Here is a 108,299-nt window from a genome sequence, read left to right on the forward strand (position 1 = left end):
TGTGCAGTCACTTCCTATCTCATGTATTAACGGGGTGCTATCCTGATCATTCTCTGCCATTGAACACTGACATTTGTTTCATTAGTTTTAGCCTATTCTTCCTACTGTGGGGTGTTAACCCAAAGGTAAGAGCTTTTAAAGTTTACATCTCCTTGTTAGGTTCATTCACAACCCAGACTGAACAGTCAGGTAAGGTAGAGGAGTCCCCGTCCCTAGATTACAGGGATCAATGTGGTTATTTCCTAATTAAAACAGTCATCTTTTTGGAATCAAAATAGTTCCTTAGCTCCACCCTTTACCGATGGGAGCAGCAGGATTCTACATCTTTACTCAAATCTATACTAGGAAAACCTGGTACCCCGGGCTTTCAGTCCAACCAACGTAAGCAACAGCTCTCCCTCCTTTCAGGCCTCCTGCAGAAAACACAAATCCATATAGAATCTCCGTATTGCGTGTCATTGGAGACTGCAAGCACAGGCCCAGTGACAGTTTCTGCTCCATGTGTATCATATTTGTCTCAGAGGCTTCCTAAGTGCAGATGGGAAATGCTAGCAGAACTCCTGTGGGTGCAGACTGTAGGGGAGCATGGCGTGACCAATCCCAAATCAGAAAGCCACAGCACATTCAACCCCTAACAAGCACTGTTAGATGTGTTCTACTTTCAAATTGGCCTCTTCATATGCACTTATAAAGGAAGTCTGTTCTACTCAGGCATACTGTTAGGGTTTTCCTCCATTCGTATAACCGAAGCTATTCAGGAAACTGACATCTGAGGATCATAGTTCAAAGCCAGTCTGGGAAGGCAAGTCCATGAGACGCCTATCTCTAATTAACCATTAGAAAATCGGAAGTGGAGCTGTGGCTCAAAATGGCAGAGCACAAGAGCTGAGAAACAGCTCCCAAATCCTAAATTCAAGCCCCACAACTGTCAAAAAAAAATTCCTATATTCTTACACATTTTTAATATTCATGGGCCACTTTTCAGATAAAGAACTTCGTCACAAAACTACTGACAAATGTAACTCCTTTCTCCCTACTCATTTTCAGAAAAGAACACCTCATTTTTTAAGGCCAGGCTTAAGTTTCAAATTCATTTAACTTTTGAGGCAGACAATCCATGAAGCAAGCACTCCTTAGCATCCTCTAGGCCAACTGTGAAAACTGCTAGGCCCCCTTCTACCTTTTGGCAACATTTCTTCCAGTTGCCAGGCTTCATGCTCCATTTTAATCAGGAAGGAAGGAGTGCATACTGACTGCACACACTTACCCTGCCCCTCCCCCCCCCCCAGTGCCAACTTCCACTCTCAGCAGACTCCTAATGGCACATCTAGAGGCAGTTAGGGCCCAATGGGAACAGAACATGGGAAGCAAAGGAGGCTGGGGAGCAAAATTCCTCCTCCTACAAAACTGTGCTGGTCCAATGCTCATCACTGGTAACCTGCAAAATGGGCTCTTACCCTGAGGGGCAAAGCAAGGCCCTAGGCTGGGAAAAGCACGGTAGGAAAAGCTTCTGAGCCTGCTTCCAGTCCTGGCTTGGCTCTGCACTCACTGTGCAAGCGCAGGCCAAGCCACCAACCCACTGTCTTAGCTGTCCACACTTAGCCACTTCCACTCAGTTCCCATGTACTTTGCCCAATTCAAGTTCCAGTCAAGCTCCTGGTTCCCAGCTCCCAGCTGCACTGGTGGTTAACTGCTGTGACCACGCCGGGCTGAAGGGACGCAGGACACTGACTCGCCTCAGGTAAGAGGGTGTTTTGGAAGTGGGGCAAGAGAAAGAAATAAAAGCATTGGGAGACAAGAGGCCCGTGATCACTGATTTTTCCTGGGCCCCAGGGCGCTGCCCAGGCCCCGCAGACCCGGCCAGCACGCAGCCTTCACCCCGCAGACACAGGCACCAGCGAGCCCCTCCAGCGCCATGACCAAGGCTGGGTGGTGGCGGCCTCCCCCAGCCGCGGCTCCACGTGGAGGAGCCCAGGACCGCGGCCTCCTTGGGTGGGGAGCAGGGAGGGCCGAGGCCTTCACAGTCTGGAGCCTGTGCAGCCCGGACCTGGGGTGACCTCCCTACCCCACAGAGGGGGGGCCTCCCCCCCAACCCCGCGACCAGAACCGACAAAGGTCCTAACGGCCCTGGAAGGTGAGCGGAGCAACGGTCGGCAACGGCCGGTGGCCCGGGCGCTTGGGCCAGTGTCCCCGGAGAAACCTTGAGGTGTGCCCGCAGGAAGCCCGCAGGGCTGGCGGCCTGTGTGTACAACACGGGGACGGGGGTGCGGGTCGTGGGGCCTGAATCAGAGCCTGCTGGTCCGAGCCCTCTTGCTCAAGGCTGACGCTCCACTACTTTGACCCACAGTGCTCACACCTGTAATCCTAGAGCTCCTCAGGAGGTGGAGATCTGAGGATCATGGTTCAAAACCAGCCCGGGCAGAAAAGTCCCCACCAGACTCTGATCTCCATTAACTACTCAAAAACCGGACGCGGAGCTGTGGCCTTGTGCAAAAGAACTCAGGGACAGCACCCAAACCCTGAGTTCAAGCCCCATAACCCACAACAACTACTGAAGGTATGTTAAATGTAAAGGTAAAATCAGATACCTTTTTGCTAACATTCATATGAAACTTGAGGAATGGAATGGAGAAACCACCTGTAAGCAGAATGGCAGGTACTGCCTGTACTCATTCAGTGGTTTAGAGGTGTGAGTGCATTTGCAAAAGGTAATAAACAGCCAGGGGCCCGTGGCTGTAATCCTAGCTCCTCAGAAGGCTGAGATCTGAGGGTTGAGATTCAAAGCCTTATCTCCAATTAACCGCCAGAAAACTAGAAGTGGCACTGTGGCTCAAAATGGTAGAGTGCAAGCCTTGAGCTGAAGAGCTCAGGAACAGCGCCCCGGCCCAGAGTTCAAGCCCCATAACCAACCCAAAAAGGTAATATGCTAGTGTATTCCTATCTGGACATCCTCAGATGCCATTTTTCTGTACTGTTCATCTTGGTTTGCTGTGTCTATAGCGCATATAGAACAGACAAGGTCCAAATTTTGCGATATCTAGTCTAGATGTAAGAGGTTGCCAGTGTGTGATAAAGTAGTAAAATTAGCACATTCTGTGTACTTAGTGTTGAAATGCTATAGGAAGCTTTCCTCTGTAAATACCATTTAGATATGAATTTCCTCAACTATCTCTAAGCATTACATATCTCTGGATTTGTCCGCTGGTTTAAAGGCAGAAAAAAAAAAAAAAGGAAGTGAGGGCATCACCCAGGGCCAAAAAGGCCGTATGTAGAAGCAATCCTTTGACCATAACCACTGCTGCACAGTGCAATTTTATTGAGCAGTGCTGGTAGCACAGCAGGCAAGTTCAGGTATTGTTATACTAAGAAGTAGAAGGAGTGTTCTGTAAAAGTTGAGGAACACTGTATTCAGAAATGGAATTGTTAAGCCACCTCTGTGTGGGCAGTGTATTTTTTGTCCCTGTCCATTGGATTGAGGAAGGTGGCAGAAAAGAAACGGCTGCAAAAGGTATTTCATTAACGTGTGAGAAAACTTCAGCTTATCCTATACTTCCCTTTGTACATTTAATTTTGCCATACTGTATACAGGGTATAGACAAATGAGTCCTAATTTTATAATATCTAGTCTCTAGGTATCAAATAGGTTGCCAGGGACATAAGCAGAGTCAGTAAACTAATACATGTTGTATGCATTGTGTTGAAATTCATCGAAAAGCTGTCTTCTGAAAATGACCTTAGAAGCAAAGTATGTAACATCTGTGACTATTTACCTGTATCATTGTGATAATGGAAAGGAGGTGGAAGAAATGAAAGTCTTTGAGCTAAAATGCTCAACTCCCAGAACCAGTTACATGTGTGTAGTTTTATCCAATACCACTATGTTGATAGTGGACAATTAAGTCCTTATTTGAAGCATCTGTTCTCTCTAGCTGTTTAGAAGTACACAAAGGCTGGCCAGGTGGCTCACACCTATAATCCTTGCTACTCTAGAGGCTGAGATCTGAGGATCATGGGTAAAGCCAATACCCACACTAACACTGAAGTCTGTAAGATTCTTATCTCCAATTAACCACTAGAAAATTGGAAGTGGCATTGTGGCTCAAGGGTAAGGATGGTGGCCTTGAGCTGAAAAGGTCAGGGATACCACCCAGGTGGAGTTCAAGCCCCACAATCAACCAAAAATAGGGGAGAAAAAAAGTACACAAAGTATGTTAAAAAGAGGTGGTGAATGGATACAGAAAATGTTATATATATATATATATATGTGCACATACACACACACACACACACACACACACACACACACAGTGGAATTCTACATAGCCAACAGACAATATAATGGCATTCTCAGGGAAGTGGATGAATCTAGAGCGAATCATGTTGAGTGAGACAAGTCAAGACCAAAGGAACAAAAGGTGCATGGTATCCTTAATATGTGCTATTAGATCCACACAGTACAAGAGGAAGGACTCAATATTTGCATACCCAATGCTATGGATATGGTAGTGGAAATATAAACACAACTACATAGATACAAAACCCTATGACACTATAGACATAATGCTTTATTACATAAATTAATATGTATCTATGATATACAAACCCTTAGCCTAATTTTGATTATGTTCTAGAAACTAAGTGCCATGATTGTATATAGAGATTCCCTTCTTGAATACTCACTTGTTAAACATGTCATTTGAAATATGATGTAAAAATCAATGTTAATAAATTCTTTAATGAAAAAGAAGTAGTAATTCATTTTGTAGATATTAAAATTCATAATGAAATGATCTCTTTTGGAAGTAGAAGGATGAAACCACTTCTGAGCAGTACACAGGGTGTTTATTCTGGCTCAGGGAGAAAGCCAAGTGAAGTGCTGAGGACTTCTACCAATGGCTTTACAGTGAAGCTAGATTGACCAGTTTCTGGTGTCTATGAATTTTAATTTTGTTCTGTGTATAGTGTATATAAAGGACATGAGTCCTAATTTACAATATTTAGGCATGCTAGACGCTAAAAAAAGTTGCCAGTGACAAAAGTAGAGTTCATAAACTAATACAGTAAGTATACTTTGTGTTAAAATTTATAGGAAAGACTTCAAACACTGGAGTGCAATTATTAAAAATCCCCTTGAGGGATGTGAAACAACCCTGACCAACTTGGTTGAGATGGTGATGGGAATGATTCTAGGCCAGAATTAGAGCTTCTGTTAAGTGTGTGTGATTCACCTGGCGCTACTTACATCTGGTGGGAAGCATAAAACCTTATTAGAAGCATCTAGTCTTTCTAGATGTCGATGTGTGCATACTCTTGTAAAAGGAGGGGGCTAATATGAAATCTTTTTTGAATGAGTTAATGTTTTGGAGGCTGTGCTATTTACTGGCTGGCAGGAGGTGGGGGTTGGGGAGGAAGTGTACAATGAGCAGGCTATGTCTGTTCTGTTTGTTATCTAGACTTTTCTGAATGTATTTTAACTGCTAACTTAAGAAGTCCTTATCTTGGAATTTGCATCTGGAGTGATAGAGAGGAGGATGAGGAAGGGCTCTTTGCTAGTATCTCCCATGTAGGAGGCACTTTCAGTTAGAATCCTAAGTATCTCTGTGCATTTTTGGTAAAATAATTGTATTCATACACCAAGTTCATTAGTTCACCACATCTACTCTTTCTAAATGTTCTGAGATGATGGTTCATGGTAAAAAGAAAAGCTAGTGAATTAGCTAACCTGGTGAGTATCTGTTATAAACAGCAGCAGATGCATCTTGGGACACACAATTGTGCCTCCTCTGGGCAATGGAGTCAGAGGGGAGGAAGAGGAAGTCTGCAGGGAGAGATGTATGCGAGTGTGCTCAGATTCAGTCTCTGATTAACTTCTGATGTGATGGTCTGGTTGTACCACGGGGACACATACATACATTTAGTGGAAACGTACTTCCTTGCTAATATTCTCATAGTATACTATAAACCTACTAATGAGCTTAAAAACTGCTTAGCACATCTTGCTTTATATCTCACTTTAAATTGGGCATAAAGGAAATGTCTAGAAGCCTGTTGCTGTTTTTGTCTTCAGTGAAATTTTTGTTCCCAAGGAAGGAGAAAAGGCAATGTTTTTCCCCAGACAGATAGAGATGGATGGTGTAGATTTGTGTGGCTTAGGGATTTTCAACTGGTGAATTCATAACATTTGGGTGTAGATTTGTGTGGCTTAGGGATTTTCACCTGGTGAATTCATAACATTTGGAAAAGCATGACACGTCATAGGACCTGTTACCTAAAAAGGATTGGTGTGTGAACATGAAGGAACTGGCCAGCCATGTCCAACTGCATGGCTTGTGGCAGTTAAAACTTTGTTCTTGTTTATGTAAAGTTTCCTGTAACACACATGTTAAATAAAGGTTATTTTTTTAAGCCTGGGGGGAAAAAAAGCCAGGAGCTGTTGTTGACTCTGCCTATAATCCTAGCTACTCAGAAGACTGAGATCTGAAGCACATGATTCAAACACATTTCCGGGGCCCCAGATTATAGCCTAGTGGTGGAGTGCTTGCCTACCATGCATGAAGCTCTGGGTTCGATTCCTTGGTACCCCATACACAGAAAAATGCCTCAGGACTGGCCAGAACAAACAAAAACAAAGCCATTTCTGGACTGGAAATCTGTAGACACAGTTATTTCCAAGTAACTACCAATAAAAACCAGAAGCAGAGCTAATGGGCTCGAGTGGTAGCCTTGAGCAGAAACTATGTTCAGGTATAGCCCCTAGAGTTCTGAGTTCAAGCCTCAGAACTAGCACCAAAAAAAAAAAAATACTGTGTGGAAAATGAACTATGAAACTTGTGGGCAGGGATGGATAGGAGGGGAAAACTGGGGGAAAGTAAAAGAAGGGATGGCATTGAACAAAAACCAAATGTACCCTTAGATAGGTGCTGGTAACTCATGCCTGTAATACTAGCATTCATAAGGTTGAGGATCGAAGCTGAAAGCCAGCCCAGGCAGGGAAGTCTGTGAGTCTCATCTCCAATTAGCCACCAAAAAGCCAGAAGTGGAACTGTGGCTCAAATGGCAGAGCACTATTCTTGAGCAAAAGAGCTTAGGGATAAATGCCCAGGACCAGAAAAATACTCATTACCTGATTTATGAAATGGTAACTCCTCTGCTTAACATCTTTTTTTTTTTTTTTTTTTTTTTTTTTTGCCAGTCCTGGGCTTGAGCTCAGGGCCTGAGCACTGTCCTTGGACTTTCTCAAGGCTAGAGCTCTACCACTTGAGCCTCAGCACCACTTCCGGCTTTTTTTTATGTATGTGGTACCGAGGAATCGAACCCGGGTCTTCATGCATGCTAGGCAAGCACTTTAACCACTAGGCCAAACTCCCGGCCTGGGTTGGGGTTTTAGATATTTTTAGTGCCCATCCTGGGTTGGACTCAGGGCCTGGGAGCTAGCTACCCCTGAGGGGTTTTTTGATCAAGGCTAGCTCTACCACTTGAGTCACAGCTCCACTTCTGACCTGCTGGTGGTTCATTGAAGATGAGTCTCATGGACTTTTCTGCCTCAGCTGGCATGTGAGTAGCTAGGATTACAGAGGTGAGCCGGCGGCACCTGGCTCCAGTTTTTATAAATACTATTGTGTGGCAGATGTTTTCTCAGTGACTCAGTGTTTGAGTGATATGGACCACTGGTGCCTGAAGCATCCCCAGCTAGGGGACAGGAGCCCAGTGAGGTTCTGCGTCCTGAGAACATTAAACATGAATGCCCAGGTGGCCTGTGGATCAGGCCCAAAGCATTCTGCCAACTGCCATTTTTTCCATCCTGGCCCCTCTGCCCAAATCCTGAGACTCTGCCAGAATGTGGTTCTAGCTCCCAGGCACTCACAGAAGAGCAGGTGTGCATGGTGGAACCCGCTTTGCACTTCAGTGCCACCCTGCCCTCTAGACGTGGCATCTTCTGGAGGCGGGGCATCCTGGACCGGAGTCAGGATCCGGACGTGCTGCCGATCATCCTCGGTGTCTGGCACAGTCCCTCATGTCATGTGTGCCTTTTCCCAAATCCATCAGCTTCAGTCCTAAGGCCGTGAGCACAGGATTTTCTGAGGTGGGGAGACCCCACACACACTCGACAGTTTTTGTCACAGGTTGCTATCGCCCTCTCACTGTTCTCCATGTCCAAACTGTGTATATGAAAGGTAACTCTAGATAATACCATAAATTGAGGTAGTACAAATTTGGGGTTCAGAGGAACATGTGCTAGGTCTATACTAAAAAAATGGGGGCTGGGAGTTTGGTCTAGTAGTAGAGTGCCTGCCTAGCATGCACGAGGTCCTCAGTACCACATAAACAGAAAAAGCCAGAAGTGGTGCTGTGGCTCAAGTGGCAGAGTGCTAGCCTTAAGCAAAGTGCCCAGGACTGACAAATAAATGGAAGTAACAGTGGCTCCTATAACACAAGGTTTTCCCTAGGTGGGGGTCTTGTTTGATTGGCACACCCCACATCTTCTGTTGGCTTTGCATTTTCTTCTGTAAGCTTGCCAGCTTCACTTACCACTGCCAAGTGTCATGTGAGCAACAGCCCCTGCTCCAGTAGTGAGGGGACCAAATGACCATGGCTTAACTCCATCTGCATCTCGTGTAGGAGCTGGCCTCATCTGAGCGTGCCCGCTGACATGCCGAGCAGGAGCGAGATGAGCTGGCAGACGAGATCGCCAACAGCGCTTCTGGCAAGTGAGTATCGTGCAGCAGACACAGGGGCCATGCTCATCTCATCCTCCCGGGAGCCCTCGGGCCTGTGTGGTCTACAGATGGCATCTCCCTGTCTTATTCATTCCTTCACGCATTCACTAGCAAGCAGCTTTCTTAGCCAGGACCTTTCTGTGAAGCCATTTTTCATGTCTTTGTTCCTGCTTGGCTTCATCATGGTATTATGCGTGCATCACACGCACATCCTAAGCATGCCATGATGGAGCTGGGGTCTCACTGGCTTAACTAAGGGAATGTGAAGATCTTGGTCACATTGTGAAAGTGAACTCACAGCAGTGAGCAGGGAGAACGAGGCAAAGGAGGCAGTCTCTGACTGGAAGACCCAAGGCGGGGAGGGGCAGGGGAATCAATGGGACTTGTACACAGATTTGGGGCAGGGGGCAGGGAAAGAGCCATCGGGAGTGATGTTCAGGTGAGCAGCAAGATGATAGAGGGGTCACACACACACACACACACACACACACACACTTCCCCCCCTCGCCCACCAGGTCCGCACTGCTGGATGAGAAGCGGCGTCTGGAGGCTCGGATCGCACAGCTGGAGGAGGAGCTGGAGGAGGAGCAGAGCAACATGGAGCTGCTCAATGACCGCTTCCGCAAGACCACGCTGCAGGTAGCCACGTGGTGGCCTCTCCCCCGGAAGGGCCCCCACCACCTTGTGCCTCACACAAGTGACAGAGCCCTCTCCCCCTCCCAGGTGGACACACTGAACACAGAGTTGGCAGCCGAGCGTAGCGCGGCCCAGAAGAGTGACAACGCACGCCAGCAACTCGAGCGGCAGAACAAGGAGCTGAAGGCCAAACTGCAGGAGCTGGAGGGGGCTGTCAAGTCCAAGTTCAAGGCCACCATCTCAGCCCTGGAAGCCAAGATTGGGCAGCTGGAGGAGCAGCTGGAGCAGGAAGCCAAGTAAGAGGTCCCAGCAGCTCACAGCTGGACAAAATGTTTAGGGCCTATGTGACGGGAGCACAGATGTGTGGCCGCCGTGGGCAGTGAGAGGTGCCGTGACTCTCAAAGGAATTGCTCAGCGGTGCCAAGGGCTCGGAAAGTGGCTCTCAGGTTGGGCAGCCCCTTAGCTTCCCCTAGACAGACTGGGGTGCCGGTACCTAGGCCCCACCATTACCTGGACCCCGAGAGTCCATTTCCCTCGTGCTGCCTGCCCATTGCTCTTAAGACTCCCAGCTGAAATCATGCTATGAAGGATTTCGATTTAATTGCTGTTAACACAGCTGTGGAGTCCTCCTGTAAGTTTCCTCCAGTGAGACACCACCTACGTTTGACTTCTAGGCAAAGGTGAGATGGAAGCGCAATGGGTTTTTTTGTTTTGTTTTGTTTTCATTGTTAGCCACAACAGGTCCTAGCATCATAGAAGATGGTAAGTTCTAATAAGTTGAGATAATAAACTGAGAGGGTTAGGTGATTAGACTAAGGTTTTTGTTTTCAAAGTCTTGCTAGGTGTGATACATATCTATAATCTCAGCATTGAGCCAGGAGAGCTGGAAGTATAAGGGCTAGATATCAAGACCCTGTCTTATAAACAAATGAACAAATAAAGTCTGTGTTCATTGTAACTGACAGGTAGCTTCATTGTTGCTCAGTTCATTAAGTGCCAGTGGCTTGCACTGTAATCCCAGCTAGTCAGGAGGCTGCAATCTGAGGATCACAGTGTAAAGCCAGCTGGGATAGGCAAACCCAGAGACTCTTGGCTCCAACTAACCACTCAGCCGGAAGTGGAGGGAAAGTACAAGGCCCTGCACTCGAGCCTGCATGTAGGCACGCAGAAGGAGAGAAAAAGCTCATGGAAAGTAGTGATTCATCCTGCATGCAGGGATTAATTGTGCTTTCTCTCCCAGTCAGCACTGAGGGATGTATTACAGCCATGTTTATCATACCAGTCTAACAACATGGGTCAAAAGGGATCACATTCCAAAGCAAAGGGACTTCAGGAGGTGCTTCTCTCCCATCTTTTTTTTTTTTTTTTTTTTTTTTTTTTGCCAGTCCTGGTGCCTGAACTTAGGGCCTGAGCACTGTCCTTGGCTTTCTCAAGGCTAGAGCTCTACCACTTGAGCCTCAGCACCACTTCTGCTTTTTCTGTGTATATGGTACTGAGGAATCAAACCCAGGGCTTCATGCGTGCTAGGCAAGCACACTACCACTAGGCCACACTCCCAGCTATTTGTCCCTTTCAAAACATAATTTTGGGCATGAGAATGTGCACTCTGAAGATCCTAGGTAAGAGGATGGCAATACAAGTCCCGCTGAGATTTTCTCAAAGTCTACATCTCTCCCAGAGTTCTACAGTGATCTGCTTACTCACTTCCACAGGGAACGAGCAGCGGCGAACAAGCTGGTCCGTCGTACAGAGAAGAAGCTGAAGGAGATCTTCATGCAGGTGGAAGATGAGCGGAGACATGCAGATCAGTACAAGGAGCAGGTGAGGGGCGGGGCTGGGAGCCTGGCAGGGCTCCTGTGTCTCCCTCAGCTGTGCCTTAGGCCTTGGCACACCGTGCACACTGGCAACGGATAATTATGTGTTCCTGCCAGGCATTCCTGGAGGATAAAATGAGCACTGGAAGCTGATGAGGGAGGCTTTGTGGCTTGATACCTATCCTGATAGTTTCCTCGCTGGTATTTAAAATAGTTGCAGGCATAGTAAGTGGTCAGCACAGTAGCTCACTAGCTACTCAGGAGGCTGAGTTCGAAACCAGCCTGGTCGGGAAAGCCTGTGAGATTCATCTCCAATTAACTACCCAAAAGCCATAAATAGAGCTGTGGTTCAAGGGATAGAGTGCCAGCTTTGAGCAGAAATGCTCAGGGACAGCATCTAGGTGAGTAAAATCTGAGTACTGGCACCAAAAAAGAAAAGCCTCTGAGCAGCCCCAGTGCATATGTGGGTGATACCCATGATGTGACATGCGCTCACAAGGTGCGGGACAGAGGGGCCAGCAGTGCACTCACCGCTTGCTCTGCTCATTTCCAATCCCCCAAGATGGAGAAGGCCAATGCCAGGATGAAGCAGCTCAAACGCCAACTAGAAGAAGCTGAAGAGGAGGCAACACGTGCCAATGCATCTCGGCGTAAACTCCAGCGGGAACTGGATGATGCCACCGAGGCCAACGAGGGCCTGAGTCGTGAAGTCAGCACACTGAAGAACCGGCTGAGGTGAGTGTGGGGGGGTGGGACAGCAGGTCCAATACACTCCCCACATACCCAGAATGCAGTGCGGCAGCTATGCTTCCTCAGTATCCCTGCATTCGAGACAGCTGAGCTTTGTAGTGCACGGGAGGAAGATGAGGGCCAGGCCCACTCTTGAGTGGACCAACATACTTCATAAGGCTGGAAAGTCCAGCCCAATGTCCTTCCATGTCCACATAGCCATGTGAGAGGACAGGGCCCATTCAGACACAGGGCCATTGCTCCTTGTCCACCAGCCCTGCCAGGTTGCTTAGCACAGGAGAGCAAAAGCCAAACCCACTCCAGGAAAACAGCTTGGAAGCCAGGGTCAGTTGACACCTGCCTAGTGGCATTTTCTACTCATGTACCGCAAGCTACGAGCATTTTTCTATTCTGAAAGGAAGTAAAATACACGTGACAGAAGCCCTGTGTGACCCACAAGACCTAAGAATTCACCACCTCGCCGTTTTTGAGGGAAAGCTGGGGAGGTGGAGCTGTGCGCCATTGCTCTAACGCCTCGCCAGGCAGTCCCGGGTTGAGTCAGGACTTGCCCCACGTCTCCCATGTTGGGTGGGGAAATGCCGAGGCTGGGGTAGAAGTGGACGGCAGCACCCCGCTGGCCTCCCGCTCCTGCATATCGCCCACACGGCCTGCTTTGTGCTCCTGCAGACGCGGCGGCCCCATTAGCTTTTCTTCAAGTCGTTCTGGCCGGCGCCAGCTGCACATCGAAGGGGCTTCCCTGGAGCTGTCAGATGACGACACGGAAAGTAAGACCAGTGACGTGAATGAGGCACAGCCGCCACAGTCCGAGTAGAACAGAAGAGGCAGCGGTGGTGACACAGTGGGACGCTCAGGCCCTGACCCCGCACCGGCCTGCCTGGGGCTGCCGACGTGCTTAGAAATCGGCAGGCTCCAGTATTCCTCGCAGAGAGATCAACTGTGTCTTAAGGCCTTCAGGCCTGCGCAGACTATATCCGGCTTCCGATTAGGTACAATTGCTCCCCTTTTTATATATATATATCTATATATCTATATAGAGATATAGATATATATACACCTACCCAGCACACCTGTTAAACAGATTGTCTCATCGTTGCATCTATTTTCCATATATCCATCAAGAGACCATTTTCTAATCCATGTTAAGAGAACCCTTTTTAACACAAACTCCAGGCCCTCCGTTGCCAGTCGCTGGGCTGGGGGGGCAGCCCCGTGGTCGTGGCTCCATCGCTCTGCATGCTCTGTCCTCCAGACAGCTAACTTAGTTCTGTGTTCATGTGGCTCTGACTCCTCCACCACAGCCAGTCTCTTAGAACATTGTGGAACCTAACCTGCACTCGTATCTCTCATTTCCTCCAAATAATGATCAATCACTACTTCAGTGAGCAAACTGTGAATGGGGCTTTGGAACGATTGGGAGGGGTGGGCCAGATGAGGGGGAGCAGCATCTCCCCGGGGTGGTGGCGGGGAAAGGGGGCCCTGCCCGTTGAACTGGTGGGTGTCCCGCATCTCATGTGAATGGTTCTTGGCCAGAACCATCCTTCCTAGGGAGGGCAGTGGCCACAAGGCGGCTGGTAACCCTGGGGGCCATCACAGCAGCTTCCTGCGCCCTCCTTGCCTCAGGAGCCAGCAGCCACGGGCCCTGCAGGCTGGCCGGCCGAAGGCTCTCCCTCGCCAACCAGGCCCCCCGTGCTGACCTGGCCAATGCAGCCACTGCTTTTGAGTCCAATGGGAATCTTGATTCTGTGTCCGAGGCTTGCTCCAAGTCCGTGCTGAGGTCCTCCTCAAGAACAGACGCCATCTGCCTGAACGCTGACATGCCAGTGGGTGTGAATCCTTCGTTTTCCTTTGCACAGTATTCCAGTGCACACTTAGCATTCTGGTGTTTTGTTTTTGGGGTTTTTTTTGGTTGATAGTTGAGCAAACTGACATTACAGAAAGTGCCTTAGACACTACAGTACTAAGACAATGTTAAATATGTTATTTGCCTCTAGAACAATTTATTGTATTGTTTTGACTGTGCTTCATAACATGTACCTCTCTAGTCAAAGTAGTATTATAAACATTCAGCAACAATGAATCAGTGTTAATGAAAAATCCTCCATCCTCTGCATTGTGCTTGAAAACACAAAACCTTTGGGGGTTAAGAGCTTTACCATCTGTTAGGAAGAATTGTCACGCAGGTTTGGAATCTTGGATCTCCCCTGGATGAATTGTACTGGCTGTTGACCACCAGACTCCTGACTGCAGATATCTTTTCTTGTATTCCCATATTTCTAGACAATGATTTTTGTAAGACAATAAATTTATTCATTATAGATATTTACGCCTGCTCTGTTTACTTGGAGGAAAAAGCACCCGTGGAGAATAAACAGACCTCAATAAACAAGAATAATCATGTGAACGTGGAGTCTGTTTTTCTCATCTTCTGTTCTTAGTTTCCCTTGTGGGGCCTGAGTAAGGGGGGGTGGTTTTAGCTACACGTAACTCCACACACATTAGCAAGAAACCAGGCCCACCAGGGTCTCCTAGAAACAGGCAAACTGGCATTTAGGGGCTCAGTTCAGTTTCTCACCAATGGCCTCCTGGTAAGTGGAAATTTGGGGGAAGAAACTGGACTCAAGTATTTTCAAGTGATCCAAGAGCATTTCAGGCTGCATTTTCAAACAGGATGCACATGGAAAATTCTTCGGGAGTGAGATTCAGCCGGTTGTCCCTCCCCCCCTCAGGGCAGCGTGTAGTGTGAGCTGGCTGGGGCTGGGGAGAAGCCAGGGGAGCAGAGGTCAGGTAGCAGCACTATCTCCTCCTCCTTCCACATTCTTAGATGTGAGCCTGCACCTGGGAAGAGGTGCAGTAGCACCACATGAACAATGGATAAAAACAGATGGTGGTCTGGTATTTTAGCCACGTTCTCATCCCTGCATCCAGGCTCTCCATCCAGGATTTCATGGATGTAGGACTCAACCCTTTCTGACTGTCTGGCTTCACTGGTGTCCATGTCAATGTCTTAGCCACTCAGCTGGCCAAAAGAAACAACTCGGAAGTGGTGCTGTGGCTCAAATGGTAGAGCGCTAGCCTTGACTTGAAGAGCTGAGTTCAAGCCCCACAACTGACTAAAAAAAAAGAAAAGATCTCTGTGGACTGATTGCCAGTTCCTGATTTCCAGTTCCTTTCTTCACTGAGTTGTCAATTAGCAATAATCATGCCTCAGATAAACCTCATTGGCCATGATACCACCAAAGAAGATGTGAACTCTGCACAATAAAGCCAAGGACACACAAGTCGTTTGGAGGAGGTGATGGCAGACTCTTCAAATGCAATCAGCTTGGTGCCAGTAGCTCACACCCACATAATTCTAGCTACTCCTGAGGCTGAGAGATGAGCCCTGACTTCAAGCCTCAGGAATAGCACAAAGAAGGAAAGAAAAAAAGGCAGAGTCCAAAGGATTATTTCAGAATGCTTTGGTAAAGCTAATACCTATCTCTCCCCAACTAGCCTGTGGATGAACCTCCAAAGCCTTGGTATCATTTCAATGGTTGTAAAGCCCTTCCATTTCTTCCTAATTATGCTGTTCTCTGGTTATGGCTGACCCTCCCCCCAAAGCCAGTGTAGCCAAGGAACAAATAAATCCATGTCAAGACCCTGTCCTATCCTCACCACGAAAGTGAGGCGCGGGGGACGCGCAGGCTTAAGATTATACTCTAGAAAGCAGTGTCATTACTTTAACTGATTTCTTAAGAAATGAAATTGGGCCACATTAGAGAGAAATGTAGAATCTACAGAATTAAACCACTTGAATTCTTCCCATTTCAAAAAGTACCAGTAAGTTTGTTCTGTTTTGTGCAGTCACTTCCTATCTCATGTATTAACGGGGTGCTATCCTGATCATTCTCTGCCATTGAACACTGACATTTGTTTCATTAGTTTTAGCCTATTCTTCCTACTGTGGGGTGTTAACCCAAAGGTAAGAGCTTTTAAAGTTTACATCTCCTTGTTAGGTTCATTCACAACCCAGACTGAACAGTCAGGTAAGGTAGAGGAGTCCCCGTCCCTAGATTACAGGGATCAATGTGGTTATTTCCTAATTAAAACAGTCATCTTTTTGGAATCAAAATAGTTCCTTAGCTCCACCCTTTACCGATGGGAGCAGCAGGATTCTACATCTTTACTCAAATCTATACTAGGAAAACCTGGTACCCCGGGCTTTCAGTCCAACCAACGTAAGCAACAGCTCTCCCTCCTTTCAGGCCTCCTGCAGAAAACACAAATCCATATAGAATCTCCGTATTGCGTGTCATTGGAGACTGCAAGCACAGGCCCAGTGACAGTTTCTGCTCCATGTGTATCATATTTGTCTCAGAGGCTTCCTAAGTGCAGATGGGAAATGCTAGCAGAACTCCTGTGGGTGCAGACTGTAGGGGAGCATGGCGTGACCAATCCCAAATCAGAAAGCCACAGCACATTCAACCCCTAACAAGCACTGTTAGATGTGTTCTACTTTCAAATTGGCCTCTTCATATGCACTTATAAAGGAAGTCTGTTCTACTCAGGCATACTGTTAGGGTTTTCCTCCATTCGTATAACCGAAGCTATTCAGGAAACTGACATCTGAGGATCATAGTTCAAAGCCAGTCTGGGAAGGCAAGTCCATGAGACGCCTATCTCTAATTAACCATTAGAAAATCGGAAGTGGAGCTGTGGCTCAAAATGGCAGAGCACAAGAGCTGAGAAACAGCTCCCAAATCCTAAATTCAAGCCCCACAACTGTCAAAAAAAAATTCCTATATTCTTACACATTTTTAATATTCATGGGCCACTTTTCAGATAAAGAACTTCGTCACAAAACTACTGACAAATGTAACTCCTTTCTCCCTACTCATTTTCAGAAAAGAACACCTCATTTTTTAAGGCCAGGCTTAAGTTTCAAATTCATTTAACTTTTGAGGCAGACAATCCATGAAGCAAGCACTCCTTAGCATCCTCTAGGCCAACTGTGAAAACTGCTAGGCCCCCTTCTACCTTTTGGCAACATTTCTTCCAGTTGCCAGGCTTCATGCTCCATTTTAATCAGGAAGGAAGGAGTGCATACTGACTGCACACACTTACCCTGCCCCTCCCCCCCCCCAGTGCCAACTTCCACTCTCAGCAGACTCCTAATGGCACATCTAGAGGCAGTTAGGGCCCAATGGGAACAGAACATGGGAAGCAAAGGGGGCTGGGGAGCAAAATTCCTCCTCCTACAAAACTGTGCTGGTCCAATGCTCATCACTGGTAACCTGCAAAATGGGCTCTTACCCTGAGGGGCAAAGCAAGGCCCTAGGCTGGGAAAAGCACGGTAGGAAAAGCTTCTGAGCCTGCTTCCAGTCCTGGCTTGGCTCTGCACTCACTGTGCAAGCGCAGGCCAAGCCACCAACCCACTGTCTTAGCTGTCCACACTTAGCCACTTCCACTCAGTTCCCATGTACTTTGCCCAATTCAAGTTCCAGTCAAGCTCCTGGTTCCCAGCTCCCAGCTGCACTGGTGGTTAACTGCTGTGACCACGCAGGGCTGAAGGGACGCAGGACACTGACTCTCCTCAGGTAAGAGGGTGTTTTGGAAGTGGGGCAAGAGAAAGAAATAAAAGCATTGGGAGACAAGAGGCCCGTGATCACTGATTTTTCCTGGGCCCCAGGGCGCTGCCCAGGCCCCGCAGACCCGGCCAGCACGCAGCCTTCACCCCGCAGACACAGGCACCAGCGAGCCCCTCCAGCGCCATGACCAAGGCTGGGTGGCGGCGGCCTCCCCCAGCCGCGGCTCCACGGCTCCACGTGGAGGAGCCCAGGACCGCGGCCTCCTTGGGTGGGGAGCAGGGAGGGCCGAGGCCTTCACAGTCTGGAGCCTGTGCAGCCCGGACCTGGGGTGACCTCCCTACCCCACAGAGGGGGGGCCTCCCCCCCAACCCCGCGACCAGAACCGACAAAGGTCCTAACGGCCCTGGAAGGTGAGCGGAGCAACGGTCGGCAACGGCCGGTGGCCCGGGCGCTTGGGCCAGTGTCCCCGGAGAAACCTTGAGGTGTGCCCGCAGGAAGCCCGCAGGGCTGGCGGCCTGTGTGTACAACACGGGGACGGGGGTGCGGGTCGTGGGGCCTGAATCAGAGCCTGCTGGTCCGAGCCCTCTTGCTCAAGGCTGACGCTCCACTACTTTGACCCACAGTGCTCACACCTGTAATCCTAGAGCTCCTCAGGAGGTGGAGATCTGAGGATCATGGTTCAAAACCAGCCCGGGCAGAAAAGTCCCCACCAGACTCTGATCTCCATTAACTACCCAAAAACCGGACGCGGAGCTGTGGCCTTGTGCAAAAGAACTCAGGGACAGCACCCAAACCCTGAGTTCAAGCCCCATAACCCACAACAACTACTGAAGGTATGTTAAATGTAAAGGTAAAATCAGATACCTTTTTGCTAACATTCATATGAAACTTGAGGAATGGAATGGAGAAACCACCTGTAAGCAGAATGGCAGGTACTGCCTGTACTCATTCAGTGGTTTAGAGGTGTGAGTGCATTTGCAAAAGGTAATAAACAGCCAGGGGCCCGTGGCTGTAATCCTAGCTCCTCAGAAGGCTGAGATCTGAGGGTTGAGATTCAAAGCCTTATCTCCAATTAACCGCCAGAAAACTAGAAGTGGCACTGTAGCTCAAAATGGTAGAGTGCAAGCCTTGAGCTGAAGAGCTCAGGAACAGCGCCCCGGCCCAGAGTTCAAGCCCCATAACCAACCCAAAAAGGTAATATGTTAGTGTATTCCTATCTGGACATCCTCAGATGCCATTTTCTGTACTGTTCATCTTGGTTTGCTGTGTCTATAGCGCATATAGAACAGACAAGGTCCAAATTTTGCGATATCTAGTCTAGATGTAAGAGGTTGCCAGTGTGTGATAAAGTAGTAAAATTAGCACATTCTGTGTACTTAGTGTTGAAATGCTATAGGAAGCTTTCCTCTGTAAATACCATTTAGATATGAATTTCCTCAACTATCTCTAAGCATTACATATCTCTGGATTTGTCCACTGGTTTAAAGGCAGAAAAAAAAAAGGAAGTGAGGGCATCACCCAGGGCCAAAAAGGCCGTATGTAGAAGCAATCCTTTGACCATAACCACTGCTGCACAGTGCAATTTTATTGAGCAGTGCTGGTAGCACAGCAGGCAAGTTCAGGTATTGTTATACTAAGAAGTAGAAGGAGTGTTCTGTAAAAGTTGAGGAACACTGTATTCAGAAATGGAATTGTTAAGCCACCTCTGTGTGGGCAGTGTATTTTTTGTCCCTGTCCATTGGATTGAGGAAGGTGGCAAAAAAGAAACTGCTGCAAAAGGTATTTCATTAACGTGTGAGAAAATTTCAGCTTATCCTATACTTCCCTTTGTACATTTAATTTTGCCATACTGTATACAGGGTATAGACAAATGAGTCCTAATTTTATAATATCTAGTCTCTAGGTATCAAATAGGTTGCCAGGGACATAAGCAGAGTCAATAAACTAATACATGTTGTATGCATTGTGTTGAAATTCATCGAAAAGCTGTCTTCTGAAAATGACCTTAGAAGCAAAGTATGTAACATCTGTGACTATTTACCTGTATCATTGTGATAATGGAAAGGAGGTGGAAGAAATGAAAGTCTTTGAGCTAAAATGCTCAACTCCCAGAACCAGTTACATGTGTGTAGTTTTATCCAATACCACTATGTTGATAGTGGACAATTAAGTCCTTATTTGAAGCATCTGTTCTCTCTAGCTGTTTAGAAGTACACAAAGGCTGGCCAGGTGGCTCACACCTATAATCCTTGCTACTCTAGAGGCTGAGATCTGAGGATCATGGGTAAAGCCAATACCCACACTAACACTGAAGTCTGTAAGATTCTTATCTCCAATTAACCACTAGAAAATTGGAAGTGGCATTGTGGCTCAAGGGTAAGGATGGTGGCCTTGAGCTGAAAAGGTCAGGGATACCACCCAGGTGGAGTTCAAGCCCCACAATCAACCAAAAATAGGGGAGAAAAAAGTACACAAAGTATGTTAAAAAGAGGTGGTGAATGGATACAGAAAATGTTATATATATATATATATATGTGTGTGTGTGCACATACACACACACACAGTGGAATTCTACATAGCCAACAGACAATATAATGGCATTCTCAGGGAAGTGGATGAATCTAGAGCGAATCATGTTGAGTGAGACAAGTCAAGACCAAAGGAACAAAAGGTGCATGGTATCCTTAATATGTGGCTATTAGATCCAAACAGTACAAGAGGAAGGACTCAATATTTGCATACCCAATGCTATGGATATGGTAGTGGAAATATAAACACAACTACATAGATACAAAACCCTATGACACTATAGACATAATGCTTTATTACATAAATTAATATGTATCTATGATATACAAACCCTTAGCCTAATTTTGATTATGTTCTAGAAACTAAGTGCCATGATTGTATATAGAGATTCCCTTCTTGAATACTCACTTGTTAAACATGTCATTTGAAATATGATGTAAAAATCAATGTTAATAAATTCTTTAATGAAAAAGAAGTGGTAATTCATTTTGTAGATATTAAAATTCATAATGAAATGATCTCTTTTGGAAGTAGAAGGATGAAACCACTTCTGAGCAGTACACAGGGTGTTTATTCTGGCTCAGGGAGAAAGCCAAGTGAAGTGCTGAGGACTTCTACCAATGGCTTTACAGTGAAGCTAGATTGACCAGTTTCTGGTGTCTATGAATTTTAATTTTGTTCTGTGTATAGTGTATATAAAGGACATGAGTCCTAATTTACAATATTTAGGCATGCTAGACGCTAAAAAAAGTTGCCAGTGACAAAAGTAGAGTTCATAAACTAATACAGTAAGTATACTTTGTGTTAAAATTTATAGGAAAGACTTCAAACATTGGAGTGCAATTATTAAAAATCCCCTTGAGAGATGTGAAACAACCCTGACCAACTTGGTTGAGATGGTGATGGGAATGATTCTAGGCCAGAATTAGAGCTTCTGTTAAGTGTGTGTGATTCACCTGGCGCTACTTACATCTGGTGGGAAGCATAAAACCTTATTAGAAGCATCTAGTCTTTCTAGATGTCGAAGTGTGCATACTCTTGTAAAAGGAGGGGGCTAATATGAAATCTTTTTTTGAATGAGTTAATGTTTTGGAGGCTGTGCTATTTACTGGCTGGCAGGAGGTCGGGGTTGGGGAGGAAGTGTACAATGAGCAGGCTATGTCTGTTCTGTTATCTAGACTTTTCTGAATGTATTTTAACTGCTAACTTAAGAAGTCCTTATCTTGGAATTTGCATCTGGAGTGATAGAGAGGAGGATGAGGAAGGGCTCTTTGCTAGTATCTCCCATGTAGGAGGCACTTTCAGTTAGAATCCTAAGTATCTCTGTGCATTTTTGGTAAAATAATTGTATTCATACACCAAGTTCATTAGTTCACCACATCTACTCTTTCTAAATGTTCTGAGATGATGGTTCATGGTAAAAAGAAAAGCTAGTGAATTAGCTAACCTGGTGAGTATCTGTTATAAACAGCAGCAGATGCATCTTGGGACACAGAATTGTGCCTCCTCTGGGCAATGGAGTCAGAGGGGAGGAAGAGGAAGTCTGCAGGGAGAGATGTATGCAAGTGTGCTCAGATTCAGTCTCTGATTAACTTCTGATGTGATGGTCTGGTTGTACCACGGGGACACATACATACATTTAGTGGAAACGTACTTCCTTGCTAATATTCTCATAGTATACTATAAACCAACTAATGAGCTTAAAAACTGCTTAGCACATCTTGCTTTATATCTCACTTTAAATTGGGCATAAAGGAAATGTCTAGAAGCCTGTTGCTGTTTTTGTCTTCAGTGAAATTTTTGTTCCCAAGGAAGGAGAAAAGGCAATGTTTTTCCCCAGACAGATAGAGATGGATGGTGTAGATTTGTGTGGCTTAGGGATTTTCAACTGGTGAATTCATAACATTTGGGTGTAGATTTGTGTGGCTTAGGGATTTTCACCTGGTGAATTCATAACATTTGGAAAAGCATGACACGTCATAGGACCTGTTACCTAAAAAGGATTGGTGTGTGAACATGAAGGAACTGGCCAGCCATGTCCAACTGCATGGCTTGTGGCAGTTAATACTTTGTTCTTGCTTATGTAAAGTTTCCTGTAACACACATGTTAAATAAAGGTTATTTTTTTAAGCCTGGGGGGAAAAAAAAGCCAGGAGCTGTTGTTGACTCTGCCTATAATCCTAGCTACTCAGAAGACTGAGATCTGAAGCACATGATTCAAACACATTTCCGGGGCCCCAGATTATAGCCTAGTGGTGGAGTGCTTGCCTACCATGCATGAAGCTCTGGGTTCGATTCCTTGGTACCCCATACACAGAAAAATGCCTCAGGACTGGCCAGAACAAACAAAAACAAAGCCATTTCTGGACTGGAAATCTGTAGACACACTTATTTCCAAGTAACTACCAATAAAAACCAGAAGCAGAGCTAATGGGCTCGAGTGGTAGCCTTGAGCAGAAACTATGTTCAGGTACAGCCCCTAGAGTTCTGAGTTCAAGCCTCAGAACTAGCACCAAAAAAAAAAAATACTGTGTGGAAAATGAACTATGAAACTTGTGGGCAGGGATGGATAGGAGGGGAAAACTGGGGGAAAGTAAAAGAAGGGATGGCATTGAACAAAAACCAAACGTACCCTTAGATAGGTGCTGGTAACTCATGCCTGTAATACTAGCATTCATAAGGTTGAGGATCGAAGCTGAAAGCCAGCCCAGGCAGGGAAGTCTGTGAGTCTCATCTCCAATTAGCCACCAAAAAGCCAGAAGTGGAGCTGTGGCTCAAATGGCAGAGCACTATTCTTGAGCAAAAGAGCTTAGGGATAAATGCCCAGGACCAGAAAAATACTCATTACCTGATTTATGAAATGGTAACTCCTCTGCTTAACATCTTTTTTTTTTTTTTTTGCCAGTCCTGGGCTTGAGCTCAGGGCCTGAGCACTGTCCTTGGACTTTCTCAAGGCTAGAGCTCTACCACTTGAGCCTCAGCACCACTTCCGGCTTTTTTCTATGTATGTGGTACCAAGGAATCGAACCCGGGTCTTCATGCATGCTAGGCAAGCACTTTAACCACTAGGCCAAACTCCCAGCCCTCTGCTTAACATCTTAATGGCAATAAAATTATGTGCTTAAAAAGTTGAAAGTTGGAGGCCGGGAGTTTGGCCTAGTGGTTAAAGTGCTTGCCTAGCATGCATGAAGACCTGGGTTCAATTCCTTGGTACCACATATAGAAAAAAGCCGGAAGTGGTGCTGAGGCTCAAGTGGTAGAGCTCTAACCTTGAGAAAGTCCAAGGACAGTGCTCAGGCCCTGAGCTCAAGCCCAAGACTGGCAAAAAAAAAAAAAAAAAAAGTTGAAAGTTGGGCTGAGTTTGGCCTAGTGGGTAGAGTCCTTGCCTAGCATGCACAAAGACCTCGGTACCACATACATAGAAGCCAGAAGTGGTGCTGTAGCTAAAGTGGTAGAGCTCTAGCCTTGAGAAAGCCCAAGGACAGTGCTCAGGCCCTGAGTTTAAGGCCCATGACTGGCAAAAAAAAAAAAAAGTTATTTGCAAGGAAATGGATGGGCTAAGAAAAAATCATATTGAGGTAAGTCAAGCTCAGAGAGACAAACAAGCAAAAAGCTCAATCTAAAATACAACTGGATATGGTAAATTATACAGGACTCAGACTTTCACACAGAGGACAAAGAATACTTTCAGGAATGGGAACACAAAGTCACAATGCCTATGGGCAACTGATCACATAAGACAGTATTTACTGAAATGAACTCCAGGAACTAGAAACAAGGATTTTTCACCCCCTTTTTGTCCTGTTTGTGTTTTGGTGGGGGTGTGGGGATACAGGTAAGGAGAGGAAAAGAAATGGAGGGAGAAAAGGTGAACAAACGCAACAGTAGTATTCACACTCTATGCTGAAAATGAACCATGCAACTTGTGGGTGGAGCTGAGGGGAAAACTGGGAGACAGTAAGGGGTGATATTGCCCAAAAAGAAATGTACTCACAGCCAGGTGTGGTGGCTCACACCTGTAAATCCTACTCAGGAGGCTGAGATCTGAAGATCGTGGTTCAAAGGCAGCCTGGGCACTAAAGAACTTGAGACTCTTACCTCCAATGAACCACTAGAAAATGGGAAGTGGCGCCATGGCTCCAGGAGTAGGGCGGTAGCCTTGAGCTGAAGAGCTCAGGGACAGCACCCAGGTGCAAAGTCCAAGCCCCATAACCCACCAAAAAATAAAAAGTATTCATTACCTGACTTCTCTGTACATACATCACCATTAAAATAAAATACAAAAAAATTCAAAGTTGAAAGTGAAAACCCCTCACGAGGAGACTGGAAGACAACAAACCACTGCCTTCTGGGATCCGATGCTCGAGTGGACACAGAACAGTGAGTGTATCCTGCAAATGACCCATGGCCGCCATAGCCAGGGTCCCCTCCAGCCAGCAACCCATCAAGCCTACCAACTGGCAGAAGTGCTAGCATGCTAAATCCCAGCCCGCTAAAGGCGGCAAGAATCTGAGAAGTCACTGGGAGCCAAGTAGGATGACTCAGGGCTCCCAGTTTCATTCTTGCTTTTACCAGAGGGGCTCTACTGATGTTTTAGACTTGAGTTTACCTCTCATCTAATCCTCCACAGCTGGGCAAGAAGCTGAACGCTGCTGAACATCAAAAGATTTAAAGCAGCTGGCACCGCGCACACTGTGGCAGAAGCCTCCAGGGAAGCTGGCGCAGGACAAAATGGAAGTGGTAACAGCAGACATTCCTGTCCATACACTAGCTGACAGAAGAAACATGAGTGTATCCCAACTTAGTTCTTTATTCAAGAATCCTGGCTCTTACACTTTTTTGTTGGGGGGGAGAGGTCAGTTCTGGGGCTAGCATGCTACCACTCAAGAACAGCTTTTTCTGTGTATACGGTACCAAGGAATCAAACCCAGGGCTTCATGCATGCTAGGCAAGCATTCTACCAATAGGCCATGCTCCCAGCTCCCCCACTTACACTACTGAAAACTATAAAGTCTAATATGGGTTTATGCTGCTGTAGATGCATTCATACCCACCCCACTGGTGTCTTGGCACTTGTCATCTCTCATTTGCAGGAAAGCAACATGAGAGAAGCTCAGCTCTATGTGAACTCAAATCCCACAGCACAGCTAGGGGACCAGCTCCCCATCTGTTAAGTCCCCCTGGCCTGGAAGCTCCCTTCAAGTCCTGGTTCTTTCTCCAGGCTTTTGCATAGGCTTGGGCTAAACAAAGCTATGCTTCATACAACGCTGAAAACACATGTCTCACAGATTGGCACACACACGCCTGCTCAGTGCATAAGCCATCTGCCATGACCACCTGAATCTCGCCCCACTCCTCAGCTGCCATCCTACCACAAGTCGAAGGAGACACTGTGTATGCTCAAGCTCCTTTCAGGATGGCAGAGACCCAATAAAGCAACTTCAATCATTATTTTCTGTGAAATTTATTGTTTACACATTAAAAGATTTTCTTTTGGAGGGGGAAGTATTTTGTTTTTTTAGCCACATGATGATCCTATACAGCTGCCCAAAGTAGGACACCATCATTAGTCATTAACATGCCATATGAGTTCTGAATAAATAAAAGCTACAAAGCCCAAGTTATATACAAATATCTTAGGCAATAATGTTTACAAACCTATGTACAATAAAACAAATGTAAACAGTAAGTGCAGCATGAGAGCAATCAAAGGATGCAAGGGACAACCACTTTTGGTCAGTCTGCCCCCAGAAGCTGGCATGGGCTAGCCCCCAGAAGCTGGCATGGGCTAGCCCCCAAACCAGGACCCTCAACCTTTCCCCGATGCAATGGACAGACCTTCAGAAGAGAAAACAAAAATACTCTGAAGATGTCGTTGAACTGAAGGACCGGAAAGCTGGTGGGCAGGTGGCTGCCACTGCCCCTGTGTCTGAGGCACGCAGAGGAGGAGGTGGCAGCAGGAGGGTTAGCCTGGCGCGCCCAGCCCTGGAGGCTGCTGCCACCTGCAGCCCAAACAGCATCTCGCCGCTTCGGGAGGCAATCCCAGGGAATGGAAACTGCTTACATAAAATGAGAAGGTGCAGACAATGTTCCCGAATTCAGTGACCTTCCTGACTCTTGGCCAGAAACAGGCTCAATTGGCAGGGGTGGAGCTGGGGGACACGTGATTATGAGCACTTGATGCTTGGGTAGGAGCTTAGAAGGGCACCTGTCAACCTGATTGGGGGAGAAGTTCTAGAAGATCTGTAATGTCTTAAACAACTAAATCCTATCAGCACAGCAGAGTAGGGGCTATGAGGCAGATGTGATGAACGGGTACTTCCGCATCCAATGACCAAGTAATACACACATGTATCACCTTGTGACCCACAAAAGTGCAATCATGTGAAACCAACGGCACTACGGCAAGAAGAGAAAATAGCCAGTATTGATATTGCACAGAGTCCTAGGGCTGGGCAGGGCCCAGCAGCCACCACGGCATGCAGCCTGCCCTCTGCCAACTGTGAGGAGGCAGACGGAGGGGCACAGGGCTGGGCCCAGGCACCAAGGACGAGGTGTGGGTGTCCTGGGCTGTTGGAGGAGGGCAGGGGCCCCCACCTGGAGGCTGGGCACTCACACACTGAGAGGCAGCATACCCGGTGCCGATGAGGGGCGCGAAGAGCCCAGACCAGAAGGAGGAGGAGCTGGATCAAAGCCGTTTACTGCCCTGTGGGAGTGACCAGAGCAGAGAGGAAGGGGAAGAAAAAGAGAAACCATCATTTTAGATCACTCTACAAACAACAATCAAATTCATTTGCTTCCTGTAATTTGTCTTTCTGATCCACAGCAGAAACCCAAACACCCAGGAATGAGTAGCTACACAGAAAGCACTGGGAGAGGTTCACAGTCCTGAGGTACCTTGACCAACTAAGCAACGCCATCACACTGGTTACTAGAGCTGCAGCGTTTGCATTTTTCTCCCATAGATCAAGTCTAAATATCTGGCATAGGGACCTAGTTAAATAAATTGTATAGCAAAATGGTAATAAATAACAACCATAAAAAAAAAAATCCCATCCAGGTGCCAGTGGCTTACACCTAGGATGGCAGTTCAAAGCCAACCCACGCAGGAAAGTCCATGAGACTCTTATCTCCGATAAACTACTTTTAAAAAAGAGAGAGAGAGAGCAAGCTGTGGCTCAAAAGGTAGAGCACTGACCTTAAACAAAAGAAGCTCAGGGACAATGCCCAAACCCTGAGTTCAAGCCTCAGGACTGGCACCAAAAAAAAACATTCCACAGAGTTTTTAACAGCATGGGAAAATACTCAGAATGTTCTAAAATGTTACATCAAAAAAGCAGCAGCTACCCAACTGTGTATATCCAAGTGATATGAAGAAAAAAAGTATACAGCACATATCCTGGATTCCATACTAGAGCTCTACATAGATGTCACTGTGCAGCTATATCTACAGTGTTTAGATATATATGCACAAAGATATGCACACATGTATATGAATATAGGATGCAGCTTCTATATGTATACATCTACATACATGTTTAAACACACACATTGTTAATAACGTATGTGTGTGTATCACAGGAGGAAAAACTTAACAGTAGTTACTTTTCTTCCCTCTGGACTGTGGGTAAATTGCTTAATACTTGGTAATTTATTTTTTTCCAAACCTCTTATAATATACATAAATGTCTTAATAAGAGAGAAAAATAACTTTTTAAGAATTGCTTAGGAAGCCAACACAGATGGGTAGGAGTTGTTTTGCGTTTTTTCAGCTCAGCCCCATGCATACCCAGCAAGATGGCAAGCCCCAGCCACTACACCTGGCAGCATAGTTAGAGGAAGCAGGAAGGGAGAGAAGGAAGGAGAGGCTGTGTCAGCCTTCCTGCCTGTAATCTTCCTACAAGAATCTGTTGCATTAGCAGTCTGGGAGACACGGAGAACCTGTCTGTCACTGTCACCCCGCTGGTCATGAAGGGGCCCAAGTAGCTGAGTATTATCTCATGGTAATACTCATGACAGCCTCAAAAAAAAAAAAAAAAAAAAAAACAGAGAGGGAAGCTGAGCAAACCATGGTTCTATAATCATATACAGAAATGAGCATGCAGAGATACTTGGCAAATAATACTTTGAAGAGACAGATTTCACATCCCAAGAAAGTAAGCACAGTCCACATTTCATACATAAAATCAGGGCCAAGAGCATGGAGAAGGAAGCTGTATTATGTCATCTGTCTCTGCTGCAGCTTGTTCAACCTAGATTTCCCCTTTTCCTTTAGGGATTTGAACCCATCATATCTGAAAACTTTTAAATTGTCCTTATTTCTCAGGGCTATATGCCAGGGCCACATCCTACTTGCTGCTGAAGTTATCACCTAATAAGCTCCAAAGCCCTATTTATCCTTCATCAATCTAGCCCCAGAGTCTCTAGTACCTCTTCTAGAAACTTCCAGAACTACACATGCAGCATTAGCCTCAATGGTCCAGCCTCATAGCACTATGGCAGAGGAAGCTGTGCTGCAAAGAACCTCAAATCTCAGCAGAGAAGGAGCACTGTCAGATGCCAAGAATCTGCCACCTAGTCCAACGGGATGTGCAAAAGCAGCTGGCACTGCGTGGCTCCCTTGCAGGTGTAGTATTTTCAAATTAGATACACTTTTAAGGAACATCAAGTTCTCCATTGTTGCAGAGCTTAAAAAAAAAACAAATGAGGGAGGGCCCAGGCAGTAATCCAAGCTCACCCAGTGAGTTGTTGGGTGGGGGAGTCAAGCCCACAGCCTGCCTCCAGATACCCAGGGCAATCAGCAGCCCTCAGCTCCCAGTGCAGATCAGTGATAGAAAGGGACCATAAGCAGCATGGTCAGGAATGCCCAGGAAGCAGGTAAGGTAGGTCTCTGTGTAGATACAGATGCAACCCTGGACTTGGACTATCACCTTCCAGGATCTCACCTAGCACTCTTCTGAATCAAGAAGTGGGACGTTAAAGCCAGAGAGAGAAGAAAGCTGACATACAGGAGGGATTTTCAAGTGGGGAAAGGTCTGTGAGAGAAGAAACACCTCCATATGTACCTAGAACAGTAAAAGAGTCTCATGGACCACTCAGTCTCAGAGGACTGAGTGGAGGCAGGAACAGAGGGATAGCCCTGGACATTAGTTATGCATGCAGAAGTATTCAAACCTGTGCAATTCATCTAGTTAAGGAAAGCAGAGGTTCCAGCTCTTAAGAAATAGGTGCTAAAACCACTATAAATGGCAACCGGAGTAGTGAATGGAGGAAAAGAGCCAATGTGCATTCAGAAATCTGGAAAACTATCACAACAGAGATAGGAAGAAAACTAACTCTACCAAAGAAGGGAGGTCAGCCCACATGAGAGGGCAGTAGGAAACAAAGGCAGCTCACCAACTCAGAAGAGCGGAGGACAGCAGAGCCCAGGAGGATAAATACGAGCTCTGAGCAGGAGCTTGCTAACTGAAAAGCAGTTCTGAATCATAGAACTGATCTTACACATGACCCATCTCCCGTTACAGTTTAATCCTAGTTTAATCTAAGAATACAAGAACAAACACAGAGGTAGGGGAGTCTATTGTCATTAGCACCCGGCTTGCAAAAACAAAAATAATCAGAGAACAGAAGGAGCCCCACTGAAACTGGATCCTCAGGCCTGGCCATCAGCCCATTCTGGACTTAAGAGATCACCCTACCCTACCTGGGAAGTGCAATTAGGGAAACCAGCCAGTGCACTGCTTGATTTGGTTCTGTTGAGGCAGGGTTTCTCCAGGCTCAAAGCTGACCCTGAACTCCTGGGCTCAAACTAATCTGGCCTTACCCAACCTCCCAAGAAGCTATGACATGGGGCAAATGTCATCACCCTAACAATTGATGAAGAGTGGTTTGGGACGGCTGAACTGACAGTCATGGTAGTGAAAGGGGGCAGGATCTCAGAGGCTCACTCATGGTCTGTAAGTCAGTTAAAGCTGAGTCAGCCCAAGCAGTTAGTAAAACCAATTGGTTAATGTGTCTTCCACACCATGATTAAGAAAGAGAGGAAGAAAGCACAGCAAACATTCAGTTACCCATGAACAACGTGGGAAATATGACTTTTTCTTGCCTAATAAAAAAAAGGAAAGAATGTTAAACAGTAATACAAATAATATTTTCACATCATGCCTTAAAATTAGTCCATGCCCACCTCCACACCACCTGAAGGAAATAAGACTAGCTTGCCAAAGTAGAGCAAGTGATACAATAAAAGCTGAAGTTGTGGAGGAAAAAAAAAAAAAGAATGCTAATCTCACAGCAGACTCAAGGGACCATATCACACATGAACTCTACACTTTTAGGGGACATAAACAGCACAGTTGTGAGTGGCAGGAGGAATATGTATAAGTAGAAAAACAGCCTTTGAGGGACTAGCAGTGTGTAAAATCTTAGCTCCAAGAAGCCCTCAAACAACTGGAACTTAATCTTATAAAGCCCCACCTCTGGTTTAGGAGTTTTACATGTAAGGCTTTGCTGAGTGCGAAGGCTATGGGAGATGAAGGTGGAGGGGCATGCTCACTCCACACAAGTAAGCTAGTGATGGAGCTGCCAGCACCTCTTCAGTAGAGAGGGGTGAGGCATGCTGAAATGACCAGCCCACCTTCCACATTCCCACAAAGACTGGCTGCTTTTTTTTTTTTAACCAGACAAATTTAATCATGGATCTAAGGATGGAGCTAGTTGCCCTTTTCTTTTTGAAAAGTGAGCAAAAGAAAGGCCAGAAGTAAAAAGCCAAGCAAACCAGAAGAAAGATGGGAGAAAAGAAAAGCAACAAGGAAGCAGAAGCATCATGAACCCACAACAAAACTTCCTCGGGAATATGGCAGCTAGAAAGATTCCTCCAGCAACAGCAGCAGGTTACTGTTGACAGTGTGCATACAGAATGCACTGTCAGATAATAAGCTAAACACTTGGGGCAAAGGCCACTCAGTATAAGCATATTCCATTCTTGGTAGAAACAATACAACATTCAATTTTTACAAATGAAAACCAATCCCAAATACCTGGTTCTATCAGGATGCATTTTTTTGCAGATCAGTTCAAAAATTCTGGCTGCCCTACCTCTCAGCTACCTGTAGAAGGGCTTCAGGCAGAGAGCCCAAGGCTACTCTGGTTTCAGTCTACCCTGAGTCCTCTCCGCCATCCCCAACAGCAGGTGTGTTTCTGGGCCACACCTGCCCTCTAATGGGAGGCAGATGGGAGACATGCGCAATGAGCCCCAGTGGATAGCACTGGTGATGACCATCGGAAGCACATTCCATGCACAAAGGCTCCTGCTCAAGAAGTCTAGTCCATGCCTTTTCTCATGTCACAATATGCCTGAGTCCTACCAAGAAATGAGATTGTAGAGCTAGACTAACAACTGCTCTACTGAAAGCAAAGACAAGTTTCAGGGAAAAAAATACACAGTTTCCAATGCTCCTGAAGATTTCCCCTAAATTTTCTATGCATCATTTGTGGGATAAGGTTACTCTGATGAAGAAATAATTACCCATTCTATGTGCCACTACTCACTTTCCATGTACAAAAATAGGAACACTGCCAAGTTTGCCTGAAACTCGTAAGCCTACAGAAAATTAATTTTATACTTATCCCACCTGAAGAACCCCAAAGATTAAAATTCTATTTTATACAATGAATGTATAAAATGTGTTTTTAATAGATTATCTTCACTGAAAAGTGTATATTTCAGGATAGAAGTATCTTAAGGTACCAAAATGAACCAGAACTTACCACTATCGGGAGAGATAATAAGACACACTTTGTAAGAGTGAACTGTACAGACATTAGGTCCTTCCAAACCATAATCAGAGAGGACCACAAAAAAAAAAAAACCCATGAGTTTTTTAAGATATTGTGAAATTTTCTGTAATTGTCTGGCATTGTTTATACAGAAAAACAAGAAAGAACTGCCTTTGTGACTCACAAGACAGAGATGGCAAGAGATCCTGGGTGCCTCAGTTGCTAGTCCAGTAATAACAACCTAAAGTAGCACAATCAGCATCCCCAGATCACAAGTCCTAACCACTTCCCTGCAATGAGACAGCGCCAGGCGCTGATGGCTCACACCTGTAATTCTAGCTACTCAGTCATAAGAAGAGTGTGGGTCAAAGTCAGGCAAGGCAGGAAAGTCCATGAAACTCATCTCCAGTTAACCAGCAGAAAGCCCAAAGTAAAGGGTGTTGTTTGAGTGATAGAATACCAGCCTTGAGGGGCCAGGAGTTTGCCCTAGTGGTAGAGTGCTTGCCTAACATTCACGAAGACCTGGGTTCGATTCTTGGTACCACATGCATAGAAAAAAGCTGGAGTGGTGCTGAGGCTCAAGTGGTAGAGCTCTAGCCTTGAGAAAGTCCAAGGACAGTGCTCAGGCCCTGAGCTCAAGCCCAGGACTGGCAAAAAAAAAAAAAAGAATACCAGCCTTGAGAGAAAAAGCTGAGGGACAGCATTCAGACACTGAGTGCACACACACACACACACACACACACACACACACACACACACACACACACAATCATGCCTATAACAAGAGAATAGTTATACACTATTAAAAATAAAAATCAGTGGGGGGGGTGTGGGGGGGGAGGGAAATGGGTACCAAGACATGTGAAAGGGTATCAATGTACGAGAATTAATGCACCTTCTACCTGGCAAATATCATGTAACCCTTTTACTAATTACAGTAAAAAAAGATATTAACCCCCCCCAAAAAAAATAAAAATAAAAATCAGGGGGCCGGGAGTTTGGCCTAGTGGTAGAGTGCTTGCCTAGCATGCACAAAGACCCAGGTTCGATTCCTCGATACCCCACATACATAGCAAAAAGCCGGAAGTGGTGTGGAGGCTCAAGTGGTAGAGTGCTAGCCTTGTGAAAGTCCAAGGACAGTGCTCAAGCCCTGAACCCAAGCCCAGGACTGGCCAAAAAAAATAAATAAATATAAATAAATAAAAATCAGGTAGGATGTTCTAACTTAGAGACTGGGAAAGTAAGTCATGACACTGTGGCAGAGCAATATTTTAAGTATATTGCAAAAAAAAAGTTTACAGTAGTGCATTAAATATGACTTTATATACTTAAGAGTAACTCTTAAGAATGCAAAAAACTGTGAAGGCAGAAGAGCTACTTTCTAGTTCACATACTTCCATACCAAATGAAATAGTCTACATTAAGAACATACCACTGCTCTATCTTAAAACTTTCGTTTTTGTTTTTTTGTTTTGTCAGTCTTGGAGCTTGAACTCATAGCCTGAGCACTGTCCTTGGGCTATTTCAAGGCAAAAGATGTATCACTTGAGCCACAGTACCACTTTGGTTTTTTATGTATATGGTACCAATTTATTGAATCTGGGTCTTTGAGTATGCTTGGCAAGCACTCTACCCCTAGGCCAAACTCAGAGCCCCTATTTTAAAAAAAATTTTATTTCAATCCTCACAAAAAGCTTTCACTTCCTCCATAAGTTTATCCCACTTCTCAACTGTATTTAATCCAGAGTCTAAATACTTCAAGGGCTTTATATTTTTGTAAATTTTTCAGACAAAAAATTTTCTGTAGTTTACATATACTGTACATAATTCCATATAAATAATCTTTAAAAAAAAATCTGCTGGGCTGGGAGTTTGGCCTAGTGGTAGTGTGCTTGCCTAGCATGCATGAAGACCCGGGTTCGATTCCTCGGTACCCCACATACATAGCAAAAAGCTGGAAGTGGTGCTGAGGCTCAAGTTGTAGAGTGCTAGCCTTGAGAAAGTCCAAGGACAGTGCTTAGGCCCTGAGCTCAAGCCCAGGACTGGCAAAAAAAAAAAAAAAATCTGCTGACAAAGTCTCCCAAGAGAACAGTGTCCCTGGAGAAGAGGGCCTCACCAAAGCCCTGAGACTCTCCCAGGCCCAGCACTACTGCCTTTCAAGAGTCTGCTCCCATGATAGAAGCCACAGACTCCAGATGCCCAGGGCAACAGACTCCACAGAGACCCAAGGACAATAGCAGATCTCTGCCTCTTAAGCTTTAAATGCGCCAGGCACATACCTAATGGCTCATACCTAATCCTAGCTACTCAGGAGGCTGAGATGTGAAGATCAAGGTTCAAGGCCAGCCTAGGCAGGAAAGTCCATGAGTCTCTTATCTCCAGTGAACCACCAGAAAACTGGAAATGGCGCTATGGCTCAAAGTGACTCAAAGCCCTCAGGGAAACAGTTCAAGCATCACAACTTACAATAAATAAATGAGACTGAATGAGAACAAGCTTCAGGAAAATTTATCAAACTAGAGTTTACTTTCTTAAGACTTCACTAATCTAGGGGCCAGGAGTTTGGCCTAGTGGTAGAATGCTTGCCTAGCAGCACGAAGACCGGGATTTGATTCCTCGGTACCACATACACAAAGCCAGAAGTGGTGCTGTGGCTCAAGTGGTAGAGCTCTAGCCTTGAGACATCCCAAGGACAGTGTTCAGGCCCTGAGTTCAAGCCCCAGGACTGGCAAAAAAAAAAAAGACTTCAATAATCTAACCTAATAATTGGTAGTGTTACTAGTCCAAAAGTAATCACCCGGAAAGTCCAGTACTTACCCTTTGTCAAAGAAGGACGTGTGTCCTGATCGAGAGAACTTTGTGCCATTGCTAGTCATCACCCCACAGTTAACGTTCCCTGAAATATAGGATTTTCGTGATGCTTGGTCCTTTGCAAAATTCCTGCAAGCTGCTAATTTGGATTCTAAAGCCTATGAAAGGAAAAAGACATGATTTGATTGTCAAAACAGTAGCTACAGGAAAATCTGCATTTCAAACCATTTCTATATCAAGCCTTAACCCTTACCTTCCAGATGGATAACAGCAGATAAGCCATAATGAATCCGCGTTCTAATTACAAGAGGGATGTTTATGCTGACTCCCTTTCTAATGAGCTCAGAGATTTTACCTACTCCTCTCAATTTACCGAATAAGACATTATCCACACCTTACAACTAAGAAAGATGTCACAAGAGTAGATATAAAAAAGATCCCAGATCTATTATTTGTGGAAGTGTGGTTAAGCTGTAGCCTACTAAGATTGGGGGGAAGAAGAGGAGGAGAGAAAGAGGAGAAGGAAGACAGGGAGAGAGATGGGAGGAGAAGGAGACTGTGTGTGTGTGTGTGTGTGTGTGTGTGTGTGTGTGTGTGTGTGTGTGTGTGTGTGTGTGTGTGTGTGTGTGTGTGTGTGTGTGTGTGTGTGTGTGTGTGTGTGTGTGTGTGTGTGTGTGTGTGTGTGTGTGTGTGTGTGTGTGTGTGTGTGTGTGTGTGTGTTTTAGGGATGCAGGGAGAAACCAACCATCCATTACTTATTTTGTAGACCAAAACCTCATTTGAGAATGTTTTTAAATGCAGCCAATTCTTTTTATAGGTTCTTCAGTCTTGTTTTATCCACTGCATCAGACTAGATATACAATCCATCATTTGAAATGAAAAGCCATTTTCTTTTTAAGAGCACACTTCAAAATGCTTACCTGATACTCTATCTAATTAAATATTGACCTGCAAATAGTCCTGGACCTTAGGCACTTACCTGTAAATCAAGTGCTCTTACTTTACACCTGCCGTATCAACTGTCAAGTGCCAAATTCCCCAACAAATAGGCATTTCTCATCTGTTCCCACACAGATACCACCAACTCCCACTTTCCCGTTAATACTTTACCCAATCAAATACAGCAAGGGGGAAGGAGGTGGGTTTCATTATCCACAATATTAGAATTCACTTGGAGAAATCATTTGGACATCCTACCTCCAATATTTCAATTAAACAACAACAACAACACTTAAGAGCTGGTGCTGGTGGCTGCCTATAATCCTAGTTACTCAAAAGGCTGATCTGAAGACAGAGGTTCAAAGCCAGCACAGACAGGAAAGTCTGTGAGACTTAATCACCAAAAGGCCAAAAGTGGAACTGTGGCTCAAGCAGTAGAGTGCTAGCCTCAAGCAAAGGAGCTCAAGAACAGCACCCCGGTCCTGAGTTCGAGTTCTAGGACAGGCACAGTAAAATAAAAATAAAAACGAAAATATTTTTAAATCCCAGCAAATGGAGGTAATGACCTTGCAGGACAAGCTCTGAATGAGCACCATTTAAGGTGCATTACTGCAATAAACAGAGCACCACTAGCTCTTTATTTCCATAAAGAGACTAGGTCTATTCATTCAAATGTTGTGTGAGCTTTTGCCCCAAGACATGCACAAATTTGTAGTTGAGGATTCAGAGACACACAGGTGCCATCACTAGGCCTTTTTTTTCTTCTTTTTTTTCATATACTTTTTATTGTAATTAATAGAAGGGTTACATTATATTCACAAGATAGAAGGTGCATTACTTCACAAACATTGGTACCCTTTCTCATGTCTTGGTCCCCATTTCCCTCCTCCACCCCCCCTCGTCTTGTTTTCCCCCTTCCCTATCCTATTTCAAATAACCAAATAAGCATATATACCAGATAACAAGGTAAAATACTGTAACAATATGAGGTAACCAAGGGACAGCAAAAGAGATGAGAGATAACATAGTACATTAAGGACAACAATCACTCATTATATGGCTTTTGTTTCTATATCCTGGAGGTCCTTTCATTTAGTGTCATACTATATGGCCTTGTGTACCTAGATTTTGCTCTATTGTAAATCTCTGCTAGGAGAACCCAAGGTTTCTACTGATTATGACAAATGAGGGAAACCACTGAGCCTATGTTCCTTTGAGTCTGGCTTACTTCACTAAATATGATTTTTTCTAAGTCTTTCCATTTCCTTACAAATGGAGCGATGTCATTCTGACAGCAGCATAGAATTCCACTGTGTATAAATACCACATCTTGTTAATCCACTCATCAACTGAGGGGCATCAGGGTTGGTTCCACATCTTTGCTATGGTAAATAGTGCTACAATGAACATCGATGTGATAGTGGATTTAGTATGTCCTTGTTTCTGGATGACTGGGTAAATGCCAAGTGATGGGATTGCTGGGTCATAGGGGAGGCTCTATGTTAATGTTTAGTCTTTTGAGGAACTGCAATCCTGCTTTCCAGAATGGTTTGCACTCCCACCAACAATGTAGTAGTGATCTCTTCTGGCCACATCCCCGCCAGCATCTGTTGTTATTAGATTTCTTGATCCTGGCCATTCTAACTGGAGTGAGGTAGAATCTTAGAGTTGTTTTGATTTGCATTTCTTTTATGGCCAGAAATGTCGAGCATTTCTTCAGGTGTCTATGGCCATTCTTTTTTTTTTTTTAAAGTTTATTATACTTTTTTTATTCACAGAGGAAAGCTGTAAATGGTATTTTCTTCTGTTTTTGGCTGTTGGGCTTGGATTCTGGGTTTGGGTGCTGTCCCTTAGCATTTCAGTTTTTTTGTTTTTTCTTTTTTTATATAAATTTTTTTATTGTAATTAGTAAAAGGGTTACATGATATTTGCCAGATAGAAGGTGCATTAATTCACATACATTGATACCCTTTCACATGTCTTGGTACCCGTATCCCTCCCCCCACACACTCCCCACCCGTCTTGGTTTTATGGCCATTCTTATTTCTTCTTCAGAGAAGACTCTCTTTAAATCTTTGGCCCATCTTTTAATGGGATGGTTGTTTCTTTGGAAATTAGTTTTAGAATGATTCCATTTTTTTAGCTGTTGATATATTTTAGATATGAAGCCTTTGTCTGTTGTATGGTTAGTGAAGATCTTCTCCCACTCTGTAGGCTTTCTAGTTAGTTTGCTAGCTATGTCCTTTGCCTCACAGAAGCTCTGCAGTATAATGCAGTCCCACTTATCCAGACTTTCTTTGATTTGTTGCATCACTAGGCCTTTTCAAGGGGAAGGGGACGTCTACAATTTAAGATTTGGAAGCTATCCACACCCAGCGATAGATAAAACCATGGCTGTGAATGAAAGATCAGAAAAAGCAAGGACAAACTCTTGGCAAACCAACAGTGAAAGAATGGGCAGAGAAAAAGATGAAGAGGAATGGGCAGAAAGTGGGATCATCCCTGAAACAGTATCAGGGATGCAGAAGAAAGGAAAACTCAAGAGAAAAAACCGGTTGGTGTTGAATGTTTCAAAAAAAATGAGGACAGCACACACTGGATCTGTCAGCACTGAGATCACCAGTAAGCACTTTTAGTGTTTGCAATAGGGAGTAGAGCTGGGGCTGGAATACCTGAGGTTTACATGTACAGTCAAAATACTAATAATAAACATATGCAGGATTTCAAAAGGCCTGACTGTAAGAGGGTGAGAGAACAATAGTTAAAGAGAAAGGTAGCATAAAACAAAACAATTGTTTTTTTTGTTTTGTACATTTAAAACAAAAAAGCCAGGCATCAATATCTTATACTAGTAATCCTAGCAATTCAGGAGGCTGAGATCTAAGGATCAAGGTTCAAAGCCTGCCTGGCAGACAATGCTAGAGGCTCTTATCTCTAACTGACCAGGAAAAAGCTAGAAGTGTGGCTCAAGTAGTAGAGTCACACCTTAAGTGAGAAAGCCAATTGAAAGAATGAGGCCCCTAAGTTTAAGGCCCAGTAACAGTAAACAACAACAACAAAAAGCAGAGCATAATACCAGAAGATAACAGAGGAAATCAAGTAAATTTAAACCAGATGGACTTGGTTTTGCCCTGGGAAGAGACTTCCAGTTCAAGTCAACAAAGGCACAGAATTAGAAAATAAACTATGCACAGAATATTGAGTGCTGGTGGGTACAGCACATCAAGTCTTGGGGACATCTTAGACAGTGGAATGGACAAACTTTGTGAGAACTCCACTACCTCTGAATAAATTAAAGTACTAAAGCAAAGAAGTTATCTAGAACTGACACCAAGTCAAGAGACAGTGTAGTGAGGAGAAATTCAAGCATAAGAATGTGCAGCCGCCCTAAAGGGATGTCAGGGCATTTGGCAAAGAGCAGGAAGGAAAAGCTGGAAGATAAACAGCGGAAGTGTGTTTCTTCTACCTCAACAAAAGCAGACATTTTAAATGTTAGGAAAACAGGAAGCAGTGTAAGTTAGCTATGACAAAAACATGACTTAAGACTGACAGTTAAAGAATGAGATGTTGAAATACTTGTTAAATGGGATAAATATAGAGCCCAGGCCCTCCTCTCCTGTGATCTTTGTGATAATATTTATATGGACATCATACAGTAAATTCTGTGTGACTAATCTTCAATTTCAGAACCAACTAAATGTCCCTTAAAAGGGGACAATAGGCTGGTGGCTCACATTTGTAATTCTAGTTACTAAGAAGGCTGAAATCTGTGGATTCCAATTCAAAGCCAGCCCTGGCAAGAAAGTCCATGAAACTTTTATTGACAGTTAACCACAAGAAAACCAGAATTGGAGCTGAGGCTCAAAGTGGTAGAGCACTATAGCCTTGAGCAAAAAAGCTAAGGGAAGTACCCAGACCCTGAACTCAAGCCCCACAACCAAAAAAAGAAAAGAAAAAAAAAAAAGGATAGCAGGCTAGACACTCAAGCCTATAAGCCTCATTACTTCAGTGGCTAAGATCTGAGGAACATGGTTCAAAGTCATCCAGGGCAGACAAATCCATGAGTCTCTTATCTTTTGACTAACTAGCAAAAAGCTGGAAGTGGAGGAATGGCTTAACTAGTAGACCAACAGCTATGAGCCCCCCTCCCCCACAAAAAAAGCTAAGCTAGAGCATAACCAAGTTTAAGCTCTGGTACCAGCATGCACACATGCACACATCTAGAGAGGCAGAAAGGTAGGAAGAGAGAAGGAGTTCAGCTAGTTAATAAATTCACAGAAGTTTAAACAAAGTTACTCAAAAGTAGGATGCAGCTCAGTAGGAGAACACAAGCTTAGCATGCATTAGCCCCTGAATTCCATCCTTACTCCCACATAAGACATACATTTGTATAAACATGTATATATGTATATGAACATATGCATGTATACTAAAATTTATAAACCTAAATGTAAAAAACAAAAATAAAATTGAAAGGTTAACTCTCTCAAAATCTTTGTCTTGCTTAAACTTGATTAAATCAAGACACATCATTTTATGTTACAGAAATACACACAACAAATACGACTTTAGAAGTATCTTCAGTGAGGAAAAATTAGCATGCACACTGCATGAATCATTCATGCATATTACTTTTTATAGTAAGTTGAAAGTGAAGATTTGGAGTAATCTCATGGTCAGAAAAAGCAAACATAGACCCAGTGTCTTAGATTTCCAATTCCTCTTCAGATTTCCAATTCTTCTTCAGCTAAAGTATACTTCAACTTGTACATGCTTTAGGAAAAATGTCTCACACAGAAATAAGTAAAGGAGTAATGAATGGTGGAAAATTACAAGAGTTAATCATTAAATAAGCAAAGTCAGTCACTTGAGGGATACACAGAAGGCATGAAGGTAGAAATGCTGACTATACAGTAATGGTAGGAATTTGTATGAGTCTGTTTCCAGTCACTCAGCCTCTCTGGTTGTTTCAGATTATAAATCTTCTTCAATCAACACCAAGATTTAAATGTGATTGGTGGGATTGTGGAGGAGTAGAAAGGAAATGCAAACAAGAGAAAAGTGATAAATGCAGGTTTAGGACTACAATCCCAGTTACTTGGGAAGCAGACACAGGATGACTGAAATTTGACACCAGCTCAAGGAAAAAGTTGTAAGTCTCCATCTCAACAAATAAGACAAGTGGAACAGGATACAACATAATCCCAACTACATGGGAGACATAGGTAGGAGGATCATATGAGCTTGTATTTGAAAAGTAACTAAAGCATAAAAGAGATGGAGATGTGATTCAAATGACAAAGTGCCTGCCTAGTGATGTAAGGTCCGGAGTTGAAACCACAATAGGACACAATAAAATGGCTGATAAAGACAAACAGGGCATGACTCTTGATAAGGTCAAAGAGTAAATAGTAAACAGTAAAAGGCTGAATAGGAAGCTAGATATGTAGACAAGAGAATCACTTGAGACTATAGTTTGGAGACTATAGTCTGGACAAAGAAGATGCTATCACAAATAAGAAAATAGGGGAAGGGCCAGGAGTTTGGCCTAGTGGTTAAAGTGCTTGCCTAGCATGCACAAAGACCCGGGTTCAATTCCTCATGTACCACATACATAGAAAAAAGCCGGAAGTGGTGCTGAGGCTCAAGTGGTAGAGCTCTAGCCTTGAGAAAGTCCAAGGACAGTGCTCAGGCCCTGAGCTCAAGCCCAGGACTGGCAAAAAAAAAAAAAAAAATAGGGGAAAAATAGAGATTCTAATATTTCAAAAGTCAAACTGTTTTAGAATATGAGACTAGAGTCAAGAAGAAGAAGGCACTGGAGATGAGGTAGCCCAAGAGCACTAAGACAGAGAAGCACTAAATGCTAGTGCCCTACAAAATAAATGAGAGAAGGACCAGGAAGAAGGAGACAGGCAAAGACCAGGATTAGAAGAGCTGAAAGTGGGCCGGGAGTTTGGCCTAGTGGCCTGGGTTCGATTCCTCAGTACCACATACACAGAGAAAAGCCGGAAGTGGTGCTGAGGCTCAAGTGGTAGACCTCTAGCCTTGAGAAAGTCCAAGGACATTGCTCAGGCCCTGAGTTCAAGCCCAGGACTGGCAAAAAAAAAAAAAAAGAGCTGAAAGTATCTGAGACATTGTGCTAAAGGAACAATGGAGAAGAGTTAGTGCCACTAGCCTCAGCTTGGCCCTCATCAGAAGCTCCACCAGCCCAGCACTGGGGTGTTTACCCCAACACTAGCCCAGGCAGCTCACACTAGATGCCTGCACTGCACAGCTTCCTGGGAGTTCTTACCACAGAAAAGTATTCTTTTCCCCTTCCCTCATTTCAATGGCACCTCAGCAGTGGAAATACCTAGTAATAAGTAACTGAATGCTTACCCCTACTTTCCGTAAGAGATCCCCCACAATGTTCAGGGCTGATATCCTAGCAGAAGGAGTTAGTGGACTGGTTCCAAAACCATTTGGTATCGCTAAAGAAAAACAAAAGCAAAGTGAATGACATTAGCAGCAAACTATGGGTTTTCTTGGTGATGTTACAAAGCAGGATATACTCGATGCAAAATCAACTTTTACATTATAGATGAAACGTGCAATTATGGATAAAATATACAATAGCTACAAAATAACTTAAGTTTTAACCTGGATGGCTTAAGGCTATCAACTAAACAGGAACACATCTGGACCAGTGCTTCTGAAGGCAAGATTCCTAAAAACAGAACTGCTCTATTAGGCCATTCTTTCTTTCATCTTAGATATTGCCAAAATGCACCATAAAAATTGTGTGCCTTGGGGCCGGGAGTTTGGCCTATTGGTAGAGTGCTTGCCTAGCATGCATGAAGACCCGGGTTTGATTCCTCGGTACCACAGATGTAGCAAAAAGCCAGAAGTGGTGCTGTGGCTCAAGTGGTAGAGCCCTATCCTTGAGAAAATCCAGGGACAGTGCTCAGGCACTGAGCTCATGCCCAGGACTGGCAAAAAAAAAAAAAAAAAAGAAAGAAAAATTGTGTGCCTTGCCAAGTTCAGTAGCTCATGCCTGTAATCCTAGCCAGCTGAGCTCTGAGGATTGCAGTTCAAAGCCAGCCAGGTACTAAAGACCATGAGACTCTTATCTCCAAATAAATACCACAAAACCAGAAGTGGCACTGTGGCTCAAGAGGTAGGGTGGTAGCCTTGAGCTGAAGAGCTCAGGGACAATACCCAGGCCCAGAGTTCAAGTCCAACAACCAAAAAAAAAAAAAAAAGTTGTACCAGTTATCAGCAATCTGCATAGCAATGCTCTGAATAACATTACTTATTAACCTTTTTTAGTCATTGGTAGTTACTCTTAAGTTTTACCTCTTTAATACCTAGTCAATTTCTCCTGGAAATCATCTTTATTCTTTGTACCTTTTCCTACTTGGTTTTCTTACTTTGCAAGGCTCTATATATGATGAATATTCACCCTTTCTCATATATATACTTTCTCTTATGTCAGGATGACATTTATCTCTTCTGTTCTATAGAAGAACTTGTAGCTTCTCCATCTCAGTAATATAAAATATTCCCTAGCTAAATGTATTGGTTCAACTATAACCCCACCTACTTGGGAGTAAGAGATCAAGGATCATGGTTTGAAACCAGCCCAGACCCCAACCAATGGTCTCAATAGTATACACCTATCATCCCACCTCTAGAGGAAGCACAATAGCTGGGCGTGGTGGTGCTCACCATTCATTCCAGCTATACAGGGAAGCATAAACAGCAGGACAGCCCTGTCTCAGTATTATGTGAAACCCTCTCTCAAAAATAATCAATGCAAAAATGACTGGCAGAGTGGCTCATTTGGCAACTACCAGGCCCCAAGTTCAAACCCCAGTACCACCCAAAATAAAATAAGCCCTTAATCATTGTGAGAATGTATTTTATTTCCATAGAATAATTATTCTATTCCACCAGAATTACACAACTTAAGCTCATTTTTAACTGATAGATTAAAAACACAAAACTTGTACATATTAATTGGGTACAATTTAATATATATAAGTATGCTACTTTATTGTAGCACAAAATGCATTTTTGATACTTAATAGACAAAGACCCTTCTTATTATTTCTGATTTTTTACTATTCTCATACATTTACTGTTCCAGAATAGTTTCCATCATCTTCTTGGTTTTTGTTTTTTCACAGTACTGAGGTTTGAACTCTCAAACTTGCTACACAAAGAGCTCTACTACTTCAGCTCTCTCCATAAGTTTGAGTATTGCAATCAGTAGCATTTTCAGAACTAAGCTGTAAAATTGTAAGCAAAAAGGTCAAATGGCTAATTCTCAGATTTCAATAATTTATTTAAACTTATATTCTGAAAGACTGACAACAAGAGCTTTTCATGACTGCTCTACTCTATATATTGCTTACTCTGTATCCACAGTACATATTACTATTAGTTATTAGTACCTTATTATTATACGATACTTTCACATATCTTACCTAATTTCACCACATAACAAGTCTCAAGCTAGCACCTGGAATTCCACTAATAAACTGAGAAATTGAATTCTGTGTTTTATTTCATGTAAGTGACTATAAATTTAAATAGTCACAAGTAGCTACTAGATACTGTACTGAGCGGCATGGATACAGAGAACTTATTGTACTGACTGCCTGGACAGCAAACCTTCCCATACACATCACACTGACTGATAAGGCCTGTATTTTAATACAGAGCAGGGCAGAGGATAGACAGCTTTGGTTTGGGGAGGAAGAAGGCAGGGACAGTGGGAGGAGTTGGGATATCATCTGCAAGCTACAAACATTGAACAAATGGAATTGAGGGTTTGGGGATTACATGCTAAGGTTCTATCTAGTGGCTTCGAACTCATTTTTCTCCTTATATGGATTACATAACGCATGGGTTGGCAGCAAGGGGAACCTTGTCACTGTGGCACCATCCACTTCCCTGATGTAACCTTGGATGTGAGAGCAGCATCTGAAGAAAGGGCACATGGCTCTGAGCCAGCCTTATGTGCCTCGGAAGAATTCTGACATTCTCTGTGCCTTCGTGCATTAATGGCTTCTAGTTTCCCACACTACAGGAAGCGGCAAAAGCAAGAAATAAAAACTATATAATCCCAAAACTGATGCCTGACAAGGAGGTATGCACAAACACACAGGCATTCACAGAAGGAAAAAACTCAAGCTGCAAAAACGTATTACTGACATAACCAAAGCATGCTTTTCTTTTTTTGTTTGCCTCATTTACATACAACTTAAGTTTATTGCTTACAACAATAAAGGAAATAGAAAAATTACACTCTGTCAAATCATCAAAGAGAACACAGGAGTGGTTAACCTCATTTGCCCCACCCCCCCCCATGGAAAATTTGTACTGTTATAAAACATGCTTTTCTTTAAATTTTTCCACTTTTTAAAATTTCAGTGAGGTTCTTCTAGATTAAATGTTAAGCCTCAATTCCATACATATGTAAGAATGATCCAAAAGAACAATTCCTTGTTTCATATAGCACAAAACCAACTTTTTCTTTTTTCTTCTTCTTTTTGCTATATAACCAAGGCTAGTCTTGAACCCACATGTTCCTTCTGCAGTCTACCAGTGCCTAGATTAAATGCAATGACACCAGGCTTAACTCTTTTGTTTTTGGCAGATAGGGATCAAACCCAGAACCTAGCTCATGGTAGGCAAAGGCTTTACCCCTGAAACACATTCTAAACCTAAAACTAACTTTCAAAATGTAATTTTCTCATTAAATTTGAGCAACTTCCACTTTAACAAAAACAAAACAAAACACCCTTTTAAATACATAATCTAACACAGCTTCAGAGAAAAAGTATGACTGGGTGCTGGTGGCTCACGCCTATAATCCTAGCTACTCGGGGGGTTGAGATCTGAGGATCGCAGTTCAAAAGCCAGCCCTAGCAGGAAAGTCCATGAGACTCCTATTTCCACTTAGCCACCAGAAAACCAGAAGTGGCACTGTGGCTCAAAGTGGTAGAATGCTAGCCTTGAGCAAAAAAAGAGCTTAGTGCCCAGACTCTGAGTTCAAGTTCCACAACCAATAAAAAAAAAAAAAAGTGGCCAGGAGTTTGGTCTAGTGTTAAGAGTGCTTGCCTAGCATGCACAAAGACCCAGGTTTGATTCCTCAGTACTGCATACATAGAAAAAGGCTGAAGTGGTGCTGTGGCTCAAGTGGTAGAGCACTAGGCCTTGAGAAAGTCCAAGGACCGTGCTCAGGCCTAAGTACAAGCCCTGGGACTGGCAAAAAAAAAAAAAAAAAAAAAAAGTAATAAAGCAGGACAAACCTTTTGGTGAAGGAAAACTGTTTTCTGTTCCTTTGCCAACAGGAGTAGCTGGCAAGGAGAGTGAAGCCTGGACAGCAGAATCCATCTTTTCACAGTCTAGAGTCGGAGAACTAGGAGCAGACTTTCGAGTCACTTCCTGTTGTCTTTCTCGGACTGCCAGCTCTTGCCTTAAATCTGCAAAGTGTTGCAAGCAAAGGTAAAGATTCTAAATGGAACAATATCAAATCTAAAATGTCCTAGTCATATTCTCCAAATTCTATTTTTATCTTGGGAAGGAAGGAAAAGGGGAATGACAACTCTATACTCCAAATGATAATGGAATTTAAAAATGCTATGACCTCAGAGACAATCATCATGTTCAAATACATAAAAAGAAGAGGGTTGAAGAGAGACCAAAATAGAACTCCCAGGAAATCTATAAACATTCTATACCAACTCAGATGCAGAGGTATAGCTCAAATAGTAGAGCATCAACCTTTAGCTACAAAAACAGGAATTTGGCTTTCCTAGAATACACGAAGACCCAGGCTCAATTCCTCAGTACCACATACACAGAAAAAGCGAGAAACAGTGCTGTTGCTCAAGTGGTAGAGCTCTAGCCTTGAGAAAGCTCAAGGACAGCACTCAGGCCCTGAGTTCAAACCCCAGGACTGGCAAAAATAAATAAATAAATATTCTGTACTGACTCATTTGTTTCACATTTTGAAAGTATGACTTTTGGGGATCACTGTAAAAATCAATGAAGTGCAGTCTTATTTTGGTGGTTATTTGTGATTACCACTATGAAATATTCTCTTTGGACAATAATTATTTCTAACGGTTTACATTTTTTCTTACTCTCAAATATTGAACTTTTAACTCAGAATTACAAATTAAACTACATTATATAACCTATGTTTAAAAGGATAAAAAATTATCCCTCTTTAGAAAAATTAAAAGAAAATTAAAATAAGATCTGTGTTCTAGCACTGCTATCCAGAACAACCAAGAGATGTAGGAGACCTAAATATTCATGTATGAATGAATGAATATAGAATTAGATGCATGGAACACATCAGTCTCTAAAAGCAATCGTGTCACATATTACAATACAGATAAACTTTCAGGATATTGTGCAAAGCGAAACACACTAATCACACAAAAAGACAAACACTGCAAAATTCCACTTAAATGAGGTATCAAAAGTAGTCAAAATTCATAGAAACAAATACAGAACTGTGGTTTCAGAAGATGGGGAGTATGGGAAAAGAACTGCCATCTAATGGTTAATAGTTTCAGTTTTGCAAGATGAACAAGTTCTAGAGATCTATTATTCAACAGTGTGAGCATTTCTACATTTGAAAACAGTTAAGATGACTGTAATGCTAACATAAATAAGATAGAATGTTAATATTTTACATATCCATAAATTAGGAAAGCTCTTCAGAGGAATACATCATCCTCTTAGGAGAAATAAGTAAAGGCATAGGGAGGAAAAAAGGGTCAAAACAGACTGGAAAAAAGCTTCAGGAGTAGTAATCAAAATACACATACAGGGGCCAGGAGTTCAGCCTAGTGGTAGAGTGTTTGCCTAGCATGCACGAAGACCTGGGTTTGATTCCTTGGCACCACATACATAGAAAAAAGTCAGAAATGGTGCTGTGGCTCAAGTGATAAAGCTCTAGCCTTGAGAATGCCCAAGGACAGTGCCTAGGCCCTGAGTTCAAGCCCCAGGACTGGCAAAAAGAAAAAAAATTAAAAACAAAAAAAATATATATATAAAAGAAGTTGGGCCAGGAGTTTGGCCTAGTGGTAGAGTGCTTGCCTAGCATGCATGAAGACCCAGGTTCAATTCCTTCATTCCACATACATAGAAAAAAGCCAGAAATGGTGCTGTGGCTCAAGTGATAAAGCTCTAGCCTTGAGAATGCCCAAGGACAGTGCTTAGGCCCTGAGCTCAAGCCCAGGACTGGCAAAAATTAAAAAAAAAAAAAAAGTATATATATATATATATGTATGTATGTATGTATATATAAAAGAAGTCAGTCCTTGAGCTTTCTGTAGCTTGGTTTCAGCAAGTATTCTCTAAATTATAAATCTTACCTCTTGCTTCATCCTTTAACCTTTGTACAGAGACCAACAAAGATTCCTTTTCATCCAGCTCACTCTCTAAAAATGCATTGCGTTCAATGGCCTGATTTAGCCTTTGTTCAAAGTCTTCCAATGAAACTATTGTTGCTCTATAAAAAAAAAAATTTGAGAGTCCAGGAATTAAATAACATGTGTATACTGCCAATACAAAAATGAAACAGTTTATCTACTATTCCTGACATAGCCATCCTGACCTAGTTCAAAGAGAATGATCTCACCCCATTCAACAATGGAGTGTCCCTCCCACTAGGTGCTATTTGCTACAGAAATAAAATTCCCAACTTCAGATTAGGACTCTTGAATGCCATCTACAATCTTACCAGTTCCTGCCAAAATGTCTCTCAACTTTATTTCCTCTTTTAGCCCCAATTTTCTGCATCAATTCTTCCTTAATGGTCATCATATCCCCCTACTTCCAATCCCTCAGTATTATCTTCTCAAATCAAGATTTGGTATTACTCATTTGGTCAGGGAAAAAAAAAAAAAAAACTCTTAAAGAGCTTCCCAATTGCCTATAATGACTAACACAGCTTATGTTTTTTCACAACTTTACCAGTTTCAATACATTCAGCAATACTAAATCTAGACTTGTCAATCAAAATGAACTATTAATACTTCAAGTACCTTCTTGCCTCTCTACTTTTCACCTATTTCTTAACCTGATCCACCTCTCTTCCTCTTAGGCTCCAACACCTGGAAAGGCTTTCCTGATTTCCACAGGTGCTCTGGCTGCTTCTCCCTCTATGCCCTATCATAGACTGTACATGCTTTTTACTAAAACATTTCTTATGATGTTCTTAATGTCAGCTCCAAGACCAGTGACTAGTATCCTCAACCCCAGCATTATGTCAATCACTTGAGAGTCATGTGGTAAATATATTAAAGAAAGAAATACTGGCCAATAATTATAAAATAATAAGAACAACGTTTGAAAGGATTCAGAACAATTAATTAGTCTTTCTTTAATATATTTACCATGTGACTTTCAAGTGATTGACATAATGCTAGATATTCAGGAATGTAATGAAAGCTGCACTTTGGGAAATTCACTAGTCAGTATTAAAACAGAAGCAAATGAAAAGGAAACAAATGTAAAGACAGATCCACTAGGACATAACTGCAGCATCCAGGTTTAAAACTGAGAAACTACAGAAAGTGAGGCAGTAAGAACACAGGGAAGGTGGAAGGATTCATGAGGCACAAAGGAAAAAAAAAGTGCATAAAAGAAAAGAAAAAAATTCAAAGAAAAACTAATCTGGGAAGATAAGCTTCCATTCCAGAGAGCTGACAGGAAATACCAAAAGGAAATGTTCTGCTACAAAGACGGAAGTTTGAGCCTAATGATAGAAATTTCAATCACCAAGAGCCCACTTGGTTATTCTCACAAAGGCACACCAGCACTGACCTTTTTGCCCGCTCCAGGTCATCATTGGCCTGCTCCAGCTCCCTCACATACTTATGCAACTGCTCCTTAATAGCCCGAGTCTGGCTTAAATCATCTTCTAATACTGAGACCTGCTTGTAGCTCTGTGCATACTGATGTTCTAGTTTTTCCTGAGGACACGAGTACATGAAACAAAGGTTGTGTTGTTAAAATACATCTGTTTTTGCTTTTGTTTTTCCCTAGCTCTGAGGCTTGAACTCAGGGCCTGAGCACTGTCCTTGGGCTTTCTCAAGGCTAGAGCTCTTCCCTGGAGCCACAGCACCACTTCCAGCTTTTTCTATGTATGTGGTACCAAGGAATCAAACACAGGGCTTTGTGCATGATAGGCAAGCACTCTCCCACTAGGCCAAACTCTTAGCCGGGCGTCTGTTCTTAAGCATCACTTAAAAACTTAAAATTTTGGGGCCAGGAGTTTAGCTTACTGGTAAAGTACTTGTTGTATTGAGGAATCAATACAACATACACAGAAAAAGCCAGAAGTGGTGTTGTGGCTCAAGTGGTAGAGCTCTAGTCTCGAGAAAGCCCAAAGCCAGCGCCGGTGGCTCACGCATAATATCCCATCTACTCAGGAGGTTGAGAGCTGAGGATCACTGTTCAAAGTGAGACTTTTATCTACAATAAGCACCAGAAAACCAGAAGTAAGGCCATGGCTCAAGTAGTAGAGCAGTAGCCTTGAGTTGAAGAGCTCAGGGACAGTGCTCCGGCCCAGAGTTCAAGCTTCATGACCAACAAAAACAACTAACTTTAATTCTCATTTTAATAAAACCCAGTACATTACACAAGCCTGTCCCCAGTACAGTAGCTCCTACTGTCCTAATTACCTTTAATGCTTCCACTTCATATTTCAGCCTTTGGTTATCAGCTTGCAGGTCTCTATTTCTTTGTTCAGCCTGAACTAATTGTGCCTCCAACTCTGCTTCTAATTCTCTGCTTCCTTCCTGGAATTCAACTAGCTCATCTCGAGCTTCCTGGAAGCTAATCAGAAACAAAGTAGGAAAGGTGAGTAATATTTGGAACCACAAGATTACTACAAGATCATTACAAAGCAAGTTAGTGGGGTTTGCATATAATCTAACGTGCTCATAAAATATGCTAATCACTAAAGTCAATATTTTTAATTTCCTCTGTATATTCAGGATTCAGTGAGAATTAGTTATAAGCCTCCAAGAGACTCAAACCAGTGGTTATAAAAACGTAAAAAAAAGTTAATCTGGGGCCGGGATTTGGCCTGGTTGTAGAGTGCTTGCCTAGTATATATGAAGACCAGGATTCAATTCCTAGGTACCACATACATAGAAAAAGGCAGAAGTGGTGCTATGGCTCAAGTGGTAGAGATCTAGCCTTGAGAAAACCCAAGGACAGTGCTCAGGCTCTGAGTTCAAGCCCCAGGACTGGCATGTGAGCACGCGCGTGTGCACACCCACAAAGTTAAATCTTCATAGTTCAATAATATTAATGTATTCATCTACAGAACTTAAGCAGGGTGAAATGCATCTTTCATTTCACTACGGTACCTTAAATCAGGCATTACCTTCAATTCTATTCAAGAGAAATCACAGATAGTCTCACTTCACAATAGTTGGTGCACTTTAATGTTCATTTTATTCTCATCGCTAATTCAAAATGAAATGATTACACTCCCTCCATTAGATCATTTTTATCTAATTCACTAATACATTATAACACCATAAACTAGTTTAACATTTAGATAATTGTTTTTAATATATGCAATTGGCTTCAATTACTTAATTCCATGCTTTTAAACACACTCATCAAAGATGTCTATAGAATTCCACAGCCTGTGCAGTTGCAATACAAGAAAAGGCGATTCCCCCAAAGGCACACTATCTACATCCACTCGCACAATGGAATAACTGGGCTTCACTGACAACAATGAAAGAGCAATGAACTTTACATAAGGTCAAGTCTGTTAACCAAACAGGAAAAATGTGTAAGTACTTCAGAAAGATTCCTTAGTTTTTGGTATTTGGGTAGAGGTCTTTATGCTGACCAAGAAAATGCTCTTTTAACCCACACTCATTTCAAAGGATTCTATTTTCCTGCCCACTCTAACCACCTATTTTAGGATTCCCACAATAGCTAGAATAACAAATGCATGCACCTCAATGGTGACATGGGATCTCATGAACTTTTCTACCCAGGCTGGCCTTGAACCACCATCGTCCCATTCTCAGCCTCTCAAGTAGTTGGATTACATTTGTGACCCACCTGTACCCAACAAGAAAGGAATTTAAAACAAGTCTGGGAGGTTTAGTTCAGTGGCAAAGTATTTGCCTAGCAATTACAACATCCTGAGTTCAATCCCCAGTACCAAAAAAAGAAAAGACCCCCCCCAAAAAAAAAGTTTAAAAAAAAAACCCAGTTCTAAAAAAAAAAGGTAAGAAAATAAGTAAATAAATAAAACAAGTTTTAGACTGAAAAGTTATTGCTCATAAGATTCCCTTACTAGGCCGGGAGTTTGGCCTAGTGGTTAAAGTGCTTGCCTAGCATGCATGAAGACCAGGGTTCGATTCCACGATACCACATATAGAAAAAAAGCCGGAAGTGGTGCTGAGGCTCAAGTGGCAGAGCTCTAGCCTTAGGAAAAGTCCAAGGACAGTGCTCAAGCCCTGAGCTCAAGCCCAGGACTGGCAAAAAAAAAAAAAAAAAAAAAAAATTCCCCAACTAAATAATTAAAATGTTATAAAATATTCTATAGGGGGCCAGGAGTTTGGCCTAGTGGTAGAGTGCTTGTGCACGAACAGCCAGGTTCAACTCCTCAGTACCACAGACATAGAAAAAGCTGGAGGTGGTGCTGTGGCTCAAGTGATAGAGTGCTAGCTTTGAGAAAGCCCAAAGACAGTGCTCAGGCCCTGAGTTCAAGCCGCAGGACTGGCAAAAAAATAAAAAATAAAATAATATATATATATATATCTCATAGACATGAATTTCATCCCACTCCCTCAAAATTTGGCTAGCTCTAAACACTAATAATGCATGCCTAAAGAAAACTAAAACCTAATATAACTATCTCCAAATGAGCAACTAATGAGGCAGAACCAGTACACATAAGAGACCAAAGATATGGTGAAAAAACTAAGAGAAGGAAAACTATCAAAAGAAATCATAAATGACACTAAGGTTTCCTCCTATTTTAATAATCTAAACACTGTAAAGATTTATTGCAGTTTTACAAGTTTAATACAAGCAATATTATGGATATTTCTAAAATCACCATCCTAAATCTGAAATTCTAAGCTTAGCTTTATGCTTTTAAAAATACTGCCCAAGACATTATATATTCCAAAAGCCCTCTGTTTTTAGTTTGTTTATATTACCTTTGTTTATACTTCAAGGACAGCTCCTTCCAATAAGCAGTTTCTTCTTTTAAACTTGAAAAATCTGGTATATCTTCACCATCCATGATCAAGAAAGCCTATGAGGTATTTAAAATAAACTATTATAAATAAAATAGAAAACAACTAAATCTAAGATTTGGGACATTAATGAATCTGCAGAATTTTGAAGGAAGTTAAGTGGTTCTCAAAGTGGTTAACATTACCTCATTGCCCACTCAGTGACAACCAATACTATTCATGAGACCATGACAGGAGACAAGCCAGTCTTTACAAAGCCAATGAGGCACTTTCAGTGACAGCCCCAGGTTCTGGGTGACCCAGCTCACAGAAACATCCTGTCCAGAGTTCCAGCAGTTGGTTTAGGGCCAACTGGCCTCCTGAGAATCAGCTGACAGCATGTTAGAAATGCTGCTACCGCACACTCTTCCCTGTTGTATAATTGCTTCAAAACATCTGCTAGGGGATACTTCATGCCAGGGGATGGACAAATTCCCAATAATTTACTTCTATTACATTTCTAAAAGTTATTTTGTAAGCCCAAGCTTCCTATAAAAGTCTGCTCATCTCCAACTGCATTGATCTTTTGTCTAGGTTCTTTTCCACAATCAACATTGCATTTGAACTAGTTAACTAAATTCTGAACTAATGGTAGGCCAGATGAAATACCAAAATTTTTTCTACAACCTTCCCAAAATACAAACCTCGGTTTATCTTCCAGCAAACCTGTTCAAAACTGTCTTAACATACCGGAATTATTGCAGGTGTGGATATTCTCTCTACTTGAATGGCTTTTCATTCATACATTTGCAAAGTTCCTATTTTTCCTTAAAATCCAGCTGTCATCATTTCCAAAAAGCCTTTTTCGACCTTACCCAAACAGCATTAAGCTCTGTTACAGTACACTTAGCTACCTCTATACACCACCATACACATAGGATTTAACAATATCCTTATCACTTAGCAATGCTCCAGGGTGGGAATCTTTTTCTGCCAAGGGCCATTTAGGTATTTGAAAATATCTGTGGGTTAAACAAAACTGTCAATTCGTGCAGATGACCATGGGAAGCATCTGACAATCATTTTGTGTCTGTCAGAAAGCATACATGTCTGTCTCATAATACACTACAATTCTCTGTCCCCTATTAGGCTACGTAGTATTCTGATTTCTGTCCTAGCACAAGTGGGACACACTACATGCTCAGTAATGCTTACTCAAAGCATAATTGATTCAGCCTAAATCCTACAGCGCAGCAAGAACTAAAGACCAGCTTTACATGTAAATTAACAACTCGTCTAACACAGGCCACTCCAGAATTCAATCACAGACAAGAACAAATGGGACTATCAGTGTGAGTCTTGGTTTTTATTTTCTTTTTTGAGAGGTGGGAGGTTGGGATAGTAGAGGCCTTTGAACTTAGGGCACATTGAGCTTTATAAGCAAGCACTATTAGACCACTTGAGTCACAATTCCAGCCTGTGAGTGTGATTCTTATCGGAAAACTAAAAAGTAACTTTATATGCTTAGGTTAAGTCTTTTGAGGCCTTTCTCAATCAACATTCCCCTGATCACACTATTATTACCTTGCCATTTGTTAGTTAATCTTTCAGTTATTTTAAAGCAATCAGCCTGAAAACTTCTTTGAAAGAGACGTATCTTTGACATACCTATATCCTTTCATGGCACTGAGCATAGCACCTTGTTCAAAGAAAGTACCTAAGGTTTGCAAACATTTACTGAATACCTAAATTTACTGAATACCTAACAAGTAGCAGATATTAGTAAGCACTAGACAAATATTTGTTAATCAAATACACTCTCTTGTAACCTGATTACCCCTACACTAGCACACATTTGTATCATTCTAATCTTGGAGATACCACTACAGCACTTTTATTTACGTGTGCATAGGTGCCACCTGCATGCAAGCGGGGTGGGGGAGGGAGAGGGAATGTGCATGCATGCCAGTCCTGGGGCTTGAAGTCAGGGCCTGAGCACTTTCCATGAGCTTTTTTACTTAGGGCTAGCTAGCACTCTACCAGTTGAGCCACAGCTCCACTTCCAAGTTTTTCAGTTATAGTTAAGAGTCTGCTAGACATTGCTGCCTGGGCTGGCTTGGAACTATGATTCTCAGATCACAGCCTCCTAGGACGATAGATATGAACCACTGGTGCCTGGCTCTTTACAGGTGTCCACAAGGCTGGGACACCTGGTAAAACTGGGTTCTAGGAATCCAATTCTACCATTAAATACTTAACCAAATTGCTTAATATCTTAGGGCCTCAGATTTTTCATCTAATGGGTGTTTTGACAACACTAGATGACTTGCTTCTGCAAATATATATACTGAGCAGTAAAAAAAAAAAAACAGGGATTAACGTGGTCCCTTCATCAAAATACCAGATATAGACAAAATCTTATTTGTAAGTAGGCTTGATTTGTAATAAGGTATGAATTAGGATGGGGCTCTTAAGCACAAAAGGTATTTGCATTTCAGAAGATTCAGTGTACGTATTAGCATCATCCCATGGTACCATAACTCCTCCAGAGTTATTACCTAAGTATCCTTGAGGGGAAGGGCACATTTTAACAATCCAGAAGAAGACAAAGTATCAGGCATGTGAGCTCACATCTAGCCATGAGGCAATATACTCCATGTCCTTTAAATGCTCTATGTAAGATCTCGCCCCCAAAATTGAACATTCAAAAAAAAAGAGAGAGAGAAACAGTTGAAGAGATGAAAGATTAAGTCCCACTAGTTAGTCCCTTGAAGGCAGAATCTGTGTTCTATTCATAAAACCCTTTGACCCTCCTCATCACCAAAACTGTGGAATACAATAAAGTTAAATAAATACTATTTAACAGATTTACAGTCTCTTCATTATTCCCTCTTTACTTTCAAAGTACCATTTTACTAACGTTTAAATTCTTCTTCCAGGAATGAAATATTTTATTTATGGATATTTTATGTCTACCTCAAAAGATACCACCATGCATTAAAACAAGATGACACCATGCTACATGCACAGTCACCCATGCAAGTCCTAGATCAATGAACAGAGATCTGATAGAATTCATTGGGGAAATTTTTGGAGAAATCACTGCAGACCACTGACTTCAATCACCATCCAGTGTAAGTGAACAACCAAAACCACCAGGTAGCTGCAAAACCCAATAGCTTGAGCAAAAGAAGATCATAGAACTTAGTAAACTCAGAAGAAAGGAGCTCGGATGGAGGAAATTTTTTTCTTATAAAAGAACTCAGAGGGTTAGTTACTTTTCACACATATGCTGAGATCAGAAAAGAAGAGAGAATAAGCATGATCACAACACAGTGAAAACCCAGAACTGCCATGAATAAGTTCCACGATGAAGCTAGTTCATCAAGGCCAAAGAATAGTTCAGAAAAAATGGCTCCAAGAAAGAAAGAAGGCCGGGAATTTGGCCTAATGGTAGGGTGCTTGCCTAGCATGCACGAAGACCCGGGGGTTTGATTCCTTGGTACCACATACTTAGAAAAAGCCGGAAGTGGTACTCAAGTGGTAGAGCTCTAGCCTTGAGAAAGTCCAAGGACAGTGCTCAGGCCCTGAGCTCAAGCCCAGGACTGGCAAAAGAAAAAAAAAAAAAAAGAAAAAGAAAAAGAAAGGAAATCCCACAGAACAGAGAGTGAGAAGCTGTTTAAACATGAGGCTATAGTGAAGACATATTACCCTCTGTCACATAGAAGAACCTAGAAGAACTGCCAGCTATTCAAGTGGCATGAACAGGAGGATCACAGTTCTGGACCAGACTAAAGCTAGCAATATCCTTTCTCCAGAAAACAAGGCTATGAGCCAGACACAATGGATTATGCCTGTAATTCTAGCTACTCAGGAGGAAGCCATCTGAGAATCATGGGTTGCCCAAGAAAAATATCAGTGAGATCCCCATTTGAAACAATGAGCTGGTGAGTCAAGGCTATCCCTCAACAAAGACACAGATATCTGAAAAAAGCAAAATAAAAAAGGATGCGGTGTGGCCCTGAGTTCAACCCCCAGTATCACCACCACTCTATTTCAAAAGCAAGCTGGAGTTAATGCTCATGTCTATAATCCTAGTTACTCAAGAGGCTGAAATCTGAGGATGAAGGTTCAAAGCAGCCTGAGTAGACAAATCCAAGTTTCTCTTATCTTCAACTATGAACTGGAAGATTAACTGGAGGTACAGCTCAAATGGTTCGGTGCCAAACTTGAGGGAAAAAAATCCTGAATTCAAGCTCCAATACCAGTAACTCCCTTTCCAGTGGTGCACACCTGTATTACCAGCTGTGCAAGAGGCTGTCTGGCTCAAGTGCCTAGAAAACATAAGGCCATGAGCTCAAACCCAGTCTGCCAAGAGATACAATTGGGGGGTGGGGGTGGGGTGAGTAACTGAAAACCTTGGGAACACAGGCTAACAGATGTGACTCAGTAGTAGAGCACTTGTCCCTATATTTTATCCCCAGCAACATTCCCCTCCTCCTCCCCAAAGAAAATATATATATGCTGCAGAAGAAACAACTGATTATTTCAAATCTAAGTTTTTTAGTTCACTGACTTTTATATTTTAAGCAACTGGGTTAAGTTCCATAACTTTGTAGCCATCAACAAACTTTCTAGTTTTGGTCTTGAATTTGTTCTGTTTTAAGGTTCTATGATTTGGTAAATAATGCTTTTTTTTGCTTAAGGCTAGCACTTTACCACTTGAGCCACAGCTCCACTTAATTGGAGTTAGGAGTCTCATGGACTTTTCTGCCTGGACTAGCTTCAAACCATGCTCCTCAGAACAGCTAGGATCACATTCACGAGCCACCAACACCCAATTGTATACTGCTTTTTATGCCATGGTTTTTGTAGATGGATGACACAGCTATCAGTTTTGATCTCAAAAGTGTTTTTGTTTGGGGCTGGGAGTTTGGCCTAGTGGTAGAGTGATTGCCTAGCATCGACCTGGGTTCGATTCCTTGGTACCACATGCATAGAAAAAAGCTGGAAGTGGTGCTGAGGCTCAAGTGGTAGAGCTCTAACCTTGAGAAAGTCCAAGGACAGTGCTCAGTCCCTGAGCTAAGGCCCAGGGCTGGCAAAAAAAAAAAAAAAAGTGTTTTTGTTTTTTGAGATACTGGGAGTGAACTCAGGGTTGTGTTGCTAACTAGTGCTCTACCACTTGAGCCATGCCTCTGACCCTGATTCTGGAGGGTTATTTTGAAGATGGGAGTCTTACAAGACTTTTTTAGCCAGAGGTAGATGTCTTCAAATCACAATCTTCTGGATTGCAGCTGTGTGAGTAGCTAGGATTGTAGGTATAAGCCACTGGTGTCCAGCCAAAGTAATTTATTTCTTATCTTCTCGGCCTCTCATCATTGGGCAGCAATCTTTCTACTCTCACTTCCATGCACTGATACTCTTAAAATTACATGTGTGCTTTCTGGAGCAGGATGAATATCTCTACTTCCATATTGGACATGTGAGTCATTGATACCTGGTCTCTTGAGTGTTCTATACTTCGTTACTAGGCAGCATTTGCTAATATTGTTGACCACATGGTCCATAAGGACAATGTCCTTATTAAGTTCCTAGCAACGGTTAAGATGCCTTCCTCAACATCTAACATTTATTTGAATGCATTGTATTTTGAAAGTGGAGCCAATCCTTCTACAGATAGAGTGAGGATTGTTTTTATCTTTAAATGTTAGTCACATGCTCAGTTTGAAACTTCTCTATGTAAGGATGTTTTGTTGTTTCAGACCCATGGGTACAGAATCAGAGGTGTTATTGCTTTAAAAAGTGCCTAGCTAGGTAGTAGTCCCTGGAGATCAGACTGTTTACACCTCTAGGTGTGCACTGTGGTATTCACTTAAGTCTGCTGTTTGGTTTTTTTAAGAAGGGGCTTTTTATTATGAATATATATGGAGCAGGGAATGTGCCTTAGCTGTAAAGTGCTTGCCTAGCATGTACAAAGCACTGAGTTCGATTCCTCAGCACCCCATAAACAGAAAAGGCCGTGCTAGTCTTAAGTAAAAGCAGCTCAGGAACAATTACCATGCCCTGAGTGCAAGCGCCAACACTGGCAAAAAAAAAAAAAAAAAAAAAAAAAAAAAAAAAAATAAGGTGTATGTATTAATGGGGTCCCATACATACACTATACTTATATACTTATACAATGTATACTATTCAAATCAGTTTAGACTTGTTTTTCTTCTCAAACTTTCAAACTCTTTGTGGGCAGACATTTATCAATTCATTGTGATAAAAACATTCAAAAATACTTCTAGCTTTTAAAAATGTACTGAACATAATTATTATCCCCAGGCAATGTCTTAATACAATGACCAACTTTTCTATCTTTTGCATTAAACTGCCTGAGAATCTAGTTTTAGTTCTTCCATCCTCTTTACCCAACTACTTTGATGCCAAATAATTCTACCAAAACTATTTTAATGTTTTTATTTCACACGCGCTCCTTAGTCTTCTTAAGGAATCATGTGAGCTGAATTTTGGCCACAATTTTCTAATTCACAGTTTATTTTCTCAACTTGCTTCTTAGCCATTCAAGCTGTATTATAACCTATTCCAGAAATTTCTAACTAAAATGTTTTCCAGAGCAAATCAATTAAAAGCATTTACCTAAAAACAAGTGAGGGCCAGCAAGCAACCTGATTATTAAAAGAGGCCACGTAGCCTGGGTTTGAAATCAGGCTCCTTCATACTCAGTAGGTGGGTGGCTTGGGTAAATGAACTATTCAGTCCCAATTTCTCACTATAAAATGAGAATAAGCACTAAAATGAAATTGTCTAATAGACTGAGTTTGTATCTGTAAAGTAGTTGAGCCTGTCAGCCAAATGTTCTACCATTGAGATACATCACCAGTCTTGTACAGTACTTGAAATGAAGCCTGGCACAAAAATAACATAAATGCTCATTACACGATTTAAAAAAAAAAACTGTCAATTCAGCTGGGGGCTGACTTCTGTAATCTTAGCTACTCCAAAAGATCTCTGTTCAAAGACAGCCCAGGCAGAAGCATCTAAAGACCCTTATCTCCAATTAACTGTGGCTCAAGCACTAGCTATGAGCAAAAAGAGGTCAGGGACAGAGCTCAAGCCCTGAGTTCAAGCCCCAGGACCAGCACACATGCTCATACACGCATGTGCACGCACATGCGTACACACGCACACACGCGGGCGCGCGCGCACGCGCACACACACACACACACACACACACACACACACACACACACACACACACACAAAGTTGACAATTCAGTAGTGGACCTCTGCAGTTTGGCCACAAAGTAGACTTCAAATCTGTGTGGGAATGCACATGTACACTGGTCCTGAAGCTTGCACTCAGGGTCTGGGCACTCACAGTCTCTTAGCTTTTCCACTCAAGGCTGACACATTACTACTTAAACCACACCTCCACTTCCAGTTTTTTGCTAGTTAACTAGAGGAGATAAAAGTCTCATGAACTGAGCCGAGAGTTTGGCCTAATGGTAGAGTGCTTGCCTAGCATGCACAAAGACCCGGGTTTGATTCCTTGGTACCACACACATAGAAAAGGCGGAAGTGGTGCTGAGGTTCAAGTGGTAGAGCTCTAGTCTTGAGAAAGTCCAAGGACGGTGCTCAGGCCCTGAGCTCAAGCCCAGGACTGGCAAAAAAAAAAAAAAAAAAAAAAAAAAAGTCTCATGAACTTTCCTGCCTGGGCTGGCTCAGTCACTTGAGTAGCTAGGATTATAGGAATGAGCCACCAGCATCTAGTCAAAAAATTTTAAGACCTGCAAATGACTCTGTAAAATTAATCATTTCAGGAAGATACATTCATATTCCAGGGATATCATCAGTACTAAAAACAGTCTGGGAAGAGCCTTTTTATGAGCCACATTTTTTTAAAAAGTAGGCAAAAATTCTTACTCTGCAGTCACATTTTTTATTTATGCTTCCTCACTGTTATTATCCAGTATTTTTATTCTAATTTTATTCATCAGATTTATAACCCTTTTTTAAAACCAAATTATCTACAAAAACAAAAATATGCTATCACTGCAAATAATCACAAGACCAGTTCAGACAATGAGTTCAGCCAGCCTCAAGTTACATTGGGAGGATATATTCAGTCTGTCATTTGAAACTATGTAACAGGAGATATGGCCATGGAAAGTTAGCCAATAGGAAAAGATACTGCTAAAAGAATGCTTATATGGTAGATCTACAGTCTTCTGAAGGTGGACAGATAATTGAGTACCCATTGCTCTTCCTAATCTTCCCTTACTATTATATCTCTTACCGGTAGACTATGAGTCTTAAAATTATAACTTTTACATCAGACATCATATACTATGTGACCTTCAGATATTTAACAACCAACTATCAACTCAGTTGGTTTAAACCAGCCTGTCCAAAATGCCTTATCTACAAGGAAACAATTCTTGGTAGTGGTGAGAAAATCCATTTTATATGATAGTTGATAGTGTCTTCTTGTTTACAAAGATGGAATAGATTGACTAGGTTTGTAATCCCATGCAGATAATGCATGCTCTTTTTACCAAAATTCTTCAGATAATGTATGCTCTTTTTACCAAAATTCTTCTTTTTCTCCAAAAAGTGATATTTACAGAATTAACTTTCAAAGCCAATCATAAATAAGGTCTCCCTTTTTGTCCTATCAAATCTCTTTTTCTATCTTAGGGAGTTTTTAGAAACTTACATCAAAAGAAATTTTAAGGACTAGGAAGCGTAGTTCAAATGGTAATGCCTGCCTAGCAAATGCAAGGCTGACTTCAAACCTCGCTATTGAAAAATTGTTATTATTATTCAGTAATCAAACTGATCTGAGAATTAGTTTAAACCATTCTGTAGATTTCACAAAAGCAAGATGTGTTTTATTGAAGTGTCTATTCTTTCAAATTCTCCTTAATCAACTTCAATTTATTTAACTAAAAGTCAAAACTGCTAGAGACAGACAGCTTTCACCTGTAATTCTAGCAACGCAGGAAGCTGAGATCTGAGGACAGATGTTTGAAGCCATCCAGGAGAGTAAAGTCTGAGATTCTTCACTAAGCTATCAAAAAAGCTGGAAATGTGCTATGGGGTCAAGTGGTAGAGTGCTAGCCTTGAGCAAAAGAAGTTCAGGGACAGAACCCAGGCCCTGAGCTCAAGCCCCAGGACTGACATAGACAAACAAACACACACACACACACACACACACACACACACACACACACAATTCAAAACTGTGCTATAGTCAGCACACTCCTATAATCTAGCTACTCAGGAAATTGAGATCTTTGGATAGCAGTTCAAGGCTAGTCCAGGCAGGAAAGTTTATGGGACTCAACTACAATTGGCAATCCAAAAGCTAGAAGTGGACTGGTAGCTCAAGTGGTATAGGACACCAGACTCAAGCTTAAAAAGCTAAGAGACAGCACCCATGCCCTGAGTGCAAGCACCAGTGCTAATATACACACGCACACACACACACATGCATATGCACACGCACACACACACACACAGACAAATTGATCTACAGATGTAGCAGTTTCTATCTGGCAGATTCTGGCCAACTTCTATTAAGGACTCCCTATATGTTTGTTTTTGGTTTGTTTACTCCTTGTCAGATTTTTAATAAAAATATTAAAATTATTATTTAATAATAATTCAGTAAAGACTCCTCTTATTCAGTGGCCTTTTGCTTCTTTTCCCTGTGTCTTAATGGTGCATTTCACCCATCAACTTCATGATTTAGCAAAAACATCACTCTCTTAAGTGCACTAAAACCAATGTGTTTCATCGGATAAAATAACCAGTCACCCATGAACAAAGGTCAGAGTAAGATTTTTCTCATAGCTGGATAATTCCTCCATGAGTTTGATAAAAAAAAAAAATACTGAACAAATCATTACTAGCTTCTGGCATAGCTTTTCCAAGTCAAATTTTCTGCCTTACTTTCCAAGCTCAGAAAGGTATCAAAAAAAAAAAACAAAACACAGTAACAACAAAAAAATAACATCGCAAGATTAAAGAAACCCTGAGCCTAGAAATGTAAGAAAGCAGCACCCATCACCATTTGGGCTAAACCCAAGTATAAATCAACTATGCTCTACCTACGGTTCAATCCCCCCATCCCGCAAAAGGCGACTATAGGCTGGGTCACAACTGCAGGTAGTAAATGTTCTGAAATGCGCATGTATGAGCGCCACAGGGATGAAATGGAATGACCATTAATGAAAAAGAGCCCTCACTTTCGTGAACAGAGCTAACAACAACAATAAAAAGAAAGAACAAGAGGACTAGGAGCCCAAGCACCTGGAACCTGGAGGTGACACTCTGCCCGAATTCCGGGGGTGGAGAGGTCGCAGATCGGGGCGGACGTGGACAGCTCCCCCGCCCCACGAAGGGAAAGAGGAGCCGAGAGAGCAAAACCCGGGGGATGGGAGAGGGTGCTGCGGGCGGGCGGGCGGGGCGCGCCGCTGCCACCTCCAGCCGGGTCCCTGGCGACGCCACCCGCGCCCGCACCCACGGCGCCACGTCCCGGCCTCCGTCCCCACGCCGGGCACTTCCTCCGGGGCTGGCCCGCTGCCTGGCAGGCGCTCCCGGTGGGCCGCACCTCGACCCACGGTGGGCCGGGCCGGGCCGGGGATGGGGGGCAGTTGGAGCGGTTGGAACAGTTGCACCCCAAGCCTCTCCGCGTCAGAACCCGGTCTTCTCCGGGACCGGAGGAGCCGCCTCAGACACCGCCCCCGGCCGCGAAGGGCTCCCCGGGCCCAGGGCCTCGGCGCCGCCGCCCCGGGCCTTCGGGGAGCGGCCCCTCACAGCCAGCTCACCTCCAGTGTGTCAAAAGCGCATGTTCGCCACCGCTCGACCCACGTCTCCGCTCCGCTGGCCTGGCCAGGCCCGCCCCGCCGCTCGGCTCTGTTCGAGTCGGCAGCCCCGCCGAGCTCCACCACACGGACCTCCGCGCCCGGCTCCTCCCCGACACGTCAGGGGCTGCCTGGGTGTCCGAGGCCATTCTGTGACGCACGGGGGCGGGGCTCCGAGCATGCGCGGGAGAGCCGGGGGCGGGCCGGGCGGGGTTGCGGGGAAACGTGCGTCACAGGGAGGCGGGCCTCGGGCCGACGCGCTGACGTGAGCCGGCCGGCGTCCTTCTGCGCGGCTGCTTCCGGATCCCGGCCAGGGCGGCGTGGCCAGGCCCTTGGGTTTTCTAGAAACGGAGTCATTGGGAGCGTGGTGCCCTAATGGGGCGGAGGGGCTTCTGACTCAAAAAGAATAGGCAACTAAACTGTCCAAAGAGTGGACCGATTCTGTTGTCTCCTGTAGGACACGGTAGTTGTAAAGTCCGTGCTCCATGCATTGGGGGTGTGGGGTTTACTGGATAAACCACGACGTGTAGGACACACCTCAAGGTGAGCCTAGGAAACCCGCTTTTCTGGAAGGTGGAAACAGAAGCAATGGGAGATGGATTGCCATTGAAGATCAGAGAGGTATTAATGGGGTCTGTAAGAAGAAGAGTACCTGAATTAAATTCCAAAGACGTCTCGATTGAGGGTGGGGGTGGGCAGGACAGTAGTAATTCACCGTTTTTTTTGAGGAGGGGGTGGTTTATGGGCTTGAACTCTGGGCCTGGGCTCTGTTCCTGAGCTCTGCAGCTCAAGACTACCGCCCTACTCGTGAGTCACAGCCTCATTTCCCCTTTTCTAGTGATTAATTGGAGATGAGTCCCACGGACTGGAGCCGGCTGAGAACCTCGATCCTCAGATCTCAGCCTCCTGAGTAGCTAGGATTACAGGCGAGAGCCACTGCACCCGGCTAGTAATTCATTTGTGTTTGTGCGGTTTTCCATACTACAGCAGTGCCAAGTACTTTGTTCTGTATTATTTTATCTTCCCCATGACCCTGCAAGAAAAGGGAATGTGGTTCCCATTTTTGCAAAATGAGGAATCCCCAACAAGAAGCTACCCAAGGTAACTCAACTAAACAAAGGAGGATTTCATGATCCAAACTCACCCATTCTGAGTTGTCTGACTCCAGAAACTACACCAGTGAATTATCCATTACTACACCAACATGCAAAAAGCAGAGTTCTGCTTGGCACTAGAGGATCACACCTATAATCCTTAGCGGTTCCAGAAGCTGTGATCTGAGAATCCTGCTCAAAATCAGCTTGGGCAAACAAGGACATGAGACTATCTCCAATTAACTTGCAAAAAGCCAAAACTGGAATGCCATCCTGAACAAAAAAAAAGTCAAGCAACAGCATGATGACCTGAGTCCAAGCTTCAGTTCTAGCACATGGAAGAGGGCTGGGCCCTGGTGGCTCACACCTGTAATTCTAGCTACTCTAGAAGCTGAGATCTGAGTGTAAAAGCCAACCTGGTCAGGAAAAGTCCATAGACTCTTACCTCCAGTTAACCACAAAATGCCCAAAGTGGAGCCATGGCTCACATGGTAGTGTGTGTTAACCTTGAGAAAAAGAGCTCAAGAACAGTGCCAAAGCTCCAAATTCAAGCTCCAGCACAGTCACAAGAAAGGTGAGGTAGAAGAGAATTAATGGCTATTGGACTAAAGCACTGTGCCACGTGCTTTCTTTACCTATATTATCTCATTCATATATATACTAAAACATGGAAAAACTAAGGTTTAAACCCATTCAGGCCTTTTTCAGTTTTGAATTTGTCCAGCATCTTCAGACATCTTATAAACTCAGGCTGTCTGTTTCCCAGAGGAGCTGCTCTCAGACTGATGAAATCTCAGACAGGGAGATGATTCATAAAGACCTTCCCGAAACCTGGTACCAAGGTGGAATATATACCCACTCCTAGAGGAAACCATAAGTGAAGGCTGTAGCTCTTATCCTGTCTTCTGGTTGAAGTACTAAGAAACACAGGTCATCTAATGGCTAACCAAGCCCCTCTGAAAATGTTGGTGTCATCTTCCAGGGTGATGCCCCTCCTACAGTCAAAGCTGAAGTCAGACAGTTCCATCTTTTTTTTTTTTTTTTTAGGTTTGGACCAGAACTCCAACTTAATACTTGCCACTTTCACTCATTGGCTAACACTACCAACTGAGCTACAACCCTCGCCCCTGTGAATGTTTAGGCTTCGCTATGCAAAGCCCTGGAGATTTCAAAGACCATACACTGATCTTTCCTACATGTTGATTGAGCTTCTTCTCTAGAAATGAGAGCGCTAAAGAGGGCAACAGCAAACTTTACCCCATCACCAGCTCCTTATATGCCAAATCCAGGGAAAACAGTTCAACCAAGATAGGGGGCCAGCTCAAAAGAACACAGAAGCTGGTCTTGGTAGCCAAAATAGCAGTCAATGAGATGAGGAAGCTCATGAGTTCAACATCAGCCTACACTACCCTTGCAGGAGTATGCCTGTAGTAATAGAGCACTTGCCTAGCAAGTTCAAGACCCTGACTACAGGTAACTAACACATACACACACATGAACTACACACACATAAAAGACCTGCAGATAGGGATAAGGGAAACTACAAACACCATCTTAGAAATACTCTTATGAGAAAATAAAGACTTGTCTCTTTTTTGTTTTTCATTCTCTCAGTTGTTTTTTACTCTTTGAACTTAGCTCTAAGTGATGAGAATAAAAACATAAAAAATGAAAAGAGTATGCTCTGGGCACTGGTGGCTCATACCTGTAATCCCAACTACTCAGGAGGCTGAGATCTGAGAAGCTTGTTTCAAAGCCATTCTAAGCAGGAAAGTCCATGAGAGTCTTCTCTCCAATTAGCCACCAAAAAACCAGAAGTGGACCTGTGGTTCAAAGTGGTAGAGTGCTAGCCTTGAGCAGAAAAGCTCAAGGATTTTATTTAGGCCCTGGGATCAAACCTCACAACTGACAGAAAAAAGAAAAGAAAAAAGGATAAGCAATCCAAACTCTCCCAAACTCTGTGATATAGCGCACAGAAACAGAGGTTCCACCACTGGAAACAGTGGAGGGCAATCAGTTTCTTTAGGGGAGGTCTGAGTACAAGTTCAAACTCTAGCTAACTCTTACTAGCTCCATTAGCTGTAATTTGACCATATCACAAACTCACCAATGGTGACACGTGACATTTCTGTGATGTGATACCTGTAACTGAGGTAAGCAAACACTTCAAAACATACACTAGTGGGATGGGGGATACACACCTATAAGCCCAGCACTTGGTAGGGTAAGACCAGAGGCTCTCGAGTCAACATGGGCTACATAGGAAGACCTTGCCTCAAAAGAAAAATTAAACCAAGCACCAGTGGCTTCTACCTATAACCCTAACTACTCAGGAGGCTGAGATCTGAGAATCATAGTTCAAAGCCAGCCCAGGCAGGAAAGTCCATGAAACAGCTCTGATTAACCAGCAAAAGGCTGGAAGTGAAGCTATGGCTCAAGTGGTAGAGCATTAACCTTCAGCACAAAAGCTCAAAGTCAGCTCCCAGGCCCTGAGATTAAACCCTAGGACTGGCACATAAAAAGAAAAAAATCAATGGCTTGTTTTTTTATCAGGGTTATGGGCATAGATGAGCCAACCCCCCCCCCAAAAAAAAAAGGTTATTCAGAGGCTGGCTAGGTGCTAAGGATTATCTGCGATGCCCACCAATGTCATACCAACCCCTTCAGCTCTGCATGCATATATTTGAAACAGTCTCCTGCCTTAAATGAAATCTCCAAAACAATTGGCACATTTCTGCCAATGATATTATCATTCTAGTCACCGAGGCCCAAAGCTGTCATCAAATCTCCCATAATTATCCCCTTACCCAGCTTCCATTTCTCTCATGCAATCATCAAACTTCAATGACTCTCCCTTGATTGTACATTCATTCATTTCCCAGTTCTTTCTTCATGAATCTTTCCCAGTCATCTCTCTCATTTATCTGTCTCTCACTCCTCAAACTTCTCTCTCTCAACTTGGAGTGTGTGTGTACAATACTAAGGCTTCCTTTTTTTTTTTTTTTTGGCCAGTCCTGGGATTTGAACTCAGAGCCTGGGCACTGTCCCTGGGCTTCCTTTGCTCAACCACTTGAGCCACAGCACAACTTCTGGCTCTGTCTGTTTATATGGTATTGAGGAATGGAACCCAAGGTTTCATTCATGCTAAGCAAGAACTCCAGCACTAAGTCACATGCCGGGCCCCCATCCCTCAGGTTTTTTTTGCTCAAGGCTAGCACTCTACCACTTTGAATCACAGCTCTACTTCCAGCTTTTTGGTGGTTAATTGGAGATAAAAATCTCGTGGACTTTCCTGCCAGGCCTGGCTTTGAACTGTCACCCTCAGATCTCAGCTTCCTGAATAGCTAGGATTACAAGCATGCGCCACTGGTGCCTGGCTCCTGAGCCTTTGGCAGTCTCATTCATAAACTATCTCCTCCAGGAAGCTGCCCCTGATACCCCAAGTCCCAAAGTAAACACTTTTTTCTCCAACTCCAAGTAGAGTCATACACAGTTCAGAAACTTAGTAAGCAAATTCTCTGCCACATGCCCATGTATCTGCTGGAGCTTGTCCTGTTTCTTCCCCAGACACTTACCTGACCAGTGGACTTCCTCCCAATCTGGAACTTGTCGATTTCCTGGCTGCAGAATCTCTGGCCTACCAAGTTCCAGGGTTCACTATCAGCCCTGGCTCCTACACCCAACAGAGAAGCAGCCCTCCCTTCAAAGGATGGCTGACAGCTAAGTGCTAATTTGGCTAACACCTGGCAACCCTAAGAGCTGTTGACATCACACCTACCTAAACAATGTGACTGTCCCTGGAGAAAAAAAAAGAATGATACCTGTTCACATACCTTTACACAGACAAGGTGGCACTGATTCTCTACCCACAAACAGGACTAATGAAATGACAGGGTTGAAAAGAAATAGGGTGTTTCTTGACAGCCTGCACAGGTTGTATCAGGAAATTTCAGTCATTCATTAGCCAATGCGTGGAAGTTACCAGGACCAAAGATACCAGGAGCAAAGTTCATGTACACAACTGTTCCACAAACAGTGCCTAGACTTCTTAGCCCCAGGAATTGAACAATTAACAAAAGAAGCCAAATTCCTTCCTCCTTGCAAGTTTTCTAAAAACATGAAGAAATAAGTACAAAGGTGGGGGGGGGGAGGATGAACAAATGCTGATACCAGTGGCTCACTCCAGAAATCCCAGATACTCAGGAAATTGAGACCTGAGGATCACAGTTTAAAACCAAGCCTGGCAGGGAAGTCCATAAGACCCTTATCTCTAAATAACCATGGAAAAACCAGAGGTAGAAAGCTGGGTGCTAAGGACAACAATCACTCATTAGATGGCTTTTGTTTCTATATCCTGGAGGTCCTTTCATTTAGTGTCATACTATATGGCCTTAGGTATCTAGGTTTTGTTCTATTGTAAACCTCTGCTAGGAGAGCCCAAGGTTTCTACTGATTATGACAAATGAGGGAAACCATTGATTATTGTCCTTAATGTACTATGTTATCTCTCATCTCTTTTGCTGTCCCTTGGTTATCTCATATTGTTACAGTATTTCACCTTGTTATCTGATATATTGTATATATGCGTATTTGGTTATTTGAAATAGGATAGGGAAGGGGGAAAAACAAGATGAAGGGGAGGGGGTCGGGGGAGGGAAATGGGGACCAAGACATGAGAAAGGGTATCAATGTTTGTGAAGTAATGCACCTTCTATCTGGTGAATATAATGTAACCCTTCTATTAATCACAATAAAAAATATATGGAAAAAAAAAGAAAGCTGGGTGCTGTGGCTCATGCCTGTAATCCTAGCTATTCAGGAGGCTGAGATCTGAGGATCAAAGCCAGCCCAGGTACAAAAGGTCCTGAGACTCTTATTTCCCAATTAACCTCCAGAAAATGGGAACTGTGGCTTGACTCAAGGGTAAGGCGGTAGCCTTGAACCGAAGAGCTCAGGGATTGCGCCCAGGCCCAGGGGTAGGATGGTAGCCTTGAGCTAAAGAGCTCAGGGACAGCACCCAGGCCAAGTTCAAGCCCCATAACCCACCAAAAAAAGGGGGGGGCGGGTGTTTGGCCGTGTGGCAGAGTGCTTGCCTAGCATGTACGAAGAGCAGGGTTTGATTCCTCAGTACCACATACATAGAAAAAAAGCCAGAAATGAGTTGTAATTCAAGTGGTAGCATTCTAGCCTTGAAAAAGCCAAGGACAGTGCTCAGGCCCTGAGTACAAGCCCCAGGACTGGAAGAAAAAAAAAGGCTGAAGTTGTTTTAGTTGTTTTAAATTTAAAGTGGCATTGAGATAGCCTGACCTTTCTCTCTATTCCCAATATCTGGCATGTAGTAGGCATTTAACATTTATTGAATTAATAAAAATTTTAATGAATATTTTTAAGTTCTGCTACTTGCTTCTGCTGCTTTCTTGTTGTTTTCTCTCTCAGAGCACTTTTTAAATCTAGAACTTCAAAAAATAACATTTCACTTAAAAAGGCAATAAGAAGCAATTATTTGCCCCACCCCAAAAATATACAGGCAGATAACATATGGATGACATTGCATCTCCATCTTAATCAAACACACCCTATTCCATCTGTCTTCAAGTTCACTCAAAGTACAATGAGAAATAAGAGATTTCACCAAGAATCCATCCAACGTATGTGTGTCAGTTTAAAACATACTAGAGCTAGGTGCCAATGGATCATGCCTGTAGTCATAACTACTTAAGAGATCTAAGGATAGGGGGTTGAAGCCATCCTGGGCAGAAAAGTCCATGATACTTTCATCTCCAATTAGCCAGCAAAAAGCCAGAAGTAGAGCTGCAGTCGAATGATAGCCTCACAAGAAAAAGCTAAGGGATAGTGCCCATCCCTGAATTCAAGCTTTAATATCAGTAGCACAAAAATAATTTAAAAAAAGCCAAATAAGAGCATGAAGCCCTGAGTTCAAGTTCCAATACCAATACATACACCCTACAGGGAAGGAGAGAGGGAAGGGAAGGGAAAAGAAAAGGCCTTAGGATATATGAAGTGGCCTCATGTGACAACTTCAAATGAAATAGTATGTGATTAGCAATAAATATGTAATGAGTATTAGCAATGAAAATGTTTCCAATGTGCATTTTAATGAATAAAGTAGTTAACTCAATAAGGATTCTACCTTTGTGAAATAGGACAGACTATGCAATAAAAATAATATGGAAATATAGACACACAAAACTGTTAACAGTGGTCTTCTCTGGGAAATGAGATGGCAAACAAATCTCATCTTTTTCTTTTTCTTTATATCTGGTTGGTAACGGGGCCTGGTTACTCAAGGCCTGGATGCTGTTCCAGAGCTTTTGTGCTCAAGATTTGTGCACTACCACTTTGAGCCACAGTTTACTTCTGGTTTTCTGATGGTTAATTGGAGATAAAAGTTTCACTGCCTGGGCTGTCTTTGAACTGTAATCATCATATCTCAGCCTCCTGAATAGCAGGGATTACAGGCATGAGCCAGTGGCTCCCTGCTTATCTTCTTCTTTGTGTTTTAGTTTCTTTTCTGCACTTGATCAAAAATGTATTAAATGTGTAATTTTGGTAGCTTTTCTTGTTTCTTGACAATACTGTGAATTGCACTCAGTAAATCATGTTTGCTAGGCAGGTGCTTTACCACCTGAGCCATTGTCCAAGGCAGGTGCCAGAGGCTCACTCCTGTAATCCTAGCTACTCAAGAGGCTGAGATCTGAAGGTTGTGGTTCAAAGCCAGCCAGGACAGGAAAGTCCATTTGACCCTTATCTTCAATTAACCATCAGAAAATGAGAACTGAAGGTGTGGCTCAAAGTGGTAGAGCACTAGTCGAGCAAAAGAGCTCAGGAACAGGGCCCAAGCCCTGAGTTCAAGCCCCCACAACCTACCAAAAAAAAAGTACACACAAATTTAAACAAGCTAGATAATCTCTTCAACATTCTTTTCAAAAACTACATTATTTTTTACACCTATGGATTTAAAAACAAAACAAAAAACTTTTGAGCCAAGTGACTATCCAAGAATATATAAAAGTGACCTGGGTACAATGTTGTTCTACCAGAAAGGCTACTAATTCTGGCCAGGTATCTGTGGGTCATGCCTCTTATCCTAGCTACTCAAGAAGCAGAAATATAAGCTTTTTTTCCAGGCAAGCCTGGAAAAAAATGAATGAATAAATAAAAGTCTACAAGATCTCATCTCAACAGAAAACGCTGGGTCATATAGACCTGTCATGCCAAATTATGACAGGAAACATAAACAGGGGATTACAGCCCAGAATTCAAGGAAATTCAATTCGAGGAAAAGTGATATCCCATCTCCAAAATAATCAGAGCAAAAAGAAAAAAGAGTCATAACCAAGCGTAGAGGGCTGGGGACATTACTCACACAGTAGATCCTGCCTAGCTAATGCAAAGCCCTGAGTTTCAACTCCAGTAAAGCAGAAAAAAAAATACTTCTTTCTTTCTGTCTTGACTCCCTAATTATCCCAAACTGGTTAACATATATGCTGACCTAAAAATTCTAGCCTGCAATCTCTTCAACTTCAGGTGTTTTAAACACCTAATGACCAACAACATAATGATATTTCAAACATTAAATGGTAGAATTACCCAGAACATCAACAGTAGCTAAACTGGGATGTAAGAATTTTTTCTCTAGAAGAGACTATAGTCAAATGTTTTAAAGTCTCACAAAGAATCCCAGCTAACCAGGAGGCAGAAATTGGGAAGATCAGGGTTTGAGACCAGTCTAGGCGAGATAAAAGTGAGACCTCATCTCAGTCCGCAAGCCTGATGCTGTGGCACACATCTGTGACTACAGCTACAGGAGAGGCTGTAGGTAAAAGGATCGCGATCTGAGGCTGGCCCATGACAAAAGCACAAGACCCTATCTGAAAAATAACTAGAGCAAATAAGAGCTAGGGATATGACTCAAGAGTACCTGCTTGTGAAGTAACAGCTCTTGAATTCCTTCCTTGATAATGTATAGGAATATGACTATCTTTACATTATAATTGAATAGGCTAAAATGACAGATTCTGAGCTATCAGAGGGAACTCCATGTAACTGTATGATATGACTTGAGTCTTCATGTCCTCTTTGAAAATTACAATGTAAGAGTAGTTTTGTGGCTTGCTTTTTTTTTTTTTTTATCTATGTTTAGCTTTGTGGCTCAAGGCTGGCACCCTTCTACTTGAGCCACAGCTTCCACTTCCAGCTTTTTGGTGAGTAATCGGAGTTAATCTCACAGACTTTCCCACCTGAGCTGGCTTTGAACCATGATCCTCAGATCTCTGCCTCTTGAGTAGCTAGGATTACAGGTATGAGCCACAGATGCCCAACATATGGCCTTTTCATGGAAAACACTTTCTGCTCAAACTTTTTTATTCAAGAGTGTTCTTCTATTACAGAGGCAAATGTTAACTCCTAAATGCTGAACCTGCAAAACTGAAACACACTGGGTTTCATGGTAGTCGCAAGAGAACGCTCTTCTAGAAGAAGACATGACGCGTCCCTCTGCAGGAGAGTTGGCTGGGCAAAGAGAAAACATTTGCAAGATAAAGGCAGATCAGGGAGTCCTTTCCCCAGGATTCTTGCTGTTTCCACAGTTTTCTAAAGATCTGTGTTCACAAGGTGATTATTACAGCCTGATCAAAAGACCTGACAGGAAACCACAAGAGCCAAAGGTGCAGACAGAGAGAGAATGTGATGACAGGGTAGGCAGATCCACCCTCCACCTCCAGCCAAAGGCACAGGCAGGCTCCGCCCCTTCCCAGGGCTCCCCACCCTGGTGTGGGAAGCCAGGCATGCTGGTGCTGGGAGTAGCTCCTCACCATAGCCTGAGGAGCTCAGCTATTTACTCATCCCATCCAAATCCACTCCCATCACTGGTGATTGTGTTCAAGCTCTTTCCCACCTCTGGGTCTCTGTTTCTTCACCTGTGCATTGAACAGGTTGAACCAGATGTCAGTTGCCGACAGTACTCTTGAGAGTCAGAACCCATCCTGTCATCCAGTCCAAGAATCTTCCCAATGATGCTGGGAGCCCTGCCTGCCCCTGGCCAGTGGGCTGAATGTGAAGGGTGATGTCAGGGCAGGCCAGCCCCCTCCTAAGATGCTGGGTTATGTGACCAGTGTGCCCTTCTCTGTCCTGGAATAGTTCTGAACTTGCATTTGCAGACCTTGTGGCTCATTTCTTGTGCCTGCAGACTTGGTAGCTCAACCCAGCCCACTAGCCAGGTTCTGGTGTCTCCCAGCTGTGATCCTAGTTATCCAGAGGATTATGGCTTGAAGCTAGACAAAGCAAAAATGAATAAACAAACAAAAAAAAAACAGCTGCAAGACTCCATCTTCAAAATAACCAGCAAAATAAGCAGGCCTGGAGACTTGGTTCAAATAGTAGAACACTAGCCATGAGCAAGCAAGCCCAACAAGTTTGAAGAGCTAAGTTGAAATAGAAAACCCACACATATTTATTTTTGTAGTTGTGCAAGTCAGGAACCCAAAAAGAGCCTTACTTTTTTCTTTTTTTCTTCCATCAGTCATGGGGCTTTAACTCTGGACCTGGGCGGGGTCCCCGAGCTCTTCAGCTCAAGACTGGTACTCTACCACTTTGAGCCACAGCACCACTTTTGGTTTTCTAATGGTTAATTGGAGGTAAGAGTCTCACAGTTTTTCGTGCCTAAGCTGGCTCTGAACCAAGATCCTCAGATCTCAGCCTCCTGAGTAGCTAGGATTACAGGGGAGAGCCACCAGCAACTGGTTGAGCCTTACTTTTTAAGTGAAGTCAAAGTGGTGTCTCCTACCGTAGGATCCTAAGGAGAATGTTTCCTACCCCACCCAGCTTCTGGAAGCTACTGTTTGGCAGATAGCCATATGAGTCCAATCACTGCTTCTGTCATCACTACCTTCTCTCAGTCTGTCTCCTACTCCCTCCTTCCTACAAAGATGTTTTGATTGTAATAGATTCACCCAGTAATGGAGAATAGTCTCCCCAACTCAAGTCCCTAACTTAACTGCATTTGTAAAGTCCCTTTTGCCATATACAATCACAGGCAGCTTTTAAGGTTAAAGCATGGGCATATTTGGAGGGAACTAGTATTCTGCTTGCCAGCTGGGCTTTGAGTGTGTGTGTGTGTGTGTGTGTGTGTGTGTGTGTGTGTGTGTGTGTTGCTGTTACAGGGCTTCAAGTTTGTTTTGGTTTTGTTTTGCCAGTCGTGGGGCTTGAACTCAGAACCTGAGCTTTCCCAGGCTAGTGTTCTACCACTTGAGTTACAGCACCACTTCTGGCTTTTTCTGTGTATGTGGTACCAAGGAATTGAACCTGGGGTTTTGTGCATGCTAGGCAAGCACTAGGCCACACTTTGGCCCTTCACCTTGTTTTAATTGTGCCAGTCCTGGGTCTTCAACTCGGTGTCTGGGTTCTGTCCTTGAACTTTTGTGCTCAAGTCTAGCACTCTACCACTTGAGCCACAGCTCCACTTCCAGCTTTTGGTGACTAATTGGAGATAAGAGTCTCATGGACTTTCCTACCCAGGTTAGGTTTGAACTGTGATCTTCAGATCTCAGATTCTTGAGTAGCTAGGATTCCAGGTATGAGCCACCAGCACCCAACTTCACTTTCTTTTTATACTGATTATTTCCTAGGAGGGCCTTTGCTTTTTGGCAGGACAGGCCTGGCCTGTGAAACTCCAGCTTGTACTTCCCTGTGTGGCTAGGGATAACAGGAGTATCCCATAGCTGGGAAACCAGGCAAGTACCACAGGACGAGCCATTGAGTGAGATGAAGTCTCATGAACTTTTATGCCTGAACTGGCCTCAAGCCATGCTCTTCCGATCTCTACCTCCCAAATAACTAGCATTATAAGGTGTGAGCCACTGCGTTCAGTTTGGCTCATGGTCTCTAAAAATGAACTTAAATTCCACATTTGCTCACTTAATCCTAAACAGACACATCTGTGAAATCCTAGAATTTTCTATTTTCCTACTAATCCATAAGAGAAATGACTATCAAGGGTAGGTTTTCATTTTGTTTTGTTTTGTTTGCACCACGCAGTCATTTTGTGTGTTCATAGTAGCATGTAGACAGATCATCTTTGGGGAAATAAGAGAGCTGAAGCTAGGTACAGATGGCTCATGTGTGCAATCCTAGCTACTTGGGAAGTTGAGATCTAAGAATCATAGTTTGAAACCAGCCAGGAGAGGAAAGTTTGTGAAACTCTTACATCCTATTAACCAGCAAAAAGCCAAAAATGGAGCTGTGGCTCAAGTGGTACAGCACCAACCTTGAGCACAAAAGCTAAGGGACAGTACCCAGGTCCAAAGTTTAAGTGCCAGTGATGGTACGGAAAAAGGAAACAGGAAGTGAGGAAGGAAGGAAGGGAGGAAAGAAGGAAGAGAGGCAAGGAGGGAGGGAGGATAGGAAAGAGGAAGGGAGGGCGGAAGGAAGGAAGGAAGGAAGGAAGGAAGGAAGGAAGGAAGGAAGGAAGGAAGGAAGGAAGGAAGCAAGCATCTTACACTTAGCATGTTCTGGAGATGATGGTAGTGGTGATTGCAGATGTGCACCACAAGGTACTTTGCCCTACATGATTTTACAGCAACAACAACAAAAAATGTTAGATGAAGCACAGGTTTCCAATCACTCAGGCCTATAATCCTAGCGACTCAGGAATCTGAGATCTGAAGATCACAAGTTGAAGCCAAGGGCAAGAAAGACTGTGTGAGACTCTTATCTCTCATTAGCTAGCAAAAAAAAAAAAAAAAGCCAGAAATGGAGCTGTAGCTCAAGTGGTAGAGCACTAGCCTCCAGTGAAAAAAGAACCCAGGCTCCTGGCTTTATAGAACAAAACTTGTAGCCCTACCCACTTCTTCTGCCTCCGGTCTCTATGCTCCTTAATCATGGCTTGAAATGACATTGCTTTTTGCTTTTTAGCTTAAATGCATCGCAAACATTGATGAGTCACCTATCTTGGTCTGTTACACTCACTGATACCCAGAACCTCTTTTCTCCTTAGAGAGTGACAGCTTTCATTTCTTGCCCTACTAGTATCTTTTCTCTGATCTATGTTCAATGGTAGTCTGTTTAATGGATTCACATCTGGAGAGCAGCCAGGCCCTGACGCAGAACTACAGAGGCTGAAAAGGGAGGTGACTTTGGCCTGTGCTCCCTGGCATTGGTCCAAGAGACAAACTGAATACTGAAACCACTTTTGAGAAGACAGAGTTCTTCCTATACATGCTGTACAATGACATAATTCTCCTTGTGTTACATAACCCTCATCGAGCTATAAAAATAGCTCTCGTTTATTGACCACTTAGTATGGGGTCAAGCCCTGTGATGCATATTGTACAAACATCCATCCGTGAACAGCTCCATGAAGAAGCTGCAGATAGAATATACAGCCTCAGCTCCTGAGTATAGGCTTATAGGCATGAACCACTAGTGCCTGGATCACAGGTTCTAGTTAGAGGATGTCAGAGATACAGAGAACCTGGAAACCATCTAACATAGGAGAAAACAGAGACAACCAGCCACCTCAAGGTGGCTCAAGGTCATTGAGCCAAGGACACAATCCAGGTCATCAACTCACAGGCCAGTCCCTATCTCCATTTTCTCTTTTCAGCTACTAGTTCTCAGGTAAGCTGTGCAGATACCCACTTGTGTTGCTGCTTTTTTCCCCTCACCATTCCTAAAGAGAGTACCACAAGGATTCTTCCATTCTTCCTTCTGACATAGAAATGTCATGGAAAGTTCTAGCAAACATCCATGAGTCTACATCCATTAATTTAGAGTTGGAAGTAATTTAACCAGAAAAGAATTCATGCTAACCTTTATCCTCCCCCTCCCACATTCCCCTCACCAAAAATGGAAGAAAGGAAGGAAGGGAGGGAGGGAGGGAGGGAGGGAGGAAGGAAGGAAGGAAGGAAGGAAGGAAGGAAGGAAGGAAGGAAGGAAGGAAGGAGATGACTAAGCAGATATTTTGTAGAAATATTATTAGGTGAGGTTGTAAACAGAACTTGTTCATGAGAAGTTTAAATGTGCATCGATAGGAAATGGGCTGAACCAACCCTCAAATGCACATATAGTTGCGCAGAGGAAGCCACCCACAGTAGATAAGGCTGGAATGATGCCTGTAATCCCAGCTACTCCACAGGCTAAGGCAGGTGCATCAAAGTCTAGGGGAAACCCCAGGGGGGAAAAAAGACCCTATCTAAAATACAAACTAAAAGCCAAAGGGCTGGGAGCATGGCTCAAGAAATTGAGCAAATCCAAGGCCCTGAGTGCCGAAAATAAGATAATGGGGACGCAAAAAAGAGAGTAAAAGGTGTTTTTTTTTTCAATTGATCAAAACTCAAAACACTTCCCTCCTATGAACTGAAGGGTGTATTTCACCAAATCAAGGAAGGGGAAGCAGGAAGCTGGTATCAATTGATACAGTGTCCAGTGCAAAAGGGGAAAGGGTTCTGGAGATGATTGCAGAGACGACTGCACCCCAATGTGAATGGTACTTTTTGGTACATATATATTTTTTGTGGGTCATGGGTCTTGAACTTGGCCTGGGCACTGTCCCTGGGCTTTTCAGCTCAAGACTACCACCTTACCCTTGAGCCAAGCCCCATTTCCTGTTTTCTAGAGGTTAATTAGAAACAAGAGTCTCTGGTCCCTTTGTGCCCTGGCTGGCTTTGAACCTTGATCCTCAGATCTCAGCCCTCTGAGTAGCTAGGATGACAGGTGTGAGCCACCACACCCCGCTTAGTACATATATTTTGCAACAGTAAGATGGAGTGCAGGGTACTGGTGGCTCATGCCTGTAATCCAAGCTACACAGGGGAACTGAGGATTGCAGTTTGAAGCCAACCTAGGCAGAAACATCTGTGAGACTCTTATTTCCAATTAGCTAGAAAAATGAAGCCAGAAAAAGGATATATGGTTCAAGTGGTGGAGTGTTAGCCTTGAGTGAAAAAGCCAGGCAAGGGCATGAAGCTCTGGATTCAAACCTACTGCTGGCACACACTCATAATGCACACACACACACACACACACACACACAAGATGATAAAAATAAAAATTAAACAGTGGGAGAGGATTCATAGAAAAGAAGGGAAATTCTAAAATGATGTTCAGAGTGTCCCAGGACACCATACCAGCGGGCCTAGATAGCCACCATTCCTGACCAGAGTGATGATATGAGGCTTCAGAAAGGAAGTCTGAAAGGAAGAGGGAGGAGAGAGTGAAGGAGGGAGGGAAAGTAAGAAATGACTAATGTATCTGATCATATTGACAGGAATTTAAGTAGCTCCTTTGAGAAAGAATCAGCAATACATGCATAAAAGTCAAACAAATGGTCGGGAATGTGGCCTAATGGTAGAGTGGTTACCTAGCATGCACAAAGCCCTGAGTTCCAGTCCTCAGTATCACATATACAGAAAAAGCCAGAAGTGGTGCTGTGGCTCAAGTGGTAGAGCGCTAGCCTTGAGAAAGCTCAAGGACAGTTCAAGCCCCAGGACTGGCAAAAAAAAAAAAAAAAAAAAAAGCAAGAAAATGAAAACCAAGGCAACTATCAAATCCAGGAGAAAAATAAATAGACAAAGAGGAAACATCAGCATCTTTATCATGGCCATCACCATCTACCTAGCTCAGATAATAAGTTATAGCCATGACATGTATATATACCATAACCACGCATATTAATTAACTAGACTTGATGGAATAACAGAAGGATGTGGAGCAATAATATGGGCAGGGAAAGAACAAGAAATCAATAGATTTCTAACACAGATAAAGAAGCAACCTTATAGACACTTTGTCTGGAAATAAAATCAACTAAAATAATCCACACTATTTGCCTCCATTTGAAAATGGAGGGGCAGGACAGGTAGTTGCTACTTTTCACTGTAAGTTTTGTATTGCTTTAATAAAATTAAAAGTTAGCTAGGCGCTGGTGGCTCACACCTGTGATCCTAGCTGCTGAGGAGGCTGAGATCTGAGGATCATGGTTCAAAGCCAGCCCTGGGCAGGAAAGCCCATGGGACCCATATTTCCAATTAGGCACTTAAAAAAAAAGTCAAAAAATAGAGCTAATAGCTCAAGTGGAAGAGCACTAGCCTTGAGCACAAAATCTCAGGGACAGCACCCAGACCTTAAGTTCAAGCTCCAGGACCAGCACACACACTGAAAAATTTTTTGTTGTTGTTTAAACATCTAAAAATCATATATCAATGTCCATCTTCATAGACTTGCGTAGAGATTTTTATCTATACCAGATTATTTTAATCTTATCAACTATCATAGTACCTGGGGGGAATATACCTAGTTCCATTCAGAAAATGAAATTAAAATAAGCTCAATGTGACAGGGTACAGAACACCTTCACAATCATTATTCTGCTTCCATACCACAAAAATGAAACCAAAGAGAACTGTTTTGCCATTTGGAGAAGTTAGCAACTGGCCCATAAGCAGTTTAGCAATTTCATCAGGGAGGCAGGCAAGTCTTGGTCACTGGCCCCTCCATCATCTGGATAGAGTTTCAGAGTAGCACCTGGTCTCTATCTCCATCAGCTCCAGATAAACCTGCCTGAACCTCAGAAGCCTCCCCATCCCCAATCCCCCCTCTTTCTCCCACCTCCCACCCCTGTGGAGCCAAGAGCAATGAAACCTGCTCAGCCCAGGAAATAGAAAGCCAGAGCAAGGTGAGGGTCTGGGAGATGAAGCAGACATTGGTGGCTCACACCTGGAATCTTAGTAATCTGAAGACTGCAGTTCAAAGCCAGCCTAGGCAGACACATCAGAGACTCTTATTTCCAATTAACCAGCCAAAGGCCAGAAGTAGAGCTATGGTTCAAGTGATAGCATACCCGCTTCAAGCAAAAAAGCAAAGGGAGAGTGGTAGGCAGAGGTCTTGAGCTCAAGCCCCAGTACTAACACACACACACACACACACACACACACACACACACACACACACACACACGTGCGCACGCATGAATCTGGGACACACAGTGTGTGCCAATCGGGAAACCATTAAAGCAAACACTTAGTGTTACCTGCCCCAGGATACAGTGACTATCATGAACTGAGTTCAGCCTTTGAAAGCCCCCACCTTGTAGCCAGACAGGGTCCTCCGACACCAGGAGCACCGCTGCTCCCTGCCCCAGAGCTTGTCCTGCCAACCCTCCTCTCCCCCCTGGGCCCAGCCCCCGCTCCCACCCTCCCCCACTCTCCCATCCCCAGCTGTCTCAAGTCACCTGATTCAGAATCCTCAGCAGACCTGGTCTGGCACAGTATCCTGGGCCCCCACCAACCCAGTAAGCACAAGTCAACAGGAAGAGTGATCATCAGTGGCTGAGAAAAGAGACACAAGGACCGGAAGTGGCTGGTGCCAGCAAGGCTGAGCTGCTATCTGGAGGTGAGGCAACTTTGCTCATGGAGTTGTGCAAGATGTCAGAGTTTGGGAACAGGAAAAGGAGATGCCAGGTCCAGGTCCCCTGCCAGTCCTTCAGATCTCCTATTGCCTGGTTGGGGATCCCAGGAGCAAACATCTGCCCTCTTCCACTCCTTCACTTCCTGCTTCCGCTCCTGTATTTGGGGGTTAGAGTTAAAGGGCAAAGCTGACAAGTTAATGTAGAAGAGGAAGTGAGGGTCATTGTGGTCAGCTCCATGCAGACCCAAGTCAAAACCACACAAGCTGGTATGTGAGAACAAATCAGGTTGAGCACTTGCCTAGCGTGTGTATGTAAGAGAGAGAGGGGGGGGAGGAATAGAGAAGGAAGAGAAAGAAGAGGGGTAGAAAGAAGAAAGAGAAGAGGAAGAGGAGGAGAGGAGGAGAATGAGACAAAGCCAGATAACTGACCTGCTGTCACTGTTATTTTTTTGGGGGGGGGGATTGGGAAGCAGTCGTGGGACTTGAGCTCGTGGCCCTTGAGCTCCCTATCCCTGGCCTCCTTTGCTCAGGGCCAGCACTCTACCACTTTGAGCCACAGGGTCACTTCTGCTTCTCTGGTGGTTAACTGGAGATCAGAGTCTTGCAGACTTCCCTGCACAAGCTGTCTTTGAACTTCAGTCCTCAGAGATCAGCCTCGTGAGTGGCTAGGATTACAAGCAGTGCTCGATATTATTATTTTTGACCGTACTGGGATATGAATTTAGGGCTACCTAATGACAGTAGTAGTAGGGTATGAATTTAGGGCTACTTCTTAGTCTCCACCTTCTCCCTTCCCACCCTCCCCCACCTCCCACTGACTTAGTTTATCAACAGGATTTTATACTTTTGACCAGGCCCGCTTAAGACCTTGATTGACTACCTTTACCTCCCAAGTAGCTGGAATTATAGGCATGCCCCACCATGCCAGGCTTCAGCTTGCCACTTTTAGTGGTGAGAATTCTAGCAAAACATTCTGCTCCTGAGTTTCATTTTCTCATGTATAAAATGGAGATGCACCCCAGTACCACAAAAAAATAAAGAATAAAATGCAATGAAGATACTACCAGTACTTACCTCATGGTGTTGTTCAGGGCTTACATGGAATAATGTGAGGAATGGACATGACGCAAGTCTCTGCAAGTCCCTTTCACAGGGCCTCTTTCTGCCTTTCCAGAATATGGCCATTCCTTGTATCTTTCTCTGATCAGACAAGCTCTGAAAGCCCAGTGCTGGTATTCTCACAAGTAATCCTAGCTACTCAGGAAGCTAAGACCTGGAAGACTGTGATTCAAAGCCAGCCCAGGCAATAAAGTCCATGAGACTCTATCTTTAATTCACCACCACCACCACTAACAACAACAACAACAAACAAAAGTAAAGGTATAGATCAAGAGGTAGAGCACTAGCCTAGACAATCAAGAATGAGAAGCCTAACCAAGCATCCATCACAACCATAATCCTAGTTACTCTGCAGGCCGAGACCTGAGAATTGCAGTTCAAAGCCATCTCTGACATGAAAGTCCATGGGACTCTTTTCTCCAATAAATTATCAAGTAATCTGGAAGTACAGCTGTGGCTCAAGTGGTAGAGTGCTAGCCTTGAGCAAAAGAAGCACAAGGATAGTGCCTAGACCCTGAGTTTGAGCCCCAGTACCTGCAAGAGAGAGAGAGAGAGAGAGAGAGACAAAGGATTTGAATTTCAAACACAGGCCAAGAAGGAGGAGGAGGAGACAAATATAAAAGTAAGTGGCTCATTGCATCTCCCAGCCAGCAGCGCGCTGGGAGTTAGTCTGTAAGTATTTATGGATGGTAGAGTTACTCTGAAAACACCACCCCATTTAATGCTGTCTTGGAATAACTGGAACCCCAGTGCGACAAGATTAAACAAAGGCAGATAGATTTAGGAGTTTATTGGAGGCCTTACTGATGGAAGTGTGGCCCTGGCGGCAGCAAGACCAGTTAGATCCCCGTAATTTGGGTGAGAAAGAAAAGCATCCTTACAAATTATTACAAGTGACTTCATCAGGCTGGAACGTATCTGGTTTATAGGAAGATAAATCAAAGTGTGAGGTGTAGCCCTGGAGCTAAGGCCCACTTGTAAACCCTCACATGTGACTTCAGTGGTTCTATTTATGGTTTACTGGGGAAGCCATACAGGAAAATTCAGCTCAAGAAGCCAATCCTGGAGCAATGACAACCCAAGATGGCTGCAATGAACATCAAGGCAAACAAATCCTTACAAAACAAAACAAAACCCAGGAGGAAAACACAATGCTGATAGCTCAGGCTTGAAATCCTAGTTACTTAGGGGACTGAGATCTGAGGATCATGGTTCGAAGCCAGCTGGGACAGAACATTCCATGAGACTGTTCTGTCCAATTAACCAGCACAAAGCTGAATGTGAAGGTGTGGCTCAAGTGGTAGAACATCAGCCTTCAGCCTTGAAGGGACAGCACCCAGGCTCTAAGGGCAAGGCTCACGACAACCACACACACACAAAGGCAAAGCAAAACAAAACAGAACCCCACACTGGACTCCTAATCTTGAGAAGTGCACTTCAGGAGGAAGCATGGAGTCAAGAAGTTAGGACAAGGAAGCTTGCCCGGCTTGGCTTAGCCTCTCCTGTTCTGTGTACTGCTGCAAGAGCCTCATTCACAGCCATGGAACGGCTTCCCTGCGCCCCCTGCTGGTCATAGGAGCAGCTTCTGTTCAGGCATCTGCTAGCTCGGATAGCTGCGGTGGATCCCTTTGGCTCTTTTTTTGGGACTGATTTATTTCTGCTCCCTTGAACATTCAGCACTCAGTTTTCCCGTCAGCTACAAGTTCAGATAACTCCCTATTCTCTAAATGAGCATGATGCACCACCGCGTGTTTGCTTCGCCTTTGACTTTCTCCATTCAGGCGCCTTTCTGGGAACATTTCACAAAGACATTTTCCTGTTTCTCTTTACTTAGAACCATCTAAAATCAAAAATTTAGGAAAGCATCCAGGGCCAGGTTTGGTGGCTCATGCCTGTAATCCCAACTACTTATGGCTCAAGGTCAGTCTGAGGAGAGGGAAGCTAGAAGACTGTCTTAACTAAAAAGCTGGGTGCAGTCATACAAGTCTTTGATCCACATGTCTTTATGGGAGGTAGAATTAGATGAATCATAAGCCAGGGCTAGCCAAAAGTGCAAGGACCTATCTGAAGACTACAAAGCTGTGGCATTCACCCACCCAAAAAAGAATCCAAACTGAAAATTAGATAAAAGACATAGGTTATTTTATATTAGGAGAAACACAAATAAAAGCCACTGTGTGGGGGGGGGGTCCTAGGGCTTGAACTGGGCACTGTTTCTGAGCTTTTTTTGCTCAAGGCTAGCACTCTACCACTTGACCCACAGCTCAAACATTTTGGTGGTAATGGGAACTAAGGGTCTTATAGAATTTCCTGCTGGGGAGATTTGCAATAGAGCAAAACCTTGATACAAAAGGCCATATAGTATGACGCTAAATGAAAGGATCTCTAGGATATAGAAACATAAGCCATATAATGAATGATTGTTGTTCTTAAGGTACTATGTTATCTCTCATCTCTTTTGCTGTCCCTTGGTTATCTCATATTGTTACACTATCTCACTTTGTTACCTGATATATCGGATATATTTGTATCTGGTTATTTGAAATAGGATAGGGAAGGGGGGAAAACAAGATGAGGGATGGAGGTGGGAGGAGGGAAATGGGGACCAAGACATGTGAAAGGGTATCAATGTATGGGAATTAATGCACCATCTATCTGGCAAATATCATATAACCCTTCTATTAATTACAATAAAAAATATATGAAAAAAAAAAGAATTTCCTGCTGGGGCTTAACCCAGAGATCCAATCTTACCTCCTGAGTAGCTAGAATTACAGGTATGAGCCACCCGCTCCCAGTTTATAATATTTTTTTTGCCAGTCCTGGGGCTTGAACTCAGGACTTGAGCACTGTCCTTGGATTTTCTCAAGGCCAGAGCTCTATTACCTGAGCCACAACACCACTTCTGGCTTTTTATATGTATGCAGTACCCAGATTCAAACCCAGGTCTTCATGCATGCTAGGCAAGCCTGCTACCCCTAGGCCAAACTCCCAGCCCAGTCTATAATATTCTTTTAATGGTTACTCTAGAGCTATGTTTCCAGGGGGAGGGAAAGGGGAAAACATAAGAAGGGATATCAGTTCACTACTTTACAAATATAACTGTAGCCCCTCTACAATATACCCTGACAATAAAATACAATAAAAAATAAAATAAAATAAACAAACTGTTTTCCCTTAAATCCTTAGTCTACTATAATTAATATTTTTACAATTCCCTAGATAACTAACAAGAACCTTACAATTTAACTCCATTTATTCCCTCTTGTATTTTAACTACAATTGCCAGGTGATTCTTCATATGTAATGTATATATATATATATATATATACATATACTTTTTTTTGCCAGTCCTGGGTCTTGAACTCAGAGCCTAAGTGCTGTCAGTTTTCTCAAGGCCAGAACTCTACCACTTGAGCTACGCACCATTTTGGGCTTTTTCTATGTATGTGGTAGCAAGGAATCAAACCATGCTAGGCAAGCACTCTAATACTAGACCGAACTCCCAGCCTCTGATTCTTCATATATTTTTAAACTCATGATATTCTTCTTCTATACAGGCAATATTCAGATATTATCCCCACGTAGAGTAGACTTGCTTTATCTGGAGATTTTTAGTACAAGCAGTTTGACAAGGCAAGGTCAAAATGACCAAAGAGACAATTACAAGTAATTTCAGGAAGTTTGAAATTCCTGTGTGCACATTACTCAGCTCGGTGGAATTGAGGAAGTTGATACTCCAGTATCTTGTTATCAGCTATGTTTAAGTCATGATCTACTACTATTTCCCTGACCATAATTTTGTGTTGAGGGGGGACTCTTCTTCCTAAAAAGTAAACAGTGCCCCAAAAGCAAGGTAAAAGTGAATGGGCTTAGATGGTTTGTTGACAGGCAGAAGTTAGGTGACAAGATGGAAAAAGGAACCAAGCCCCCTCTTCAGTTGGATCCTTTCTGGCTTTTGTTTTCAGGATCATTCTTCTGCCTGAAGAACTTCCATGACTTCTGTTTTATTTCCTCGCAGTCTAGCCACCTGCAGGGAAAGCAACTCGGACACTGCGCTACATCCCCAGGCATTCTCTATATTATGTATAAACCATTCTGTGATGGTTTGGGAATGGAAGGTGTTCCCCAAAAGACAATGTGTCCAAAGCTTGGTGCTATTGAAAGATGATTCTTTTAGGAGATGGAGCCTAGTGGGAGACTTTGAATAAGTTGTAGGGCTCCTCTCCCTTTCTTTTCTGACAATGATGTGAACAGTTTGGGGTTGCCATGTTCCCATTAACCACTTAAATCATCATACTGGAAGTATATCCACCTTCTTTTTATTTATAAGGTGGTTTAGCTCCAGTTATTTGTTACAGTCCCCGAGAGCTGACAAACTCGTTCTTTATTCCACTTTTATTTTGAGAAGGACTTCACACTTTTACCACAGGCTACCACTTGATCTATGGCTCCAGCTTCCATTCTACCCTTTTGTTATTTGGGGGAGGGGGATATTTCAGTGTTTTTTTTTTCTTTTGTTATTTATACTTATTGATTATGTGGTACTGAGAAATGGAACCCCGGGGCTTCATGCATATTAGGCAAGCATTCTACCATTAGGCCAGATTCCCTGCCCTGTTGTTTTCTGTTTGCTTTGAGATGAAATGTCAGGCTGATCTTGAACTCCTGGGCCCAAGCCACCTTCCTGCCTCAGCCAAATGGCAGGGCTATGGATGCAAGCCACCACACCCAATTACAACTTCATTTTTTCTTTGAATTTTTAGCAGTACTGGGATTTGAAATCAGCCTCTCATACCTGCTAGGCAAGTGCTCTACTACGTCAACCACATTCTCAACCCATTTTACTTTTGTTATTTTTTTTTTCAAAGAGGATCTTTGCATGTATTGCCCTAGCTGCTCTGTACCACAATCCTCTTGTTTATGCTTCCTATGTAGCTTGGGTGACAGGAATGTGCCACCACACCCAGATTATTGTTAGTTAAGATGAGGCCTCAGGAACTTCATACCAGGACTACCTTGAACTGTATCTGTCCTACCTTTGCTTCACATGTAGCTAGGAACAGAGGAGTGACCCACTCTCCCTAGCTTCCAACTTTACTTGGGGTTTGAATTCAGTGACTGGGTGCTACCTCTGAGCTTTTGTGCTTAAGGCTAGCATTCTACCACTTGAGCTTTTTGTTGATTAATTGGAGATAAGAAAGCCTGCCTGGCCTCAGATCTCAACCTCCTGAGTAGCCAGGATTACAAGTGGGCACCACCAGCATATAGCTTTTCAACTTTATTTTTCCAATCCTGGGGTTTGAATTCAGGGCCTGAGCACTGTCCTTGGGCTTTCTTAAGGCTAGAGCTCTACCACTAGAGCCACAGCACCACTTCCAGCTTTTTTCTTTGTATATGGTATCGAGGAAATGAACATGGGTCTTTGTGCATGCCAGGCAAGCGCTCTACCACTAGGCCAAATTCCTGGCCCCTCAACTTTATTTTTAAGTGTTTTTCTCTGAAGAAAATTCCAAATTGACAGGTGTTTCCTTCCCAACCTTTCAAAGACTATACTTTGAGTCCTGGCCTTCTGCTGTCATTGTGTGTGTGTGTGTGTGTGTGTGTGTGTGTGTGTGTGTGTGTGTGTGTGTGTGTGTGTGTGTGTGTGTGTTGGTACTAAGACTTGAATTCAAAACCTGGGCACTGTCCATTAGCTTTTTTACTCAAGGTTGATACTCTACCATTTGAGCCATCCTCCACTTTTGGCTTTTTGATGGTTAACTGGAAATCAGAGTCTCACAGATTTTTCTGCCTAACTGACTTCAAGCAGCAATCCTCGGATCTCAGTCTCCCGAATAGCTAGAATTACACACCTGAACCACCAGTGCCTAGCTCATTGTTATTTGTCTGAAAAGTGACAGATTGGCTATTTCATAGCTCTTCTAAAAGTAGTAGCTTTGTTTGGTCTCCCCTTCCCCCCCCAGGCAATCAATTTTTTTCTCCTTGTTTTTGGTTTCAGAGCTGTTAACAACAATACTTCTGGGAGTGGATTTGCACATTTATTTTGCTTGAGATTCATAATTTGTCTTTCTTTCTGTCTGTCTTTCACCAGTCCTGGGGCTTGAACTCAGTGCCTGGGCACTGTCTCTGAGCTTCTTTTGCTCAAGGCTAGTTCTTTACCACTCGAGCCACAGCAGCACCTCTTTGGGCTTTTTCTGTGTATGTGGTACTGAGGAATGGAACCCAGCGCTTCATGCATCCTAGGCAACCACTCTACCACTAAGCCACCTTCCCCAGCCCTCACAGTTTCTTGAATCTGTGGTTTAATGTTATCTCATTAATTTTGTAGAAGTAACTCAACTATTACTTCCAAGCCAGTTACACTCATGGCATGGGGGTGGGGTGGGGGCGGGGAGAGAATGGGTTCTGGGAAAACACTAGAAAAGACTGCAATGTGAAACGCAGCAAATGTGCACCCAGCAGTGTGGAACCTGGCACTGGTGGGTCACGCCTGTCATCCTAGCTCCTCAGGAGGCTAAGATCTAAGGGTCATAGTTCAGAGCCAGCCCCGGCAGGAAAGTTTGTGTGACTCTTGTCTCCAGTTAATCACCAAAAAAGCTGAAAATGGAGCTGTGGCCCAAGTGGTAGAGCACTAACCACTCCCAGTACCTACTAACACCACACACACACACACACACACACACACACACACACACACACACACGCAGAATAATGGGCGATTGCAAGCGTGGCTTAAAAGGCGCAGTGCTTGCCTATCAAAATGGGAAGTGCTGAGTTCAATACCTAAGACTGAAAAAGCAAAAAGGAGAAATTGAAGTTAAGCTTAGTTGAGGTGCTTGCATGGCTTGTGTGAATCCCTGAGTCAGATCTTCAGCCCTACAAAAATAAATAAATAAAATGTAAGTAAAAGACTAAAGGAATGTTTATTGGAATCACAAGATAACAATTGAGAAAAATCAGATCCTAAAAGAATTTATATAGTATGATTCTGCTTATCTTCAAAATAATTATATACCTTCTATGTAGGTATGAAATATATAATTATTTTTAACACAACTGTATATAATACATGATTATATTTTATTGCATGATTAATATTTATAAACATAGTCTATAGCTTGTGTTTTTATTTGATGCATGTACTATTATGAATTTTCTATATTTGTAGGGATTTTTTTTGCCAGTCCTGGGGGCTTGAACTCGGGGCGTAGGCACTGTCCTTGAGCTTTCTCAAGGCTAGCATTCTGCCACTTGAGCCACACACCACATCTGGCTTTTTCTGTGTATAAGGTATCCAGGAATCAAACCCAGGGCTTTCTGAATGCTAGGCAAGCACTACTACTAAGCCAAACTCCCGGCCCATTTTTTAGGATTTTTAGACAAGTATCTAAATATGCAATTATGGGAGGGGGTTGTTTGTTGTCGTTGAACTCAAGGCCTAGGTGCTGTCTCTAAGCTCTTTTTGCTCAAAGCTAGTACTCTACCACTTTGAGCCACAGACCACTTCTAGTTTTTGAGTAGTTACTTGAAGATAAGAGTCTAATGGGGACTTCTGCCTGGGCTGGCTTTGAACTGTGATCCTCAGATCTCAGCCTCCTGTGTACTAGGATAATAGGCATGAGCCAGTGGAGCCCGAAATTTAAATACGCAATTGTACAGATAGTATTAGAAACAATGGATTCTCCAATGGAGTCTTTCCTTTCTATTCATTCTCCTTCTCTTCTTCTTTTTCCTTCTTCCTTCTTCTTGCCAGTACTGAGACTTGAACTCAGCGCCAGGGCGTTCTCCCCTTAAAGCTGACATGCTGCTTGAGACACGCTTTCACTTCCAGCTTTTTGCCTGGTCTAGCTTCACGCTGTGATCCTAAGATCTTAGCCTCCTGAGTAACTAGGATTACAGACCTGAACCACCAATGCCAGACTAACAGATTTTTTAAAATAACAATAATAACAGAAAAGTAATGTGGGTATCAGTGGCTTACTCCTGTAATCCTAGCTACTTAAGAAGCTGAGATCTGAGGAATGGGACTCGAAGCCAGCTCAGGGAAAAAAGTCCATGAGACTCTTATCTCTAATAAACTACTCAGAAAAAAAGCCAAGAGTGGTGCTCTGGCTCAAGTGGTGGAATGCTAGCCTTGAGGACAAAGAAACCCAAGGACAGAGCCCTGGCCCTGAGTTGAAGCCAAGACCAAAAAAAGGAGGAGGAGGAGGAGAAGGGGGGAGGGGGAGGGAGGGAGGGAAAGAGAGAGGAAGGGAAAGGGAGAGGAAGGAAGACAAGACCCTATCTCAACTTATAAAAGCCAGGCAGACATGGTAGCATGTATCTGTCATCCATGCTCTGCAGGACGTGCTGCATTTTAGGCTGGCACAGGTAGAGAGCAAGAGCCTATTTGAAAAATAAGGAAAGCAAAAAGTGTTGGGGGTCATGGCTCAAGATAGAGCACCTGCTTAGCAACTGCCAAGTTTTGAGTTCAGGCCCTCAATACTGCCAAATCAGAAAGCCAAGAGATGTAGCCTGGAGTCAATGGCTCATGCCTATGATACTAGCTGTTAAGAGGGTTGAGATCTGAGGATCGCAGTTTGAAGCCAGCTGGGGCAGGAAAGTCCATGGGACTCATCTCCAATTTAACCACCAAAGAGCCAGAAGGGGAGCAGTGGCTAGCGTGTAGAGCATCAGAACTTTTTGCTGGTTAATAGAGATTAGAGTCTTGCAGACTTTTTGCCTAGGCTGGCTTCAATCTCAGCCTTCAGATCCCAGCCTCCTAAGTAGCTAGGATTACAGCCATAAGCCACTAGCACCTGGCTGGAACTTTGGTTTTCAGCATGTTCTCCAAACAACTCTGGTATTTGGAAAATTCTGTTGTGTTGCAGCTATTCAAGCCCATGCAGAATCTGTATCTGTGGTTAAGTTGTGGCTGGCCAGTCTCAGCCGGAATCCCTCTTGTCTGGAAGTGCCTAACCTCACAATAATATCAACAATATCTCTCTTATCTAACTGGAATCAATACAGCCCCGCCCCCTAACCTCTTCCCATGACACCCTTTTGATACATGAATAATGCCACATCTACTGGGGTCCCAGAACAGGTCACAACTATCCAGTGTGGCTGGGCCAGAGAAGAGACAGCCGGTCCCCTGCCTCCCACAATTTAATGTGTATTATCCATTCTGCCAAGGACAGCAGGTTAAGAGACCCAAATAAGATGATAATACTTGCCATGGAGATTTTTATCCATTATTCCAGGATTGGACCAGGCAGGCCTAGGGAACTAGGAAGATTTTAAACCTTTATCCTATTTTCCCTTACTACTGGGGCTTGAACTCTAGGCCTCAAACTATCACTTGGCTCCTTCAATCAAGGCTGGTGTTCTACTATTTGAGCCAAAGCTCTACTTCTGGCTTTTTTTCTTTGCTGGATACTTGGAGATAAGAGCTGGTGAGTCTCAGTTCTCATCTTCCTGAGTAGCTAGGTACAGGCCTAAGCTACTAGTACTCGGCCATTGAGACCCTTCTATTCTATTCTTTTTTTTTTTATTTGCTAGTCCTGGGGCTTGAACTCAGGGCCTGGGCACTGTCCTTGGACACTTTTTTCTCAAGGCTGGTGCTCTGCCACTTGAGCCACATCACCACTTCTGGCTTTTTCTGTGTATATGGTACTGAGGAATTGAACCCAGAGCTTTGTGTATGCAAGGCAACCACTCCACCACTAGGACATGCTCCTGGCCCCCTCCTATTCCTTATCTTTTTGTTTTTGTTGTAGTTGGTCCCTGGGCTTGAACTTGGGGCCTGGGTGCTGTCCCTGAGTTCTTTTGCTCAAGACACTCTATCACTTGAGCCCCAGCACCACTTTTGGTTTTCAAGAGCCTCATGGCCTTTCCTAGCTTCGAACCACAATCCTTAGATCTCAGCCTCCTGAGTAGCTAGGGCTACAGGCATGAGTCACCGGCTCCCTTTTGCATCTTTCTCTTTTGCTAATAGGATAATGGTGATGACGTTGGTTTAAAGATTACCATGGTGACAGTGGTGATGATAACGATGACAACAATGATGATGATGGTAAAGGTGACAACTGTGGGATTTGGGGACGCTGACAGATCCTTACTGCATACCAGTGTTGTAGACACATCATCTGCCATATTTATTGCAGTAGAGTAGGTATCAGTACCCTCATTTTTTTTTCTTTTTGATACATGATGCAACCCAAGCACAGGAGGGTTAAGGACAAGGCCTTTTCCCTTGAGTCACTGAGGCATGTGAGCTCACATGGGGAGTGCGCATACCCTGCTCTGCACTTCCCAGAACTCTCACCATCAAGTCCAATGGAGTTCCTTTTGCCTGTGCTATCAGCCTTTCATTGCAACTCATTCCTTTGCTACCCAGCCTTAGTAACTCTCCTCAATCAGGAACCAACCTGCTGAATAAGCTCACACTAAGGTGTCTGTGAGTGCTTATTTTCTTTTTGCCAGTGCTGGGCCTTGAACTCAGGGCCTGAGCACTGTCCTTGGGCTTTCTCAAGGCTAGAGCTCTATCACTGGAGCCACAACACCATTTCCAGCTTTATTCTATATATAGGGTACCGAGGTGTTGGTTCATGCTATACATGCACTCTTACCACTAGGCAAAACTCCCTACCCCTGTGGGTGCTTATTTACTCCTCAGATAAATGTATGTTTGTGTGTACATACACATTTATATAGACTTTTTTTTGCCAGTTCTTGGGTTTAAACTCAAGGCCTAGGCATTGTCATGGAGCTTTCTCAAGGCTAGTAATCTACTGCTTGAGCCACAGCACCATTTCCAGCTTTTTCTCTGTGTGTAGTACCAAGGAATTGAATCCAGGGCTTCATGCATGCTACGCAAGCCCCTAGGCCACATTTTTGGCCTGATTTTTTAAAAAAATATTACTAGGGTTTGAACTTAGGGCCTCACATTTGATAGGCTGCCATGATATTGATTCTTCACTGGTTATTTTAAAGATAAATCTCAATCCCTGCCTGGGCTTCTGGCTAATTTGAAGTCAGTTGACTTTAGGCTTCTCATCATTGCTGGATTACATGCATGTGATGCCACAGTGTGCATCCATCATTGCAGACGTGGTCTGATGGACTTTCCTGCCTTTGCTAGCTTTGAACCACATGCTCAGATCTCAGCCTCCTGAGTAGCAAGGATTGAAGGTATGAGACACTGGTGTCTGGCTTTCTCTTGGTGTTTTTGTTCAAGGCTGGGTTCTCCACTACTTAAGCCATACCTCTACCTCTAGCTTTTTGATGGTTAACTCGAGATAAAGATTTGTTGCTCCAGAATGGCTTGGAATTATGATCTTCCTCTTATCTCAGCCTCCTGAGTAATTAGGATCCTAAGTATGAGCTACCGGTGCTTAGCATCTTCTAGATTTTTTTTTTTTTGCCAGTCCATGGCTTGGGCTCAGGGCCTGAGCACTGTCCTTGGACTTTCTCAAGGCTTAGCACTCTACCACTTGAGCCTCAGCACCACTTCCAGCTTTTTCCAATGTATGTGGTACCGAGGAATCAAACCCAGGTCTTTGTGCATGCTAGGCAAGCACTTTAACCACTAGGCCAAACTCCCAGCCCCCTAGATTTTTTAAATGAGTTTTGCCATGCCCTAGTATCATTTCCATAAAAACAATGATACTGCGTGAACTCTTCTGAAAGTCACCTCTCGTTCACATGGTGTCAGGACTTCCTTCTGTGTACATGTAGAGCTCCACTTGCTGCTGCCACTCTCCTTTATTCTGTCTGGGTTCTAAACTCAGAGCCTCATGTGTGGTAGGCTAGTGAGACACTCATGAGTTATACCTCCACCCTGTTTTTATTGGTTATTTTTTAGATTTTATCACTGGTTACTTTCAGGAGTGTGCGTGTGTGTGTGTGTGTGTGTGTGTGTGTGTGTGTGTGTGTGTGTGTGTGTGTGTGTGTATGCCAGTCCTGGTGCCTGAACTCAGGGCCTGGATGCTGTCCTTGAGCTTTTGAGCTCAAGGCTAGCACTCTATCACTTGTGCCACATCTCTACTTCCAGCTTTTTGGTGACTAATTGGAGATAAGTATCTCATAGATTTTCCTACCTAGGCTGGCTTTGAACCTTGCTCCTGGATCTTAGATTCCTAAGTATCTAGGATTACAGACATGAGCCACTAATGCCCAATAATTTTTTTTCATGCCAGTACTGGGCCTTGAACTCAAGGCCTGGGCACCGTCCTTTAGCTCTTAGCTTTTTCTCTCAAGGCTATTCCTATACCACTTTGAGCCACAGTTCCACTTTCAGTTTTCTGAAAGTCACGTGGCCTTTCCTACCCAAGCTGACTTTTTTTTTTGTATTTATTTTTTGTGGGTCATGGGACTTGAACTGGGCCTGGGCGCTATCCCTGAGCTTTTCAGTTCAAGGCTACCACCCTACCCTTGAGCCAAGCTCCACTTGCCATTTTCTAGAGGTTAATTGAAGATAAGAGTCTCTGGTTCTTTTTGTGCCTGGGCTGGCTTTGAACCTTGATCCTCAGATCTCAATCTTCTGAGTAGCTAGGATTACAGCCATAAAGCCAGCACACCTGGCTCCCAAGCTGACTTTAAACCACAATCCTCAGATTTCAGCTTCCTGGGGAGCTGGGATTACAGGCATGAGCCACCAGCACCCAATTAGGTCTCGCTTTCTATCCAAATGTGTGTCACTATCATCTTTCTTTTGGGCTTCCTGCATTGGCTGGGGTCACAGACACATGCCACTGCATCCAGGTCCCCTCCATGGAGACAGAATCTCTTAGACATTCCCCCTCACACACACACCACCACCCCAGCCTAGCCTGGCACCACAGTCTCACAATCTCATTCTTCCATGTAGCTTGGGGTGTGGGTGGGTACACTGACACCAGCTATGGACTGAGAAGGGGGTCTTGAACCTTTCTGTTCTGATTGGCATGAACCACAATCCTCAGATCTCTAGAATCCTCAATCACTAGAATTGCAGGCTTGAACCACAAGTACCTGCATACACACACACACACACACACACACACACACACACACACACACACACACACAATTGCATAGATGTATGTGGTATATATATTCAATATAGTTATACAGTGATTAATAATCAGATCAGGGAGCCTGGCATATCCATCAACTTAAGAGTTATCCTTTTTTTTCTGTGTTAGGAACATTTATTCAAAATCCTATTTACTACCTGAAATATATATTCATTGCTGTCAGCTAAAGCTGCTCCAAGATGCTATAGAACATTAGAAGTCATTCCATGCTGGAATTCATGCCTCACACCTGTAACCCTAGCTATTCAGGAGGCTGAGATTTGAGGATCACAGTTTAAAGCCAGCCTGGACACATAAACACAAGAGATTCATGTTTCCAATTAACCAGTCAGAAGTAGATCTATGGCTCAAGTGGTAGGGCCCCAGCCTTGAGCAAAAAGGCTAAGGCACAATGCCTAGGCTCTGAGTTCAAGTCCCAGGAAAGGAAGAAAGGAAGGAAGGGAGAAAGAGAGAGAGGAAGAAGGAAAGAAGGAAAGAAAGAAAGAAAGAAAGAAAGAAAGAAAGAAAGAAAGAAAGAAAGAAAGAAAGAGGGAGGGAGGGAGGGAGGAAAAGGAAGAGATAAGGAAAGGGAGAGAGAGAGGGAAGGAAGGAAGGAATCCTTTCTCTGATACAGCTTCTGCCTATTTGATGAATAATAAAGGTCTACCACTCAGATGGGTGTCACCGCCCTCTGAGGCTGATCTGACTCTTTCACTCTGTAATGGGGTCTCAGTGGAATGGCTTTCAGAAGGTCAGGAGGTCATGTATATGTGTTTCCTTTCTTGGTGATGGGAAATCCCCTGCTAGAGGACTCTTCACCAATGGGGACCCATGGTTGCTTCTGCCCCTAGACCCAGACTGGGGGTTCTCCTCTGGGAACACCCTCATCATCAGGATCACCTGACGCCAACAGCTGCCCAACCCCTGGGCAACACCAAGAACCTCCTGGCCTCAAACGGGTTGGGCAGCATTCACTTCCCCGTGCTGTCTGTCCTCCCAAGCTGCTCAGTCATTAGGAAATACCTTCAAGGCGGGAGCAGTGACAGCCGCAGAGATCCCAGTGGATCTGTCCAGTCTGCTGAGGCCCTGGGTGCAAAGACAGATGTGAAGCTGCTGGCTCTGCGCTGACGTGAGTGGGGGCATCTGACAGGACGGGTTGGGTGGGGGGGAAGGAGGGTGCCATGCACTAGACTCGAGCTGGGATGGTGTGTGTGTGTGTGTGTGTGTGTGTGTGTGTGTGTGTGTGTGTGTGTGTGTGTAAGAGACAGACAGAGAGAGAGAGAACAGAGAGATGCGTGTGGCATATCTGGGTGTGGAAGTTGTCAGAGCTGAAACTACAGGACTTGCATATTGGGGTGATGGGAGGGAACCCTCAGTACCTTGACGTGTTTGTCTGTCTGTCTCTGAGTAGGGGTGGTAACAAATGCTCCCCAAACCCCTTTATCCTCGGCATGAACTCCCTCTACGGTGGAGATAAAGTGCGGGAACCTCATAAAGCCATAGTCTTTTTCATCTTCTCAAAAGGGCCAAAGTCCTCATAGTCACTGTGAGGACAAGATTCAAGCAGTCATTTTTCCCACCAGGGCCCCTTCAGTGTACTTCTTTCACCAAAGTTTGAGACACCCTTTGCAAGAGACTCCTCTGAGTTATCCTCCCGTAGAGATGGTGGTGGTAAGTCATGTAGGCTTCTTAGCTAGACTCTCCTGGGTTCAAATCCTGCCCCATACTAGCAGTATGATTTGGAACAAGTTGTTTCACTTGAGCCCTGAGCCTCAGTTCCTTGGTCGTAAAATGGAGATAATATGTACCTCCCCAAATTGTTGTCAAAATTCAAGTGAGGAAGGGATGCCAAATGCCAAGCACGTAATTAGTGTTCAATAAATGGTCGCTGGTATAATTATTTTATTATTAGCTCAACACTGGTCATACCTCTTTTCTTCTCTCCCTCCATCCCCCGGCTTCCTAAGGCTCCAGTGGGGTTGCCATTGGCATAGAATGCCTTAGATTGTTAGGTACTAGCTCCTGCCAAACCAGAGTGGGTTCCTTGGATTTCTCAGACTGTCCTCTTCCATATCCCACACAGAGTCAGGGTAGAGAATGGAATGAAAAGGGAGAGATTTCAGGAAGGAGGTGTCAGGGACAGATTGAGGTAGAGAGGTGAGAGGTTGATGGGAAAGGAGGTGCCACTGTCCAAGCATGAATGGTATGGCTTTGTGAGGCCCATGAAACACAAAGAGGCCATCTGTGGCCTCCTGGGATGTCTTTTATTTATCTATTTTTTCTAGATTAGAAGTAAAAACCCTCCTTTTCCTCCATGCCTCATTCTGAGGACAGTTTTTCTTGACTTGGCTAGTATCTAATATTTACTGGCTCCACCAATCAACTGATTTGAATAATGTTCTCTGCCCTTTATAGGATCCCTCTTTTCTTTCCCTCACTCTCTTCTTCCTACCCACTCTCTCCTGCGCTTCTTCCCTGTCACCTTCCTGAGGAACCTTGGGCAAATCACTCCCTCTCTCTAGACTTGAGTCTACTCATCTATTAAAATGCTAGAAGATGATCATCAATCTTCCTCATTAAAATATATATATTCTTTCAAAAATAATTCTAAGCCAGGTACCAGTAGCTCATACCTGTAATTGTAGCTTTTTAGGAGGCTGAGATCTAAGGATTCCAGTTTGAAGTCAGACCAGACCAAAATGTGTGTGTGTGTGTGTGTGTGTGTGTGTGTGTGACTCTCATCTCCAATTAACCACCAAAAAGACAGAAGTGCAGCTGTAGCTCAAGTAGTACAATACCAGCCTTGAGCAAAAAAGTCCAAGGACAGGGCTCAGGCCCTGACTTCAAGCTCCAGAATCAACACACACACACACACACACACACACACACACACACACACACACAATTCTAATGTCCTCTCATCTGCAAAGTTCCATTTTTTCTATTTTATGATCACTGCTTATCTCCAATGTGTAAATTGAATATTTAGCAAATAATAGGTACCTGGTAAATATCTTTTGAATAATTAGATGGATGGATGGATAGATTATTGGTTGGATAGATAGATGAGTGGATGGATGGATGGATGGATGGATCTCCCATTTATACAACATATACTGTGTGCCATACTCTTCACCCACACTAGAACTCAATTCCACCAATGGTGTTGGAGGAAAGGAGCACTGTACAGATGGGAAACTGAGGTGCAGAGAGGTTAACCAGCTTGGGGAAGATTAGACAGCTTCACCATCTGAGCACTTGACACTCTCCTCCTTGGCCCAGGGGCTACAATGGCTATCTAAGAAATCAAAACTGACCCCTATAAAAGTTTGGGTGCTGCCTACATGTTCCATGCACTGATCACGACATCCACATATATATTTTTTACTCTTTTTTAATGACAGAACATTTTCAGCATGGCAAAATGAATTTGGAACCAAGCCAAGAAAGGGAAGAGATTCCAAAGGGCTTGTGATCTTTATAGTTCATCCTTTCTAGTAGCTAATCTTCTCATTGTGTCATCTGTCAGGTCTTGAGGCTGCCACACAGCTCTACGTCGTCAGTGTGTTTTGTGGGCCATTTTTCTGTCATTGATGGAAGAATATATTGATAACAGGAATCATGATTCCTTCCCAAATGGGTAAATTTAGAATATACAGTTATGCCTGGTGCCAGTGGTTTATACCTGTAATCTTGACTACTCAGAGGGTTGAGATCTGAGGATCATGTTTCAAAGCCAGCCTGGAAAGGGAAGTCTTATCTCCAGTTAACCAGAAAAAAAAGCTAGAAGTGGAGGTGTGGCTTGAGTGGTAAAGTGTCAGCCTTGAGCAAAAAAGCGTAGAGGTAGGCCTCAGGCCCTGAGTTCAAGTCCCAGGATCTGCACCCAAAAAAAGGAAGAAGAAGAAGGAGGAGGAGGGGGGGAGGAAGAGGAGAAGGAGGAGGAGGAGGAGGAGGAGGAGGAGGAAGAGGAGGAAGAGGAGGAGGAGGAGGAAGAGAAAGAAAGAGAAAGGAAAGAAAAAAAAAGAGGGGCCGGGAGTTTGGCCTAGTGGTAGAGTGCTTGCCTAGCATGCATGAAGACCCAGGTTCGGTTCCTTGGTTCCACATACTTAGAAAAAGCCGGAAGTAGTGCTGAGGCTCAAGTGGACTTCTAGCCTTGAGAAAAATCCAAGGACAGTCCTAGGCCCTGAGCTCAAGCCCAGGACTGGCAAAAAAAAAAAAAAAAAAAAAAAGAAAGAAAAAAAAGAAAGAAAAAAAAGCAAAAGACTACAGAGTTGTAATACTGGTGTTTAAATGAAGAGAATGAAACTTCACTGAAGTTCTACCTAAGGTGTTTGGTAAAGTCCCTTCAAAATCATCAACAATTCTGGCAAGAGCATCTTTGGGTATCATTGCTTTGCTTTAAGAAACTGTGATTGTAGCTATTCAGAAGCCTGAGATCTGAGGATCACAGTTCTAAGCCAGCCTGAGCAAAAGAGTCCATGAGACTCATATCCAATTAACCAGCTAAAGACCAGAAGTGAAGGTATGGCTTCAGTGGTAGAACACCAGCCTTGAGCAAAAAGCTAAATAAGAGTGCAAGTCTCTGAATTCAAGCTCCAGTTACACACACACACACACACACACACACACACACACACACACGAAAGCATTTAAACTCCACTGGGACACATTATAATGATCTCATATCTTTGATTTCAAATAATACCACACCACATGATCACTCATTTGCTTTCTCACCAGCTCTGGTTGCCAGTGACTTTTGGTCATTTTCAAAACAGCCACAGCCACATCCTCCACGGATGAAAATCTGTCTTCACTGAGGCTCATCAGGAGATTGCCTCAGGAGTCTCAGAAGAGAAATCTGAAGAATGACTGAGCGTGGTTGGGGGGTGACTATGCAGAAGGCCAGCAAGCATTTGCCTGTGTGAGTTCTAAGCTTTATTTTTAAAACAGTCATTGCTTTGTAACCATGCTTAGCACATTGGAATGCCATTCACTGGCCTGTTTACCCCCAGAGAGAGTAAAATTATGTGGACGTGTTCCCAGAAGCCGTGACGTCACAGATCAGCTCGAACTGTTTGAGGAGTAGTAGCTGCTTTCCTAAAAAAAAAAAGAAAAAAAAATGGCCTTGTGAGCGCTAAGCCCAAGCTGAAGATAAGACTTGGGGCTGGGCAAACTTAGCAACTTGTCTGATCCCAGAACTGGGTCTCCCTGTCTTTCCTTCCTTCATGAAACCAGGAAGAAGCATAGTGGTGACCTCAGCGTGAGTGCATGTCATGGCTGAGACATCAGGTGCCTCGTGTACTTTTCATAACCCTCCACTCTCCCTCACCACAGCTAGGGTGCAGTGCCAGAGGGCCAGAAGTACCTGTGCTTTGGGCATTCATTTTGTGTGTGTGTGTGTGTGTGTGTGTGTGAACTCAGGACCTCACGCTCTTGCTTGTCACTCAGCAGGGACTCTACCACTTGGGCCCTACTTTCACTTCTGTTTTTTTGCTGGTTAATTGAAGATTTGTCTGCCTAGCCTGGCTTCAAATCACAATCCCCAGATCTCAGCCTCCCGAGTAACTAGGATTGCAGGTGTGAGCCATTGATGCCCAGTTTAGGGCTTAATTTGAGTATGCCACTGAGGAGAAGCAGTAGAACAGGAAAGAGGAGGCGTAGGAAGAAGAGGAACCATAAGGAGAAGGGATGAGGAGGCTGGAGGCAGGAGGGTGGGTGGAGTTACAAAGAGGCCAAGGAGGGAGGAAAAGGCCTCATTGTTCACAACTTTGCCCTTCCCCTCTTCCAGCTAAGCCCTATCTTCTCCCAGGGCCATGTCAGAAGGGGAGAGCAAGGACAGCTCGGGCAGCGAGTGTCCCGTATGCTATGAGAAGTTCCGGGACCTGGAGGGGGCCAGCCGGACCCTGAGCTGTGGCCATGTGTTCTGCCATGACTGCTTAGTCAAGTATCTGCTGTCCACCCGGGTGGACGGGCAAGTCCAGAGGATCATCGTCTGCCCCATCTGTCGCTATGTCACCTTCCTCAGCAAGAAGAGCTCCCGCTGGCCCTCCATGCTGGACAAGAGCTCACAGACCCTGGTCGTGCCCGTGGGCCTGCCCCCAGGGCCCTCACCGGACCGTGGGACCCCCGCAAGCCCCCTGGCCATCTCCCAGCCGGTCTGGAGATCCTCCTCAAGCCAGGGTGTCCAGCTCCCATTGGACCCGCTGCCCAGCCTGCCCCGGGAGTCACAGCTCTTCATCATCAGCCGCCATGGGATGCCCCTGGGGGAGCAGGATAGTGTGCTGCCCAGGCGGAGCCTGGCAGAGCTCTCTGAGGTCTCCCCAGCGCCCAGCTCCACCCGCTCCTTCTGCTGCCGCTCCCGGGCCCTTCTGCTCATCACTCTCATCGCTGTGGTGGCTGTGGTAGCCGCCATCCTGCCTTGGGTGCTTCTGGTGAGGAAGCAGGCCTGAGCCATGTCACCAAGAGGGCAACTGAGCCAGGCCTGGCCTCAGAGCTACTTTGGTAGCTGTCTCGCTCCTTAGCCAGGCTGGCCATGGCTGGGGAAAGAGGGGGAGAGGCGACAAGTGAGATGTCGATGGAGGCTATCAGAAGAAGGCCTGGGCAGAGATGGGGCAAAGAGAGTAGGGTAGAGTTGAGGCTGGAGGCTGGAGGTGGGAGCCAGAGCAGCTCAGCCTTCTTGTCAGTAAATCCTTAGCCTGCATAAGGGTGGGAATGAAGCAGACTGGAAGATGGCTGGTCTCTGCCCTTAAGTGGGGTCACCACCTCTAAGGTGCAGACTTTACCTGCTAGGTTACCTTCCCTGAAGCCAGGTGGTCCTCCCTGGGGACCAGAAAATTCTGCTGGCCTCCATCATGCCCAGTGGGTGCCAAGTGGCAGGCCTGATCCAGGCCAAAATGCCAGCTGGGTGAGACTCACAAACTTTCCCTGAGGAACAAAGAGAAAGGTCCAGGACAGGACTCAAACACAGGCTGCTCAGAATCTCGGGGCCCATATTTGACCCTCATGGCATTCCACCCCTTCCAGTCTTTCCTGCCTCCACCCACTAACCTAGAAGGTGATCTCAGAGGTTATGACCTCTGGGCAGAGTGTGGTGCGGGGAGGGGGGGGGGGAGCAACCAGTAGTCACCCTGAAAAGCCAAGGCCAAGACAGAAAACAGTGGTTGACTGTGGAATGTCCCCAGAGTCAGAGGTCTCTCTCCCCCAGGCCCAAGGAATGGGCTTCATTTGAAATCTTGGGGTTGTCAGGGTAGAGTGAAAAACAGGGAGCAGAGGGGACATCCCCCAAGTGAATTTGAGTCAGCACAGAGCTATGCAGGCAAATTAACCCCTGGGGGCTCCTGCTTCCCTCCCTGTCAAGACCTCCTCCTCCTCTTCCTGCTCTTCCTCCTCCTCCTCCTCCTCTTCCTGCTCCTCCTCCTCCTTATGACCCAACCATCCATTAGAGGCCACACCAGCCTGGCCTGTTTCTGAGGTGGATTCTCAGGCTGAGCGGGATGATGAAGGGTGGGGAAGACAACAGCTGGATGTGTCAAGGACGCTGTATCAACTGGTGCTGACAGCCAGGCACTGCTGTGCTTGCCCAAGGCCACTGTCCCAGGGGACAGAACATCAGATGGTGGTGGGGACCCTTGATCAAGTCCACCTCAGATTTCATCTCACCTGAGCAGTGACAGGGAAAAGCTCTGGGCTGGTTTATGTTGTCACCAAGTCAGCTCAACAAAAGCTTCCAGTGATTTTTACAGATGGATAGAGACTGGTACTTGGTATATGCCAATAGCTAAGCCCTCCAACAGCTAAACTCCTCTCACACAGTTTCTATCTGTGGAGGGAAAGGCATAGTATTGTAGCTCTCTTTTTGTTTTGTTTTTGTCCGTTGTGGGGCTTGAACTCAGGGTCCGAGCACTGTCCTGAGCTTTTGTGTTCAAGACCCCACTCTACCCTTTTGAGCCACAGCGCCACTTCAGGTTTTCTCATAGTTAATTGGAGATACAAGCCTCATGGACTCTCCTGCCCTGGCTAGCCTCAAGCTATGAGTCTCAGATCTTACCCTCCTGAGTAGCTAGGATTACAGGTGTGAGCTACCAGTGCCCAGGATGTCTGCAGGGTCACATTTGGGGACCATTGTTGGGGGTCTCATATTGCAGGAGACACTTGAGACTCAGAGAGCTGTTCTAATGTACTGCGTGGTTGTCTCAAAACTCTAGAACACAGGGGTTATGGGTAGGGAAGGAGAAAGCAAGTGGATTCTGTAGAGAAATATTTATTTATAGGATCAAAAATAAGGCAGCTGACCTTATTTTTGTTCAAGGTAGTTCACCTTATTTTGTAAGTTATTACAAAGACCCTGAAGGGCCTGTCTTCACTTCTACCAGGCTGCTTTGACTGGTGGCACACATCTCTAGGGACTTGATTTGGTGCCTTTTCAGATTCTGCTGGCTTTACCAAAAGCTTCTTTTAAAATACCCAGAGGGTTTTCATAACCTATGGCTGTGACTTATGGATGTCGCTTTTTTTTTTTTTTGCCAGTCCTGGGTCTTGAACTCAGGGACTCAGGGACTGGGCTCTGTCCCTGAGCCTCTCTGTGCTCAAGGCTAACACTTTACCACTTGAGCCCGAGCACCGAGCACCGAGCACCACTTCTGGCTTTTTCAGTGTATGTGGTGCTGAGGAATGAACCCAGGGCTTCATGCATGCTAGGTGAGCACTCTACCACTAAGCCACATTTCCAGTCCCTGGATGCCACTTATTTTCAAAGGATGTCAACAGCTATTTTTTAAATAAAGTTATCTATTTTCTCAAAGATTCCATCTATTGACTCAGTAATGCACATGAGAAGCTCTCAGTTTGGACTTTCGGAATGATAATGTGTACCTGTGTGTGTGTGTGTGTGTGTGTGTGTGTGTGTGTGTGTGTGTGTGTGTGTGTGTTCCAATACTGGGGCTTGAATTCAGGGCCTCCTATTCTCACCTGGCTTCTCTGCTCAAAGCTGGCACTCTACCACGAGCCACAGCCTAACTGCCAACTTGTTGCTGGTTCATTGGAGAGATGAGTCTCATAGGCTCTCTTGCCTAGGCTGGCTTCAAACCACAATCCTCAGATCTCAGCCTCCTGAGTAGCTAGGATTACAGGTGTGAGATATTAGTGCCCAGCATACTCTGAAAGTTCTAAAACCTACTGTGCAACGAAGACTCAAAGTGGCAGTTGAGTTGTTGGCTACAATAGATATTGGTAAAATTCTTACCAAGGGAAATTTGACATTACCTATCAAAATTTCTGTCTTGACCTAGCAATTTGTGTACTAGTAATAGATCCTCTAGATAAACTGGGCTATCTGAGTAGTATCGTGTATACTAGTATATGTTTATATAAGTAGTAATAACGAATCATCAGGGAAACCCTAAATGCTAATCAGTACATAACTGGTTATTTAACTATAAAGAAGTAAAAAGGAGTGGCACCAGTGGCTCATGCCTTTAATCCCTAGCTACTCAGGAGACTGAGATCTAGGGCATCATGATTCAAGAGCATCATGATTTTCAGACTGTGCTGAAAGTCTTGTAGAGTCCACAGTAACCAGTAAAAAACAGAGCAGAAAGGAAGTGCTGGTGACTCACACCTGTAATCCTAGATACTCAGGAGGCTGACATCTGAGGATCATAGTTCAAAGCCAGCCAGCCCGGGCATAAAAATCCCTGAGAGTCTTATCTCCAATTCACTACCAGAAAGCCAGAAGTGAAAAAAAAAACAGTAGTTCAAGTGGTTGAGCACTAGTTTGGAGCAAAAAGTTCAGAGACAGCAACCAGGCCCTAAGTTCAAGGCCCGGACTACCAAAAATATCCAGGACTAATTGCTCAAGCAAATAAAGTGAGCAGACTCCAGATCCCAAGTTCAAATCTAGCCCTGTACATAACAATATCCACGCCTGCCTAAGAAACACTAGAGAGAATTAGAACAGACATGAATGACACCTGAATGGCAAGGACCATCTCAAGACATACTGGCTAATGAGAACAGGCCAGGTGTGGAACCCCAGATATTGGCTCCTACAATTTATGGAGAAAGAAAAAGGAATGCAAATATATATTTACATTGCCTTATTTCTGCAAAAGGAAATTGATAAATGTACAAAAACCTGGTAATCATGATTAGCCAAAGAAAGGGATGAGAAATTAATGGGGTGGGAGAGAAACTTCACTTTGCCTGTCTTTTATGGTTTTTTGTTTTTGTTTTTTGGTCAGTTATGGAGCTTAGACTCAGGGCCTGAGCACTGTCTCCGAGCCTCTTTGTGCTCAAGGCTAGGGCTCTACCACTTGAGCCCCAGTGCGACTTCTGGTTTTTGAGGAGTCAGTTGGAGATACGAGTCTCACGGGGACTTTTCTGCCCTGGCTGGCTTTGAGTCTCGACCCTCAGATCTCAGCCTCCTGAGTAGCTAGAATTACAGTTGTGAGCCACTGGCATTTCATCTAGCATGTTTGTTTGCTTGCTTCATTCCTTCCTTAAGCCAAGTAAATGTAGTGTCTATTGAAAGCCAGAGGAGTAGTTCAGTAGTAGAGAAAGTACTTAGCAAGTCAAGGATTGTGGGTTCAAGCCCAGTACCAAAAGAAAACAATCAACTTGAAAAATATTACAACGTCTTAGTGTACACACCAGTCACCTGTTGAAGAGCCTGGCCCAAGAACATTCAAGCACTGTAAAACCACGGACCCAGTCTCTCAAGGGTGTCAGGTACTGGTGCTATGGAGCTGGTTTGTCTGGTTAGAAACATGTCATCTTATGCATACCAGGCATTCAAGAAGAAAAGCAAGGAGCTTAACACTCTTGGTGTTCCTAAGGCCCTGTGGATTTATTTGGGGCTTAATGCAGGTTTCTTGGGGTTTTTTTTGTTTTTTCTTATTGTTTTTGCCAATCTTGGGGCTTGAACTCGGGGTCTGAGCACTGTCCTTGGGCTTTCTCAAGGCTAGAGCTTTGCCACTTGAGCCACAGCACCACTTCTGGCCTTTTCTGTGTACATGGTACCAAGGAATTGAACCTTCATGCATGTTAGGCAAGCACTCTACCATTAAACCAAACTCTCCCCCGGGCATAATGTGTTTCTTTGATTTGATTTTCTCTTCTCTATTATCATTATTATTATTATTATTATTATTATTATTGCCAGTACTGGAGCATGAACTCAGGACCTTTCACTCTTGCTTAGCTTTTTTGCTTAAGGTTGGTGCTCTACCACTTGAGCCCCACATCCACCTTTGTGTGTGTGTGTGTGTGTGTGTGTGTGTGTGTGCATGCTAGGGCTTGCACCAGCTCTACAGACATGAGCCACGAATACCCTGCATCACTTCCACCTTCTTGCTTGTTAACTGGAGATAGTCTCACAGATTTGTCTGCCCGGGCTTCCAACTGCAATCTTCAGGTATCAGCCTCCGGAGTAGCTAGGATAATAGGTGTGGGTTACCAGCATGTAACCTTCTGCTTTTTTCTTAAATACAATTTTTTTTTTGCCAGCATTGGTGGCTTACTAGTTAATCAGGAGTCTGGGAACTGAGGATTATGGTTCAAAACCAGTTGGGGCAGAAAGGTCTATGGGACTCTTTAACCACCAAGAAAATCCAGAAGTAGAGCTGTAATTCAAGGGACAGAATGCTATCCTTGAGCACAAAAGGTCAGGGATAATGCCTAGGCCCTGAGTTCAAGCCCCTCTCCCCAAAAAAGAATTTTGTTTGCCAGGAGTTGGTGGCTCACACCTGATAATCCTAGCTACTCAGGAGGTTGAAATCTGAGGATCTCAGTTCAAAGCCAACCTGGGTATGAAAGTTTGTGAGAGTTGGGTTGTTTTTTTTGCCAGTCCTGAGGCTTGAACTCAGGGCCTGGGCACTGTCCTTGAATTTTCTCAAGGCTAGCTCACCAAGGAATCAAATCCATGCATGATAGGCAAGCTCTCTACCACGAGGCCTGGCCCATCTGTGAGACTTTTATCTCTAATTAATCACCAGAAAACCAGAAGTGGCGCTGTGGCTCAAAGTAGTAGCATGGTAGCCTTGAGCTGAAGCATTCAGGGTTAGTACCCAGACCCAGAGTTCAAGCCCTACCACTACCATCACCACCAACAAAAAGCATGTGCGTGTGTGTGTGTGTGTGTGTGTGTGTATTACTGTACTTACTGCCACCCTGCAGTCAGGGCACTACAGTAAGATACTATCAGATAGATGATAGATGGAAGGACGAATAAGATAATAGATTAGATAGGTAGATAATCAGATGGTAGGCAGATAGACAGATGCCTGGGATTAAATCTAAACTCAGTTGCTTCTCCCTCCCTCTCTTCCTTCCTTCCTTCCTTCCTTCCTTCCTTCCCTCCTTCCTTCCTTCCTTTTGTTGTGTCAAGATTGTCCCATGTTCTGGGAATGACCCCCTTCTCCCCCTTGCTCAGGGCCCATGTACTAGGAATCAAAAACACATGTTCCTGGAACTAGCCCGGACTTGAACCTCAGGTGGCAACAGCTCAATGCTCAGTGGTTAGACACCTGAGCTCTGACCAATCCTGAAGCGACCAGTGGTTCGAAGTTACCAAACAACCAATCAGGTTGTAACTATGGAATTCCCCTATAAAAGCTGTGTAAAACCTTTGTTCGGGGCCTCTTAGCGTTGCTGGCTATGGGCACGCGGAGGTCCGAGTTCGAACTCATAATAAACAACCCTTGCTTCTTTGCTTTGACTTCGGCCTCTGGTGGTTCTTTCGGGGTCCTAGGAATTTGGGTACAACACTTTCTTCCTTCCTCCCTTCATTAATCCAGAGGCACCAACACAAAGTGTTATGCATATTGCCACCTCCCATTATAACAAGAACCTGTGTGTGTGTGTGTGTGTGTGTGTGTGTGTGTGTGTGTGTGTGTGTGTGTGTGTGTGCTTAATGGGAGGCAAAGGGTCTCATGGGCTTTCCTGCCTGTTCTGGCTTCAAAATGTGGTCCTCAGCTCACAGCC

The 108,299-nt window shown here is 43.9% G+C and overlaps 3 protein-coding genes and 1 long non-coding RNA gene across 6 annotated transcripts; 3 read left to right on the forward strand and 1 right to left on the reverse strand.

The window, feature by feature from the left end:
* The first annotated feature begins 8,653 nt into the window (after positions 1-8,653).
* Positions 8,654-14,232, forward strand: LOC150050961 (myosin heavy chain, embryonic smooth muscle isoform-like). The gene is made up of 6 exons (XM_090349586.1): positions 8,654-8,708; positions 9,233-9,356; positions 9,441-9,649; positions 11,066-11,174; positions 11,730-11,902; positions 12,584-14,232. Exons 2-6 carry the CDS (start codon positions 9,315-9,317, stop codon positions 12,726-12,728), a joined length of 678 nt encoding a protein of 225 aa, XP_090205712.1. The 5' UTR covers positions 8,654-8,708; positions 9,233-9,314; the 3' UTR covers positions 12,729-14,232.
* An 11,229-nt stretch (positions 14,233-25,461) lies between these two features.
* Positions 25,462-81,001, reverse strand: Ndel1 (nudE neurodevelopment protein 1 like 1). 3 transcript variants are annotated; one of them, XM_090349589.1, is made up of 10 exons: positions 63,608-63,788; positions 52,752-52,849; positions 50,235-50,388; positions 49,375-49,523; positions 47,922-48,058; positions 45,840-46,013; positions 41,920-42,011; positions 34,609-34,760; positions 30,084-30,118; positions 26,633-26,719 (listed from the first exon to the last, which is right to left on the reverse strand). In XM_090349589.1, exons 2-10 carry the CDS (start codon positions 52,835-52,837, stop codon positions 26,712-26,714), a joined length of 987 nt encoding a protein of 328 aa, XP_090205715.1. In that variant the 5' UTR covers positions 52,838-52,849; positions 63,608-63,788; the 3' UTR covers positions 26,633-26,711. The 3 variants fall into 3 exon arrangements, with proteins under 3 accessions (XP_090205714.1, XP_090205713.1, XP_090205715.1); XM_090349588.1 differs by lacking the exons at positions 30,084-30,118; positions 63,608-63,788 and adding an exon at positions 80,984-81,001 and having other exon boundaries at positions 25,462-26,719; XM_090349587.1 differs by lacking the exon at positions 30,084-30,118 and having other exon boundaries at positions 25,462-26,719.
* LOC150050963 (uncharacterized) lies at positions 63,948-66,342 on the forward strand. The gene is made up of 2 exons (XR_016538405.1): positions 63,948-64,264; positions 65,785-66,342. It is a non-coding gene; the product is annotated as an uncharacterized LOC150050963 (long non-coding RNA).
* Positions 81,002-101,134: 20,133 nt separating the features above from the next.
* Rnf222 (ring finger protein 222) lies at positions 101,135-101,770 on the forward strand. The gene has a single exon (XM_090351583.1). It carries the CDS (start codon positions 101,135-101,137, stop codon positions 101,768-101,770), a length of 636 nt encoding a protein of 211 aa, XP_090207709.1.
* The last annotated feature ends 6,529 nt before the right edge of the window (positions 101,771-108,299 follow it).

Source organism: Megascapheus bottae, chromosome 17 (genome assembly GCF_031878675.1).
Source record: "Megascapheus bottae isolate mThoBot1 chromosome 17, mThoBot2.hap1, whole genome shotgun sequence".
In the NCBI taxonomy this organism is placed as follows: Eukaryota; Metazoa; Chordata; class Mammalia; order Rodentia; family Geomyidae; genus Megascapheus; species Megascapheus bottae.

Bases quoted from the DNA above. Each gene is read 5' to 3' on its own strand.
- Rnf222 (XM_090351583.1), top strand. From the start codon at position 101,135: ATGTCAGAAGGGGAGAGCAAGGACAGCTCGGGCAGCGAGTGTCCCGTA.
- Ndel1 (XM_090349588.1), bottom strand. From the start codon at position 52,837: ATGGATGGTGAAGATATACCAGATTTTTCAAGTTTAAAAGAAGAAACT. The intron at 42,012-45,839 runs GTTTGTCCTGCT...GTTTTTCTTTAG, and splicing joins CAGTTTTCCTTCACCAAAAG to CGATACCAAATGGTTTTGGA. The intron at 34,761-41,919 runs GTAAGCATTCAG...TTCCTTTCATAG, and splicing joins ATCTCTTACGGAAAGTAGGG to GCTTTAGAATCCAAATTAGC.
- LOC150050961 (XM_090349586.1), top strand. From the start codon at position 9,315: ATGGAGCTGCTCAATGACCGCTTCCGCAAGACCACGCTGCAG. The intron at 9,357-9,440 runs GTAGCCACGTGG...TCCCCCTCCCAG, and splicing joins TCCGCAAGACCACGCTGCAG to GTGGACACACTGAACACAGA. The intron at 9,650-11,065 runs GTAAGAGGTCCC...TCACTTCCACAG, and splicing joins CAGCTGGAGCAGGAAGCCAA to GGAACGAGCAGCGGCGAACA.